Source organism: Chenopodium album, chromosome 5 (genome assembly GCF_948465745.1).
Source record: "Chenopodium album chromosome 5, dcCheAlbu1.1, whole genome shotgun sequence".
NCBI lineage: Eukaryota > Viridiplantae > Streptophyta > Magnoliopsida > Caryophyllales > Amaranthaceae > Chenopodium > Chenopodium album.
The window spans coordinates 16709221-16853399 of NC_137838.1; the positions used below are offsets into that span (position 1 = coordinate 16709221).

At 35.9% G+C, this 144179-nt stretch overlaps 3 protein-coding genes and 1 long non-coding RNA gene across 8 annotated transcripts; 3 read left to right on the forward strand and 1 right to left on the reverse strand.

The window, feature by feature from the left end:
- Positions 1 to 49362: 49362 nt before the first annotated feature.
- Positions 49363 to 55570, forward strand: LOC145631985 (putative disease resistance protein RGA3). Of its 5 annotated transcripts, none has more exons than XR_014112434.1 (6): positions 49363 to 49569; positions 50419 to 50661; positions 54137 to 54226; positions 54353 to 54486; positions 54789 to 54886; positions 54996 to 55570. XR_014112434.1 is itself a non-coding variant. In XM_081684231.1 (6 exons), the coding sequence occupies exon 2, from the start codon at positions 50605 to 50607 to the stop codon at positions 53656 to 53658; it is 3054 nt and encodes a 1017-aa protein (XP_081540357.1). In that variant the 5' UTR covers positions 49363 to 49569; positions 50398 to 50604; the 3' UTR covers positions 53659 to 53706; positions 54137 to 54226; positions 54353 to 54486; positions 54789 to 54886; positions 54996 to 55570. The 5 variants fall into 5 exon arrangements, 3 of the variants coding, with proteins under 3 accessions (XP_081540357.1, XP_081540356.1, XP_081540358.1); XM_081684231.1 differs by having other exon boundaries at positions 50398 to 53706; XM_081684230.1 differs by having other exon boundaries at positions 50419 to 53706.
- Positions 55571 to 70168: 14598 nt separating this feature from the next.
- On the forward strand, positions 70169 to 73113 carry LOC145632669 (putative disease resistance protein RGA1). Its single transcript, XM_081685017.1, has 2 exons — positions 70169 to 72892; positions 72994 to 73113. Exons 1-2 carry the CDS (start codon positions 70169 to 70171, stop codon positions 73111 to 73113), a joined length of 2844 nt encoding a protein of 947 aa, XP_081541143.1.
- A 2577-nt stretch (positions 73114 to 75690) lies between these two features.
- LOC145631989 (uncharacterized) lies at positions 75691 to 78052 on the forward strand. Its single transcript, XR_014112438.1, has 3 exons — positions 75691 to 76143; positions 76251 to 77110; positions 77862 to 78052. It is a non-coding gene; the product is annotated as an uncharacterized LOC145631989 (long non-coding RNA).
- A 10863-nt stretch (positions 78053 to 88915) lies between these two features.
- On the reverse strand, positions 88916 to 90639 carry LOC145632670 (uncharacterized). Its single transcript, XM_081685018.1, has 3 exons — positions 90183 to 90639; positions 89691 to 89890; positions 88916 to 89470 (listed from the first exon to the last, which is right to left on the reverse strand). The coding sequence occupies exons 1-3, from the start codon at positions 90637 to 90639 to the stop codon at positions 88916 to 88918; spliced, it is 1212 nt and encodes a 403-aa protein (XP_081541144.1).
- Between the last annotated feature and the right edge of the window lie 53540 nt (positions 90640 to 144179).

Below are 144179 nucleotides of genomic sequence, written 5' to 3' on the forward strand. Positions count from 1 at the left end.
CACTTCGGGAAAATTTGCCACTTGCTGAAATGAATGACAATCCACGTTGAGGAACTTTTGCTGATATTTATCATGAATAGAAACCTACGACAATCCTTTGGGAAATTTTGCCATAGGGAACTAGGTGTATGATAATCCAATGTCAGAAAACTTGCCAGCGATCTATGAATGTATGACAATCCGAACTTGGAAAAACTTGCCAAACAAAGAAAGAGCACGACAATCCACGCTTGGAAACTTTGCCAGAGATGACAATCCAATCTTGGAAAAATTGTCGTTGAGGAAGATGCACGACAATCCATTTTTGGAAATATTGTCAGTTGGGGATGACAATCCAATTTTTGGAAAACTTTGTCGTATAATAAGAATGTGCGACAATCCATATTTGGAAATATTTTCGTTTAAGTGCTTGCTTTTGAACCGATGCTTTGGTGTTTGTAATGAGCCAATACTTAGGCGCTTAAGCTAAGTGAGACGATCTTTCGTCAGGTCGATCACTTAGACTGTAATCAAATCGACTACTCAATCATGTCAAATTGCTTATAGGTGCTAACTGGCGTACCAAGGAACCCGAAATTGCTATATGAGGTCGAAATCACCTTTTTGAGAGGCTTCGAGCTCTGTCGCTGCTGAAATATCTCTGGCGCTAAGAATTGACTCTGTCGTCGAACGCTGTGATAGGGTCTTCCCTGTTGTGCTGCACCTGTATTTATTTTGACTATAGAACTTTGCCAATCTTTTTAATTATCTTAGGGTTGACCCAAGGCTTAATGTTGCTTGATTCATCGACTTGACACGACTCAAGGTAAAAACTTGATTCACTGTGATTGACTGACTCGAGGTTGACTCGACTCGAAGTGAAATGACATGATATGACATGACATGACTCAATTTGTACATGACTCATGTGTGCATTGTAATGTGATCGTGTGACTCGAAAATGCAAAAAACAAAAATTTTCCTTCATTTTTGTGGAGGGTACTGTAGGCGTCGCTCGAAGTGCGCCTACGTTAAAAGCATGTTGTGAATATGCTTGGCACTCATAGGAAGTGGGAATTGACATTACGATTAGGGACAAATAAAGTAGGGAGCCACCAACAAGTTTTTAAGGAACTTGTAAACCGTTCACGGATCATAAAAAGGCAACCACGATAAGGGGCAACGATAGGCAACAACGATTGACCCGTGAAGGTTACACCCCATTCATAATCCATGAGATTATTAACTCCATATGGTTCGGAACCACGAAAGGAGGATCGGGGATGATGGTACGAAGTGAGTCATGGAGTCACATTCGCCCGTATTGGCCTCTACTCGATTCTCATAGTGAAAAACATTCATGTGATCTCAAAGGCATACAAACAATAATTCAATTTGCTCCAAACTATCATTTAACTAAATTGGTTCAAAATTAATGCACACATAATTCTAAATATTTGTGATCACTTGATTAAACAACAAGATTAAAAGGAACCTAAACCGGTTGTCCAAATTATCTTATTAGTCGTGATTTTCAATTACATATTCCCATTAAACATGCAATATTGTGATCAATAAATATACTAAAATCAATATAAACATAAAAACCAATTTAATCATAATTTTAACAACAGAAAAATCGTTAGAAAAATAATAATGATAAAAAGAGCATAATCCTTACTTTGAATCTGTTTGTTTGCAACTACAAAATAATAAACGAGTTAGTAACTTCAAGGAAATAATAAAACAACAATTAAATTAAATTAAATAAAAACAAGGTTAATTTTGGGGCCAAACCCTCAAGCGATTCTACCTTTCACGCCTTGGTTTAAGGATAGAACCTCGAGTAAAATATGGACTCCTTTGAGTGCTTGAAGAAGGAATTTTGAAGTGAAAAGGGTAGGCTAGTGTTTAGGTTAAGAGCATAGAAGAGAGAAAATAAGAATAAAAAGAATTTTGGTTGCCCCGTTTATCAGAAATGAGGGGGTATTTATAGGGAAATGTGCTGAGGGAGCACACGGAACCCTAAAATGATAAAAACCCTAAAAAAGTATCCCGTGACACGGTCAGACTGTACCGTGACACGATTAGACTGTACCATCAGACGGTACAAGTTCCCGTGACACGGTCAGTTTTTGGAGTGTCGCGGGAAATTTTCAGAAAACGGAACAGAAAACGCGTTAAGGGTTTACGCGGAAAGGACACGGAACTCCCCGTGTCACGGCAGACCTCCCGTGTCACGGGAAGTCCCACCGTCAGACGGGAAGAGTTCCCGTGACACGGTCAATCTTGACCGTGACACTTGACCGTGACACGGTCAGTTCCAGTCCACTTTTCCGTCTAAATTCATTTTTAACCCTAATTTCTTTCGGCTTTTTAAGTGCCGATTGATAATTTCGGGCTTTTTTCTGACTTTTATTATTCGGGCTAAAATAAGAAAATAATAAAATAAAAATAAATAAAATATTTGGGCCAAAAATAATAATAAAATAATAAAATAAAAAGGTTTGGGCTTAAAATTAATGAACATTTTAAAACTATGCTTTTACCAAACACCAAGACTGATCCATAGACCTTTCGAAAATATGAATTTAATAAAATACGATTTTTTAAGCACTCTCGGGATTAAATACTAAACCCGACCAATGGCGGCGGTGAAAGGTTATTTATCATCGGGCTTGGTTTTGGGGAGACATTTTTAGGTGTCTACAGGTACCGACTTTCTCCCGAAAAAGAAGGACGCGAAAAAGAATCGAAATTTTGAAGATGCATGTTGAATGAGCTTAGTCAAATGTTGTTTGATACTATCTCTCAAGGTGAAAGGATTAATCCATCCTAGGCTATCTCAACTGTTGACTCAATGATGAAAGCATTTAGGTAACTTAGGCACGGAGGCTAAGCACTTCGTACTTTGTGATGCAATGATGATTATGATTGATGAGTGATGTTGATATGACAAAGCATGCTTCAACGTTGTGATTTCATGACAAAGGGTTCCTAGGGGAAGTATTTGGTCATGAATCTGTGCGGTGTGTGAAAGTGACACTAAAGTTAGGCCGCAAGAGCTAAGTGTGTGGAAAGATATTATTTGTTAAAAGAGTCAAATGGGGGTGACTCTTAGGCTAGGTAAGCTAATAATGTTGGGATCAAGCCCCCAAGTCTAGCTCTAAGTGAATAGGGATGAGCACAGGGGATCCCTTGATATGATCATGGTGCAAGTGTGTGAATGTGAATATGAATGCATGTTTATTACGGCCGCACCTCGATGTGAGGTTGCCTACGTATCCGTTAGGAATCAGGCCGAACGTAGCTCTAGCCGAACCTCGCACAAGTGTGTGTATACCTCAAAAAGGTCTTTTAAGGGTTGTAACGTGGTTAGGCTAAAGGTTATAGAAGAAGAAGGGGATAAAGGCTCAAGACCCTAGATAAGCCCCCAGGGTGTGCAACTTCGCTTTTGAATATTTGTATTTTCATGCTTGAGGTTTTCTACTCTTTTTTTAGCTATTTCATTTTTTTAAGTGTGAGCAATCTCGATCATGCGGTCTATCACTCACTTGGCATTCATGTTTCTCAGGCACGGTACCGAGCACTCGATAAGAGACGCAATCTGAGACGTGTTCTTATCGAAGACATTTTCATATCAAAGACATTGGAACACTTACCCTTTTGTACACTTGTTTTCATTTTTTATTTTTGCTTATTTTTTGCTATTGCTTTCTTTTGAATTTGCTCAAGCTTTCTTTAGAATTGCATAAGTTGCACACCATCCCATCCCAAGGTTAGATAGATGTAGGTTGAAAAAAAGAAGGGTCTATCGTAGACGAGGCTCAAAGTGGTTTATGAAGAAAGGATTGCATATTCGAAAGGTGAAAGGAGATATGATGTGGCTACAAGGGTTGCCTTAAATCATTGGTATACCTTGTGCTTAATTCGACATGGATTTTTTTTTTTTTTTTTTAATGCAATGCAATGTGATGATCATATGCAAGGAAATAAATGCTCATTTTTATTAAAAGAAAATAAATAAAGAATCTACAAAAATTAATCTAAGGGAAAAGAAAGGTGCCTATGCTAGACCTATTGGGGAAAGGAAAAAATGAAAAAGAAATAGAAAAAAAAAAAGAGGTCATGAAATTTTGTCGTTGTAGCTCGCCTCTTGTCTTGTGTCATTTGCTTCATCATCACCCAGTCTTCTCGCTATCTAGAGGCAATGGGACCTTGTTTTCTTCTATGAGATCTTGAATGAGACTTTGAAACCTGTAGCATTCATCAGTGGTATGACCGTTTCCTCGATGGTACTTGCAATAGGAATTTGGATTCCATCTCGAAGATCGATTTTCTGGTGTTGGATCCTCGGTAGGGCCAATAGGTTTGATTAATCCTCGATCATAGAGATGATCGAAAGCAGCATCGTAGGTCATTCCAATGGATGTGAACTCTCGCCTGGGTTTCCTTTTAGATCCTTGACTGTCCATGGCTAAGACATCATTATGGTCCAAGGTACTAACATTATTACTAGAGTGGGCGTTTTCGGAAGAAGAAGGATTGTCGCTCTTCTTTCCTTTCCAGCCACCGTGGTTGCTATTGTTAGTAGCTTTTTGCTTTGCGAGGTCATCTTCGATTTCAATTCCAATGTCATAAACGGCCTTGAAGGTATTCAAATTGTGTTGATATTTTATGTGCTTTGAATACTTCTCTTGAAGATTTTTGATAAACATCCTCACAGACTCCTTTTTGGTGGGGACCTCAATCATCTTAGCAGAAGTTTCCCTCCATTTATTAAAGAAAGAAGTAAAGCCTTCATTCTCTTTTTGTCTTAGCATCTCAAGTTGTCTATGGTCGGTTTCAGCTTGGACATTGTACTTGTACCTATCAATGAAAGCGTTTACTATCGATTCCCATGTAGAGGTTTTCTCCTTGTCAAGGGAGAAGTACCATTGTTGGCAAACGGTTTCAAGAGATAGTGAGAACAGAGAAGGAAAAACCTTCTTATCGATACCCTTAATGCTCATTATAGTTTCAAAAGCTCTTAGACAGAAGTAAGGGTTATCTGTTGCCTTGAATTTAGGGATGTCAGTGGCGTTGAACTTATGCGGAAGAAGTTCCTTGTCCAGCGAGACCCCTTGTGAACTCATGCCCTGAAATTTGTAGTCACTAGATAGCTTGCTTAGACTCTCTTGCATGAGGTTCATCTGTTGTTGCTTCACGGGGTCATCGACCCTAAGTGCGAGAAGTTTCAGTGTTTCAGTCACAGTAGCCAGTTGGTTCTTAAGATCATTGACTTCTTCTTGAGTTGCCATTATCTTCTTAGCCTTCCTCTTTTGACGAATTGGTTTATCAAAAAGCGAGACTTGAACAAAGGTGTTGTCCTTGATTAATCGCCCTTCTCTCCTCGACCAAGTACTGTGGAAAAGGAATTTGGGGATATTCATTGTTAATTATTTGACTCAAACTTTATTCAACATGCGATGGATGGAGGAAATAAAGAGAGATGGTATAGAATGTGAAGAAAAGTGATGTAGACGGAGGGATATGAAGGATTAGGAGTAGAATGTACCCCCCAACTCAAATGACGGAAAAGACCGACTCATGCATGAACCTAAGACATGGTCATGGTGATGTATACTCAAAGTGTGCGCTAAGACAAGTGAGTGTATGTGACATGTTAAGATTCGTGTCATGACCATGTGGCTAGACTATGTGACCAAGACTCGATTAATGACTTGACAAGGTATTATTGACAGCGAAAATTAACCGAATTAATTAGCAAACTGGTTAATTAGACCCTAGGTGATGACTCGACAAATAATCCGAACTGTCGGCCAAGCAACAGGACTGGCGTCACACTGTGGAGCCTGGCGCCAGACAACATAGCTGCCGTCAGGCGCTACACTCCATGGTGTGGCGCTACAGCTCATACCTTGGCGCCAATATTAGAGCTTCGGTCTGGGACTGTTTTCGGTGTTATTAGTCAACTGGGGTATGCCTAAAGTCGTACTAGGTCAATTCCGATTAAAAAAAATTAGACTTTAGACTCAAATTAATTAATTAATCAATTAATTAGGCAAAGTTCTTTAAGTCATTAATTTATTTAGTCTCAACACAAGTCAACAAACGGTTAGGAAAAACATGGAATATATGCACAACAAATAATGCACAATTAGTCAAGTAGGCACAATATGATGCAATGAGTTTGCAACCTAACCATGGCTCTAGTTCTCTAAAGTTCGGGATATGGTTTAGTCAAAGAGGGTCCATGGTTAATTGTCCGGATGCACCGCGCGGAAGCCTAACCGTGAAGGATTGGCGCGAGTGGATGGGACACCGCGAGTTTTAGAAAAAACTCGCTTCCATGGTTTGGTGAATTCAACATCTCGGATGTACCCTTTGTTGCACGGAGCGTTCAATCGGGTAGATGGAGCATGAATTCCCTGAGGGTTATGTCCATATGTAGAACACATATGGGTTTTAGAAAAGTGAGAAAAAATTCAATCAGGAAGTAGGATCGAGCAAACAATACGAAAAACCGGTCAAAATTAGAACGCATATTTCTGGCTCGGTATTGGGGGAAATTGGCGCCAGCAAACAGAGACTGGCGCCAGATTTTAACTATAGCGCCTGGCGCCAATACTGGCGTCTGGCGCTACAACTAAAACCCTGGCGCCAAGCTCTGGCCCCTGACGCTACTTCCCACATGCCTCAGCAACTTTTTGTGCTCGATAAAATCTTTCAGTTTCGCGCGGTGTTATTTCCGTCCCAGTTGTGAAAGACATTCCTCAAATTTCCTACGTGTAAAATCCTATGTTTTTGACTCATTACGGATGGTCTTTCCAATGAGATCCTTTTTATGCATATGACAATAATGTTAATCAAAATTACGCACATGAAATACTTAGAACTTTTCGAGTCTCATCCACTCATTCTATATCATTGCCGAAACAAATTCAGGAATTAAAATAGAAATCCTCCCTAGTGGAGTCGCCAAAAAACTGTAGGGAATAATTCAAGCCTTTAATCCCACTAGCTCGAACCCCACTGTGATCATACACTAAAGTACGGTGGCGTCCAAAAGGGAAGAAGATAGAGCAAAAGAATCGCCAACAAGTTTTTAAGGAACTTATAAACCGTTCATAGGATGAAGGTTACACCCCTTAACGATCCAAGAGATCGTCAACTCCATAAGGTCATGAACCAAATAAGGGTTCGGGGATGATGGTACAAATCCAACCTAAAAGAGATTGAACCTGCCCTAATAATAGGCCTCTACTTTATTCTGCTCGTATTAATGTGCGCTTTCGGACTAACATGCAATCAATAGAATTAACCCTAAACTTGTTTATTCTATGTTGGTTGAATATAATGCACAAATAAACTATTATTAGCGATCACTTGAAATTATAATCACAATTAACCCTAACAAGATTATTAATATCTTATTAAGCGTGATTACAAGTACAAATTCCCTTTAACATGCATAAAAGGTGATCAAACAATAAATAATAAGCATCAAGCAACATAATAAATAAAAAATATCATGAATAAAATAATCATCATCAAAATAATAAAAATATTCATAATCATCATAAATCATAACAATTATAATCACAATCATAATCATGTTAATATTAAAGCATAATAATAGCAAGATCCTAGGCATGATACTAATAAGATTAATAACAAACCCTAGCATGTCACTAAGCTATAAAAATTAAATCTTTAACCCTAACATGATACTAGCAATCATAAATATTAGGAAGAGCATAGGAAGCATCATAACAATCATATTTAATAATAAAATTACCCTAGACATGATACTAGGAATCATAATAACAATATAAACATGATTTCTACATCATAAATCAATAAATCAATTCAAGCACTTACTTTGATGCCTCGTACCTCTTTCTAATAACAAAATACACGCGTTAGTAACTTCAAGGAAAATAATAATCAAAACAATTATATTAAATAATTGAAATAAAGATTTGGGACCAAACCCTCAAAAATTAAAACCTTTCACGTCTAGGGCGAAGGCAACTTCGAATATGGCTAGGTGTTTCTAGATCTTGCGAATGCGGAATTTTGTATGTGAAAACAAAGTTTAGGAGAAGATGAATGAAAGAGATGAATGATTAAGAGAAAATTAAAGGAATGCTAATGAATGAAAACTGATTGAAGGTGAATAACTTGCGAATGAGGAGAATTGGTGAATGAAAACTGATCGTAGGTTAATGTAGATGTAGATGATGAATGAAAAAGGAGTTTAAATACGATATTTATAGAGAAAATCAGCCAAAAAAGATAAATTGACAAAACAGAGTCTGACGCTCAGGAAACAGAGCTGGCGCCAGGCACCAGCACTAGCGTCAGACGCCAATGGCTAGCGCCAGGTGCCAAGCCTGGTTCCAGGCGCCAAGGCCTGGGGTTGGACGCCAAGCTTGATTTTAACGCGTTTTTGAAAATCCGATAAGTTTACCGTACTGGAGGATAAAATAATATAATTTCTTCAAAAATGCTATTTGATTTTGATTAAAACTCTGAAAAGTCAACAAAGTCAATTTATCAATGCTAATTGAATTAGTAATGAAAAGAACCTTCTAGAAGAATCTTGAAGACTAAAACCATTCCTAATTGCATTAGGAATGATAAATCATATTAGGCCCTCCCCTAGATCATTGGGCCGCATATAAAGCTCAAACCGGGCCCAGTTTGGTAAATTGGCCATAACTTCCTCAATGTTCATCGGAATTGGGCTTATAATATATCGTTGGAAAGGTCTTTGCAAGCCCCATCCAACTACACCACTATTGGACCCATATAATGGACCAACCAAACTGGATTGGATGTTTTCTTAAAATAAAGTTTTCAAAAACAGAGAGAAGAGAAAAGAAATTAAAACTTTCCGCAACACTAGACCTTTCCACACTTTCGTTTCATTCGATTATGATTCGACGTGAAAGGTACTCATCACTGGGTTTGGTTTTGGGGAGACACAAATGGGTGTCTACAGTACCGACTTTCTTCCGAAAAAGAAAGACGCGAAAAAGAATCGAAAGTTTTGTTTTGAAGATGCATGTTGAATGAGCTTAGGTTGTGCAAGGATTAATTCATCCTAGGCTATCTCAACTGTTGACTCCATGATGAAAGTATTTGGGTAACTTAGGCACGGAGGCTAAGTACTTCATACTTTGTGATGCAATGACAATTATGATTGATGAATGATGAGCGATGTGACAAGGCATGCTTTATGTTAAGATTTCATGACAAAGGGTTCCTAAGGGAAGTATATTTGGTCATGTATCTGTGATGTGTGTGAAAGTGACACTAAAGTTAGGCCACAAGGGCTAAGTGTGTGGAAAGATATTATTTGAAAAAAGAGTCAAATGATAGTGACTCTTAGGCTAGGGTAAGCTAATAATGTAAGGATCAAGCCCCCAAGTCTAGCTCTAAGTGAAAAGGGATGAACATAGGAAATCCCTTGATATGATCATGGTGCAAGTGTGTGAATGTGAATATGAATGCATGTTTATTACGGTCGCACCTCAATGTGAGGTTGCCTACGTATCCGTTAGGAATCAGGCCGAACGTAGCTCTAGCCGAACCTCGCACAAGTGTGTATACCTCACTTGGCATTCATGTTTCTCAGGCACGGTACCGAGCACTCGATAAGAGACGCAATCTGAGACGTGTTCATATCGAAGACATTTTCATATCAAAGACAGTGGAACACTTGCCCTTTTGTACACTTTTATTATTTATTGCTTTTATTTTTTTACTATTTTAATCTTTTGAATTACTCAAGCTCTTTTTTATGATTGCATAAGTTGCACACTATCCCATCCCAAGGTTAGGTAGATGTAGGTTGAAAAAAGAAAGGTCTATCGTTAGACGATGCTCAAAGTGGTTTATGAAGAAAGGATTGTATATTTGAAAGGTGAAAGGAGATATGATGTGGCTACAAGGGGTGCCTCAAATCATTGGTATACCTTGTGCTTAATTCGACAAGAATTTTTTTTTTTTTTTAATGCAATGCAATGTGATGATCATATATAAGAAAATAAATGATCATTTTATTAAAAAAGGGAAAAGAATCTACAAAATTCATCTAAGGGAAAAGAAAAGGTGTCTATGCTAGACTTATTGGGGAAAGGGTAAATAAAAAAGAAATAGAAAAAAGAGGTCACGAAATCTTGTCGTTGAAGCTCGCCTCTTGTCTTGTGTTGTTTGCTTTATCATCACTCGTTTTACTTTGTAAACTGGAGGCATTGGAAGCTTGTTATTATCAATCAAATGTTGGATAGCTTCCTTTAGCTTCCAACAGCTCTTGGTAGCATGACCCCTACCTTGATGGTACCTATAGTGTTCGTCTGGATTCCAACTAAGCGATCTTTTCTCGAGTGGGGGATCTTGAATAGGTCCGATGGGAGTAATGAGTCCTTTGGCATGGAGTCGATCGAAAGCATTATCGTAGCTAATTCCAATAGGGGTGAAATCCTTTCTTAGTCGATTACCCATGGCTAGGATCTCACTAAGGTCGAAAGTACCAACACTATTACTAGAGTAGGTGTTTCCGGAAGAAGAAGGATAGTTGTTCTTCTTCCCTTTACAGCCACTGTTACTATTGTTACTAATCTTGACCTTCTTGTCGCGCGGAGGAACATGAAGAAGATTTGAATCAATGGAGTCTTGAACACGATCCTTAGGGGCGAGACACTTTTCAGTAGTGTGACCGCGACCTTTATGGTATCGACAATAGGAATTCGGATCCCAATTGGGAAAACATTTTTCAGGTGGAGGGTCTTAACCTTGATCGTGAAGACAGTCAAAAGCTTCATTGTAAGTCATTCCTATTGGTGTGTATTCTTCAATCGTCCGTTTTGCATGTGGCTTAGGAGCATTGAGTTCTTCATTAATCCCTTGGCGAGAATTTTGTTCGATGACCATTACCCGATTTGCTAGTCCTTCTACCACATTCAAGAGCATGGCAATGACATCTTGCAGTTTTCGAACGTCCTCTTTTAGACTTGACGAGTCTTCCTTGGTATTATCTAAGAAAAGACTTTCATCCTCCCCAATCATGGCCACTTCATCAAGAGAGGTTATATAAGATGTCTCAATCATGGGCTCTCCTACAGGTGTGATAAGAAGTGATGGATCGAAGGATGCTTGGTCATCTTCGATGGCTAGGATCTCGGAAGTTTCATTGTCATCGATCAGATCTTGAATAGCTTATTTGAGTTTCCAACACTCTTCAGTGTCGTGACCTTTTTCTTGATGATATTTGCAGTGCTTATTGGGGTCCCACTTAGGTGGCCTGGCTTCTAGAACTGGATCTTTGATGGGCCCTATGGGCATGACTATTTCTTTATGATGCAGCTTCTCGAAAGCCGTTTCATAACTCATACCAAGTGGAGTGAACACTCTTTTTTATCTTTGGATTCGTGGTTTAGAGGCGTTCGTGGCATGTACTTCATTAATGGGAGAGGAAGAAGAAGGATGGTCATTCTTCTTTCCTCTCGCACCATTATCTTTCAGAAGGTCATCTTCAATGTCAATGCCCATATTATACACAGCCTTGAAAGTATTCAAGTTGTGTTGGTATTTTAAGTGCTTTGAATACTTCCCTTGGAGATTCTTGATAAACATCCTCACAGATTCTTTTTCGGTAGGAGCCTTGACCATATTAGCAGAAGTTTCCCTCCATTTGTTGAAGAAAGAAGTGAACCCTTCGTTTTCTTTTTGTTTTAACATCACAAGTTGTCTGTGGTCTGTTTCGTCTTGGATGTTGCACTTATATCTATCTATGAAAGCGTTTGTTATCGACTCCCAAGAAGAGGTTTTTTCTTTCTCGAGAGAAAAGAACCATTGTTGACAAACGGTTTCAAGAGATAGTGGGAACAGAGAGGGGAAAACCTTCTTATCGATACCCTTAATGTTCATTATGGTTTCAAAAGCTCTTAGATGGAAATAAGGGTTATCTGTTGCCTTGAATTTAGGGATGTCAGTGGCGTTGAACTTATGAGGAAGAAGTTCCTTGTCCAGCGAGACCCCTTGTGAACTCATGCCCTGAAATTTATAGTCACTAGATAGCTTGCTCAAAGTTTCTTGCATGAGGTTCATTTGTTGTTGCTTCACGGGATCATCGATCTTGAGTGTGAGTAGCTTCAGTGTCTCAGTCACGGTAACCAATTGATTCCTAAGCTCATTGACTTCTTCTTGGCTTGCCATTATCTTTTTAGCCTTCCTCTTTTGACGAATCGGTTTATCAAAAAGCGAGACCTGAATAGAGAGGTTGTCCTTGATTAATCGCCCTTCTCTCCTCGACCAAGTACTGTGGAAAAGGAATTTGGGGATACTTATTGTTAATTATTTGACTCAAACTTTATTCAACATGCAATGGATGGAGGAAGTGAAGAAAGATTGGAATAGAATGTGAAGAAAATGATGTAGGTGGAGGGATATGAAGAATTAGGAATAGAATGTACCCTGCGACTCAAATGACGGAAAAAAGCGACTCATGCATGAACCTAAGACATGGTCATGGTGATGAACTCAAAGTGTGTGCTAAGACTATTACTAGTGAGTGTAGGTGATATGATAAGACTCGTGTGATGACCATATGGCTAGACTATGTGGCTAGACTCAATTAATGACTCGACAAGGTGTTATTGACGGCGAAAATTAACCGACTTAATTAGTAAACTGGTCAATTAGACACTGGGTGATGACTCGACCAATAATCCGAACTGTCGACAAAACGAAAGAACTAGTGTCGCACTGTGTAGCTTGGCGCCAAACGACAGAGCTGTCGCCAGGCGCCACACTCCACAGGGTGGCGCTACAGTCCAGATTTTGGCGCCAATACTGGAGCTTCAATCTGGAACTGTTTTCGGTGTTATTAATCAACTGGGGTATGCCTAAAGTCGTACTAGGTCGATTCTGATTAACATATCAGACTTTATTGACTCAAATTAATTAATTAGGCAAAGTTATTTAAGTCATTAATTTATTTAATCTCAACACAAGTCAAACAAATGGTTAAGAGAAACATAAAATATATACACAACAAATAATGCACAATTAGTCAAGTAGGCACAATATGATGCAATGAGTTTGCGACCTAACCATGGCTCTAGTTCTCTAAAGTTCGGGATATGGTTTAGTCAATAGAGGGTCCATGGTTAATTGTCCGGATGCACCGCACGGAAGCCTAACCGTGAAGGGTTGGCTCGAGTGGATGGGACACCGCGAGTTTTAGAAAAAAGAACTCGCTTCCATGGTTTGGTGAATTCAACATCTCGGATGTACCCTTTGATGCACGGAGCGTTCAATCGGGTAGATGGAGCATGAATTCCCAGAGGGTTATGTCCATATGTAGAACACATATGGGTTTTAGAAAAGTGAGAAAAAATTCGATCAGGAAGTAGGATCGAGCAAACAATACGAAAAACTGGTCGAAATTAGAACACATATTTCTAACTCGGTATTGGGGAAAATTGGCGCCAACAATCAGAGACTGACCCCAGCTTTTAACTGTAGCGCCTGGCGCCAATACTGGCGTCTGGCACTACGGCTAAAATGCTGGCGCCAAGCTCTGGCCTCTGGCGCTACTTCCCACATGCCTCAGCAGCTGTCTGTGCTCGATAAAATTTTCCGGTTTCACGCGATGTTATTTCGGTCCTAGTTGTGAAAGATATTTCTCAAATTTCCTACGTGTAAAATCCTATGTTTTTAACTCATTACGGATGGTCAGTCCAATGAGATCTTTTTTTATGCATATGACAATAATATTAATTAAAATTACGCACATTAAATAATTAGAACGTTTCGAGTCTCATCCACTCATTCTAAATCATTGCCGAAAAAATTCAGGAATTAAAATAGAAATCCTCCCCAGTGGAGTCGCCAAAAAACTGTAGGGAATAATTTCAAGCGTTAATCCCTAGCATGTCACTAAGAAATAAAAATCAAATCTTTAACCCTAACATGATACTAACAATCATAAATATTAGGAAGAACATAGAAAGCATCGCATGAATCATAATAAGCATATTTGTTATTATAACCTTTTCCCTAAACATGATACTAGGAATATCATAATAACAATATAAACATGATTTCTACATCATAATATCAATTAAAACCGTTAAATTACTTACTTTGATGCCTCGTACCTCTTTCTAATAAAAAAATACACACGTTAGTAACTTCAAGGAAAATAATAAACAAACAATTAAATTAAATAATAATTGAAAGAGAGATTTGGGACCAAACCCTCAGAAATTAAACCTTTCACGTCTAGGGCGAAGGCAACTTCGAATATGGCTAGGTGTTTCTAGATCTTGCGAATGCGGAATTTTGTATGTAAAAGCAAGGTTTAGAAAAGAGAAAGAGAAAGAGATGATGAATGATTAAAGAAGAGAATGAGAGAATTAATTCAATGAAAACTGATTGTAGGTGAATATTAATTAAAACTGATTGTTGATGAATGAAAACGGAGTTTTACGACGTAATTTATAGAGAAAATCAGCCAAAAAGATAAAATATACAAAACAGAGTATTGGCGCAACTGAAAAAGAGTTGGCGCCAATCTTGGCTAACTGGCGCCAAGCACCAGCACTAGCGCCAGACGCCAATGGCTGGCGCCAGGCCTAGCTCCAAGCGCCAATGCCTGGAGTCAGGCGCTAGGCATGTTTTTGACGTGCTTTCTCAAATCAGATAAGTTTTGTCGTACAGGAGGATAAAATCGTATATTTTCTTCAAAAATGTTATTTGATTTTAATTAAAACTCTGAAAAGTCAACAAAAGTCAATTTATCAATGCTAATTGAATTAGGAATGAAAAGAACCTTCTAGAAGAATCTAGAAGACTAAAACCATTCCTAATTGCATTAGGAATGATAAATCATATTAGGCCCTCCCCTAGATCATTGGGCCGCATATAAGGGTCAAACCGGGCCCAGTTTAGTAAATTGACCATAACTTCCTCAATATTCATTGGAATTGGGCTTATAATATATCGTTGGAAAGCTCTTGTCAAGCCCCATCCAACTACACCATTATTGGACCCATATAATGGACCAACCAAAATGGATTGACTGTTTTCTTAAAATAAGTTTTCAAAAACAGAGAGAAGAGAAAAGCAATTAAAACTATCCGCAACACTAGACTTTCCACAATTTCACCTCATTCGATTATGATTCGACGTGAAAGGTACTCATCACTGGGTTTGGTTTTGGGGAGACACAAATGGGTGTCTACACACCCCATTCATAATCCATGAGATTACTAATTCCATATGGTTCGGAACCACGAAAGGAGGATTGGGGATGATGGTACGAAGTGAGTCATGGAGTCACACTCGCCCGTATTGGCCTCTACACGATTATTATATTGAAAAGTGATTCCTGCGATCTCAAAGGCATGCAAATAAAGACTCAAATTACTACAAACTATTATTACTCTAAATTGGTTTAATATTAATGCAACACATAATTCTAAAATATTAGCGATCACTTGATTAAACAATAAGATTAAAAAGGATCCTAAACAGGTCGTCCAAATTATCTTATTATGCGTGATTTTCAATTACATATTCCCTTTAACATGCACTATGGTGATCATAACAATAATAGAATAAACATTATTATTATTGGAAGCAATTCAACAATAATATCATTAGTCAAATCAAATTTAAATAAACCTAATCATGATACTAGCAATAAGAATAAAAATAAGAGTAATTAAGTGATTAATTACTCACTTTCTGTGTTTCCTTGAATTGCTACATCATGAATAAACTGTTGGTAACTTCAATTAAATTATAAATTGTAAGGAGGGTGATCCCATCGTCAGGGGTACTCTCCTTAAATGCCCTAGGCCACTTAAAAGCCTAGGACTTTACACTTGTTAGGGTGTAGTAGGATTTGAATTCCTAACTGTTTGGGGACCTTGAATTAGAATTGATTCTATCATTACGCTTTTTTGTAAGAAACAAGTAGGAGTCGCCAATGAGTTTTAGGAAAAACTCATAAACCTCATTCATACCTTTCTTCCACGTGAAATTCATGGAATAATTAGCACAAATCATAAGTTTACCCATGCCCAAATTGGTCTATAAACCAAAAATGAGTTCAGGAGCGAGGGTACTAAAATAACGTTCCTTTTAGAGGGGAATCGTTATCCTTGCCCTAGTACGGTCTCTACTAGCTCTTCCTTTTTACAATTTCATCACCAAACAATATATGCAACGTGATACCTAAAACTGTTAGTTGATTTTATTTACAAGCATTAATTCACGTAGGAATTACATCGTAATAAAGTTGTTATTCTTATTTAATAATATTTGTGAAAGAACAATAAAATAATCAAGATTCGCCTTGGCTTAAGTGATCAACCAACAATTATTTAATTCAATTCTAATCTTTATTTAACGCAAGATACTATGTGGAATTGATTAATTAATTATTTTAAAGGTGATCAAGCAACACTAATTAATTAATTAAAGTCCTTTTAAACAAGAAAACAAAGGTGATTTAACTAAGTTCTCGAGAATTTACCACTTCTCTTTGCTAGATCTCTGTTTAGAACACTTTTGGCATGGATCGTCCCGTTCATGTTTCTCCTCTTTTTTCAATTTTTTAAATATTGGCTCACAAGTCATAGTCAATTTGTTGATAAATCGACTAATGTATTGTAGTTTGCCAAGGAATCCCCTAATTTCTTTTTCTGTTTGAGGGGGAGGCATGTCAACAATTGCCTTTATTTTAGAGGGATCGATCTCGATGCCACGTGTGCATACTACATATCTGAGTAACTTGCCAGAAGTTACTCCGAAGGTGCATTTTTGTGGATTCAATCGCATTTTGTATTCTTTTATGCGAGTGAAAAATTGGCATAAAGCTTTTATATGTCCCATTCTGTCTTTGGACTTTACGATCATATCATCCACATACACTTCTATTTCTTTATGCATCATATCATGCAAGAGAGTCGTAGCCGTTCTTCGTGAAAGGAATGGTGTCCTTCGAACAAGTGTATTATTCTGAAGGCGGATTCAGAATTATTAGAAAGCAAATATATTCAGTAAGGTCAAGTGATCGGAATGCCTGGGTGGAGGCCGCTTCCGATCAGTAATATTAATATAATTAATATTACAACTTAATCTTGACTGAACCCTTCGGGTCACACCCAAGCAAAATATACGAACCGACTCGACGAATTAATTCGGAAGAAATTAATTCGTCGCCCGAGTGTTAAATATTTAGACATCGGAAATTCGAGCTTCAAGCGTCGAAACCGAGCGTCGGAAGTCGAGTCAAAAATAATAAAAAGACGAGATGGCAAATTAGTAATAAATCAACAATGACCAAAATACCCCTAGCATCGGAATCCCGAGTGTTAGGGGATTAGCCGAGCTAGCAGCCCGCACCATGTGCGAGACATGCTAGCAAGACGTGGCTAGCAGCCCGCACCATGTGCGAGGCATTCTAGCACAGCACGGCCAGCAGCCCGCAAGCAGTGCGTGGCGTGCTGGCGTGCGATGCTGCTAGCAGCCCGCACATATGCGTGGCTAGCTAGCAGCGCCCTCGGCATCAGCAGCCCGCACTGATGTGCGTGGGCGTGCTGGCAGCAACTAGCAGCCCGCACGGTGCCAAGCTAGCTGGGCCGTGGGCCTAGGTCGGGTAGAAAGGGAAAGCTAGTAAGTATGCTTACTTTTTGGTGTGGACAAGTGTCACAAGGAGAGGAAGGAGAGGGGAGCAAGTATGGTCCCCTCCTCTCTAAGTGGTCCATACTCCTCTTTGCATATGACTAGGACACTTGTTGATTTATTACTTGCTTATATATTTAATTTAATTTAACTTTAAATTAATTTGTGGAATTTCATGAATCCCACATTGATGGGATAGAAATTCCCACTCATAGTTTCCTCTATAAATACCAACCTTGGGATTTGGAGTAAAGTTCTTGAGTAGGAGTTAGAAAGAGCATTCCATATTTTGGGAAAAACTCTTAAACTCCATTAACACTTGGGTTTTGGTCGGACCTTGCTAACTCCAAGGTAGCGGACCTAAAAAGTCGTGTTCGTCCTTTTTGGGTGGATACCGTTGGAGGCACGGCATTTGCGGTGCTCAAGGCTTTCAAGTAAGAGCCCGTTTTGAGAGGGCGAAGCTCGCTTTAAGGGTATGATTCGTTCTTCATTTTCTTGTGTTTATTTATTTATGTTTTATGGTTTTATTAATTACGAGTGGTTCCTTGGGTCGGGGTTGTTTCCGCGGTGAGTCGGAGTCACCAAACCCCAACAGCGGTATCGGAGCCCCGCTCGTTTATTTTTATAATCATGTTTTTTAAGGTTTATTTTGGCTTATTTTTCTGGTTTAAGTTGCTAATTAGATTAGTAGCTCGGTTTTATTTATTTTAATCCCGTTTTTAATGTTGAATTTGGCCCAGAACCCAGATTTTCGCCCAAAAATAGTGAATTTTGGGTGGAAAAGGTGTTATGGAAAGGTTTGTGATTTTAGCCAAATTCTAACCAGAAATGCCTTTTTCAAGGGATTTTTTTCGTTTTTGACGAAAAGTTTTAAGTCTTTTCTAACCTTGAAATTAATGGCATAACTTGTTGATTATGTGGTTGATTATTTGCATTATTTTCTGCATTTTTAAGTCCCCTTAAAGCGCACTTACTTGGTAGTATTTGATGCTTAAAGGTTGATTTATTTTCACATAATTGCAAACTAATTGCTTTTTAGTGTGAAAATTTTTGTTTTGAGGCTTCCTAAGTGTTAAAGATTCAATCTTTATTTGTGATAAGTGATTGAAACTTTAAAAACCACTAAATTCCATGTTATTTTGTGTTAAACTTTGTTGTTTTAATCATTTAGAGTTGATTGGAAACATAAAGTTTCAATTTTTGTGATAGAAATTTGGTTATCTTCATGTTGGAAGATATAATTTTCAAGGATTCACAAAATTTAGATGTTGGAATTTTCATTTGAACATTAAAGTTCATATTTTTCCAACTTCCCCTTACTTTGTAAAATTCTCAAGTTTAATTTAAATTGATTAAAATAAAAGTGAGAAATTGCCTCAACTTTGTTATTGCACCAAGCTAAATTAATTTAATTAAGAATGGTTCTTGGAATTATTTTGGTTATTTACACTTTGAAATTTTATTAAGTTAGACTTGTTTAAAATTTTTATTTTTTTCTCATTAAGTTAGTTCTAAAATTAATTTAGAATTAATTAATTATGTCTCGTGAAATGGGATCAAATCCTGAGGCCATGGCACGCAAAATGAGGCAAAGAACCACCCTTGGCTAGCCGGGCTGCATAGCAGCCCACATGTGGCTGCCCCGCCTTGCGTGCGGCCACACGCGGGACAGTAGCACACGGCCGCAGCAGCCACGCACTTGCAGCCATGGCTGTGCGTGCGCGTGCGTGCGGCAGTGGTAGCAGCCCATGGCTGCTTGCCGCGGGCCCTGTGTGCGGAGTTTTTTGTGTGTGCATATGCTTGGTGCGGTGAGGTGAATAGCCGTAGTATGCTTGGTTTGCATGAGCCGCGATTATTCGAGTTTCCTTGGCAAAACGCTTAAAGGGAAAGCCACTTGAAATGCGGTTGGCTTAATATTGCTTATTTTGCCGTTTTATTTATTTTAATTAATTTTGTTTATTTTATTTAAAATTTTGGGAGGCTAGGCCTCGGTTTTTGAGCGACATTAGCAAAATTTTATTTTGACAAGTTTGGGTGCTACCGACTTAATTAATTGGATTAATTAAGGGAAATGCGGAATTTAGTGGGAGCTTCAATTAGTTAATGACGTCAAATTACATAATCGGTTAAACAACTTTGACTAGTTTTAATTAGGCGTGTTAATCGGATTAACCACCTAGATTAGTTACTAGTGCGCGCGTTGTTTAAATGCATTTTACTTGTTTGATATTGTAAATTGCATGGGCCATTCACAAATAGTGAATGGATTAATGGAATATATATTCTCTCTCACAGGTTTTATGAAATGGCAACTAGTGGGACCCGATTAGGATAGAAAATACGGACTACGTGTCGTTATGTATTTTTGTAAATCTAAATACGGTCTACGCATCGTTAAGTATTTTTGTACCTTAATATTTAGATTATTCCTAGTCGTAGACACTAGTATTTGAAAGGAATGGTGTCCTTCGAACAAGTGTACTATTCCGTTAGTGGGTTCAGAATTATTAGAAAGCTAATATATTAAGTGAGGTCAAGTGATCGGAATGCCTGGGTGGAGGCCGCATTCGATCAGTAATATTAATGAATAATTAATATTACAGCTTAATCTTGACTGAACCCTTCGGGTCACACCCAAGCATTCAACAAACCGAAACGACAAATTAATTCGGAAGGAATTAATGAGTCGACCGAGTAATATTTATTTAGACGTCGGAAATTCGAGCTTAGAGCGTCGAAACCGAGCGTCGGAAGTCGAGTCAAAAAATAGTGAAAGACGAGACGAGAAATAGTAATAAATCAACAAAAGACCAAAATACCCCTAGCATCGGAATGCCCAAGCAAACCGAGTGCTAAGGGCGTATGGCCTAGCATGGTGGCTAGCATGCGCACCAAGCCGAGCCTAGGCTGGCTGGTGCGTGCTAGCGCACCCATGCTAGCATCGCAAGGCTAGGCGCTGCCTAGTGCGTGCTAGCATGCTAGGCACAGCCTTGTGCGCGCAATGGCTAGCAAGCCATGCCGCAACAAGCTGCAGCAGCTAGCACGCTAGGCGCGCCAGCTCGCCACATCTAGCAACAGCATGGCTAGGCCATTGCTTGCTGCCTAGCAGCGCTGGCCAAGGCACAAGGCCAGCAGCAGCCCGCACAAGCATGCTGGGCTTGCTGGCCAGCAGCGCCTGGCAGCCCGCATGCGAGTGCTGGGCCTGCTGGGCGTGGCTGCCACGGACAACAGCACATGGCAGCCCACCTTGGCTGCCTTGGTGCCCAAGGGTGGGTGCCATGTGGCTAGTGGTCCTTGAGTGTGTGTGGAGTGAGGTGGCCGGTTATGGGAGAGGGAGTGGGGAGCAAGTTTGGTCCCCCCCTTCTCCAAGTGGTCCTCACCTAACCACTCACATGAGCTTGCCACTTGTTGATTTATTACTAGCTTGATTATTAATTTTATTTTAGCTTTAAAATAAAATGGAAAAATCATACTATCCCACATTGATGGGAGAGTAAATGATACTCCCATCATTTCCTATAAATACCCAAGTATAGGCATTGAGAATGATGCTTGAGTAAGAGTTTGAAAAGGCATCACAATTAGTGAAAACCTTTGAACTCAATATAATTAATCGGGTTTTATTGGTCGGGTCTTGCTAACCCAAAGACATTGGACCTAGTCGATTTTGTTGGTGCGGGTGGACTTCGTTGGAGGTCTGCGTGTGAGCGAGACTTGAAGCTTTCAAGTAAGAGCTCATTTTGGAGCGAAGCACGCGTCAAAGGTAATTAGCTTATCTTAATCTTCTGATTAATTTAATTATGTTTATGGTTTTATTTATTGCGAGTGCGGTCTTGTTTTTGGGTTTGTTTCCGCGGTGAGTCGGACTCACCAAACCCCAACAGTAATTGCATAGTTTGGTTAACTCTTGAAGACGGCGTATCTTTAAAGACAAAGCCTTGAATTGCAAATGAAGACCTTTTGAAGATTTGAAGAATTCAAGGGATCATGCTAGTTGCCAATATGCATCTATAATTTCGCTTTATATTTTATGCTTATATATACATGTGAATTATTCGTTAGATGCATGTTTAGGTTTTCTTTATGTTGCGATGATTAGTTAAGTTCACTTAAATCAACCAACATAGAAATCCTAGGTCCCTAATAATATTGAGTCAAACTTGCCTTTCCAAAACAACACTTACCAGTCGAACGAGGGTGATGGTAGGCTACGCCAAAGCGAGGTGCCATCACTTCTCCAAGGCTCATAAGGCACATCGGGTGTGCACGTTGGTTTTGGTTTAACTCATCGGTATGAGTGAGGAGTCCTCACATACCGTGGTGTAGACACCCATTTGTGTCTCCACAAAACCAAACCCAATGATGAGTATCTTTCACGTCGAATCATAATCGAATGAAGCGAAAGTGTGGAAAGCCTAGTGTTGCGGATAGTTTTAATTTTTTTTTCTCTTCTCTCTGTTTTTGAAAACTTATTTTTAAGAAAACAGTCAATCCAGTTTGGTTGGTCCATGATATGGGTCCAATAGTAGTGTAGTTGGATGGGGCTTGCAAATAGCTTTCCAACGATAAATTATAAGCCCAATTCCGATGAATATTGAAGAAGTTATGGTCAATTTACTAAACTGGGCCCGGCTTGAGCTTTATATGCGGCCCAATGATCCAGGGGAGGGCCTAATATGATTTATCATTCCTAATGCAATTAGGAATGGTTTTAGTCTTCTAGAATCTTCTAGAAGGTTCTTTTCATTCCTAATTCAATTAGCATTGATAAATTGACTTTTGTTGACTTTTCAGAGTTTTAATCAAAATCAAATAGCATTTTCGAGGAAATTATATGATTTTATCCTCTAGTACGGTAAACTTATCTGATTTTCGAAAACGCGTTGGTATCAGGCTTGGCGCCTAACCCCAGGTCTTGGCGCCTGGAACCAGGCCTGGCGCCTGGCGCTTGCCATTGGCGCCTAGCGCTAGTGTTGGTGCCTGGCGCCAGCTAGCCAGGGTTGGCGCCAGCTCTGTTTTCTGAGCGTCAGACTTTGTTTTGTTTATTTTATCTTTTTGGCTAATTTTCTTTATAAATATCGTATTAAAAACTCCATTTTCATTCACCAATTCTCACCGATCATCATCTACATCTATCATTCACCAATTCTCCTCATTCACAAGTTTTAATTAGCATTCTTTAATTCATTCATCTCTTTCTTTCTTTTTTTTAAAAACTTTGCTTTTCATACAAAATTCCGCATTCACAAGATCTAGAAACACCTAGCCATATTCGAAGTTGCCTTCGCCCTAGACATGAAATGTTTAATTTCTGAGGGTTTGGTCCCAAATCCCTATTTCAATTATTTAATTTAATTGTTTTGTTTATTATTTTCCTTGAAGTTACTAACGTGTGTATTTTGTAATTAGAAAGAGGTACGAAGCATCAAAGTAAGTACTTTATTGATTTATTGATATTATGATATAGAAATCATGTTTACATTGTTATTATGATATTCCTAGTATCATTCCTAGGTTAATTTTAATATTAAATATGATTGTTATGATGCCTTTTATTCTCTTCCTAATATTTATGATTGTTAGTATCATGTTAGGGCTAAAGATTTGATTTTTACTGCTTAGTGACATGCTAGGGTTTGCTATTAATCTTGTTAGTATCATGCCTAGGATCTTGCTATTTTTATTATGCTTTAATATTAACATGAACATGATTATGATTGTTATAATTCATGATGGTTATTATTATTATTATTATTATTATTATTATTATTATTATTATTATTATTATTATTATTATTATTATTATTATTATTATTATTATTTTGATGATGATTATTTTATTTATGATAATTATTTCAATTATTATTAATATGATGATTATTTTATTTTATGATTATTATCATGATTATTTCAATTATAATTTATTTTTATGATGATGATATTTATTATTATAATTATTGTTATGATTTTATTTATTATGTTGCTTGATACATTATTTATTCTTTATTGCTTGATCACGCCTTTATTGCATGTTTAAAGGGAATTTGGTTCTTGTAATCACGCTTAATAAGATAATTAATAATCTTGTTAGGGTTAATATGATTATAATTTCAAGTGATCGCCAATAATAGTTTGTTTGTGCATTAAATTCAACCAACATAGATAAACAGGTTTAGGGTAATCCTATTGATTGCATGTTAATCAAAAAGCGCACATGAATACGATCAGAATAAAGTAGAGGCCTATTATTAGGGCAGGTTCAATCTCTTTTAGGTTGGATTTGTACCTTCATCCCCGAACCCTTATTTGGTTCTAGACCTTATGGAGTTGACGATCTCTTGGATCGTTAAGGGGTGTAACCTTCATCCTATGAACGGTTTACAAGTTCCTTAAAAAACTTGTTGGCGACTCTTTTGCTCTATTTTCTTCCCTTTTGGACGCCACCGTACTTTAGTGTATGATCACAGTGGGGTTCAAGCTAGTGGGATTAAGACTTGAATTTTTTCCCTACACGTGGAAAAAGAGATACATCGTCAAAGATGCATTAGATGCGACGATTGTCTAACCAAGAGTGGCTTAGAGCCATTAGCAAGGCAATGCTTACCCTAGAAGATTGAGTGTTAAGACAAGCCAAAGCATGCTTAACCACTCTTTGTTTCTTCGGATCTTGGAATCGCCTTATTTTCACAAAATAGGGACAATTTTACGTGTAAATAAGACGCTAAATAAGTATTGAAAATTTGCATGAATAAAATTCAATCTTATTTAAGTAATTTTGAATGGTTTTTTCATTAAAATTCTTTCAATTGTAGAATCATGTCTTCAACTAATGACAATGACCTTATGTACCCGGAATTTCTCGAAAAGTTATCATTTTTGCTCAATTTGGTGAACTTTAAGGAATGGGAAGATGAACTCCGAAAGACACTCAGAAATTGCTACCTAAAGCATATCTTGGACCCTCCGGTCCCCAGTTTCTACTCAAAAGGGATCATGAGTGATGAAGCTCATGAAGAATGGAGCATGGATTGCAAGAGAGTTTCGAAACTCATGGCAAACTCCATCTCGGTTCAATGGAAGGAGATTTTCTCCGGCTATTTTCCGGACATGATGCTCATAGCTCTTGAGGATGTAGTCAATTTGAGGGTCACCAAAAGTGCTAGGGGCAATTATGATGGTCACGTGGAGGATGTGACTAGGTCACTCTCCAAAATGAGGATCAAGCCACCGCAAGATGGTTGTCTCTCGAAAGAAAGACAAGAGGTGTGGGGAAAAGTCTACAATGCGAGACTTAGGCCCGGAATGCCACTTCAAGCTCATGTAATTAACATGAAAAGGCTATTCAACCATCTGGAGCTAATTGGCAAACCAGTGGAAGATGAGCAAGCGGCTCACATGCTTCTTAGCTCTCTTCACTCGGGATATGTGGGGCTTAAAATGCGTCTCACCGCCAATAGGGATACACTGTCCTTAAGGGAAGTCATCCAAGAGCTCCAAAAGACCTATTCTTGCAAGAAGCCTTACTTTGCCCTTAGACCAAGGAAGAAGGAGTTCAAAGACAAGAGGAAGATGCGCTGCTTCTATTGTGGTAACCTCGGACACTACAAAAGAGAATGCAGCAAGTATCTGGATGATGAGGCGAAAGGAAAAGTAACCTCAACCTCAGGTATCATCTTAAACACTTGAATATAAGCAATTTTAAAAGGTATTAGATACCGAAAAATTGACTCACAATACACTCCTTCTTCAGGAACCAAGTGAGCGGTGCTTTTTCATGTGGAAATGAGTACACAAGTAGGATAAAGGTGATCTATCCAAGAAAACTTGTAATCTCATGTTTTGTCTAAAGAAGTAGAACTTATTTAGTTTTATGCACAATACTTTTGATGTATTTCCGACGTTGGACGTCGTTTTCATCAACCAAGACTTTTGTTTTGATGTCTTGAATATATTTATGGAATGACACTTTCACGTGCTTTTAGACAAAATGTTTGATACCAATGCAAAGAAAGCTAATACTACACCGTCTAGTCAAACTTACTTGTGGCACTGTCGTCTTGGCCACATTAACATCAAACGCATCAAAAAGCTTCTTCAAGAAGGTATTCTTGACTCATTTGATTTAGAATCCTTTGAGAATTGCGAAGGATATTTATTAGGAAAGATGATAAAGCAACCATTCTCCAAGTTGGGATAAAGGGCCGGTGACTTGTTGAGACTAATACACACCGATGTATGTGGGCCAATGAGTACACCCGCAAGGAGTGGTTATCGGTATTTCATAACCTTCACGGACGACTATAGTAGATATGGTTATGTCTATCTAATGTCGCACAAATCTTAATCGTTTGATAAATTCAAGGAATTTCAGAACGAAGTTGAAAACCAACTCAGCAAGAAAATCAAAGCGCTTCGATCGGATCGAGGTGGCGAATATTTGAAAGGAGGAATCGAACCCTGTTAGACATGGTTCGATCGACTATGGGTCTTAGTGAACTTCCAATCTCTTTCTGGGGACATGCACTTTTAACTGCGGCACTTACACTGAATCGTACTCCGTCAAAGGTAGTGGAAAAGACTCCATATGAATTATGAACAAATAAACCTCCAAGGTTGTCTTTTCTCAAGATTTGGGGATGCGAAGCATATGTCAAGAAACTCATTTTCTGACAAAATTCATCCGAAATCTGACATGGTTTACTTTGTGGATTATCCAAAAGAAACCAAAGGGTATTACTTCTACAACAAATCCAAGAACAAAGTGTTTATTGCTCGTGATGGTGTCTTTTTGGAGAAGGAGCATCTCTCCAAAATAACAAGTGGGAGGAAAATCAAACTCGATGAAGTTCGAGAGGACGAGCAACAAGGACAAGTTGACAATCAAAGTGCTCACAAAGCATCTGTTGACATTGGTCAAAGTTAAAATATGCAAAGTCAAACCGACAGTGAAAATGCTCAGTCCATTATCCTACGTAGGTCAACTCGGCCAAGATCTCAACCTGACAGATATCTCGGTGTTGTATTAACCGAAGATCAAGACATCCTAGTAGTGGATGGAGATGAGCCAGCAACCTACAAGCAAGCTATGACGAGCCCCGACTCTGCAAAATGGCAAGAGGCCATGAAATCCGAAATGGACTCCATGTTTAAAAATCAAGTATGGGACTTGGTTGATTTACCCGTAGGTTACACACCTATTGGATGTAAATGGATTTTCAAGATGAAAACTGACAAAGATGGAAATGTATTCATTTTCAAAGCAAGGCTGGTAGCAAAAGGTTACAGGCGAATTCACGGCTTTGATTATGATGAAACCTTTTCTCCAGTAGCTATGCTTAAGTCCGTTCGAATTCTTCTAGCGATTGCTGCACATTACAATTATGAAATATGGCAGATGGACGTCAAAACCGCCTTCCTCAATGGAATTTTGGAAGAAAATGTGTACATGACACAGCCTGAAGGTTTTGTCGACCAGAACAATCCTAAGAAGGTATGCAAGCTTAAGAAGTCCATTTATGGATTAAAGCAAGCAAGCAGAAGTTGGAATCTGCGATTTGATGAAGCCATCAATAAGTTTGGTTTTATCAAGAATCCAGATGAGTCTTGTGTTTACAAGATGGTCAGTGGGAGTGACATCGCCTTCCTAGTCTTATATGTCGATGACATTTTGCTCATTGGAAATAGCATTCCGTTGTTAGAGTCTGTAAAGGCTTGGCTCGGGAAATGTTTTTCAATGAAAGACTTGGGAGAGGCTCAGTACATACTAGGCATCAAGATCTATAGGGATAGATCAAAGAGGATGATAGGAATGAGTCAAAGTACTTACATCGATAAGGTACTAGCTCGATTCCAAATGGAAGGAGCCAAGAGAGGGCACCTACCCATGTCACATGGCATAACCTTAAGAAAGAAGAAGTGGCCAAAGATACCTGATGAACGAGAAAGGATGAGTCATATTCCATATGCTTCGCTTATTGGATCGATCATGTATGCCATGATATGTACTAGGCCGGATGTATCGTATGCCTTGAGTGCTACGAGCCTATACCAATCAGACCCAGGAGAGGCGCATTGGACTGCGGCCAAGAATATTCTGAAGTACCTAAAAAGGAACAAGGATAAATTCCTGGTCTATGGCGGTAAAGATGAATTGGTTGTTGAGGGATATACCGACGCAAGCTTCCAGACAGACAGAGAAGACTTCAATCCGGATACATATTCTGTCTCAATGGAGGATCGTTTAGTTGGAAGAGTGCAAAGCAAAGCACAACCGCTGATTCTACAACTGAAGCCGAGTACTTGGCAGCGCCTGAGGCAGCCAAGGAGGCAGTTTGGATTTGCAAGTTCATTGATGAACTTGGTGTTGTACCCTCCATCAAGGGTCTAATAGACCTCCATTGTGACAACAATGGAGCTATTGCTCAGGCTAAAGAGCCACGAGGACATCAGAAGGTCAAACATGTCAAGAGGCGATTTCACATGATTCGAGAATGGAAGACAGAGGGTGAAATCAGAATTTGCAAAGTGGGAACAAATGACAATGTAGCCGATCCACTTACTAAACCCTTGTCTCAAGTGAAGCACAACAAACACATTGAGGCAATGGGAATCAAGCATGTCGCGAACTGGCTTTGATTTCCATATTATAGTGTTTTAATTAAATTTTGGACAATGTTAATGTAAAGCACTATGATGAACCATTCAGTTTTTGGAGTAATTAAAATTTTTCATGCAATTTAATTCACTCCGTTTCTATTTAATTGTGGTTTAGAATTAAATAATGAGTCCATTCGATTTTAATAAATATTCAAAATAGGGTATCAAGTCAATGGCTTGGATAAAGAAACACCTATTAAGTGAACATTGAATATTTTAATCGAAAATTATCCCTAATCAAGGTCATATTTTTTGTGGACGATTAATGACCATTAGAGATTAGTTTGTAGTATGATTTATAGCACCGTTTCCTGTGCTATGAGGATATAAATCATTTGCACAGGTATTGGTTTAGAACCATACTGGATCGACCTATGAGAATACTTTAAGAGATTTAAAATCGTCATAAGTATTTTTCTCATTATTACTATCGGAACTCTTTTCCTTGACCATGAGTAGTGGGAGGTCTCTTGTTTGAGTACTAGTCCGCTTTGGTATCCGCCAAACGTCTGCCGTAACTGGGGATTATAATGACAGATATCGGACGGCTAGGTCCTCTTAGTAAGAGAAGCTACATTACAAGACTGGAAATGTCCCCCTACTAACAATAGGGAACATGTCTTGTTGTTTACAAGGCATCTCGAAGAGCGAGACTGTGAAAATGCATGGTCGTGCTCAGATGGATTTTAGAAATCATCTGCTTATTGACAGTCAAACTCGGATTTCGAGAAACACTTCTGGACGTAACAGAGATGACGAGTAATCTTACTCTGCAGTTCATGAAGATACATGAAAAGATATAGGAAAGGGGCTATACACTAAATGCACACTTGTCCGGAAGGACAAGTGGGAGATTGAAAGGAATGGTGTCCTTCGAACAAGTGTATTATTCTGATGGCGGGTTTAGAATTATTAGAAAGCTAATATATTCAGTAAGGCCAAGTGATCGGAATGCCTGGATGGACGCCGCTTCCGATTAGTAATATTAATATAATTAATATTACAGCTTAATCTTGACTGAACCTTCGGGTCACACCCAAGCAAAATATACGAACCGACTCGACGAATTAATTCGGAAGAAATTGATTCGTCGCCCGAGTATTAAATATTTAGACGTCGGAAATTCGAGCTTAGAGCGTCGAAACCGAGTGTCGGAAGTCGAGTCAAAAATAATAAAAAGACGAGACGACAAATTAGTAATAAATCAACAATGACCAAAATACCCCTAGCATCGGAATCTCGAGTGCTAGGGGATTAGCCGAGCTAGCAGCCCGCACCATGTGCGAGACATGCTAGCAAGGCGTGGCTAGCAGCCCGCACCATGTGCGAGGCATGCTAGCACAGCACGGCCAGCAGCCCGCAAGCAGTGCGTGGCGTGCTGGCGTGCGCTACTGCTAGCAGCCCGCACATATGCGTGGCTAGCTAGCAGCGCCCTCGGCATCAGCAGCCCGCACTGATGTGCGTGGGCGTGCTGGGCCGAGCTGGCAGCAACTAGCAGCCCGCACGATGTGAGGCTAGCTGAGCCGTGGGCCTAGGTCGGGTAGAAAGGGGAAGCTAGTAAGTATGCTTGCTTTTTGGTGTGGACAAGTGTCACAAGGAGAGGAAGGAGTGGGGAGAAATTATGGTCCCCTCCTCTCCAAGTGGTCCATACTCCTCTTTACATATGACTAGGACACTTGTTGATTTATTACTTGCTTATATATTTAATTTAATTTTGCTTTAAATTAATTTGTGGAATTTCATGAATCCCACATTGATGGGATAGAAATTCCCACTCATACTTTCCTCTATAAATACCAACCTTGGGATTTGGAGTAAAGTGCTTGAGTGGGAGTTAGAAAGAGCATTCCATATTTTGGGAAAAACTCTTAAACTCCATTAACACTTGGGTTTTGGTCGGACCTTGCTAACTCCAAGGTAGCGGACCTAAAAAGTCGTGTTCGTCCTTTGTGGGTGGATACCGTTGGAGGCATGACATTTGCGGTGCTCAAGGCTTTCAAGTAAGAGCCCGTTTTGAGAGGGAGAAGCTCGCTTCAAGGGTATGATTCGTTCTTCCTTTTCTTGTGTTTATTTATTTATGCTTTATGGTTTTATTAATTACGAGTGGTTCCTTGGGTCGGGGTTGTTTCCGCGGTGAGTCGGACTCACCAAACCCCAACACTTTGGTACGTAGCTCCTGCATTTTTTAAACCGAATGGCATGACCGTGTAGCAATACGTACCCCAAGGGGTAATAAAGCATGTCTTTTCTTCATCTTCTTTTGCCATTAAAATTTGGTTGTAACCTGCGTATCCATCCATAAAGGATAACATCGCATGTTCAGCCGTGTTATCTACCAATATATCAATACGTGGTAGAGGAAAATCGTCTTTAGAGCTAGCTTTATTAAGATCCCTAAAGTGGACACACATGCAAGCCCGTCCATCCATTTTAGGGACTGGAACGATGTTCGCTACCCATTCTGGGTAATTACATACGCGAATAAAACTGACGACCAACTGTTTTTGTACTTCATCTTTTATTTTTAATGCGACATCAGGTTTCATTCATCGAAGTTTTTGTTTTACTGGTTTAGAAGTAGGGTTCAAGGGAATGGTATGTTCCGCGATTTCCCTATCTATTCCAGGCATGTCCTTGTATGACCAAGCAAACACTTCTTCGAATTCTTTGAGCGTCGATATGAGGGTTGATCGCTCTTACGGATTTAGATTTAAGCCAATTTTGACTTCTCTTTTATTTTCGTTAGTTCCTATGTTAACTATTTCAGTTTCTCCAACAATAGGGTTCTTTTGTTCTCATTCATTCATTAGTTCAACAAGTTTATTAATGTTATCATCTTCATTAGATTGATTATTATAGCATTCGAAAGATTTAAGAGAAGGCATATACTCAAAAATAGAGCTCAGATTATTAAAATCAAAAGAGAGTACATCAAGAGAAGAATCCTTTTTGGGATCTTAGTCCTTATAACTAGAAAATAAAGACTCAGTAATGGCCACATGGCCTAAATTTTCAGCTTCCCTAGAGTCTATGATGGATTCATCGTTCGATTCTTCAAACATCTTCCCTTCGCCTGTGACGATTTCCAGTTTATCTCCTTTGTGATTGGTCCACTTGAAAGATTTCCTCCATCCATGCTCAAAAGTTTCGTTTGAAGGGGTGATCAACAAGGTTGGGTCAAAAGCTTCATTTTGAATGGCGTTTTGATTGGTGATTATAACGACATGATTTTGCTCTAGTCCAAATAGCAAGTTAAATGCTTGCCCATCATAGCACCCTGGAATTGGGTGTTTTGATTTAACGATACTAAGATCGTCATCCAAGAAGTAGCAATCATGAAATATTTCAAATCTAGCCTTCTTGATTCCTTCCAAAACTAATGTTTTGGCAAGTCATAGCATGGGTAATCTTCTCCCTCCCTAATGAATTGTCTATTAAGGGTTTGTTGGTAGGATGGGAGCAAAGTGATTATCCCTTTCTTACTATTGTCTCTACGTGCTTTGTTTTTTACATCGTGAGACTCCAATTCTTCTTTGGTTGGTTTATATCCCAATCCAAAGGAGAAGCTTTTCTTTGGGATAGGAAGTAAGAGAGATTTCTTCATTCCTATTCCCAAAGGCATCCCAGGAAAGTAACTACTCTTGATTAAGATGTTGTTTACTATCCGAGTGGAATATGGATCAAGCTTGAATGGTTCTTCAAAGTCTTCTTCCATTTTAATTGTGAAGATTGGCTCCACGGAGAATCCCCACATGTCCTCTTCATCATTATCGTGGTTTATTTCTAAGAGTGATTGATCATTTATTGCTATTTTGAGTAAAGAAGCGTGTATAGTCATAGGAAGCCCTTGATAGTTCAACCTAATAATTTGATGAAGTGAGGATGGTATTGCACCAAGCTCATGTATCCAAGGACGTCCAAGTAAGAGGTTGAATGTAGGTTTTATGTCCATAACATAGAATTCAACCATCTTTTGTATTGGGCCTGTGGTAATTGGTAGCTTAACAGTTCCACACACCGATCTTCTCGAATTGTCATAGGCCCTAATGCTTTGTGTTGTTGATTGAAAGTCTTTTTCCGGATTTAGGCCTAAGCATTTTGGCGTTCGTAATGGGCATACGTTTACCGCCGACCTATTGTCTACCAAAGTAGAGGGATGTTGTATCCCTTGCATCCCACAGTTAAATATAATGCATTGTTGTGGGTCTTGTCTTTTGAAGGCAAATCATCATTAGTAAAAATGATTGATTTGTCGGATTTCTCGCTAGTAAGCAAGCTAACGAGATCCTGAAGGGTTGTGTCTGTGCTTACAGACAAAGCCGTTAGAGCGTTCATGAGAGAATTCCTATGTTCTTTAGAAGTACTTAGGAGTTCCCAAATGCTAACATTCTTCTTTAATTGGCAAAGTTGTTTAACCAATGGATCTTCCACCTCAAGTGGTATTAGATTTTGTACTTGACCCTGAGTTTGATTTTGTGTAGTCGAAGATCCATTTGATGGTGGTTCTTAGTAGACTCGCCCAGAACGAGTTAAATGATCTATCTCATTTGGGTTAGTTGTAGGACTCATAAACCAACTTTTTTCTAGAGGCTTTGCCTCCATTTTAAGATGTTCCATGAGTTGTTCTTGATGTCATTGTTCATCCAAGGAGAGATTCGATAAGTTTTGCGACTTACCCAAGAAATGATCCCAATCAAGCGCTCCATTTGTTTCATTTTGTAAATAAGATGGAGTTGGGACGGCGGCATACTTAGAGACATATAAGTCTTGAAAGTCATCGTCCCATAGTCCACATACTTCATTAGTTGCCCCTATGAGTATTGTGGATAGAGGTTCTCCTATAGGTGTGATATAGCTCAAAGGATTGAACGTATCACTTTCCATATGGTCCTCATTGATGTGAAACACCCCTAAGGGGGATGCATTATTGTTAGGTTTAGGCGTGGGAATTCTCCCATCGTCTACTAAATCTTGCATTTTGTGCTTTAAAGCATAACAACGTTCAGTATCATGTCCAACGCTTCTATGATAAGCACAATAAGCATTTCCATTCCATTGAGGAAATCTCCTTTCTGGTGGAGTGGGTGGTGTTGGCCTTGTTGGTGCAAGTAAGCCTTTTTCATTTAATTTTTCTAGCAATGCTTTATAGCTTACAAGAAATGGAGTAAATTTTCTTTCTTTTGTCCATCTTTTTCTAGGATCATCATATCGATTTGTGTTATTGTATTGCGTGGAAGTCGCAAATACGTCAATAAAGGATGATGCATTATCATTCCCCTTCTTGCAGTTATTCTTAGGTTGATAGATGATGATGATGAGGTTTGTTCGCTTTTTCTTTAGCAAGATCATCTTCAATCCTAGTAGCCATAGAATAGACCTTTTGAAAAGTGTCTAGACCAAGGAAACGTAGATGTTTGTTGTACTTTTCATGACAGCTGTCAATGAATTTTTGTACTAACTCAAGTTCAGGGGGCCTTTGGGCAAGGTGGGCTGCCTTTTCTCGCCATGTACCATAGAAAGCAAGGAAACCTTCATCGTCGCCTTGCTTAAGCATCTCAAGTTCACGTAAAGTTGATTTAAACTCTACGTTACTCTCATATTGGGTAATGAAAGCCGAAACTACATCTTTCCATGTTGCTTTGAATTTTGGATCTAGCCCATAGTACCACTCTCTCGCGGTTGGGTCTAGGGATAAAGGGAAAGTCAAAGCATAGAGCTTAGGATCAACTCCCTTTAGTGTCATAGTTCCAGTAAAACACATTAAATGATTTTGTGGATTATTGGTCACCTTAAATATTAGCAAGTCCGTAGCTACGAATTTTTCTCGTAAAGCAAGTCCTGGAGGAGGAGCAAACTTTTCTGCTTCAAAGTACTTGTTCCCCATTGTAGAACGAAGAACTAGCTTCTCCAACGACTTTTATTTGATGGATAATTGTTCCATCTTTTCTTGTAAGGCTAAAGTTTCAGCTTTTTTCTTTTCAACATTTTCTATTTTCTTAATTCTTCTCTCCTCGGCCTCTTGAGCCTTTTCCTCTCTCAAACGAAGAATCTCTGGTTGAAGTTCTTCTATGGTTGGCATTGTTATTGGACTAGGATTAGTTGACGAAGAAAAGTGGATTGAAAGGGGTTGATCTTTAGGTGAACGTAGAATGCGAGTGCCCGGGGGTCCTCTTTCCCAAGCTTGAAAATCGGCCCTAAAGGAGTACGAAAGGATAAGTAAATCGATACGCTTGTTTAAAAAGGGAAAAAAAAGACGCAAAATATATTCAAACGGATAACATCGCCCTTAACAATTCTTCAATGAAGATATTGTTCGGACGAATCAATTTGGTTTTTTAGAAATCAAAACTAACTCGTCCAGTGGGCGCGCGCAAGTGACTCAGTTGCACACGGCTATCGCGCGCAACGAAATCACTTGCGCTGGGAGGGGTCGCGCAACTCATTGAGTTGCGCGCGCCACCTGCTCGTAGGATTTTTTTAAAAAATTCGAGTGTTTTTTTTTTCTATCATCTTTTTTTATTCGATTTTTTTTTCGACTCTTTTTTTTATGCTATCCTTTAAATATGACGCTAAATCACGAAGAGACAACTTCGTAATTGGGAACCTAGACCAAACTAAAAAGATAAAAAAAGAATACTATCCTAACACGTTGCACATAGGCATATAATCACAAAAGCATGCCATAAGTCAAGATTCACGCAATGTCGTTCTAAGGTCAAAAAAGACTTGGGCGTCAAAAGGTACCATATCTTAAGAAACGACGCATAAATCAATCACTCAACGTGTTGACTCATGACATCGCCCTCCCAACATTTTGTTGGTGATAAGGGTGGGATGATTGTTATTAATTTAGGGATAGACGCCTAGCGTTGGCGACCCCTAGTCAATGAGCCAATCCCCAATGGTTTAAGTGTGCTATGCTTATGCATGATGCAATGTTGCTTGTTTGATTTTTACTCTTGTGCAAAAGGAAGATATTATGTGTTCAAGTGTCGCTCTCTAACTAGAGATTATCCAAGTTAATTCTCGTTACAACCCATATGCAACCTAGTGTTGGATACCTTTGAATATAACTACGAATTAATCATGTAATCTCTAAGTCCCCAGTGGAGTCGCCACTGTAAGGAGGGTGATCCCATTGTAAGGGGTACTCTCCTTAAATGCCCTTGGCCACTTAAAAGCCTAGGACTTTACACTTGTTAGTGTGTAGCAAGATTTGAATTCATGTCTGTTTGGGGGACCTTGAATTAGAATTTGATTTGCTAGAACTCCATTTAGAACACTTATAGACTCCTTGCTGTTGGGGAACCTCCACCGTAGTAGCAAAATATCAAAAAGGGTGATTGTTTAGGACAAGAAGGGCTAAGTTGCACAAGTTCATAAGTTATTTCGCCAGAGTTTTAGGTTAATTTCCGTCTGTTAAAGCCTCGGTTTAAGCTCGCATTTAAAGGGAATGATTAGGTTTAGGGTTTCGAGCATTCTTCCGCAACAGGTGTCACGTGCAAGATAATGAGTTGCGCTTGGCATCCCAGCGCAAGTGATTGAGTTGCGCTGCTATGGGCAGCGCACCTAATTGTCTTGCGCTCGGCTTTATGGAAAGATTCAACCTTATATTTTCCGTATAATTCTGAATCTTCCGCAGCGCAACTCTAGAGGTTGTGTTGGGTGTCGCGCGCAAGTGAATTACCGCGGCAGCCTAGCGCAACTCTTTGAAATGCGTGCGGCTTTTCCAGCGGCAACACTAAGATTTAACCTAGGCGCTCCTAAATCCGTCATTTTTAGGGTTTAAGCACGGGCTTAAGCCTAATTATGATCGGGTTTAGTTAATTGGACCTTTGTTTTGGTTTTTCCTTTAACTTGGGCTAGTCTTTTGTGTTTTGTGGCTTAACCACTTATCCATAAGTATTCTTCATCGATCCAACACGAAGATGGTTTTATTTATCGTCATTGCACTTCCTGTCTACATAAATCAAATTGAAATTAAATTAAATTAAATAAAAAGTAGAGATGATTTGGTCCAAACCCTCATTTAATTATACCTTTCACGCCCTGGTTTAAGTATAGAACCTCGGGTATTGTATGGACTCCTTGGAGTGCTTTGGGGAAGTATTTTGAGAGAATAGGGTGGCTAGTATTTAGGCTAAAGAGGGAGAAGAGAATGATTTTATGATCAAGATTGTTGATGATTGAAAAGGGGGAGATATGATCTCTATTTCTAAGGAAAAAGAAGGGTAGAAGAATTAAGAGAAGATAAGAATTCGAATTGGAATAATACTCTTGCGATAGTCAGCAGTTTTTGCAATTTGTGTTTTTATCATATCTTTTGATCAAGAAATCGGAATAAGATATATAATATGTCGTTGGAAAGCTGTTGAAGTCTACGTTATAACCCAATTAGATTCAGATTTAAACATTTTGTAGAATAAAATATATGGCCGAAATAGTGAGACAGTGTCAATTTTAGATAGAGTTTGGTATTTCATTCATATCTTTTCCGTTATAGCTTGGAATTGATATTATAATATATCATTGGAAAGATAATGTCAAGTGCTATCTAATCATATAAGATTTGGATAAAAACTATGAGGCACGAAAATAATATCTGATTATCTTTGATTGTCTTTCAATTCGAATAGAATTAGGACTTTCAAAAAAAGGAGTTTATTCAATTTCAAACTTTTTAATCTTATCTTTTCAAAAAGGATAATTAAGATATTTTAGAAACTTATAGAAGCTTCTAATTAATCCTAATTGGTTTAGGGATGTGACTAAAGCTTTTGGACCCTCCACATGATCATTGGGTTGTAGGTTAGGTGGGCTTAGGTTCTGTTTGGGCTCAGGTTAGTATTTTGGCCATAATTTATTCCTTATAACTCGGATTTGGGCTTATAATATATCATTGGAAATCTCTTTTAAAGCCTTATCCAACTATTCAATCATTGGATCTAGATTACGGACCAAAATAAACTGGTATAAACATTTTTATAAAATGACACGAAATGAATGATTTTAAAGGACACGAAATGAATTATTTTGGGTTTAAAGGCACGAAAAGAGAAAAATGAGTTATAGTCTAGGAATTGGGTTGGTTTATGAAATGGAAATATGGATTCAAGCACTCCAAGATTAAATGCTCAACCCGACCAATAATGGCGGTAAAAGGTTGTTCAACATTGAGTTTGGTTTTGGGGAGACATTTTTAGGTGTCTACACATTAGAAAGAGGGCCTATTTGAATATTGGGCTTCTTGCCCCCTGGAGGGACAGGAAGTTGATTACCATCAATCAGGTCTTGGATTGCATCCTTCAGCCTCCAACATTTCTTAGTAGTATGACCCTTTCCTTGATGAAACTTGTAATGAGCATTGGGGTCATAGCTAGCATTTCTGTTCTCTGGTCGAGGTTTTGGTAATGGTCCAATAGGCATGATCAATCCTTAACTATGCATACGATCAAAAGCAGTGTCATAGCTCATTCCCAAAGGCGTGTAAACCCTCTTTTGTCTTTGGAATCTCTTAGTAGGAGCACTAAGAGCCAACACATCATTGAGGTTAATGTTGTTAGTAGCATTGTTGGTCTTGGAAGACGAAGAAGAAGGACTGTCGTTCTTCTTGTTTTTCTAAGTGTTATTGTTGTTGTTATTGTTGCTACCAACAGTCTTCAACAACTCATCCTCAATATTGATCCTAATATCGTACACATCTTCTAAGGTGTTCAAAGGCAAAAACTTCAAATGTTGTTTGTACTTGTGAGTCAGATTTGAAATAAAGAGGCGAACCATCTCCTTCTCTTTGAGAGGATCCACCAAGAGTGCAGTTGTTTCTCTCCACCTGCTTAGATAGGTAGTGAAGCCTTCATTCTCCTTCTGTTTGAGAATGGAGAGTTCACGTTCAGAGGTCTTAGCCTGGATGTTACATTTGTAACGGCTCATGAAGCTTTCATTAACATCCTCCCAAGTTGCAACATGCTTGGATTCTAAAGAGTAGAACCACTGTTGGCAGGCATGCCCCAAGGAAAGAGGAAACAAAGTAGGGAAGAATGCTACATTTAATCCCTTGACAACCATGGTTGCAGAAAAGGCCTTCAATTAGAACATCGGGTCATCAGTAGGCTTAAACTTGGGAATGTCAGCAGTGGAAAACTTCTCAGGAAGCTTGTCCCTTATGGACAAAGAGGTGGCAGGTTGCTCCACATAGATGAATTCTTCAGAGATCTTACTCATTTGCTCTTTAATCTTGTCCATTGCAGCCGTAGTGACATTGTTTTGCTCTATCGTAGTGACTTTGGTAGTGAGCGCTTGCATCATGGTAGAGAGTGTCTCGATGGACTTGTTAATGTTCTCAATATCCTCCTTAGAAGTCATTGGTTGAAAGTAAACTGGAGATGGAATTTGTGGAGATGATTGTAGTGGTTTACTTGAACGCCTCTTAGAAACAAGAGGTTGTTGTGGTAATGACTCAAACAGTAACAATCTACCCCTACTTCTTGACCAAGGTTTGTGACATTGAAACAAACACACCTTTAATGACTAGACTTAACTTTCACCCATCCGAAAAGAAAAAGCAATTCGAAATTTTTTTTAGAAAAAAGTATGTATAAGAGGATACCATCCGACTTACTCCTAAAAAAAACGACACAAGACCATCCTAAAGTACGATAAAAAAGGTGCACGACTCAAGGGAAAGTGTGTGAACTCGACATGACTTTGTGAGTAATTAAGTGAGATTATGGACGCGTGTTATGATGGTACAGCTAGACATGACATCAAACCAAACATACGAACCACATAAGCACGCACAAAGACCAAAAGAAGACTTACCGGACCAGTTTCCTGGGCAACGAGTCACGGTGCTGACTGTCGTGACATGGTGCAGTGCACTGTCAGACGGTACAAAGCGCCGTGTCACGGCACTGCACACCATGGTGCGGTAGAGCTGCCGTGACACAGTGCACAGTTCTAAGTCTGGTTTTGTGAATTTTCTAGGTTTTATTCAATTTTTAAGTCCGTACTAATTACTATGTGGAAATAAAAACCCTCGGTCATAGGTTAGTCTAAAATGAATAAACACATGTGGGGTTAGCACCAAATAAATCACGTAGCACTTAGTCACGATGATACAAAAAAAAAAAGTTCGCAACCTAAGGTCATGATCTATGTTCAACTATGGTCAAGCTTTGGGTGTCAAAGGTAGCATGGTTAAGAGTTTGGACGCGTTAGCAAGGTAGCCTCCCTTGAGGGTGTGTGGCAACGGGCGGCTCCGCGAGTTCATGATGAAATCAAACTCAACTCCATGGTTTGGGTGGATTTAATAACTCGGATGAACCCTTATTGCCATGAGCGTTTTTGGGTTAAAAGAGCTTAAATCCCCCGAGGCTAAGACGTATGTAGAGCACACACGTTTTTTCAGAAAAACCAAAGGAAGCTAACTGTGAGAAGAGAAAATAAGCCACTGGAAAGATTTCAGGACTGCCGTGACACGACAGAATGTACCGTGTCACTATGCTGAACACCGCGTAACGGTGCATAGCGCCGTGACACGGATATATATGTCGTGGTGCAGCAGTCAGAAAAGCTTGCTAGTGCCTTTTTTTCCTTCGTTCGCAATCAGGTTATTCAATTTTTTGTACGAGATAGACCTGAATACGACGTTAAAACGTCTATGCATATGCAAAAAATGCAAAATTAATCACAGGAATACCTTTCAAGAATCTTTCAAGTCTCATCCACTTATCTTAATTAAATTTCGATCACTCAAATCGATAAATAACCAAAAATCCTCCCTAGTGGAGTCGCCAAATTGTAGGCGTCGTTTGACGTGTGCCTACGTAAAAGCATGTGTGAATATGCTTGGCACTCATAGGAAGTGGGAATTGACGTATACGATTAGAGACAAATAAAGTAGGGAGCCGCCAACAAGTTTTAAGGAACTTGTAAACCGTTCACGGATCATAAAAGGCAACAACAAATAAAGGGACAACGATAGGCAACAACGATTGACCCGTGAAGGTTAACCCCATTCATAATCTATGATATTACTAATTCCATATGGTTCGGAACCACGAAAGGAGGATCGGGGATGACGGTACGAAGTGAGTCATGGAGTCACATTCGCCCATATTGGCCTCTACTCGATTCTTATAATGAAAAGTGATTCCTGCGATTTCAAAGGTATGCAAACAAAGATTTAATTTGCACCAAAATATTATTATTCTAAATTGGTTAAATATTAATGCAGCACATAATTCTAAAATATCGTGATCACTTGATTAAACAACAAGATTAAAGAGGAACCTAAACCGGTCGTCCAAATTATCTTATTAGTCTTGATTTTCAATTACATATTCCTTTTAAACATGCAATATGGTGATCAATAAATGTAGTAAAATCAACATCAATATTGGAAGCACTTTAACAATAATCCAACATTATAAAATCGTTAGAAAAATAATATAAATAAAAGGAACATGATTTCTTACTTTGATTTTGCTTGCTTGCAACTATAAAACAATAAATGACTTAGTAACTCTAGCGAAATAAATAATACAATAATTAAATTAAATTAAATTAAATAGAGTTAATTCGGGGTCGAACCCTCAAACAATTCTACCTTTCACGCTTGGTTTAAGGACAGAACCTCTAATAAAGTACAGACTCCATGGAGTGCTTAAGGAAGGAATTTTGAAAGAATAAGGTAGGCTAGTGTTTAGGCTAGAGCATAGAAGAGAGAAGAGAGAATTAATTGATGCCCCGAACAACAGAAATGAGGGGGTATTTATAGGGAAAATGAACAGAGGGAACACACGGAACCCTAAAAAGATAAAAACCCTAAGAATTACTGTCGCGACACGGCAAAATATGCCATGACACGGAGCAAATTAGTGTGATCACACGGGACAACTTGGTGTGACGCAGGACAAAAAACAGGCTACAGAAGATAAAACGCTGTGGGGAATAATTTCAAGCGTGATACCCCTAGCTTGAACCCCACTATGATCATACACTTAAGTACGGTGGCGTCCAAAAGGGAAGAAGATAGAGCAAAAGAGTCGCCAACAAGTTTTAGGAACTTGTAAACCGTTCACGAGGTGAAGGTTACACCCCTTAACGATCCAAGAGATCGTCAACTCCATAAGGTCTTGAACCAAATAAGGGTTCGGGGATGAAGGTACAAATCCAACCTAAAAGAGATTGAACCTGCCCTAATAATAGGCCTCTACTTTATTCTGATCGTATTCATGTGCGCTTCTTGACTAACATGCAATCAATAGGATTAACCCTAAACCTGTTTATCTATGTTGGTTCAATATAATGCACACATAAACTATCATTGGCGATCACTTGAATTATAATCAAATTAACCCTAAACAAGATTATTAATTATCTTATTAAGCGTGATTACAAGTACCAAACCCTTTAAACATGCATAGAAGGTGTGATCAAGCAATAAAGAATAAATATCAAGCAACATGATAAATAATCAATATCATGAATAATAATTATAGTAATAATAATATCATCATAAATAAAATAATCATCATCAAAATAATAATAATAATATTCATAATCATCATTATATAATCATAATCATGTTCATGTTAATATTAAAGCATAATAATAATAGCAAGATCCTAGGCATGATACTAACAAGATTAATAATAAACCCTAGCATGTCACTAAGCAATAAAAATCAAATCTTTAACCCTAACATGATACTAACAATCATGAATATTAGGAAGAAAATAGGAAGCATCGCAGGAATCATAATAAGCATATTTGATATTATAACCTTTTCCCTAAACATGATACTAGGAATATCATAATAACAATATAAACATGATTTCTACATCATAACATCAATAAAAACCATTAAAGTACTTACTTTGATGCCTCGTACCTCTTTCTAATAACAAAATACACACGTTAGTAACTTTAAGGAAAATAATAATCAAAACAATTAAATTAAATAATTGAAAGAGAGATTTGGGACCAAACCCTCAGAAATTAAACATTTCACGTCTAGGGCGAAGGCAACTTCTAATAAGGCTAGGTGTTTCTAGATCTTGCGAATGCGGAATTTTGTATGTAAAAAAGCAATTTTAGAAAAGAGAGAGATAGGATGAATTGATTAAAGAAGAGAATGAGAGAATTAATTGAATGAAAAGTGATTGTAGGTGAATGTTAATTAAAACTGACTGTTGATGAGAACTGGTGAATGAAAACGAAGTTTTTAATACGTTATTTATAGAGAAAATCAGCCAAAAAGATAAAATAAACAAAACAGAGTCTGGCGCACGAAAAACAGAGCTGGCGCCAACCCTGGCTAAGTAGCGCCAGGCACCAACACTAGCGCGCAGGCGCCAATGGCTGGCGCTAGGCGCTAGGCCTGGTTCCAGGCGCCAATGCCTGGAGTCAGGCGCCAAGCCTATTTTTAACGCGTTTTCGAAAATCAGAAAGTTTGCCGTACTGGAGGATAAAATCATATATTTTCCTCGAAAATGCTATTTGATTTTAATTAAAACTCTGAAAAGTCAACAAGAGTCAATTTATCAATGCTAATTGAATTAGGAATGAGAAGAACCTTCTAGAAGAATCTAGAAGACTAAAACCATTCCTAATTGCATTAGGAATGATAAATCTATATTAGGCCCTCCCCTAGATCATTGGGCCGCATATAAGGTTCAAACCGGGCCCAGTTTAGTAAATTGGCCATAACTTCCTCGATATTCATCGGAATTAGGCTTATAATATATCACTGGAAAGCACTTGTCAAGCCCCGTCCAACTACACTACTATTGAACCCATATCATGGACTAACCAAAATGGATTGGCTGTTTTCTCAAAATAAGTTTTCAAAAACAGAGAAAAGAGAAAAGAAATTAAAACTATCCGCAACACTAAACTTTCCACACTTTCGCTTCATTCGATTGTGATTCGACGCGAAAGGTACTCATCACTGGGTTTGGTTTTGGGGAGACACAAATGGGTGTCTACAAACGCGTTTAGGGATTACGCGGAGAAAACACGCAGCAGTCCCGTGTCACGGTATATGCACCATTTCACAGGATAATATGCCGTGGCGCGACAATATTTCCCGTGACGCGGCACAGTTTGCCGTGACACGACAGATTCTGCTTCCATTTTTATGTCCAAATACATTTTAACCCAATTACGCTCAACATTTATTAGTGTCATTTCATAATTTCGAGCTATTTAGGTTTATTATTTATTAATTGGGCTAAAATAATAAATAATATGAAATGAATAAAAAGGTTTGGGCCAAAATAAAAATAAAAAAATAAAAAAATTGGACTATGTTTTGACTAAACATTAGGACTGATTTTATGACCTGAGTTTGATTGACTATGAATTTTAAGCACTCCCGGGATTAAATACTCAACCCGACCAATAATGGCGGTGAAAGATTGTTCATCATCATGTTTGGTTTCGGGGAGACATTTTTAGGTGTTTACACTAGTAAATTGGATTGTGAGGCCAGTGCTCCTAGGTTTTTTTTTAATTTGGGCTAGCAAAGTATTTTATTTTTATTTTAATATGAAAAAAAGTCATTAATAAAAGAAAAGAAATTTTTTGAACAGCTACCATTTAAATATCCATTTTTAGACCAACTACCTATTAATTTTATTTTTATTTTTTTTGAAAAAAATTACCACAACACACAAAAAGTTTAAGTAACACTACCACTTTTGGTTTTCCGACAAGAATTTCCAGTTGTTGAGGTTTACTTTGAATAAATTCAATCAATTTCGGTATATACAACAACATAATTAATTGCCTGAACACAATTATATGTAAAATATCTGTAATTACGCATTGTAAATGATTTAATTTCTAAACTAAATATTAAAATTAGGGATTATGTCAAATAATTAAATTTAGAGTTTTTCGGAATTGGGAGATTTGGTGCAATTGATTTGTATAACCAATTCTAAGGTTAATGTAGAGACAATTTAGTTGTTCATATGAGTTTATCTGCTCGCCGGCGATACGCACTACTCATAGCCATCGCCGGCGAGCTTAATTCCTTAATGGGAAATTCTGCATCATACCCCTGAGGTGTACCCCTCCCCTTGAAAAGTTCCACGCTGTAACCTCAAGGTCACAAAAGTGATTAAGTTGTACTCCTACCGTTATCCCTCCGTTACATGTTACCATTAGTGGGACCCACTGTACACCTATTTATTTATTTTTTCTTGATTTTTGTGCTAAAAAAATGTCCCATTGAAGGTTTTAGGGGTCATTTTAGTTTCTAAAGGGTCCAAATTGAGCTCAGAATTTGAAAAAAAAGTAACGTAAAAGCCCCGTTTTATGAATTCTAAATTTAAATATGAGAATTCAAATTCACAAAACGAGGCTTTTACGTTACTTTTTTCCAAAATGTCCTTTAAAACCTTTAATGAGACATTTTTTAGCACAAAAATCGAGAAAAGAAATAAATAAGTGTACAGTGGGCCCCACTAATGGCAACATGTAACGGAGGGATAAATGCAGGGGTACAATTTAATCACTTTTGGAACCTTGAGGTTACAGCGTGTGTAAGGAGGGTGATCCCATCGTAAGGGGTACTCTCCTTAAATGCCCATGGCCGCTTAAATGCCTAGGACTTTACACTTGTTAGGGTGTATTATGATTTGAATTCCTGACTGTTTGGGAGACCTTGAATTAGAAATGATACTCTCATCACGCTTTTTTGTAAGAAACAAGTAGGAGTCGCCAATGAGTTTTAGGAAAACTCATAAACCTCGTTCATGCCTTTCTTCCATGTGGAGTTCATGGAATAATTAGCACGAATCATAAGTTTATCCATGCCCAAATTGGTCTACATAAACCAGAAATGAGTTCGGGAGCGAGGGTACTAAAATAATGTTCCTTTTAGGGAGGAATCGCTATCCTAGCCCTAGTACGGCCTCTACTAGCTCTTCCTTTTTCACAATTTCATTACCAAAAAATATATGCAACGTGATACCTAAAACTATATTAGTTTATTTTATTTACAAGCATTAATCACATAGGAATTACATTTCAAAAGTCGTTATTCTTATTTAATAATATTCGTGAAAGAACAATAAATAAACAAGATTCGCCTTGCCTTAAGTGATAATACAACAATTAATTATTGAAATTCTAGTCTTGATTAACGAAAGAGTACTATGTGAATTAATTGATTAAAATTTTATTTAAAGTGATCAAACAACAACTAAAGTTATTTAAACACTAAAAGAAAAGTGATTTACCTAAGTGCTCAGGAAACTAACCATTCTCCTTTTATGTTAAATTTCCGTTTAATGTGTTTATGGACTTTTTTTCTTCTTTGTACCTTCAAGATCTTCAATGGATGGATTAGGGTTTGAAAGTATTTGGGAAGAGAGAAGAAAAAGTAGTATGATAGTAAGAGAAGTTGAGAGATTAGGGTTTTGAGAATACTAGGGTTTCAATTCTGAATTTTTCGGTCCCTGTAATGCTGAACGAAGACCCCTATTTATAGGCGTAGGGATCTAGGTTTAGGGTTTTAGAGCCACGCATTCAGGTGGCGTGCGCAACTCTCAGAGTCGCGCTGGGGTGTCGCGCACATCTCAATGAGTCGTGCGCGCAAGGCGCGCGCAACTGATTGAGTTGCGCTGGTTTGCGGTTTTCCTTATACGAAAATGCCTTTTTAAAACTTCCATAACTTTTGATTGAATAGTCGGATTAAGGAGTGTGAGATATCATTGGAAATCTCTGAATGTCTACTTTCCAATTCCGTTAAAATTAGGTTAAAATATGTTATGGATAAAAAGTTATGGCCGTTGGAGTGTAAGGGTATTGATTTTAGGGCCCAGTTTAGTGTTTTGATCATAACTTCTTCGTTTTAGCTCGGAATTGGGCTTATAATATACCGTTGGAAAGCTCTTTGAAAGGGCTATCCATCTATATAGGCCTTGGCGCCTTGAATGGGAATTTGATAGTTCGTTTAACTTTTTGGCTCGGTTTTTCAACAATGTAAGTTCCATTGGATCCAATCATTGCATTTGACGCATTTAGGTCCGTTATTAATCAAGTTAAAACATGTATGAACATGTTTTAGGCCTAATTAGTAATCAGACAAGGCTCTAAGATAACTTGGTCTTAAATATGGGTTTCAACTTACTACATAATTCTTTTCATAGTCCATAAACACTTCAACTTTGATCTAGCATGAAGAACGGATTTTTGTAACATCATCGCACTTCCTTTCGGGACAAGAGGCAAAAAGTAGGTGTCTACAGCGTGGAACTTTTAAAGGGAGGGGAACCACGTGGATTAGTCAATACCTCAGGGGTATTATGTAGAATTTCCCTTCCTTAATTTTTGTTAAGTTTTTTTCCCTTTTAGGGTGGCCTTTTGGTGAAGAAAATAGGGGATTTTGCTGAGCCGGTTGTTCTTCATCCTCTTCGGTGGTTAATCAATTTTGGAGTAACTTCAAGTGTTACTCAGTGAAACAAGGACCAGAGGCTATCCTTAACGCCGCCGTCGAAAGGAACTTCGTTTATCCCGACGGTAAAGCTGAAGTTAAGGCTAGGGTTTCCTTACTTCTCTAAGTTTTGGTTCAGTGAGGTGGTTCTTGTGTTGGTCGTGATGTTTTTCCTTAGTATAAGGTCATTCCTTTCCAGTGAGGTGTTTTGGTTTGCTTTGCTTTTACCCGTTGATCCACGAATTTCTTTATGTTCGTGTGTTTGTTTTCTTGCCTTGGTTAGTAGTGGTTATTTTGTTGTTATTGGTTTGCTTTTTTAGTTTAGTTATGTTGTCCTTGTGTAATTTGTTTTTTTGGTTGTTGTTTGTTAATAATTCTCTTTCTCTGCTTGTTCATGAGATAAAGTTGCATAGAGTAGTTCTAGTTATGGAGGGTTATGAAGTGTTGTCGTTGTTCTTGGAGCCTTGTTGGTTGGTTTTAGGGGTTGTAAGGTTAATCAATCCCTTGCTAGTTTGGTTGGTGGCCCTTTTAGTTGCTTGTTCGAGGTGGGATCGTGTTATGGGGGGTTGTCATGCTGCATGTGTGGCTTCCCTCTTTGATAGTTTGGGCGTTGTCTTCTGTGTTTGTACTCTTTTCCAGAGGCTAGCAGTATTTATGGAAGCAAAAAGTATCCCCTGCATTTGGAGTTTGCAGGGAGAAGGTAAGTTTGAGGGGACAGGTTTGTTCGCTTGTCTTGTTGCTTCTTGGTTGTTGGATGATTTGGGTCTTCATTCATTGACTATCATCCAAATGTCGGTGTTGGTGATGAAAAAGATAGTCATCATTAAAAATTACAATATTGAAGGAGGTTCCCCATCTTTAATGTCTGGGGTTAGCAAAGTCCTCCATTTTCTTGCATTCTATATAGGTAGAATTGTAGGAAAGAAACCTACATTTTGGTGTAAGGTTTTACTTGGCAGAATCGTGGAAAAATTCAACTCTCGTGGTTTGGCTCCCGGACTCTTAGGAGGTGGCTATGCTTTTCAATCCCTAGGAGTGGAGTCGTGTGATGGGTCTTTTTTTCGGCAGCATGGTGTTTTCGACTTTCGACTGTATGGTCACTACACTACTTCCACCGGGATTTTGCATAGGTTTTATGACAAATTTCGGTTTCCTTCTTTAGTGTTCGCTTGCACTATCAGTCCTTCTCCAAGGTTTTGGTTCGTTTGGCAACTTTTGGTCCAAGAAAAAGGTTTGGTCAAAACCTTTTGGTTATCCGAGCTCCGAGGTATTTGATATGATGCACAAGTGTGTAATCATTCACTTCATTTTTCCTCTACTGGTTTAGCTAAATGGATTTTGTTGTTTTTAGTTTCTTATTTTAGATCTCTTGGGTTGTAATTAAAAACATAATATTAAAACAGACACCACAAAAAACATGTGTCATTTTCTGGTGCTGTATTTTCCCTCCAAAATGTTTTTTCTTTTTATTTTTTTTTTAATTTTTTGTCAAATCTTCTTAAACAATATTCTATTATACCAACGAAGATATTTTTTCAATATTTAGTTAACATATATATTCCTTATTTTTAATTTCATAAGGTAATTCATTATTATTGCTCAAACCATGCGCAATCAAAATTTGTCAACTAATTATATTGGTAAAAGGGGGGGGGGGAGCGTGTATCAGTAACCTAGATTTCTTTGTTCTAAGGTATAACTTTGGTAAAAAAAAAAACCATGTTATTTTATGCGTATTATAAATATTATGATTCTCTCTAATTTATTGAAAAGCTAACTAAAATGTGTAATTAAGAGAGTATTGCATGATACCAACCTTGGTGTCTTTATTAAATTAAGAACTGGTATAAAACTTAGTAATTTTTGTTAATATTAAAAGAAACTATAACTCTCTCTTTTGTGTAAATTATTATACTACCTCCGTTAACATTTACTTGTAATTTTGGGTGTTATTTGAAAGACATAAAATATTCCAAAGTTGTAAGTAAATATTAACGGAGGTAGTATAACTTTTCAAAGGTTGTAATAATTCATAATAATTTTGTTAAACCGTGCATTGCACAAGATCTAGGCCCTGTTTGGTAGTAAGCTTATTGGGGGTATATTAGCTTATTTGACTAACTTTAGCTGATTGACTAGTCAAACAAGCTAATACAAGTGTTTGGTAGTAAGCTTATTGAAAGAGCTTATTCCACTAAATAAGCTCTTTTTGAAAAAGCTCACTTTAGGAGCTTTTTCAATTAGCTTATTCATTAATTATTGTGAAATGACATTTATAACCTCATTTAATTTAAAATCCTATCTAAACTATCTACCCCACAATTAGCTTATTGGTCATTTCACATACTCAATCACCTTTAAACTATCAGCTATTTACCAAACACTTTTATATAATCAGTTAATACAATAAGTTAGTCAAATCAGTTAATAAAATCAGCTAGTCAAAATCAGCTAACTCAATCAGCTTCAGCTTTCGGCTTTCAGCTTTCTCCCAAACAGGGCCCTAATCCAGTTTGCCATTTATCATGAAGTTATCACTATATTAAAAAAAAAAATAATAATAAAATACAGTAATAAAAATAATAATAAATGAGCGCTGCACAACCCAAAAAATTAATTCGGGTGGTGAGGCCAAGTGTATTTGTGCTAATTAATTTCTTATCTATAATCGGCTTCTCATCTTTTGCAAGGTCTATGAATCAAATTTCGCTTCATCTAAACACATGCAAGTGATGCAAGTACTGGAATCTCGAGCTTAATTACATTCAAATGCCAAAGTATGTTTTTTTTTTTTTTTTTTATTTTTTTTATTTTTTAATTTGATCTCTTATAGTTTCATTGTTTTTTTGAATAGTTTCATTTAATTTGTACTCCTAATTATTCATTGTTTTGCTTCACTTATTTGTAAATTTATGGGTTTTTTTTTCAAATACTGTACTTTGCAGTATAACTAATTGATTGTTTATTTAATTACTTTGCGTTTACTAATTGATTGTTTTCAATGACTTTGCATTGATTAATATTTCTATTCTGGATCTTGTTGAATACATACATGAATTGTGCAGTGATATTATTTACTGTGATTTAAAAAATTTACCTTAAAATATGGATCTTGTTGAGTAGTGTATGAAAGAAATTTACTGTGATATATTTGAATATTTTCCATAGTTAGAGATACAAGTGTGAATACTTGCTTTGAACATGGAGAATTGATTCATTCTATGTGGGCTTGAATTCATTTTTCAAGCAACTAGTGTATACACGACTAAATTAGTGGCCACTTACGCCATTTTTAGAATGCGACAAACTTAATAGGACATTAAAATAAGAACAAAGGACAACTCTAATTAAGTAGATTATTTGTTAAGCTGATATGAGTACTATTTTAAGAAATTTTTAATTCAACTGCATGTGAATGTAGCGCAGAATATTGTATGGAGTTGGTCAGCATCCTGTGAACTGATGTAGTTATTTAAAGACGATCACAAAGCTTGCATTTATCACTATCCAAAAAGAACACCATACTTATCACAACTTCATCCTTTTACTGCTTATTCTGTCTTATCTTCCAAATGGACATTGCTACTGCACTCACTGTTGCTCAGACGCTGTTTGTGACATTACAGTGTGCAGAAGTGCGAAAGCTATGCTCCGTCTTTAATTATGAATCTGAGCTTCAGAAGTTGCTCGACACTGTCAAAACCATCAAGACTTTCCTCCTGGATGCCGATTCCAAGTGCCTAGAGCTCACTAATGAAGGGCAAAACTGGGTTGAGAACCTCAAGGATGCTGTCTACGATGCTGATGATTTGATGGATGAGTTTAACACAATCGCTAACATGCCTGGCGCAAATAAAATCTCTAAGAAGGTACGCCGTTTCTTCTCCCCTAAGAACCCAATGATATTTGCTTTTAATACGTCTTCAGAGGTTAAGAAACTTAGGGAGAAGTTGGATAGCTTAGCCAAAAACCATAGTAATTTTGGGTTTAGTGACCTGTATAAGCCTGATGTGAAGGTTAAAAAGGAAACCTGTTCTTATGTGTATGAACAGAGTATTATTGGGAGAGATGTTGACAAGAAGGTCATTGTGGATTTGTTGTTGAAAGATGACTTGGAGACAAATATTTCTTTTGTGACTATTGTGGGAATTGGAGGGTTGGGGAAAACCGCTCTTGCTCAACTTGTGTTTAGTGATCTTAGGATAAAAGAAGCATTTGAAGAAAATATGTACTGGGTTTGTGTGTCTGTAAACTTTGACCCAAAAGATATCCTAGGTAAGATACTTAAGGAGAATAATGGGTTAGGCTTTGAAGACATGCACAAAAACTTTCGAGAACGGATAGAAGGGAAAAGGTACTTGCTTGTTTTGGATGATGTTTGGTCTGAGAACAGTGAAATATGGGTTAAGTTGAAAGATTTCTTGATATTAGGTGGGACAGGAAGTAGGATTTTGGTGACTAGCCGCTCCAAAAAGGTGGCAAGAGCTATTGGAAACTATCCAATACATGAGTTAGAAGGTCTATCTGAAGAGGATTCTTGGGAATTGTTTAAGAAAATATCTCTTGCAGATAGGGAAGATGAAGTCGTAACTGGCCTAGCTGAAATCGGCAAAGATATTGTGATAAAATGTGCAAATGTGCCTCTTTGCATAAGGGTGGTAGCTAGTTTGTTGCGTGATCAAGATTTAACTGCTTGGCAGTCATATAGAAGAATGGATTTGGCTAATATGCGTGGCGACGATGATGTCTTGATGCAAACCTTGATGTTTAGTTACTATCATCTTGATCCCGCGGTAAGATGTTGTTTCAGCTTTTGCTCAGTCTTCCCTCAGGATTATAGAATACATAAAGAGAAGTTGATTAGTCTATGGTCAGCACACGGCTATCTTGTTCCAAGTGGTACAGAAGATAGCATTGAAGATGTAGGTGAAAGATATTTTTCAATTTTATTGCATCGATGTTTTTTCCAAGATTTGTGTTATGAATGTAGGGGAGTTACAACATTCAAAATGCATGATCTCATACATGACCTTGCTCAAAAGATAGCTGGGAAGGAGTCCTTGACATTGACTGCTTCTAATACACATGAAGTTGAAGGAAAAGTTCGTCATCTGTATATTGATGATAGAAAAGAATATCTAGATAACTTGTTAAGTTCAAGTAATAGTCCAAGTAAAACACTGCGTAGCTGTTTGATAAATTATGATATTCTTATAGATGTGAATGCAGTTATTTCAAAGTGTAGCCAGTTAAGGGTGTTGGATTTGCAGTATCAGTTGACTAGCATCACTTTATTACCTGATACACTAGGTAGCTTATTACATTTGAGGTACCTTGATCTGTCTTTTAATAATGATTTGGTGATGCTTCCTAAATCGATCACCAAGCTTTACAATTTGCAAACATTAATTTTGTTTAGTTGTGAGAATCTGAAGGAGTTGCCTAAGGACACAAGCAAACTGGTAAATCTTAGGGTGTTGGATATAAAGTTTTGTGACAAGTTGACTCATATGCCAGCAGGGATGGATACATTAACATGTCTTCAGACTCTGACAAACTTTCTAGTTTTTAGGGATGATGAAGTCAAGCAAGATAAAAAGGGCAAGCTCGTAGACTTGAAAGCTCTTATTAGTAAACTCAGAGGTGAGCTTCATGTTAAACATATTGCTAACTATAACGATGTGCCATACCACAAACAAGTGAGGGTCCAGCTTCAAACTTTTAAATTATTTTGTGAACTTGAGTCTTATCATGAAGAAGGTCAAGAGACACTGCTGGAGGCCCTGTTCTTTAAGCACCAATTGCCAACTTGGGCGTCAGGGCTTGTACGTATCTACATGTCAAATTGTCATGAGTTGCAATATCTGCCATCATCACTGAGTCAACTTTGCCATCTTAGAAAACTTTTCATTTATAACTTAGACAATGTGGAATACATAGAGAGCGATGCACCATCTCCATCAGCAAAATTCTTCCCGTCTCTTGAGGTATTAACTCTAAGTGGAATGCCAAAGTTAATGGGATGGTGGAGTGATATAAGATGGACGGACAAGGAAGCTGTTTTCATTCCATCATTTCCTCATCTCCGTAAATTGACTATTCAAGAGTGCAAGAGACTGGCGTACTTTCCTCCATGTCAACATGAAGCACTGAAATTATGTATGAATGGAGGTGGAGTTCAAAGCAAACCGATTTATTTAAAGCGCTTGACTATAGATGATGCATTCATTTTCAATTTCTTAAGTATGGAGTATGTGGGAATAGCTCGTTATATTGAATTAGTTAAAATAGAAAATTTGGGACAAATTAGGGAGGTATTACAAAGCTGTGCCTCTTCTCTTCAAGACCTCAAAATTAGTTATTGCAGGGGAATACAGAACCTGGGATTAGAGCATCTCACCAACCTAAAATCCCTCAAGTTGGGAGGCAATTTAGATGGGATTCCATGGGAATCTCTTCACTCTCTTCCTTCATTGAAAATAGAATATTTCGAAGCCGGAATGCTGCCCAAGGGGATTCAATACTTAACCTCCCTTCAATCCCTCTATCTTTGCAGTTGTAAAAACTTGGAGGAACTTGGCGAATGCATCGCCTCCCTTACATCTCTGCAATTTCTTCAAATTCAGTTCTGCCGCAAACTGAAATCATTGCCTGAAGAAATGTGTTACCTCACCTCCCTCACTACACTTGAACTAAAATATTGCCGTGAACTGAAATCACTGCCAAAAGCAATAAAACACCTCACCAACCTCACTAAACTTGAAATCCTAGAGCCTAACCCTGAGCTCACGTATAGATGCCGGAAATCAAACGGGGAATACTGGCCCAATATATGCCACATCCCAAAACTACGTATTCGAGATTAAGAGATTCAACCAAGATAAGCATAGTACTCAAGGAGTCAAGCTGTAAAGGTATGAAAATTGTAATCTTTAAAATGACTATCACTATTCAATTTAATTGGCTGATTTTTCATTTGTTTTTTTGTAGGTCAAACTTGATTTTAGATTTTTTGATAAAATTCAGCTTTATTATTCGAAAATTAATTATTTTAATTTTACATTTTTAATTTTGATAATTAATTTATTAAATTTAGTTTTTTTTATGATTATCGAAATGAAAGATTATATTCAGGAAGTTAAATTTAAAATTAACCGAGAAGATTACATGGGCCATTCCATTTGGTATCTGATGCATCTATCAAACTGAATTATTTTTTTTCTGCATTAAAATTTGAAGTCTAGTGATAATCTTGCTAGGAAACCCTTGCTTTCTCACATAAAGCTGCTTTATCAAATTTGTGACTTCAGCTGAAGATAATATTGTGTGCATGTCCTTTTCTAGTTTTGTTGCAGCTCCCAAAATGGTTAGATGGAGATGTGCTTAGGTGATCACAGATTTTATAGCTCGAAGAAAAACCTTGGGATCATGTCGGTGTGTAATCCTTTTTACCCTTAAGAAAAAGGAGAAAAAGAAAATACATAAATTGAGGATATTGACTTGAAAAATACGGTCTTCTTTATTGTATAAATGGATAACTCCTTTCTTGCGATGTTTCAGAGAGATTCCTTGGCTAGTTAATGTTGAGTGTTGCTCAATCAGACAGGTGAGTGGTCTGTAGACTTGACTGATTGTCTGGTTTGGCATTGGTTGAAGTATACATTGGAATAGCGAGAAGATGGGCCAGTCTAAAGGTATTCCCGTTAAAAAATTTATCAACAATCAATAGCTTTATATTTTAACCCTGAAACAATTTCCAACCTTACTAAAAAACACATACACACATAATCAAATGACTTTGAATATATTGTTCAATCATTGAATATGATGAGGGAACCATGCAAATCATATGCACCATAATAAGTTCCTACGTATCTATTTGTTCTCTCTGTGTAAGAGAGTATTTAGTGATTTTTATTATTGTGAGCCTTTGCAAAAACATTGTGTTGTAGTACTTTCACTTGAATTTGGTTTTCATGTATTTACATTGACTCAGATTTTGTGGCCACTTCTGCTACATTCATCTCAACATTACGGGGTGTAACTCTTCCCATACTGGATGAGTAGAAATTTAACATTAACGAAAACATGCAGGTTAAGAAGCTCTCAATGTTTGTTCTTTCTCTGTCATTTACACAACAGTTTTAACTTGTATTAATGTGAATTATGGCTAATTATATACATGCATTTGAACAATGGACAGTCCAGCTGCATGCACACAGAAATCCATGACGGTTCAGCTGACGGATAACAATTTCTCTGTCCTTGACAATTTACAATGGAATGAAATTGCTGGTTACTGCCCTGTGAATGACCTAGGAGATCATGTTGCAAACTTGAGGCCATAGTGCTGACAATTTTAGACTCAGCAACTGTGGTTCTAGCAGCATGTATCTGACATTGAATGCTAATATTATTGGCCGGCTTGCTCGTGTTGATGGACATGGTAACCTGTTGCTACATGATGTAATGGTACCTGATGAAGAGATAATTCACTGATACATTATGATACCTGTTTTCATTTCAAGTGGATCATGGTTGAGTCGTTGCTGCACTGTGCTACCATATCAGTCCCTATCAGATGATGCAGAGTTACCTTAGCTTAACTTTCTGTAATTTCTTTGCAAATTTAAGTGCTTGTATTCTGTTGTACGCTCTCACCTAAGCACATGATGTGGGGGCAGTTGACAACCCTTCCTAGAAGGTGGGTTTTCTGCCCTACTGATACTTTTTACATGTGAGAAAAAAAATTAATATATCATTGTTGGTTTTGTGCAATTTCTGACATTGAATTTTTAGTGGGAAATGGTGTAGATATGTCACATTTTCAGATTGAACCAAGAGACTCAGGATTGCTTTTTATGATCTATGACTGTCCAAAATTCCCCTTTATTCTTAATATGTGCTTCGCAACATTACTCTGTGATGGATTTAGAATTTTAGTCTCTAATTGATATTCTATCGTGTTTCTAAGATAAATCAATCAATCAATCAATCAATCAATCAAAGCCTTAATCCCAAAAGTGGGGTCGGCTAACATGAACCAAATTTGATTATTCCGTGTAGTCATCAACATAAATCTTTCTCCTCCATCCCTTACGATCCAAAACTTCATCCTCACGTAAATCCATGCACTTCATATCCTTCCTCACTCCTTCCAACCAAGTCATCTTTGGTCTCCCTCTTCCTCGTTTAATCCCTCCATGGTCCCACTCTTCCACTCTTCGCACCGGTGCACCCTCGGGTCTCCGTCTTACATGTCCAAACCAACGCAGACGATTTTCCCTTAATTTATCTACAATGCCCGCCACACCTACTTTCTTGCGAATAACCTCATTTCTGATTCTATCTCTTAAAGTGTTTCCACACATCCACCTTAACATGCGCATTTCCGTAACCTCCATCTTTTTAATATGCTCTTTCTTAGAAGCCCAACATTCTGTACCATAGAGCAACACTGGTCTTATGGCAGTCCTGTAGAATCTAAGATAAATCAATCAAGTTGTATATACCTTTACTCTTACTATTTATTTGACTGCGGGTTCCTATGTCAAAATCAACGAAGCCCTATGGATATCATAATATGGTAGTTTGTCATACTACAAATTTGGTGAACTTTTCTACGTAATATGTAGAATGTGGGTGAAATATCATAATGTCGTTGAATGTTCTATTCTTTTTTGTGTGAGCTAGATGCCTAGCTGGATACCTTACTGATTGGCTAGTGATGTCGGTTACAATTCAATAATTCATGTTTGAAAAGAGAATAATTTCTGAATGTTGATTGAGATGGAGGTATTTTATACACATTGTTCATTATCAACCAATTTTGAAGTGAGTTTAAGACTTGTGTTACCTTGGTATAAAACCAAGGGAACTGACTGGCCATATTTATCTGCATATATAATATTGTTATAATGATTCTGTAGAAATGGTATGCAATGGTTACGAGATATTGAGATCGAAGCAGCATTGTGAAGTCACAGAAACTAACTTATGAGAATACTCACTAGTGACTACGGTTCTACAGTTCTACGTACTATCGCCATACCGCGGGAAATTACTCTTAAGTCCTGGGCTGCCCGTGGTATTTATAGGATTAACAAATAATTTAGGGAAACAAATAGGGACATAAAGAACACATTTTTGCATTGAAATTATCATACTGTATGAAGTTTATTTATAGGATCAACCATTGTATTTTTACTTATAATTAGATGTAGACATATAGTCGTGACTCGTTGCTGTATCTTACATTGAAATAGAGTCGTGAAAGAGACGTTGTTAAATAATGCTCCCTCTAATCCTCTATATGTAGGGGTGTCCATTATTCAAACTCCAATCCGAAATCCAATCCAATCCAGTTCAAATAAGCTATTCGGATTGGACTTTTTTTAAAATTTGGATTGAATTTGGACTCAAAAATTTTGAAATTCGGATTTTTGGATTGGATTTGGACTCAAATTTTTTAAGTCCAAAAAGTCCAATCCAGTCCGAATTTTACAAATAAATAAATAAATATATATATTAATATATAAAAGAAATAATAATAATAATAATAATAATAATAATAATAATAATAATAATAATACCTATTTTTGGGTTGGGTCAGACGATGAACGCAAAGACATACCAATGTGTGCTGTGTTACCGGCTGGGTATTCCACTGTTCTCTGTCTCGGCGTCATGCTCTGCTTGCTCTCGGGTTTTTACTGGGGATATTTTCGGCGACCACGCGATGTCGTGTGCTGGTATTGTAGGTATTAAACATCGGCATAATGTTGTTCAAGATACACTTGTTGATATTTGCTACAGAACTGGGATTTCAGCGAGAAAGGAGGTTGACATAGGGTTGTGTGGAGGGAATGACGGGGCCCTCAGACCTGACGATGTGTTACTTTATTCATGGGATCGTGGTCGTGATGTATGTATCGACTTCACTGGGTCTTCTCCTTTGACACAGACAGGGCTATCTGACTTTTTTTTCTGGACGGGTTGTGGCTGATGCGGCTCATCGGAAGCGGGTTAAGTATGAAGCTCGTTGTCGGGCGATTGGCTACGGATTCATTCCCTTCTCCTTTTCTTCGCTTGGGGAATTAGATAATGAAGTTGTTGCGTTGTTGAATCGGATTCAGAGGTTCTCGACGATGCAAGACATTGGGGCTCGTGCTGCAGCTCATATCTTCACTAGGGTAGGCTTTGCTATAGCTAGAAGAGTGGGGGCCTAGATTGTATCTCGGCTTCTCACTAATTTATTGTAGGTTGTATGACTTTTTTGTTTTTGACATATAATAATAATAATAATAATAATAATAATAATAATAATAATAATAATAATAATTAATAATAATAATAATAATAATAATGATGTTGAAATCTGATGTGCTCGGCTCTGCTCTGCACGGCTCTGCTATCCTGAAATCTGCTATGCTCTGCTCTGATTAAATTTAATCTGCTCTGCACTGCTTTGCTCTACCCAGAAGATCAAAAGAACAGGGTCTTAAACCCGTTTGTACGTAAATTAACGTACAACTGTCTTTTTGGAGAATTTCTAAAAACCCAAATATTTAACACTAATAAGACCATGTCTAATGGTGAGACTCAATTTTGAGTATTGAAGTACAAAATTAATTTCTCAATGGTGAGACTTTCTAAAGTATACTAATGTCACTTTCAATTATGGCCCATCAAATCATATTTTAAATTTTATTTAGAAAAAAAATAAAATTAAAACTTAAATAAATTACAAAACATATTAGAGCAACTCCAACAGTGTAAAATTAGGACTAGCTTGCAATTTATGAAACTAATAAATAATTAGTTTAACCATTGGAATTGCATTACCAAATTAGCTGGGCAAAGCTATTTGCTTAGCTAAGCTAATTAGCTTAGCAAATTGTGGGAATTAAAAAAAATTAAATAAATAAAAAAAACTATTGAAAATTAGCTTAACCATTGTGGGATTAGTTAGCTACAAGGTAGATTAGCTTTGCAATCCTAGGTGGCATGGCAAGCTAATTTCACAATTAGCTTACCATTGGAGTTGCTCTTATAATATTGACAAGAGGCCACACTTATTGTCAAATGAGACTCAAAGTTGAGAATCTAAACTTAGCAACTTTCTTTTGAATTTGCTAAGTTTAGATACCAACTAATTGGTATCCTTTATAAAAAATACTCTCTCTCTCTTAAAAATACTTACTCAAGTCTCACTATTGGAGAAGGTTGCCTAGGCTGGGATTGTTGAGAGTGAGATTCTTATCCTCCACTTGTTTTTTCAACCAAAAAAAAAAAAAAAAAAAAAAAACGTCATTTGCATACGTTTTCGAACTTCCGTATCCACGTGCATCTTCCATCATCCATGCTGAAAATTCTAAGACTCAATTTTCACACTTTCAATTATACAAGGCCCACACTAGGAAAGACCATAGTTCATAGAATGATAAGATAAGAGTCTTCCATTAATCATTTATACATGGAATCCATGCTGAAAATTCTAAGACTTAATTTTCACACTTTCAATTATGCAAGACCCACACTAGGAAAGACCATAGTTCATAGAATGATAGGATAAGAGCCTTCCATTAATCATTTATACATGGAATCCAGGCCCGACTTTAAGAAGGTTTTTCCTCACACACGTAACAGGGCCCCCAAAAATCAGGGGCCCACAATTTAAAAAAAAAAAATCATTGACTTAAAAAAAAAAAGGAAAATTTGTCAGGAACTGCACGCTTAATAGGGGTATTTGGAAACAACTACCCACTAAAAAATTTTATCAAAAAAACTACCCCTAATTTAAAAAATCAGAGTAGCACTACCCATTTGCATTTTCCGGTGAGAATGTCCGGCACATGGGCCCACTTTTTAAAATTTTTCTCTGAAAAGACACGATGCAATGACAAATTGACTTTAATTCGTTACCCTAAGATAACCAATTTGAATTAAATGCAACAAATTCAACCAATTTCAAACTATCTCCAATTTCTAAGAACCCTAATTTTTCTAATTGTTACACCCTAAACATCAAAATTCATAATTAATGGATTAAAAGAGAAGAATTACCTATGAATTGTATACTCTGCTTGTTTTCACTTCTTCAATTAGGAATTTTCAGAAGAAAAATTGAAAAAGTGGGCCCCACACGCCGGACTTTCTCGCCGGAAAATGCAAATGGGTAGTGCTACTCTAATTTTTTAAATTTGTGGGGTAGTTTTTTTGATAAAATATTTTAGTGGGTAGTTGTTTCCAAATACCCCTATTAAGCATGTAGTTCCTAACAATTTTTCCAAAAAAGAATCTACTTTACCTATTCATCTTCTTCCTTATAAAAACCTCCATTTTGAAACCAAAACCCAAAAAATCTTCCTATCCAAAATTCAATCTCTTTTGTCTTTTGATTTCCAAAACAAAATTAAATTCACTCAATAATTATCACTCATAAACGCCTATTTTGCCTAATTATCTCCAATTCACTTAATTTTTTCTCTTTTTTTTTTGGCAAAATTGAAGAACAATCTATACTCTTATCAAAATCAATGACGATTCAATAGATATTATCGGTCTAAATTTTATTAATTTATACTAATTTCTAGATCAAGCAATACACACAAAATATACTAATTTCTAGATCAAGCAATACACACAATTCAGTTTTCTTTCAATTTTAACTCAATTCAAAAGGTGGAAAAAATGTTAATGGAAGCACTCAATATTCTAGCGAACTGTTCTTGTTCGGTGAATCTGGAATGAGCAGAGGTTGATTACTTGATCAAAGAGCAGGTTGTATCTATCTATATATATTTGTTATCTTAATTTATGCATAATTTTTTATTTCTGAAATATAAATTGTTGTTTTTTTTTTTTTTTTAATTATGGCTCCTAAAATTAGGAAATATGATTTGGTTGTGAAAAACGTCAAAAAAAAATATTGAAGAATTGACTCAATCAAGAAATATGATTCTTGTTGTGAAAAACAAAAAAAAAAAACATTTTATAATAATAATATTTTAAACCATTTATAAATAGTCCTTTAAAAATTGGTTTATAATTAGAACAGGGCTGCCAAATTGTCAGAGACGGCCCTGATGGAATCCATGCTGAAAATTCTAAGACACAATTTTCACACTTTCAATTATGCAAGACCCACACTAGGAAAGACTATAGTTCATAGAATGATAGGATAACAGTCTTCCACTAATCATTTATACATGGAATCCATGCTGAAAATTCTAAGACTCAATTTTCACACTTTCAATTATGCAAGACCCACACTAGGAAAGACCATAGTTCATAGAATGATAGGATAAGACTCTTCCATTAATCATGTATACATGGACCCTCCAATCCCAAAGAGATCATATTTACCAAACTTTATCCACTCGTACCTCATTGTTACTTCACGTAAAACCTATCTTTGCACCTTTCTCTTCCCAGAAAATAAATACTCCCTCTGTTACATATTACTTGCAACAATTGTATTATTTGTGAGACATAAAATATTCCTTTGTTGCGAGTAATATGTAACGGTGGGAGTATGTCAAAGAGAAGAAGATAAGCTGATAAGGTGTGAATGGATAAAATAAAACCAAAGGTATAAAAAACAAATATTATATATTTTATATGAAAAATTGAAAAAAAATAATCCCAACTTTGCCTCATTTGTCTAAAATAATTTCAACTTTCGATTATTTTTAAAAAATCCGAACTTTAATATCAATTTGCTTTCAATGGTCTTGAGTAACCTGTAACGTGTTAAATCGATAATTTTTTTTTAAAAAAAAAGTTTATGTAATGTACATGTGTCGCTACATGATTGGTCAAAATAAGTTTAAATTTTATTTAATTACTAATTAATCTTAACTCATACTTTTAACTACACATTTTTTTTTTAAAAAGAAAAAAAAAAACTAATTTAAAAAGAAGCAACACTAGAAGTGCCATCCAACTCCCCGACCCCCTCCACCACCCAGCCTTCATCCACCGCCCAGTCCTCACCCACCGTCCAGCCTAGGCGACCCGTCACCCCCACAGCGCCAGGCCCACTCCCCTGCGCCACTCATGCCGTCGCCCATCCCCCTAAACCACCGTAGTCCCACCATGAAACACCCTCCTTTTACCCAAAAATCCTGTAAAAAAACCCTTTCCCACCGCTTAAACCGTCGTCGGCCCTCCCCCAACCCTCAAAACCCCATTTTGCTAATGTTCCGAGGGTGGGCAAGGTGGAATTTGGGGAATTTCACTGGTGGAGGAGGGTTTTTAGGGATTTTGGGGGGATGCGGGGTTTTGGGGTTTTGGACGACGACAGGTGTCAGGTGGTAGGGGAATGGCGTCGCCGTTTCAGGTACGGTGGAGGGGGCCGGAGATTCGCTGGAGCGTGGTGCCGGAGAGTGGTCGGAGCCGTCGGGGAGTGGTGGTGCGTTTTAGATGATTAATTGGATTTTTTAGTTTAATTTTTAATTATTTTTTTTAAAATTATTTTGAACCAATCTCGTCTTGACACGTGTAAGATTACTTGATATAACAAGTGGAATGACCGGTTAGGACCATTGAAAGAAAATTGATAATAAAGTTCGGGTTATTAAAAAATAATTGAAAGCCGAGGTTATTTTGGGCAAATGAGGCAAAGTTGACATTATTCTTGTCAATTTTTCCTATTTTATATTGTAGGATTATTGATTATATATATATATATATATATATATATATATATATATATATATATATATATATATATATATATATATATATATATATATATATATATATATACTTCCTCCGTTACGTATTATGTGCAACATTTGCTATTTTGGGATGCTATAAGTTATGTGCAACAAAAAAAAGTTTCCTTATATAGTAAATTTTTTTGAGTAAATTTACTAAAAGACCCTTACTTCAATCCAATTAACACATTAACTACATGTCATTAACTTATTAACCTAACTTAATTAACCCTTAATAATAACACCAACACTCCTCTCTCCTCCCTCACAACCACATCCACCACCCACACCACCATTTTTTCTATCTCTTCTCTCTCAAGCCACCCTCACCTCCACTCTCTTTTCTCTAACAACCACCATTCCACCACCACCCTATTTTCTCTCTCCTCTCTTTCAAGCCACCCTTACCACTAACTTCTCTCTTCTTTCATAACCACCACACCACCACCACCACCTTTAGATCGGGTTGCCGCCACTTCCTCCATTAAAGTCGTTGCCGCTACTTCCTCTTCCATTAAAGCTTAAAGTCGAGGTTTTTATGGTCTAATATAACCATGAAAACTCTAGATCTAGAGTTTTCATGGTTAAATTTGACCAAATAAAACCCAAATTAGCAATGAGGAGGTAATATTTTCAAAATTTAAGTTTTTTTTCTGCACATTTTAGGGTGGTTGGTGGTGATTTTGGGGAGGGGGAAGGTGAGTGGGTGGTTGTGGACTTGTGGGTTTCGGTGAGTGGGAAGACGGTGGGTGGTTGGTGGTTGACTGGGTGGGAGAGGGGAGGGCCGAGGTTACGAGGTTGCGGGTTTGGTGGTAGCGCCTGGTCGGTTTTTCTGTGGTTGTAGGGCTGGTCGGATTTGGGTGGTTGTGGGTCTCGGTGGTTTTGGGTGGTTGTGGGTCTAGTAGGTTTTTGGTCTGGGCAGTTGTGGGTCTGGGTGGTTGTGGTTGTGGGTCTAGGTGGTTGTGGGTCTGGTCGGTTTTGGGTGGTTGTGGGTCTAGATGGTTGCAGGTCTGGTGGTTGCTGCGTTTGGTGGTTTATGGTGGCAGCAAGGTGGGTTTGGTGGTTTCTGGTGGTGGTGTTGGTGTTCTTTTATGAATTTAATTATTTGCTCTTTCCTTAATTAATCTCTCTTAAAAGTTTCTTCTTGGGAAAAGTGCAACTCATTTTGTTGCACATAATGCGTAACGGAGGAAGTATATATTTTCCTCGTGTTTTTAGTTGATACGAAGTACGTTTTTTAGTTGTGTTTGTCAATGCACAAATACAACTAATAAGCAAAAATTAAAAAAAATTAACAATTTTGAAATACATATCTAATCTATCCTATTAACTAATTCTAAAACAAAACATGCTTATATACATTGTATAGTTATTTTTGGGGAAACATGCAACATCATATCATATAACTAATATATAAAGTTAAAGTTTTTGTTAGGTCACGAAATTGCGACACTTGGTCTTTCAAATATTCGCCAAGTGTCGCGCCACCTTAGATATATATATATATGAATAGACTTTATAAAATAAAAATCGTCAAGTGTCGTGCCACCTTTGATAGATTTAGATAGACTTTATAAGATAAAAAAATTAGTTAAAAATTTCATTTTCAATCAAATTAGGATAGAACTTTAGAATAAGTTGGTTAGTTTAGAATTTTATTTTCGATAAAATACCAAATAATAAATTTAATTAGTCCACAAGACAAGATCATAAAGCGTTTTAACTCTTCGTCAAGTGTCGCACCATATTGGATAAATATAGATAGACTTTGTAGCAAAAAGAGTTAATTTAGAATTCTATTCTTAATCGAATTGAATTATAATATAATTTTATCTTAAAAGTTCATAAACAACCCGGGCATCGCACGAGGCACAAAACTAGTAACTAATATATAAAGCTAAATTTTTAGCCATGCCACAAGACAGCGACACTTGGCATTCCAACTTTTCGCCAAGTGTCGCGCCACGTTGGATATACTTAGATAGACTTCATAAGATAAATTAATTAGTTTAGATTTCTATTTTCAATCAAATTTGGATAGAATTTTAGAATAAAATTATTAGTTGAGAGTTATATTTTCGATAAAATACCAGTATTTCATAGGTATAAATTGAATTATAATTTATTCACAAAAATATAAAATTATAAAACAATTTCATATGTATAAATTGAATTATAATTTTATTCAAAAAAATATTAGATTATAACTCAAAAAAAAAATACCAATATTATTATTAATCATTTACATGCCTACTACATATATAGTTTAAATTGTTACAAAAGCACTGCGCATCAATTCCTAACTAATTTTGTATTAGAGATATATATTGAAATTTGAATATAGATTTAAAATTTAACTCCAAATTTAATAAACAACCCGTAGTCTAGATTTCTATTTTCAATCAAATTTGGATAGAATTTTAGAATAAAATTGTTAGTTGAGTGTTTTATTTTTGATAAAATACCAATATTTCATAGGTATAAATAGAATTATAATTTTATTCAAAAAAATATTAGATTATAACTCTAAAAAAAATATCAATATTATTATTAATCATTTACATGTCTGCTACATATATAGTTTAAATTGTTACAAAAGCTCATCAATTCCTAACTAATTTTGTATTAGAGATATATTTTGAAATTTGAATATAGATTTAAAATTTAATAAACAATCCGGGCATCGCACGAGGCACAAAACTAGTTAATATAATATAATGTCGTATACTACTTTTAAATATTTTCAACACTACTAATCAACAAGAATTTTTTTCTCAATTTAATTTTAATAATTTTGACCTTATTATTTCATTTTTCTTATACACATTGCATTTGTATATTTCATATGAACTGCCTCATTTTTATATTATATAACAAACTAATTATGAAAAAAAAAAATGTTACTACTGTGCGATGTACGGGCAAGCACTAATCTAGTCAAGACTAATATAACAAGATCTCACATTACTACATTTTTCATTACGTAAATTCCCACATTATTTTAAAATGGTACACTTATATTTGCGGAGACAAACTTTGACCTCAAGATCTTTAATTACATATTATTAAAAATTAATAAATAAAATAAATAAATAAAACATTGTGACTATGTGATTACATTTTTTAATATGTTCATTACAATTGTCCATGCATGTACTTTAATTGTAATTGTAATATACTTTTATTGCTAGAAATAATGTTTATTGCTTATTATGAAATGTTTTTTAAATTTTATTTATTGATCATGATGAGTGTATATAAATAATGTAACTAATTATGAAAAAAAAAAACTATTACTACCGTGCGATGTACGAGCACTAATCTAGTCAAGACTAATATAACAACATCTTACATTACTACATTTTTCATTACGTAAATTCCCATATTTTTTTTAAATGGTACACTTATATTTGTCGAGACAAACTTTGACCTCAACATCTTTAATTACATATTATTAAAAATTAATTAAAAAAAAATAAAAACAAACATTGTGACTATGTGATTACTTTTTTTCATATGTTCATTACAATTGTCCATGCATGTACTTTATTGTAATTGTAATATACTTTTATTGTTAGAAATAATGTTTATAGCTTATTATGAAATGTTTTTTTTTTAAATTTGTCTATTGATCATGATGGGTGTTAATGACGGATCCAAGAGCGGGCCTACCCAGGCCACGGCCCGCCCTATGCTGGATAAATTCAGTGTATATTAATAATTCTTGTTAGTTATTACATTGAATATACTTGGCTTAGTTGGTTTTCTAGTCTTATAGTGTCTATGATGGTATTGTAGGTGTTGGGTTCATACTTTAACGGTCCGCCCTATGTATACATCCTAGATCCGTCCTTAGGTGTGAATAATGTCCATTATATCATATTATCATATTCTTTTTGATATTACCATTTACCAATGCTCTTTAGATCTGATATTCAATCATGGTCCCAAAATAATGTCGTCATCAACTTAACAATCCTTAATTTTTTTTAAGAACAAAAACATATATATATATATATATATATATATATATATATATATATATATATATATATATATATATATATATATATATATATATATATATATATATATATATACAAACTTGTAGGCATGTCACGAGACAGCTAACGACACTTGGCGTTCTAACTTTTCGCCAAGTGTTGCGTCACGTTGGATAGTTTTAAATAAACTTTATAAGATAAAATTGTTAGGGCCTGTTCATCTTTACTTATTTTCAGTTCAGTTCATTTCAGCTCAGCTCTAATCAGTTTAGTTCAGCTCAGTTGTTAATTTTTTTGTTTTAGATGTTTTAGCATATTACAACAACGACAATAATAATAATAATAATAATAATAATAGTAATAATAATAATAATAATAATAATAATAATAATAATAATAATAATAATAATAATAATAATAATACTAATAATAATAATAATAATAATAATAATAATAATAATAATAATAATAATAATAATAATAATAATAATAATAATAATAATAATAATAATACCAATAATAATAATAATAAGGGCCTGTTCATATTTACTAATTGGAGCTGAACTGAACTGAACTGAACTGATTGGAGCTGAACTGAACTGAACTGAACTGAAAAATTAAAATGCATAAAAATATATGAAAATGTTTATGAAAATTAATGATAATATATATAGTGGATTGTGAAAAATATAAAAGTGTTTTAAAAATAACTCTATATTTTAAATTATTATATTTTTGTGTATTATATTTTAAATATATATATAAAAATAAAAAGTATTCTTCAATATTTTACTGTAGTCAATCGTTGCTTGTTGTACTTTACACAATTTTGTTCGTTTACATGAACTAGGGATTCCATTCATGCACCAAGTGCTTGTTGTACTTTACACAATTTTGTTCGTTTATATGAAATAGGGATTCCATTCACGCACCAAGTTGATGTCATGGGACGAACAGAAGATCATACTATATACGATGATAACAGAAAAGCAGTTATGGATATTGTACGAAACCAAATAACGGATCAGATATGGGAGTCAATTCAGAGGAATGCCGAGGTAATGAAGCAACTTAATGAAGAAAAAGAAGACGAAGAACTAACCGATTATGAAAGCTAGTAACTGTTGTGTAGTACTCTCATTTTGTCAATGAGTTCACCTATAAAAAAAATGTGACCATTTTGAACGACGAATATAATTTAAAATAAGAATAGTAATTATTATTATTATTATTATTATTATTATTATTATTATTATTATTATTATTATTATTATTATTATTATTATTATTATTATTATTATTATTATTATTATTATTATTATTATTATTATTATTATTATTTTAGGGTCTGTTCATATTTACTTATTTTCAGTTCAGTTCAGTTCATGTTAGCTCCAATTAGTTCAGTTCAGTTCAGCTCTAATCAGTTTAGTCCAGTTTAGTAGTTAATTTTTTTGTTTTAGATGTTTTAGCATATTACAACAACGACAATAATAATAATAATAATAATAATAATAATAATAATAATAATAATAATAATAATAATAACAACAACAACAATACTAATAATAATAATAATAATAATAATAATAATAATAATAATAATAATAATAATTATTATTATTATTATTATTATTTTAAATTATATTCATCGTTCAAAATGGTCACATGTTTTTTTATAGTTGAACTCATTGACAAAATGAGAGTACTACACAACAGTTACTAGCTTTCATAATCGGTTAGTTCTTCGTCTTCTTCTTTTTCATTAAGTTGCTCCATTACCCCAGCATTCCTCTGAATTGACTCCCATATCTGATCAGTTATTTGGTTTAGTACAATATCCATAGCTGCTTTTCTGTAATCATCGTACATAGTATGATCTTCTGTTGGTCCCATGACTTCAACTTGGTGCGTGAATGGAATCCCTAGTTCATATAAACGAACAAAATTGTGTAGAGTACAACAAGCAACGATTGACTACAGTAAAATATTGAAGAATACTTTTTATTTATATATATATATATATATATATATATTTAAAATATAATACACAAAAAATTAATAATTTAAAATATAATAATTTAAAATACTAAGTTATTTTTAAAACACTTTTATATTTTTCATAATCCACTATATATATTATCATTAATTTTCATAAACATTTTCATATATTTTTATGCATTTTAATTTTTCAGTTTAGTTCAGTTCAGCTCCAATCAGTTCAATTCAGCTCCAATTAGTTCAGTTCAGTTCAGTTCAACTCAGTTTAGTTCAGTTCAACTCAGTTCAGTTCAGTAAATATGAACAGACCCTAAATCAAACATTTTCACCAACATTATTGTTATTAGTTATTATATGCCTGCTAGATAGCAAATTATGACAAAAAAAAAATCAATTCCTGTAATTTTGTGTCAATCATATATGTTATCTTAAAATCTAAACAATCCAGACATCGCACGGGGCACAAAACTAGAATATACTACCTCCGTTTCAGGTTAGTTGCAACTTTGAGCTTGACACGGATTCTAAGACAAAATTTCATAATGGTTGATTAATGAATTAAATCAAGGGTAGGAGAGAGAAAATGAAGGTAATTAAGTAAATTGACCAACACCACCAACAATAGCCACCCAACAACCATTGCCAACACCAGCCACCCAGAAACCACCCACCTCACAACCTGAACCACCTGAAAACCACCCAAACGCACCCGAACAACCCTAAAACCACCACCACTCAGCTCGAAACCACCCCCTTCTCAAGCCGACCACCCAAGAACCACCCACATGCACCACCGAACAACCCTAAAATCACCCTCTTTCAAACCAAATGATACCGAAACCACCCCATGTCAACTCGATTTAAAAAAAAAAAAAATCAGATCTAAGCGACCTCGAGCACCACTGAAATCAGATCTTGAGTAGAGACCTCGAGCATCGAAACGACCTTGAGCACCGAAAGATCTCAAGCAGCGACGACCTCGAGCACTGAAATCTTGCAGCGACGACATTGACGATGGTGGTTAGATGCGGCAGCGACGTTGAGAGAGAGAGAGATCGAGAGAAAAGAACACCGACGGAAGAAGCGGCGACTTTGAAGGTGGTGATGAGCAGCAGCGGCGTTGGAGGTGGTGGTTTGAGGTAGCGACGACAACGCTAAAGTGGTGGTCTGATAAGTTTGTGGGAGATGATGATGGATGTGAATGATTTTTTGAATTGATTATTGATTTAATTGGGTGACTTTATTATGTTAATTAAGTCAGATTATAAATTAAATGAGACCTGATTTAGGTAACTAATTGTGTTATGAAATATTTAGTAAGGGTATTTTTGTAATTTCATTTAAAAAAACTTACTAAAAAATGAGAAAAAAATGAAAGTTGCAACTAATGTGTAGCATCCCTTTATGGCAAAAGTTGCAACTAATATGTAACGGAGGTAGTATATATTTTTAGAAAAAAAAAAGCGTTTGTAGTGGAAAATGGACTGAAGTCATGCCACGCGCTAATTAAGAGGACCACTTCTTCTATTTAAAGAGGGAAGTAGAGCTAATAGTTACAACACTACTCCAACGTCTCCAACCAGAATAACAAAAAACTTGTTAGCCTTCATACTTTTCTTTGCTCTCTAAACTTACTTTCAGCAATCAGCATGGACGCTGCAACGGCACTGAGTGCTGTTCAGACAGTACTTGCAGCGCTGGATTGTCAGGACTTACGTAAGTTATGCTCCATGTTGAAGTACAAATCCGAGCTTAAGGATCTGATTGAGACTGTCGGTACCATCAAGAAGCTCCTCCTACAGGCCGACACTGAAAGCCTGGAGCTCAACCATGTCGGCCAAGACTGGGTCAACAAGCTCAAGGATGCTGTCTACGACACTGAAGATTTGTTTGATGAATACAAAACCGTTGCCGAGCAGCATAAATATAAGAAGCCGGGTCGTATTATCTCTAAGAAGGTACGCCTTTTCTTTTCCTCTAAGAAGTTAGCATTTAACATGTCTAGAGAAATAAAGAAGGTTAGAGAACAGTTGGACAAAATAGCTAAAGATCATAAGGATTTTGGGTTTAGTACGCTGTATAAGCCTGCGAGAATCAAAGAGGAAACATGTTCTTATGTGTATGAACAGAATATTATTGGGAGAGATGCCGACAAGAAAAAGATTGTCGATTTATTGTTGAAAGATGACTTGGAGAATAATATTTCTTTTGTGACTATTGTGGGAATTGGAGGGTTGGGGAAAACCGCTCTTGCCAAACTTGTGTTTAGTGATCATAGGATCAGAGAGGCATTTGAAGAAAATATGATGTATTGGGTTTGTGTGTCTGAAAATTTTGGCATGAAAGATATCCTAGGTAAGATGATTGGTAACAAGAATCTTGAATTTGAGGATCTATATAAAAAAGTTCGAAATGAGATTGAAAGGAAAAGGTATTTTCTTGTTTTAGATGATGTGTGGTGTGAGGAAGGTATAAAATGGGATGATTTGAGAGACTTCTTGAAATTAGGTGGAAAGGGAAGTAGAATCTTGGTGACCAGCCGCAGTGAAGCCGTGGCAACAGCTATCGGAAACTATCCAATGCACAAGTTACAAGGTCTTTCTGAAAAGGATTCGTGGGAATTGTTTAGGAAAATATCACTTGGAGATAATAAGGAAGACGAAGCCATTGCTGGTTTTGTTGAAATAGGCAGAGATATTTTGAAAAAATGTGCCAGTGTTCCTCTCTCCATAAGGGTGGTCGCTAGTTTGTTGCGTGGTCAAGATATAAATGCTTGGCAATCGTACAGAAGAATTGATTTGGCTAAAATGCGTGACGATGAGAATGACTACTTGATGCCAACTTTGATGTTTAGCTATTACCATCTTGATCCCGCACTTAAAAGTTGTTTTAGCTTTTGCTCAATCTTCCCTCAGGATCATAGAATATATAAAGAGGAGTTGATTAGTCTATGGTCAGCACACGGCTATCTTGGTACAGATAATAGCATGGAAGATGTAGGTGAAAGATATTTTTCAATTTTATTGCATAGGTGTTTTTTCCAAGATTTAAAACAGCAGCATGATTATTATGTTGGTTGGAAATTTAAACCAGTCGAATCAGTCAAAATGCATGATCTGATGCATGTCCTTGCTCGAAAGGTTGCTGGAAAGGAGTCCTTGTCACATGAAGTTGGGAAAGTTCGTCATCTGTTTGTTGATATTGAAGAATGTGTGGCTAAGTTGTCAAGTTCAAGTAATTATACCTGTAAAACATTGCGTACTTTATTCATGATGGCCAAAGGGTACAGTGATGAGGGGGAATTTCGCTCAATTATATCAAAATTTATTCGCATAAGGGCATTGTCTATAAATTCTTATTTTAGAGCTTTGCCAGATACACTAGGTAGATTGTTACACTTGAGGTACCTAGATCTGTCACATAATTATAATTTGGAGATGCTCCCTAAATCGATCACCAAGCTTCACAATCTGCAAACATTAAAGTTGGCTAATTGCGGGAAACTTATAGAGTTGCCTGAGGACACAAGCAAACTAGTAAATCTTAGGGTGTTAAATATCGAGGGATGTGACAGCTTGACTCATATGCCAGCAGGGATGGGTAAATTAACAAGTCTTCACACACTGCCAAAATTTGTAGTGTGTGAGGATGATGATCACAAGCAAGATAAAAAAGGGAAACTCATAGACATGAAAGCTGTTATCAATAACCTCAGAGGTGATCTCGATATTACGAATATGAACTCAATCATTGGGTATTTTGGTAAATATATGAAAGTAGAACTCGATTCTTTGAAAATAAAATATGATCATAATTGTTATCAGGAAGGTCAGAAGAAATTGCTGGAGATCCTGTTCTTTAACAGCAAATCTCGGGAGTTAAGGATAACGTGGTATAATGGTACCAAATTGCCGACAAGTTGGGCTTCAGGGCTTGTGAGTATCGATTTGTCACATTGTGATGAGTTCAAATATCTTTCCCTCTGGTTTATGAAGAATATGGAGTACATAGAGTGCAATGCACCATCTCCATCTGCGAAATTCTTCCCGTGTCTTGAGAAGTTAGAGTTCGTTGCCATGCCAAAATTAGAGGGGTGGTGGAGAGATGTAACTTGGATGGAGAAGGAAACTGTTTTCATTCCATCATTTCCTCAGCTCTGTGAGTTGTGTATTAGTTCGTGCGAGAGATTGGCATACATTCCTCAATGTCCACATTTAAAAAAACTGAATCTTAACAAAGTCAATGAAGCACTGACATTTTATAAGAAAGAAGGCGGTGTTGAAAGCAATCCAATCTATTTGAACAAGTTGACAATAGATTATTCATGCGTTTTCAATCCCCTAATTGGGGAGTATATGGGTAGCGCTGATTCAGTTTGTATCAGATTGAGTGATATAGAAAATATGGGTACAATTAGGGAGGGCTTTCAAAGCTGCGCCTCTTCTATTCATGAACTCTATCTTAAAAATTGCAGGGGAATGGAGAATCTGGGAATAGAGCATCTCACCAACCTGAATTCCCTCACATTAGTAAACAATATAGAAGGGATACCATGGAATTCTCTTCACTCTCTTTCTTCCCTCTGTCTTCATAGCTGCGACGACTTGGAGAAGCTAGGGGAATGTGTCACCTCCCTTAAATCTCTGCAACTTCTTTCTTTGTTTGGCTGCAAAGAACTGAAATCATTGCCGAAAGTAATACGCCACCTCACATCTCTCACTACACTTGATATAACAGTTTGCCCACAACTGAAATCACTGCCAGAAGCAATAAAACACCTCACCTCCCTCGCTACAATTAAAATATTGGATTGTCCAGAACTGAAATCACTGCCAGAAGCAATAAAACACCTCACCTCCCTCGCTACAATTAAAATATTGGATTGTCCAGAACTGAAATCACTGCCAGAAGCAATAAAACACCTCACCTCCCTCGCTACAATTAAAATATTGGATTGTCCAGAACTGAAATCACTGCCAGAAGCAATAAAATACCTTACCTCCCTCGCTACACTTGAAATAGAAGATTGCCCAGAACTGAAATCACTGCCAGAAGCAATAAAACATCTTACCTCCCTCAATACACTTACACTAATAAATCCCAGCAGTGAACTCGAGGATAGATGCCACGAAAACGGGGAAGACTGGCTCAAAATATGCCATATTTCATATTATAACGATTATTAAGGTAACATTACCATTTTATGTTTGTAATTTATTTATTTTATTCAACAATGTCTTTATTTAGGTAGTAAGTGTTTTCTATTCAATAACATTTAGATTAAAAACTGATGCTCATTATTGACAGGGAGCATATTTCTACTCCGAGTCTAAAATGGAGCTTCTATGTATATATGGATGTCTTAACTGTGTTCATTGCAACACCAACCTCTCCTCTGTATAAGCTTCAACAAGGCAGTTCTTACTTTTACAGTTTTGTGGGCAGGGCTAGTAACACCCGAGACATGAGGTAAGGCCAATCACTCAACAGTCATATAGTGAACATTCTGTATATTGTAGTTCGATCTATGTAAATATAAATTAAATCTTGTTGTGCTGCCTGATTAATGTACTTATATACACTAGCATACTTACTAATTCAATTGTGGAGCCCACAATAATGAAAAAGTTGTTGATTTATTCACAAAAATGCCGTTATGAGAAACAAATTTGTTTCTCACCATGAGCAACAAGGAATTTCCCCTTACTAAATATGTTGGCTTGTTAGCTTAACTTGTGTTTGTCAGATAAGTTTATTGATGGTTAATATTGCTATATTCTTCGTTTTGTTGTTAGCATACTTAGGTGAAGGGTGCATTTCATACCTGACTGACTGGCTGGTGCTATTGATCACAATTCATGCTTAAAAAGATAAGCTCTTCTGACAATTAGAGGTATTTAAATATAATTCATCATCAATCAAAATTGACTGAATATAAGATTAAAGGGAACTGAGAAGATTACACGTCATATGTTTTTGCATCAGTATAACATCTCTAAATGCTTTCAGATGATGCATCAGATAACCTATTGTTTTACAGTATGAATCTGCAGAAACAACCTCTGTTGGCAGTTGGATATTTCGCAGTAAAGAGATAGTACAAAAGTAAGAAACTCTTGCTTTTTCGCCATAGGCTGCTTTATAAAATTTCTGTACTGCAACTGAGATTATACTGTATGCATGTCCTTTTCTTGCAGCTAGCACTTTAAAAAAGAGGTGTGCTTAAATGATCACAAATTTAAATAGTTGAAGCAAAAACCATGGAGATATGCTGGTATGCAATCCTTGTAACCCTCAAGAAAGGGGAAAAAAAAATACATAAATGAATAAATAGATATCTCCTTTCTTGTAATATTTCAGAGAGACTCCCAAGCTATTCGGTGTTGAATGTCACTCAATTCTGAATCATACAAGGGACAGTTTATACACTTGTTGACTGGGTGATGGACATTTCCACTCGAGTCTAAACAGAGCTTCTTTACGGATGTCATACATAGCCCCCATTAAGACTTAAGTCTGCTCTGTATAGTCTTACACAAGGCAATCGACGCCTTAAGCAGATAAAGTTTTGGGATTAGGATTAGTAGCTGCGGACATGGGGTAATTCAGCCTTTCAGTTCTAATATAATGAATACTGTTATGAAATATCTTGTTGTGGTGCCTAATTAACATACACTGTTGCTATATTCTTCTTTTTTTGCATCAGTTAGGCAAGGGCGGTCTTCATACTTGACTTGTTGGCTGGTGGTATTGGTTGCAGAAATCTTGAAGTTGCAGAAATCTTGAGCAGCAAAGAGAGATTTTTTTTTTAGTGATAAGCTTGGTATGAAACTCTTTCTATCTCACTTAAAGCTGATTTATCAAATTTGTCACAACTTAAGATTATACTGTATGCATGTCCTTTTCTTGTAGCTCCCTGACAGCCAAGTGACAGGAGATGTGCTTAGGTGATCGCAGATTTTGTGACTCGAAGAAAAACGTTGGGGTTTATGTTGGTAAGTAATCCTTTTAACCCTCAACAAAGAGGAGAAAAACAGGGGGGAAGAAAAAAAAAGGGGGATATTGGCTTGAAAATATCTGTCTTTGCGATATTTAAGAGAGATTCCGTAGCTAGTTGGTGTCGAATATTGCTCAAGTTTGAATCAGACAGGTGGTGGTTTGTAGACTTGACTGATTGTCTGGTTTGGCATTGCTTGAAGTATATATTGGAATTACGAGAAGATGGACCAGTCTGAAGGTATTCTCGTTACAAAATTTATCAACAATCAATAACCTTATATTTAAGCCTGAAAGGATTTCTAACCTTACTGAAAAACACAAACACGCACAATTAAATGACTTTTAAAATATTGTTCAATCATTGATGGATGAAACTTGCAAATCATATGCACCATAATAAGCTCCTATTATCTGTTTAATTGTTCTCTATTGTGTAAGTGACTATTTAATACTAACTTTTATTTTTGTGAGCTTTATGTTGCAGTGGTTTCTTAATGCAATGGTATTCCATTTGTAATAGGAAATGAAGCCTTGAAACTGGAGGATAAATGACACTTATTTGCTGCAGGCAGCTCTTATGATTATAATTATTCCAAAGAGAATGAGTTGGAGATGCGCGATGCTGGTAAACAAAGGCTCTCTTCTTACATGTAGGCATCTATTATTTAAAAATTTGATTGCTGCAACTGAAAAATATATACTTCAAACTAAATAGAATTTTAATTTTTGCAGTGCCTCGAGAGATGCTATAAATTTTATCAGAACCTTTTAGCTTATGTAAGGAGTTATATACAATTGAGAGTACTAATGTTTGGGGAAAGTTGCAAGGAAAGTAATCAAGTTTCAAATGTTGCAGATAAAGTACTAATCTCAAAATTTACCTTCTAAAACCGGTTAACCCAAGAAAACAAAAAAAGGGAAATTTAATTTCTGACTAAAAGTCAGAGGGTACTAGTGTTTGCAATTGTTCAAGAATTATAGCAGTTAAAATATAGTACCCGTTACAACTCCAAAAAAATGACTTCCATATATATGCATTTCCATAGCCAAATTTTCCATCTTGCATCTGCTGCAAAAAATAAATAAATAAAATAAAATAAAATAAAAAAATAAAAAAAATTACAAAATATACAGGAAATTCAGTTTGTATTTGTATCTCTTGCAGCTACTTATTGTTGTTTCACTAGTAGAAAAATACAATAAGGCACCCCCATAAAGGCACCGGTTCAAGCCAAACCGGTGCCCTAAACCGGCCCAAAATTGGGCGCAATTTTACACAAATAGAAAAGGCACCGGTTCAGCCTAAACCGGTGCCAAAAATTAAAAGGACACCGGTTTGAACCGGTGCCAAATCGAACCGGTTCCTTTAAATATTAAAAAAAAACCGCCCTTATAACTCCCCCAACCCTAAGTATTTTCGCCCGTGTTCTCTCTCCTCCTCCTCCTCCTCTTTCTCTCTCCTCTCCTCCTCTTTCGCGTCGCCGTTTTCCTTCAATCCTTCATTTATCTTTCTAGATCTCCTCCTCCTTGCTATTATCACTCGAAAACTACCAACAAATTCGAAGACAACAACATGCAACACGGATTTTGAGGTTTTTCAATCGATTTTGAGGTTTTTCATTCGAATTTAATAGTTTTTTTTTTCGATTTTGATTTTTTTAATTTCAAACTCTTCTTTCAATTGATTTTGATTTTTTTTTTTCAGCGATTTCTCGGTTATTTTTTTACGATTTTAATTTTTTTTCTGGGTTTTTGATTTTTTTCGATTTCGATTGTTATTTTTTCGATTTCGATTTTAATTTTTTTTTCTGGGTTTTTGATTTTTTTCGATTTCGATTGTTATTTTTTCTGGCTTTCCTTTTTATTTTTTTCGATTTCGATTGTTATTGTTTCGATTTTGATTTTGTTTTTCGATTTCTGGGTTAATTTTCGGTTACAATAATCGATTTTAGGTTAATGCATGCGTTTTTGGGTTTGTTCTGGGTTTGTTGATTTTTTTTTTCTTGATTTAGATCCGTTAAAGATGCAAGATTTGTTCTGGGTTTGTTGTTCTGGGTTTGTTTTGGGATTTTCTTTTTTATTTTTCGATTTAAATTCGAAATTTTTTTATTTTCTGAGTTTTTTTTTTCCAGATTTTCGATTTTGGTTTTTAATTTCTGGGTTCAATTTTGGTTTTTAAATGATGTTCTGGGTTTTTTTTTCTTATCAACTGATTTTATTTTTTATTTTTCGATTTTTTTTATTTTATTCGATTTAAATTCGAAATTCTTTAATTTTTTCTAGGTTTAATTTTTTTGGAAGCTTAATTATATTAATCGTTTTTTTTTGCTTTAATTGGTGCAGGTATCTTGAGTTAGATCTTAAAGGGAAGAATCAAGAATTCAAGATGCAAGAATATTGAGTTTATATTTTTTATTTATATTGTAATTTTTTTTATATGTTGTAATTGAACTACGACTGTATTGATGTATATTGTAAAATTGTTTTGATTATATATTGTAAATTTTTTATTATGTTGATTGAAATTCGATCTATATTTTGATGTTCTAAATAATTTGATTCGATTTTTAATTGTTTGATGTTCTAAAATAAAAAAAAAAATTATAATATTTGGCACTTTTGGCACCGGTTAACCGGTGCCAAAAACAATTCCACATTTTTTTAAACCCATTTTTGGCACCGGTTAACCGGTGCCAATTTCAAGTTTTGGCACCGGTTTGAACCGGTGCCTTTTTAAACCCCTTTTTGGCACCCCTCACATTGGCACCGGTGCCTTAGGCCGGGTTTGAACCGGTGCCAAATTCATTTTTTCACGTAGTGTTTCTCTTCTTCTTTGTTAAATCCTCTAAAATAAATATTGCAATTAGTGTATGAATGTAAGTGAAAATTATGGATTCAATATAAGAAATTAATTTGGTTATTTACCTGCAATGCTTGACTTGAAATGATGTTGCTGTTTTGGCTTTGTTGCTGGCTTGACATAGGGTAGTGATCTTGAGAGAAGGAGTACACAGTTTGCTCCCCTTCTATGTCTGTATAAAATGCCCTGTGTGATTGCTGTTGATTAGGTCTGGGGTTGGGCGAAACCTACAAATTGAAAAAAAAAAAAAAAAAAAAAAACCAAGTTAGCTATTAGTAATTTTAACAGAATTAATGAAATGATAGAGTTACAGTATCATACTGATGCAACTTTCTGATAGCCACTTGGATATGTGTACACTCCATAGCCCCTCATGTGCATTGGGCATAGAACTGGTAGGTGCATTTGCATCAGATTCAGGCTCTTCTGTTGTGGGTGTGTGATGGGGTGCTTCTCTTTCTTTTGGAACATTCTTACATCCCCTTTTGTTATGTCCCTGTAGTCCACACAAACTGCAAGTTTGAGGGTTCCCTGTCTTCCTCAACTTCCCACTGTTGTCTCTTCTGCCTGGTATCTTCTCTTTGTTTTAGGTCTACCCTGAATCTTTTTCAATTTTGGGGGGATGACAGAGGTATCAGACTGTGGCCATTCTTGGGGACGACCATTCAAAGGCTCTAGCAGGAAAGCATATGCTTTCATGTACTTGTCTTTGGTGAAGAACTCATTCACATAGTCCTCAGGTTAGTCTGATTTGTTCCAAATAGCAACAACAACATGCTTGCAGGGAATCCCACTCAGCTGCCAAGCATTGCAACTGCAAGTTCTGTTCTGCAAGTCTACCACAAATTTGTCATGTGTTGCACCCCTCCTAACCCCATAACAGAATCCCCCATCCCAAAAAGCATTCCATCCCCTTGCCCAAATCTTCACTTTCTCCATTCTCTGTTGTATTCTAGGGCATATAAGTAAATTTTTCCTACCAATTTCATCTCTTTTTTTGTGGAGTCTTTCCATCAACCCCTCCCTAATATCTTCAAGCATTGTAATAATGGGCTTATGCCTTGAACTTAGGAGTATGCATTGAACACCTCACTCATGTTGTTATCTACACTATCACAACATGACATTGGAGTGTAGAAAGCCCTACACCACTTCTTGTAGTTCCTTTTCATCAAATCTTCAGCTGCATCATCTGCAATGACCCTCATGATTTCAATGTTACTAAGGAACTCATTTTCAGTGTTACTTTTAGCAATTGTCCAAAATTGCTTCCTAAATTCAAGTCCTCCACCAAAAACCCCTCTGAAATTGCAATACACATGTCTTGCACAAACCCTTGTCTCAGCCTTTGGGAAGACACCTGAAACTGCTGCTAACAATCCCTTTTGTTGATCAGACATGAATGTGTACCCAGCTCATGTTACTGTCTCTAAATCATCAACAAGGAGAGACAGGAACCGTGTCCAACTGTCAGTGCTTTCAACTTCAACAACAACCCAGGCCAAAGGAAACATTTGGTTGTTTCCATCTCTTCCAACTGCAACAAGCAATTGGCCCCCAAAAGGTCCTTTAAGGAAGCAACCATCAAGGGAGATAAAGGGTCTACAACCAGCTTTGAACCCTTTTTTTAGTGCTTCAAAGCACAAATACATTCTCTAAAAAACAATAGCAGTCATTTGCAACTTCACAGTGTTCCCCCTGTTACTCCTTAAAATCTCTGCAGCATACCTAGGAAGCAAAGAGTATTGTTCTGCATACTCCCCTACAATCAAAGATTGACCCTTTTTTCTAGCTCTGTATGCCTTGAACCTGCTTACCCTTATTCCCTTTTCTAGCCAAATAGTTTCCCTAATGTCTTGCAACTTCATGTAAGGGTTAACTCTAAACCAATTTGCATAATTCTTAGCAATCCAAGTGGAGGTCATCAATGTCACTTTTGCTTGCCTACCACAACTATGCTCTCCAATGTGGGATTTCACAACAAAATTTCTTTTCCCCTTCTCCCAAGAAGCCCATATTTTCCAAGGGCAACCCTTATCTTCCTGCCTACACTTTGCTCCCACTCTATTAGGGTCATTCCTGTAGAACTTAATGTTCCTGCCACTCCCTACACAATAGTCAGTCAAAGCTTTCCTAAACATGACTGCATTATCAAAGTGTTGGCCCAAACCCTAGAAATTTTCCATTTTAGACAAGGTATTTTCCATTTTAAAACCTACTCTGTTTCACTACGCCCAAACCCTAGAAATTCTAAAGCAATTCTACCTAAATCCAACACAATTTTTCTAATTTGCCACAACAACAGAATTATACAACCATAAAACAAGATCATCACAACAAAAACAAGAAAATTCACTCAAAAAAAATTTCAAACGAAAAAACAAACATCTATCAACTCAGTACAAAGAAGAACATTAATGGCGAAATTATGAAGATGAAGACAAAAAAAGGGAATATACCTTCAGTAGATTGCAGCTCTGCTAACTTCGCTTTCTTGCTTGATGATTCACAGTCACACTCCCACATTAATGGCGAAATTCTTCAAGAGGAAGTACGATTTTATTTTATTTTATTTTTTTGAAAGGAAAATTCTCTGTTTTTTTTCTGAAAAAAGAAAGTGATGAGAGCATCCAATAGGTTGAGAGGCCGGGTACTTATAAAGGCATACACCTTTTCATTTATCGCGCCAACAACACTGTAATGATGACTTTAGCTTCCCAAAGTACAGCTGAATAGACAAATTAGTTTTTTCTTTTTTTTTTTAATTCGAAATAGAGTTAAACCGGTTATAGGGAATTGCCACTGGTATTTTGACCTCCTATTGTGGGTTCAGTACCCTTTTCGCACAAATTGAAACTTGAGTACTCTCTTTGCAACTTTCCCCAAACATTAGTACTCTCAATTGTATATAACTCCTTATGTAAGTCCAAAGAACATATACGTTTCACTTGAATTGATTTTCATCTGTTTACGTTGATAGATTTACTGATTTTCTGGTCACTCATGCAACATTCATCTCCGCGTAACTGGGCATAACTCTTAAAAGTACTGTTATGTGGACGTCTCTACCATAGTTATATTGGAAGCCCTGAAGCATTGGATTCCTATTGGTTTTGCTTATGCTCTTGCCGCATGATAACTGGACGAGTTGAAAGTTAACATCAATGAAAATATGTAGGTTAAGAAGATCTTGATATTTGTTTTTCCTCTGTCAAATATTTACTTAACAGTTTTAATTTTTAAAATGTGAAATATGGTTAACTATTTACATGCGCTTGTACAATGGACAGTCCAGCTGCATCCACACATAAATCCCTGACAACTCAACTGATGGATAGCAATTTCCCTGCCCTTGACAGTTTATAGTGTAATGGAAATGTTGTTACTGCTCTGAATGACTTAGGAGATCATGTTGCAAACTTGGGACCATAATGCTAACAATTTTAGACTCAGCAAGTCAGCAACTGTGGTTCTAGCAGCGCATTTCTAACATTGAATGCTCATGTTATTGGTCGGCTTGCTCGTGTTGATAGACATGGTGACCTGTTACTACATGATGCAATTGTACCTGATGAAGAGATGGTTCACTGATGCACGATTACCTGTGTTTCATTTGAAGTGGATCATGATTGAGCTGTTGCTGCGTGATGCTACCATATCAGTCCCTATCAGATGATGCAGATCTACCTTAGCTTAAATTTATGTAACATTTTTGCAAATTTAAGTGCTTATATTCTACTTGTACGCTCTCACCTAAGCACATGATGTGGTGGCAGTTGACAACCCTTCCTAGAAGGTGGGTTTTCTGTCTCTCTGATGCTTTGTACAGGTGAGAAAATCAATACAACAATGTTGTTGTATGTAATGCCTGATGTTGAATTTGTAGTGTCTAATGGTTTAGTCATGTCTCGAACTTGTAGGTTTACATTCGGGCTATGTTTCTATGCGTAACCTATCATGATTCACAAGCATCAGATTGAAAAGAGAGACCCACAATTGCATTCTATCTATGAGTATCCAAGGTTTTCCTATTTTTTTCCATGTGCTTCCTAAAATTACTCCATCGGAAGGATTCATAACTGATGGATTTAGCATTCTAGTCTAATTGGTTTTCTTTTGTATTTCTATTAAAAATCATCAACCAAGCCCTATGGTAGTACTTACATACATTACTCGTACTACTTATTTTACCTCGGCCCTGTTTGGGAGAAAGCTGAAAGCTGAAAGCTGAAGCTGATTGAGTTAGCTGATTTTGACTAGCTGATTTTATTAACTGATTTGACTAACTTATTGTATTAACTGATTATATAAAAGTGTTTGGTAAATAGCTGATAGCTTAAAGGTGAATGAGTATGTAAAATGACCAATAAGCTAATTGTTGGGTAGGTAGTTTAGATAGGATTTTAAATTAAATGAGGTTATAAGTGTAATTTCACAATAATTAATGAATAAGCTAATTGAAAAAGCTCCTAAAATGAGCTTTTTCAAAAAGAGCTTATTTAGTGGAATAATCTCTTTCAATAAGCTTAGTACCAAACACTTGTATTAGCTTGTTTGACTAGTCAATCAGCTAAAGTTAGTCAAATAAGCTAATATACCCCCAATAAGCTAACTACCAAACAGGGCCCTTATGTTCCCATGTCCTATCCCCAAAAATGCAAGATAAAAAATAATTTTTAATTTTAAGAAAAGTGTACTTGGAATCTTGGATGTTGTTCTAAGTGAGCTAGAGTATATCATGATTCAGAAAATTGAAAATGTCTAAAATTAGCCACTCCATGATCAATTGATCATACGTGGAGGACAATATACTCTCTCTAATTATAAAAATGTTTCAATATTCCATTTAATGTTTTTTTATCAACCAAGGCCTTATTTATATCACCCTTATTCTTATCATTTCTTAGCCATTTCACACAAGTAGTGTCATTCTTATCATTTCTTGTTTGAATTTTACAAGCAACATTAGAAAGATAACCATTTCAACTGAGCAAAATCAATTTTTAGGGAAAGGTAATAACAACCAAATAAAAGATGTCATAAACAATACTAGTACCTCATAAACTAAAAGTAAGCAGAACATATACTCAGTATACATGTAGAGAGTGGGATTTAGGGAAACAAATGCAATATTTCTATGTTTCAAATTAATTGACACATTTTATCACATGAAGTTTGTCCAGAAGAATTTTTTTTATTTTATTTTTGGGATTGTCAGGCAGAGTATGGCCTGTATGTGGATAAATTAACAGTATGTTTGGATAGAAGGAAATGGAGGGAAAGGAAGGAAAGAGAAATGGAGAGATGGAGTATCTATCATTTAGATAGCAAATAAGGAAGGAAAGAATTGGAGGGGAGAGAAATGGAATGACTAAATTGTAGGAAATTGATCCCTCTAACAATTGAGAGATTTTGAAGGAAAACTCACCATTCTTCCCTCCCCTCCCTTTCCTTCCCCTCCTCTTCTCCTCCCTCCCCTTTTTTTCCTTCCCCTTTCTTTATCCTAACAAACTATAAAAGTCAAAATATATAGGCCCTGTTTGGGAGAAAGCTGAAAGCTGAAACTGATTGAATTAGCTGATTTTGACTAGCTGATTTTATTAACTGATTTGACTAACTTATTGTATTAACTGATTATATAAAAGTGTTTGGTAAATAGATGATAGCTTAAAGGTGAATGAGTATGTAAAATGACCAATAAGCTAATTGTTGGGTAGGTAGTTTAGATAGGATTTTAAATTAAATGAGGTTATAAGTGTAATTTCACAATAATTAATGAATAAGCTAATTGAAAAAGCTCCTAAAATGAGCTTTTTCAAAAAGAGCTTATTTAGTGGAATAAGCTCTTTCAATAAGCTTAGTACCAAACACTTGTATTAGCTTGTTTGACTAGTCAATCAGCTAAAGTTAGTCAAATAAGCTAATATACCCCCAATAAGCTAACTACCAAACAGGGCCATAGTAATTTTAAACGGGAGAAGTACTACCTTTATCGTTTTGAAAAGAACCAGCTGTAAGCCAATGATTCCCTGAATGATAAAATGATAAAACATAAAGTTTTGTTACCCTGTATTTTGGAATATGTGGATCAAAAGGCCTGGCTGTACATTGATAATTTCTGATTAAGTTCAGTCAAATATGTGGTGTGGATCAAAAGGTGTGGACAGTAACAAGGAAATAAACTTTCATTTATTTATCGGCATTAAATTGATATTAACAATCCATAATAACATAATGAAATTTTAAATAGTATTTTATCCTTTCAGTTCTACATAATGACATTCATACAGAAAATGCAATTCAGATGGAAGGCTGCCCTCTGCTAGTTTCAATTAGATGCTTGGTGCTCTACATCCAAATTCCATCGAAATGGCATATCAGCTAATTAGTAGCACGAAAGGATTATATCAACTATGTATCAGTACACAGCCACAGGCCGAAGCCATCTAGAAACGAGCCATCAGCGATGATCTCCAGTGGCTGTTAAATTAGTGTAGGAAATATTTCAAGCATAACCCAAAACTTGAACCCCACTGTGATCATACACTTAAGCATAGTGGTGTCCAAAGGGAAAGAAGTTAGAGTAAAAGAGTCGCCAACAAGTTTTAGGAACTTGTAAACCGTTCACAAGGTGAAGGTTACACCCCTTAACGATCTAGGAAATCATCAACTCCAATAGGTCTGGAACCAAGACTGGAAGTTCGGGGATGAAGGTACAAATCCAATCTAAAAGAGAAAGAACCTGTCATAATAATAGGCTTCTACTTTATTCTTCTCATATTCATGTGCGCTTTCTGACTAACATGCAATCAATAGGTTTACCATAAACCTGTTTAATCTATGTTGGTTGAATTTAATACACAAACAAAACTATTATTGGCGATCACTTGAATTATAATCATATTAACCCTAAATAAGATCATTAATTATCTTATTTAGCGCAATTACAAGTACAAATTTCCTTTAAAAATGCAATAAAAGGTGTGATCAAGCAATAACAATAAATATAAATATCAAGCAACATAATAATCATAATCATAATAATAATTATAACAATAATAATAATCATGATAATCATGTTAATGCATAATAATAATAGTAAGATCCTAGGCATAATACTAACAAGATTAATAATAAACCCTAGCATGTCACTAAGCATTAAAAATCAAATATATAGCCCTAACATGAATATTAGGAAAGAGAATAGGAAGAATTCTTTTAATCATACTTGATATTAGGAATTTTTAGTTGTTACCCTAAACATGATACAAAGAAAAACATCCTAACAAGATATTAGGAATCAAAATAATAACCTAAACATGATTTCTATATCATAATATTAATTAAACAATTAAAGCACTTACTTGGATGCCTCGTACCTCTTTCTAATAACAAAATACACACATTAGTAAGTTCAAGGAAAATATTAAAACAAACAATTAAATTAAATAATTAAAAGAAAGAATCTAAAGAAAGTTTAAACTAGATTTGGGACCAAATTCTCAGAATTATCAAACATTTCACGTCTAGGGTAAAAGCAACTTCGAACTATGCTAGGTGTGCTAGATCTTGTGAATGCGGAATTTTGTTTGAAAAGTTGGTTTAGAAAAAGAGATAGAGTGTATCAAGATTTACTTGATGAGAGTTGATTATTTGAAAACGGAGGTCTAAGGACCCTATTTATAATAAAATAGTCCGGAATCGATAGAAAACAATCAGAGTTTGAAAAGGAATCAAACACACCTCTGTCGCCAACAACATGACCTGTCGTCCTGCGCTGCAAGACAATTTTTGCGGATTTTGTTTTTATCATATTTTTTGATCCAGAAGTCTAAATAAGGCATATAATATGTCATTGGAAAGCTCTTGAAGTCTAATTTCCAACCCAATTATAATCAGATTAAAATATTTTGTAGATAAAAAGATATGGCCGAAATAGTGGAAGGGTGTCAGTTTTGGATAGAGTTTCATATCTCATTCATATTTTTTTCGTTATAACTCGGATTTAATATTATAATATATCATTGGAAAGATAATTTTAAGATCTATCCAACCATATAAAACTTGGATAAATATTATGAGGCATGAAAATAAAATCTGAATATGTTCCACTTCGTACAAAATAAGGATTCTCAAAATGAGTAGTTTTATTCAATTTCAAACTCTTTGAAACATAATTATCAATCCTAACTCCATTAGGATTTAAAAGAACCTTCTAGAATATTCTAAAAAACTATAATCAATCCTAATAGCTTTAGGAATGATAATTAATAATAGGCCCTCCTCTAGGTCATTGCGCCGTATGTAAGAACCAAACCGGACCCAGTTTAGTATTTTGGCCATAACTTCCTCATTATTCATCAGAATTGGACTTATAATATATCGTTGGAAAGGTTTTTTCAAGCCCCATCCAAATACACTGTTATTGGACCCTTATCATGGATCAAACTAAACTGGAATGCACGTTTTTTCATAAATAGGGTAAGAAAAGAAATATTTTCAAAAACAGAAAGAAAAAAGATATTTTAATAAAAACATCCTCATCATTAGACTTTTCACACTTTCGCTTTATTCGATAATTAAATGACATGAAAGGTATTCATCACTGGGTTTGGTTTTGGGGAGACACATTTGGGTGTCTACAATTTGATAAAGCCCTGCAAGAACCACACATCATCAATTTATTTATATCAAAATTATACGGTACTATGCATGAAAGCGAGATGCTGATGAAGCCTAAAGTCAGTAGAATGTTACTTGGGCTACATCATGCTAGACACGGGAATGTGTCTAGCTATCTTAAGAAATGAAGAGTCCGAGTACCAAAGGACACAAGTCTTGTAATATTAGTCCAACTAATGTGGGAATTATTGTGTAACATATCAGCCATCCATATCCAAGTAAAACATAAAACACACAGAGAGAGGCAAATATGAAGTGAGATGTAAGGGTTATTATCAACTTTTTTTTGAAGAAAATAGCGGTTAGTGCATTAATTCAAAAGAAGAGTGTCCATAAGTACATACGGGGATATCTCGTTAGGGACGAGATTATCCCCAGTTTGTTCACTACCCATAGGCACTAACCTAGCTAAATGGTGGGCAACAAAATTCCCATTCCGTTTAACATGAGACCAAAAAATAGAAGAAAAACAAGAGCTAACCAAAACTATATCCTCGAGGATACAATCTGCAGCAGAGATAGAGAATGAACTTTTCTTAAGCTTCGAAATCAAAGTCAGCGAGTCTGATTCAAGGATAATGTCTGTAAGACCAAATGCTCTAGCCTTCTTGATACCAAACAAAGCAGCCTTAGTTTCAGCCACTAACGGGTCCCATCTGGCTCTCACTCTTTGGACAGCAGCTATGATAACTTGCCCCTTCCAATCACGAGCAACCATGCCCAATCCAACCCAACCATCATCGGCTAACGATGCATCAACATTGATATTCACAGCAGCTTGAGGAGGAGGAGTCCAAATGTTGTTCCCAGCTATAATCGGAGAAGGAGTAATACCCCCGTAAATTTTCTCTGTATATTCTCCAAAATCAACCACCAACCTACTATGTCTTCTCAGAATAATGTCATCAAGCTCCCACGAGTTCTAAAAAATCCATTTATTGCGACGGAACCAGATAAACCAAGCCAAAAAAATACTCCGTTGGTAAATCTCCTTGGGGAGATTCTTCGCCCAGCCAAGCAGAATATCACCAAACGAGGTAACATTCCCTACATTTACCGCCTCCCCACAACCACTCTTTATCCACAGCAGGGCAGCACAAGGGCAAGTAACAATGGCATGGATGATAGTCTCACCCTCGGACATACAGCAGGGGCACTGAGCATCATCAATCAGGTGCCTATACTCAAGGACACTTCGAGTAGGCAAAGAATTGGAGCAACATCTCCAAAGGAAATGTCGGACTTTCGGGGTAGCTTTAGCCTTCCATATTTCCACCCAATATTGCTCAAAGATTTCGAGAATACAAGACTTACCAATGAGGTACGCTGATTTTACTTTATAGCAACCATCTCTTGACCATGCCCAAGTAAGTGAGTCACTCGGATGACGTTCACTTATTGGTATGGCTAGGATAGCTTTCTGGTCTCGCTCATTAAAAATCCTCTCCACCTTCTCAATATCCCAACAGCTCCCACCCTCATCAAGCAGTTCATTCACGGTGCTGCTGCATTCTTCCCCATTTCTCTCGGTGGTAACAAACCGGCCTTTCTCGTCAATTACCCAGGGGTCCTTCCATATGCTAATACTTCGACCGTCCCCAACTCGCCAGAGCATACCCTCTTTAATAAGAGCTTTAGAACTCCACAAGCTTTTCCAAGAGTAGCTAGAGACCGGACCAAGGGCAACCTCTAAAATAGATGAATGAGGATAGTACTTTGCCTTGAAAACCCGACTGACCAAAAGATGCTCATTCGCTGCCAATCGCCATAGTTGTTTACCAAGTAAGGCATCATTAAAAACGCCCAAGTCTCGGAATCCCATTCCCCCTAAGAACTTAGGTTGACAAAGACTCTCCTAACTTCTCCGGTGAATTTTTCTCCCTCTTTCATTCGACCCCCACCAAAAACGAGCCATTAATCCGTGAATTTCTTGAATCAACCCAACCGGAAACTTATACACACCCATCAAGTACGTTGGGATAGATTGAATAACGGATTTAAGTAACACTTCTTTCCCGGCCCTTGATACAAGCTTCTCTTTCCACCCTTGCACTTTCTTCCAAATTCGTTCTTTAATGCACGCAAAAACCGCTTTCTTCGATCTCCCAATTACAGTCGGCAAACCAAGATATTTCACATGATCTTCCACCATTTCCATACCAAGAACGGAGCTAAAAGTGACCCTTGATGATAAAGGAACCCCTTTACTAAAAGACACCTCCGACTTCTCCAAATTAATTTTTTGCCCGGATGTTGCTTCATATTTGTTGAGAATATCAACAATGATCGAACATTCCTGTCGATTAGCTCTAGTAAATAAAAGACTATCATCTGCAAAAAACAAATGAGTAATCTCCGGGCCGCTCCTACTAGCCCGAGCTCCATGGATCAATTTTTTCTCCGATGCCATCTGTAACATTCTAGAGAGAACATCAGCAACCAAAATGAACAAATAAGGGGATATGGGATCCCCCTACCGAAGCCCTCTAGACGGAGTCAGGGGATCCGAGGGGACCCCATTAATGATGAAAGAATAAGTAACAGTGGAGACAAATGTCATGATGGTATCAACCCAAGCACCTACAAACCCCATCTTTGTCAGAAGTCTTCTAAAAAAAAACCCACTCTACCCGATCATAAGCTTTACTCATGTCAAGCTTCATAGCAATGGTACCCCTATGACCCTTTGACCTCTTCTTCATAGTATGGAAAAGCTCGAGAGCAATAAGTGCATTGTGGGTAATTAAACGCTTAGGAACAAAGGCACTCTGATTTTCTGTCACCGTATCTTGAAGAAGCGGTTTCAACCTATTAGCCACCACTTTTGAAGCTAGCTTATAAAGAACATTGCATAGTGAAATAGGACGGAACTGTGAAATACAAGTCGGTCCTTGACTTTCGGAATAAGAGCAACATTCGTACGGTTTACATCACTCAAGCAATTCTACCAGAAATAATATTGTTAACAAAAATAGTCACATCATCTCCAACAATATGCCAATATTTCTAATAAAAAATAGCGTGTAAACCATCGGGCCCCGGGGCTTTACAGGGGCTCATTTGAGAGAGGACAACAAAGATTTCGGCTTTAGGGTAAGGACGACAAAGAGAAATATTCATACCTTCACTCACCATGGACGGCACACAAGAGAGCACCTCATTCATCAAGTTCACATCGATCTCACCTCTCGTGAACAGCGAACCATAGAAATTGAGAATAATTTTCTCAATCTCCTGTTTTCCAGTATGCCAATCACCATTAGAGTCATGGAGACCTCTAATATAATTTTTGCTCTTCCGTTGCGCCGCTTTATGATGGAAATACTTCGTATTGCGGTCCCCATCCTTGATTTCTGACACTCTCGACCGAAGGAACCAATAGGTTTCATTTTTTTCATGTGAGTCATCCAATATTGCCTCCAATCTGTTGCATTCATCAAAATTCGGCTGGGTATTTGAAGCTTGCTGCACGACCTTGAGGGCTTCCTCTGTCTCGACAATTTTGTCACCCAAGTTCTCAAATGAGTCTTTACTCCACTTTGTTAATTCATTAGATACTGTCAACAATTTTTCAGCCATGCTAAGGTGTCTAGCTTCACACCAGGAGTTGCGAACCACTTCTTCAATACCTTTAGCGAGCAGCCAGCAGGTTTCGAAGTGAAACCTCTTCTTTTGCTTTTTTTTTTCTTTATTTGCGCCTTTGCTTCAGTGTCAAGGAGGATTGCAGTGTGGTCAGATTTAAATTTTGTCAGGTGAGATATGTGAGCTTTATCAAACCACGAGCACCATCTTACACACCCCACGAAACTATCTAACCTTTCACGAACAACTTCCCCCGGAGGAGTACCTCGTTCCCAAGTAACCCACGAACCATCATAGCTAAGATCACGCAAACTACAAGCAATCATCAAGCACCTCGCTGAAAGCATCCATGGATCGCTGATCACGAAGGGCACCTCCTGATTTTTCATGATGGCCAAGGATCTCATTAAAATCACCCCCGAACACTGTAGGATATGGAGAATTCGAGTAGAGGTCACGAATAAGCTCCCAAGTGTTACTCTTTAACGCCTTATCTGCCCATCCATAAACCCCGATAAACCTCCAAACACGACCCCCAATTTCTTTGATATCCCCACAAATATGGTGATCCGAGAAGGAAATCAAAGTAAAATCCACTCCCTTCCTCCAATAGATACATAGTCCACCTGACTTCCCCCTGCTATCAACACCTATCAACATAGGGAAATTAAATTTAATTTTAAGTTTTCTGAATTATGCTTGCTAATCATCGTCTCTGCTAAAAATATGACATCCGGGCAAACACTACGACTCCAATAACGGAGAGCACGAATTACACGGGAGTTGCCCGCTCCCCTGCATTTCCAGCACAAGAGTTTCATTACTTTTCTGGGGGTTGGTTCATTCCAACACCCCTTACTTGATTTACCCCGTCTCCGGCAAGCATATTTTCAGTTTTTTGTTTTTTGTTATTTTGAGACTCCACTAGACATAAGTCAGAAGGCATAATCTCTTCCAGTCCTCTCTTTTGCACACTCCCCGCATCATCCTCCTTAGCATCATGTCTACTCCCCCCAACAGTACTACTAGGAGCTCTCCTCTTAAATTTCCTTTTACCTCCCTTACTGTCTATCATGGCTTCATCCAGATCGTGCTCCATGTCCGAGACCTCATCACCTGGAAACTCAGTATCTCTGCCAGCATTCTTGTCTTCAACTATTATGGCCTGACCTCCACAATTCTTTTCAGGTGCATTATTAATCCCATCAACCTCTACTAAACTCTTCAATCTCAGAATTGTCTTTGAGGTTTTATGATCAACAACCGTAGTTAGAGTGGCTTCTCTTAGACGAGGGGGAGGGAATTGCAACCTCGTGGCCACCCCTGGCGGCCCTAGCTTCACAGCATCAGCATCATGGTAAGTTGGGGTTCGAACTTTCCTAACAGAATTCAATTTCTCCTTAAGTAGCCTCTCCTTCTCAATCTCAGCATCATATCGACAATTAGCCTTTCTAGGGGAAGCGCGAAGCCATGGGCCATATTGGTAAACAATTTCAGCATTGTTTTCTTGAGCTTCATCCTTATAAGAGCAGCCAGTTTCCGTATGATCCAATCTCCCACAGAAGAAGCAAAGGTCAACAACACGTTCATATTTTAGAGCCACCCACTTTGAGTTAGAGGAGCCTACTACCAAGAACACGCCTCTTCTCAAAGGCTTTTCAACATCAATCATAACCTTCATTCGCATGAACTCACTCCAACCCAAGGGATCAGATTCATCAAGTTCCAGAAAAGTCCCTAGAAAATCCCCAACTTCAATCAAGGATTTTTTATTACGTTTGCTGAACGGAACATCCAGTAACCTAACCCACATAGGGGCATCTCCATTGATCTCCTTGAGAACCAGGAGTTTGCCATCAAAGAACCATGGGCAACCATCAAGAACTAACTCCTTATCCACCTCACTAAAGAATTGAAATACAAACAGGTTCGTTTCCACCATTTTAATCGAGACATTATCATGCAGTTTCCATACCGAAACCAGGGTTCGTTTCATAGCATCAAAATTAAAAGGTTTAGAAGTCAAAAGCTTCCCTACTAACGATAAAGCAATTTGGTTTTTCGTACCTTCATCATCACATTCAGCATCATGCGCACCAATAACCTTCGATTCATCTTCAGTTAATTTGATTTTTTTCAAATTCGTCTAGCAGATCATCAACCATGGTTTGGAGAACACTCGAAAAGGGGATTTTGGAAATTTTTGGCAAGGAATTTGGGAGTTTCGATAAAGATTTTCAAGAGAAACGTACAAACCCTAGAAATAAAATTTAAATTGTGTTACCGTCTTACCGATATTATCAACTTTGCTCATCTAGGGACAACCAGATCTTAAATGCAGTATTTACCACAAACATAGAAATAAAAATCTGTAGAAAAGTGTCACTGATAAGCCCTTATCATCATTTAAGTGAACAAATGATAACGTAACATCTTGAAAATGTAAGGACATGTGAACATCAGATAACTTTGATATTAATCAAACTAATTAAATTGGTTATATTGAATGAATAAATATATTTGTGTACAACCCAATCTATCAGCTTTGTTCACCTAGGATGACTAGGACAAACTCTGATCTTAAGTTAATCCTATTAGAACTAGTCTAACTAAACACGACTTGAAGCCTAAGTCCAAGGATTTGTTTTATTTAGTTGTTCAATCCTAACTTAAGTCAAACTAGGATTATTTTCTTATAACACATCCTTAACTTATATAATACGGAGTAGTAGCTTAGGAAAAATTGATTAATCCTATCAGAACACAAAACGCCTAACTAGCTAAATGCGTTTAATTAACCGACTAAAATAAACTTCTACTCCGTAACTTTAAAGAAAACGAGTTAAATTAATACTAATTGCAAAAAAACTTAAAAAAGGCTAAAAGGTCCTAATGCGTATATCAAGAAAATTTATTTCAAGTAATAAGTATTTGCAAGCAAAATATAAGTAAAGCAATTAAAAGTTTAAAACTAAGGTGAATCAAATAAAAATAAGGTAGATAAGACCAGATCAGATCAACAAAATAAGATGAACCAAAACAAGGCCTAAATAGAATGATGTTCCATGCCATGAGTTTGAACCTAACATAGTTCAATTGCTTGAACCTTTGAAGAAACGCCAACTTATACCTTCTAATAAATAAATATCCAATCTTAGATTCTCTCGAAATTCTAATGAATATCCATAAGTATTAATTTACCACTTTTATAAGTTCTTATAACTCCAAAACTCGTACACTTCGAAGTGCATTATTATTACTCCATAATTATCGACTTTTAAAATTCAAATTGCCAAAACCTAATACTCTCTCCGTCTCTAAAACTTCAACCGGGTTGATTTCATGGTTATTAAAAAACTTACATAAAAAAAATAAAAACATATTTGAAAGATAAATTACATGAGGTTTGTAAAAAAAGTAGAGAGATAAAATATTAAAAATACATGAAAAAATTAAATTTTATATGGAAAATCTAATTTTACACAAATATTATTGTAAATTAGTGGGTATTTTAATACAAATAGATTGATTATATTAGGACTAAAATAAGGTTGAAGTTTTATGGACAGATGAAGTACTAAATGTCTTCTTAAGAGTGCGTGAAAGTCAATTTTGATTCTCATCATCCACTTGCTTTTTAAAGCAACAAAAAAAACGTCATCTACATACGTTTTCCGTCTTCCGTCATCCACGTGCATCTTCCATCATCCATGCTGAAAATTCTAAGACTCAAGGTTTCAGTACTTTTAATTTTACAAGACCCACACTAGGAATTAGGAAAGACCAGAAATCCAGAATCTTACATGGACCCTCTAATCCAAAGAGATCAGTACTTACCAAACTTCATCCACTCGTACCTTATCGTTACTTTACCTAAAACCTATCGTCTTTGTACCTTTCTCTTCCCAGAAAATAAACTAGTCAAAGAGATGAAGATAAGATGATAAGGTATGAATGGTAGCACTGTCAAAACCGTTTGACAGTTCGGTTTCGGTTCGGTTTGAAATCGGTTCGGTAGTTAATCGGGTCGGTTTGGAATCGGTTTAATTGTCTCGCGGGTCGGTTTTGGTTCGTTTAAATAGCTATCGGTTCGATTCGGTTTCGGTTTATTCTAAAGCGGTTTTAATTCGGTTCGGGTTGTAAACAGTCCGGGTAGTAAACGGTTCGATGCAGGCGGCTTGCAGTTTGTTAACGGTGCGGTGTAAACGGTTTTTATCCCGGCTCAAACAGTTTCGGGTTGGAAACGGTTTCGGGTTAGAAACAGTTCGGTTCTTTTTTGGTTCAGTTTATAACTAGTTCGGATCTTTTTCGGTTCAGTTTTTAACTGGTTCGGTTCTTTTTCGGTTCAGTTTATAACTGGTTTGGTTCTTCGATGGTTTAACCACTTTAACGTTATTCATATCGGTTCCATTTCAAGTTTACTAAATTACGGTTCGGGTCGATTTTCGGTTTCAAAAAATAAATTGTTTATCGAGTTGTTTGGATTCGGGCAGTTAAATGGCTTTGGTTTGAAATTTGATAGTACTTGCTAACCTTTTGCGTTCACAAGTTTTATATAAAGTCGGCAAGTCGCGAATCATTTCATATTTAGGCATCATATTATAAACAAATTCTCATTGATTTTATAAATACATATTATGTTCAGTTTCAAGTTTAGTCATACTGATTTTACTAGTTTATTACGAAGTAGATTATAAGAGTTAGTGTATTAATGTATTATTGTTATACAATTAGGTTATTATATGCTTCTTATTTAATCATTTATATACTACGCATACTATCATAATCATGATTTGATGAGTTCTTGACTTCTTGTGAAATGGAAATTTGCAATTTGGTAATTCGATACTTGATTAGTCAACAAGACTGATAATTATGACTCGTTTATCATTATATATTTTCATGAAATTATGAAGATATTACAAAGTGATTTGATTTGTATAATGAAAGAAAACACTAATGACTAATTAACAAGGTAATATTGATTAGTTCAATCGATCATATATACACATTATTAACACATGGCATCTAACCATCTCATAGATAAATATTCGTATCATCGTTATTCGTATGTATTAGTACAAAGTTATAGACTCATTAGTGATCTTTTTAAATTTATCTATTTATACATTTTATTGATATAACGTTTTTATAATTTTTACGTGTATGAAAATAAAGATATACTAGTAGATGTTTTAATACATGTCTTGGGCACTGATCCCGATCAAATGGGGCAAAAAAATACTAAAGAATTGAGGGAATAATATTTTTGTAGATGAATGTACAACACACAAACACACACGGATCACCACTCTCAACCATAGATTAAAAAATCAATGGTTAGATTCTTTCTCCCACAACACACACTGATCACCATTCTCAACCATAGATTAAAAAAATCAGTGGTTAGATTCTTTCTCCCACAACACACACGGATCACCAATCTGAACCATAGATTAAAAAATCAATGGTTAGATTTACATGAAACCACTCTCACCCTTTTGAAACCCTTTCACTCTCACTCTCACTTTACCACTCATTCTCACGGCTCCTCTCCTTCTCACGGCTAAGCGCCTCTCCGTCTCATCGCCTCTCCGTCTCACGGCGCCTCTCATTCTCACATACATTCATTCACGGTGTTTGCTATCCTGATTCTGAAGCTGTCCTGATTCTGCCTCTCTCTCATTGAGTCATTGGTGTTTGCTGCCCTAAATGCTCCAAATTCAGGTAACCACTCTCTCTTTCTAGATTTTAATTGATATGTTTTGTTGGTATCATGGTATGAATTGGTTTTTTTTTTTTTTATTTATATTTTGTATATGTATTTCTTGTAATGCATGGCAATTGAAAATGTAAATTTGGGGATGAATGGATGAATTGACTGAAAGAGTTGGAAGAATGGGGTTTTGTTTATAAGGAATTAAGGATATATTGGTTTTGTTTACTAATTCTGCAGTAATGTAATTGTAAATTCATCTAGTCTCTTTTAAAGCTTAATACCTAATGAAAGAAGGAAATATTATATTTAGAGGAAAATTAGAAGCTTCATGGGTAAATCCATTTTCATCAACTTTTTGTTAATATTTTGGCTTCTTTGTTTCCACTGCTCGAGCAATATCGATTTGTCTACTGGAGAGCAAAATGTATTCCTTGCATGGATAAGAGGGTAGCCAAAGATAGCTTCTATATATATGTATTTTATGTTAATAATAAAACGAAAATTGAATTTGGAAAATGAAATCATGAAAGAATGATTTTCTGAATCTGATTGAGGCAATGCCTGTACCATTATGCTTTTAATTTTGCTGTCAATAACTTATGAGCTTGATCATGTGAAACTGGCATAATCTTGGATGATTATTACCTATCTGATTTTGTTACATTTCTTGATTCTAACTCCCAATTACAGAATTGGACTAGTATATACTATATAGTCTTATTTTGCTGTTTCAAGGACAATTTGTATTCTCTGATTTTGTTACATTTCTTGATTTTTGAAAGTGTTGAATATGTGGCATAGTATTGATTTTGTTTCAAATATGGTTTGCTCAACTACATCCACTTATGATGAAATTTGTTGTTTTATATCTATTTTTTTAGTAATGGAGCATGGGTTTGGAAATTATGATGAGCACACTATAGATTCTCAAGACACTGTTCAGAATCAAGATTCTTCTCAACAACAAGTCACTAACACTAGTGGTAGTAAGCGTCAACGAACATAAGATGTGTAGAGGCATGAATTGCTAAAGCCTTATTATGCCAACTCTATCTTATTTTGGTACGAAGTATGCTAACAGTTTGAGACACTTGAATTTGTCCTGTCCAAGTTCCAAAATTTCCATCTTTGACTGTTCTTGAGAAACCGGTAGTCTGCAGGTTTAATGATAAGTTTGGAATATTGTGTGTGGCTCTTTAGAAAAATTGATAAGTTTGGAATATATGCTAAATATATTCTAAGATTTCTAATATTTAATCCATTTAATTATATAAAAAAGTTTGTACTATTCAAAATAAAAAAAAATAAAACGGTTTGTAAACGGTTCGATTTAGAAGCGGTTTGGTTCATAAACGGTTCGGTTTATAGCCAGTTCGGTTTACAATCAGTTTGGTTTTTAAATGGTTCGGTGCAAACGGGTAGTAGTTTGCTAACGGTTCGGTGTAAGCGGTTTTTTTGCCAGTTTAAACGGTTTCGGGTTGGATCCGGTTTCGGGTTAGATACGGTTCGGTTCTTTTTCGGTTTGGTTTTCTTTTAGTTCGGTTTATATTCGGTTCGGTTTGTTAACGGATTTGGTTCTTAAACAGTTTACCATTACTCGGGTCGATTCGGTTTCGGGTTTACTAAAATACGGTTCGGGTCGGTTTTCGGTTACCAAAAAATCGGTTTTTAATCGGTTCGGTTCTCATTTGGGTCGGTCGGTTTCGGGCAGTTAAACGGTTTCGGTTTGAAATTTGACAGCACTAATGAATGGATAAAGTAAAACCAAATATACTAAAAACAATTAAACAAATATATTTTAAAAAACAAATATCTATACTTTATTTTTTTTATGAAAAAAATATATATTATCTATTAACTATTATATTATCTATTAACTATTACTAAAACAAAACATTAATGATGTCATCAATTTTTTTAAAGTGCTTACGTGTCAAACTCTCATAAAAAATTTCCCCTCCAAATTTTACCCATGATGTCATCATTTTTTTATTATTTTTTTTGTGCCTTTTTTAGCTACTCAATTTGAAATTTGAATTTGACATCAATATTGTTGTATATACTCCACACTACTTTTGGATATTCATAATATACTCCCTTCGTTTTTAAATACTTGCTCCACTTTCCTTTTCTGGCCGTTTTTAAATACTTAATCCATTTCTTTTTTCGGAAAGTTTTTACAATATTTAATTCATTTCTCACACTTAGTGGACCCAACATAATACTCTCTCTCCTCCTATTCTTCCACTATTTTTGCTTTTTACAATTTTTTATTTTCTCAATTACCTCAATATCTTCATATTTTATTACTTTCTTCAATTTCTCCTAAAACTCCGCGCATGGAGAAATGGAGCAAGTATTTAAAAACGGAGGGAGTATTAACTAATAATAAAACAGAACATGCTTACATCATTTTTGACACATGTCAAACTATCAATAAAAAATTTACCGCCAAAACAATATATGATGTTATCGTTAATTTTTTTGTTGTTATTTTACTTAGCGTATTTTTTAAAAGTACATTGTATAGTTATTTTTGAGTAAAGTCTAAATACGGTCCCTAAATTATCGTATTTGTGCCGTTTTAGTGCCTCTAAACTATTTTGTGCCATTTTAGTTCCTTTAACCACCTTCTTTGGTGTTTGTCAGCCAAAAGTTTAGGGACCTAACCTAGTCAGCAAAAGTTGAGGGACCATGACTCATTTTTTTTTTATTTTTTTTTTCTTCAGAAGTTATTAAAAAATAAATGTTTTAATTATTTGTTTAAAAATTAATAATAAAAAACCAGCCACCCTTAAAAAAGCCCAGCCACCCTCCCCTACTCCTGCCGGAAGCCGGCGCCGATGACCACACCTACTCCTTTCCCCCACCTACTAGCCACACCCACCACACGCACCGCCAGCACCATAAAAATTCAACAAACTCCACTAATCAATCGATCATACAAATCAAAACCCCTGATTTATCACAAAATCATGAATTTAACCCAAACTATTCAACAAATTAGGCAAAATCATACCATTTTTTCGCTAATTCTGCAAGCCACCACAAATCATAATTAAAAAATTATTTTTCGTCAAAATCATACCACCAGCAACACTACCCAAATAATTAAAAAAAATCCCCACCCTTACCCTAAACACGCATAAGCCTACACTCTACAGCCAGCACAAACCCAGCCTAAGCCACGCACCACCACCAGCACCACACGCACCAGCACCATCACACACGCACAGCCACACCCACCACTAGCACCATCGCTACCCAAAATTTTTTTTAAAAAAATTTTCAACGTATATGTACCTTATGAAATCTTCAACGTTTGGTTTATATGGTTAAATTCGACCATGAAAACCCCAGATCTAGAGTTTTCATGGTCGAATTCGACCTAAAAACCATTAATTGATAGTGGTTGAATCCGATCAAAAGTCCTGGGGGTGGGTGGCACTGGACTTCAAAAACCAAGGAGAGAGAATGAGAAGGAAGGAGGGAGGCGGAGATGAGAGAGAAAGAGGGAGGATGGAGGAGGGAGGCGGAGATGAGAGAGACTGAAGGGAGGAGGGAGGCGGAGATCAGATAGAAAGAAACTGAGGAGATGGAGAGGAGAGAGAATGAGAAGAGGAGGTTGGGTTTAAAAAAAATAATTAAAATATTCATTTTTTAAATTCTTAAGAAAAAAAAAATGAGTCATGGTCCCTAAACTCTTGCTTAGTCATCAAAGTCCCTCAACTTTTGGCTGAGAAACACCAAAGAAGGTGGTTGAGGGATTAAAAGGGCCCAAAATAGTTTAGAGGGACTAAAACGGCACAAATACGATAGTTTAGGGACCGTATTTAGTCTTTACTCAATTATTTTTGGAAAAAACATGCACCATTAATGCAATATAATGTATACTACTTTTAAATAATTTCAACACAACTAATCAACTATAATTTTTTTCTCAATTTAATAATAATTTGGCCTTATTATTTCAGTTTTTTTTATACACAATGCATTTGCATATTTCATATAAATTACCTCATTTTTTTTATATTATATCACAAATTAATTATAGAAAAAAATTGTTACTACCGTGCGATGCACGGGCACTAATCTAGTTTTATCTATACTTCTATATTAAAAAGCGTTCATGTGTCACCTTTTTCAAGTCTTAAACTCAAAACCAACAAGTCTAAAGTTAAGAGTCTTACCGTCTTAGTCATTTATTAATAGTGTTTTTTATCCAACAAAATTATAATTAATTTAGATAAGTTAATTTGTGTCTTATTATACTATTTGTTTCCATTATGTAATGATTGAGTTCGACAACTTGAAAATGTTTATAGCAAGACTTAAACTCATATGAAAGGTTAGAGTGAGGGATAGCTCAAGTGATTAGAGTTTCCCTCCGGATTCTAGGAGATCATAGGATCGATTCTCACCCCCGTCCTTGTGGCTCTCTAAACACCAAAAAAAAAAAAAAAAAAAGACTAAAACTCAAAACCAACAAGTCTTACTATCTAAACAGTCAAATTCATTAGCAAATTAAACAAGTACAAACTAGCAAGCCGGGGCATCGCCCGAGCCACACACTAGTTATTATTATTAGGCAAAATTGGCCTCAACACTCTGAACTTTAGCTTGGGTGCACTCAGCACCCTGAACTGAGAAAAATAGTCAAAACACCCTGAAGTATTAGCATGGGTGCACTTAGCACCATACAAGAAATTTTCCGGCCAAAAGTGGCTGGATTCCGGCGACTTTTTTTTTTTAATAAAAAAATGTTTTTTTTAATATTTTTTTTATTTTCTTCTTCTTCTTCTTCTTCTTCTTCTTCTTCTTCTTCTTCTTATTATTATTATTATTATTATTATTATTATTATTATTATTATTATTATTATTATTATTATTATTATTATTATTATTATTATTATTATTATTATTATTATTATTATTATTATTATTATTATTATTATTATTATTATTATTATTATTATTATTATTATTATTATTATTATTATTATTATTATTATTATTATTATTATTATTATTATTATTATTATTATTATTATTATTATTATTATTATTATTATTATTATTATTATTATTATTATTATTATTATTATTATTATTATTATTATTATTATTATTATTATTATTATTATTATTATTATTATTATTACGAAAATACCTCGATTTGCGTGTTGTTATTTTTTTAACGAAAATTGTTCAGGTAAAACATTAAAACAATCCAATAAGAAATCATCATGCAATACCAAAAATCAATAATAGTCAATCATCAATGCATCAATTAACCAGATTGTAAAGGGCTCTCGCTACTTATTACAATCACACAATTAATCTATCGGTATTAAATCTCATCTCTCGAATCTTGACTTAACCATTTATAAATTAACTTGCCTATTGAAACTAGACCTAAACATTAATTCTTATATCTCGATTCTTGAATCAATATTGTCAAACTCATGCATAAAAGATAGGCCTAATCTAGTCACAGAGCATTAAATCAATCAATAGGAAATTAATCTAGCATTGATAATCAACAACAATAATTTACCCCTTCATATTATTTATTAGATCCCCATAAACCCTAGAAATTGAACTACTCACACATATTTAAAACTAAACTAATCAAAATAATAAAATAAATCATGATGAAAGAAATAAAATAAATAACTAAGATTAAGGGAAGAGAAATCGTTACCAAAATAAATCTGGAATTAATGAAAGAATTCAGAACAAAAGTTTAGAGAGAGATTAAGAGAGAGAAAACTAAGTAGAGAGAGAAAGTCTAAGAGAAAGGATTAAGAGAAGAAGAAGAAATCCTAACTTTGTATTACGGAGGAGGAGTATTTATACTCCGTACAAAAATCCTAAACTAAAACAAATTAAAACGACGTTAATCGTCTCCTAAATATACACGCGCCCGATCGGGCGCGCCTTTTTGACTCTAACACTAATCTCGCGCCCGGCCGGGCGCGTCACCGGGCGCTTCTCCCGCCCGGCCGGGCGCACCTCCGGGCGCCAGCCTTTTTGGCCGGGCGGATCATTTGGGCCACTATTTGGACTTCGATTGGGCTCCAATTCTTCGGGCCAATCTGGGTTTCCTCTTTGGGTCTTGAATACTCGGTCTAAATGCCCCGGTATCACCTATACCGAGCCCTTAATCACCGGTTCGATGGCTCCAACCGGCCCTGGGCTATAAAATCTGGCCGTGCTTCTCCAATGCTCGTGATTGCTCCAAAATATCTCGGGAAAATACTCCAAAAGCTTAAATCCCTGAAAAAGTCAACCAAATCTACGAAAACACTGGAAAACACCAATTAGTAATAAAAGTGACTCTAAAGAGCCAAAAACACTACTAATTACGACCAAGGGACGGGGGTAAAATACTGTATAAAACGGACACATCAAACTCCCCCAAGCCAAACCTTTGCTTGTCCCTAAGCAAAGATCTCATCAATGAATCAATAAATATGCTTCACCCCAATAAGTAAAAATCAAGCACAAACGATCCAGGGTAAATCAAATAAACACGCTTCAGAGTCAACCAATCAAATCCATCCAATTACCTTTCTTCCCTAACAATTGTCAAACAGAACAAACCACAAGAGCATATAGAATTCAAGACTAGTGCTCACACACTCAACTCTCATTTATGTGGCGAGTAGAAGATGTACTCGATCGCTCTCCAACCACCCCTTTAATGTGAACAATGCCCTCCCAACTCACACTCTCGTGTGTATAGAAACAATGAACGCTCAATCCTACTAGTCGACTCGAAATATGCCAAATCATAACTTGCATTGATAAGTAACACTTTCACATTCATACAATTCTATGCACAAAGGTCAGAAGGTCTTTAAAGCTTGTAATGTAAGGCTAGGGTAAAGGGTAGGATAAATTTGGGAATAAGTGAGAGAAAAGCTATGCTTAAAGGAGCCATATCCTAATAAACCCATGATAAAAAATAACTAATGATCAACATCTCCTACATAACCAACTCTAACATCAACCAAATATACTCCAATCATAATAAATAATCCCAACACTTACATATCACTCATAAAGATATAATAATGAAGAAGTGGAGTGAATAATCAACTTTATTTTTTCAAACTTGAATTTTTTCCACTGAGACTCAATTTTTTTCTTTTGATCCACCTCCATCTAGAACATTTGAACATTTTTTTTCACATTGAAGTTCACTTATTTTTTTTCACACATTTTTTTCCTTTGAACTTCTCTCTTTTTTTTTCTTCATAATATCATGCTTTATTTTTTCAAGAAAATATAACTCTCAAACTCATCAAAAATAAACATGAATAATCAACAAAACAACTTCTCAAAATCCCACCCAAATTGTGCAAATAGTAAGCACACTACAAACTCCCTCACCTCACTCACTAATAGCTCCCCCAAGCCAAGCTTGGGACTAGTAACCAATGGGGCAAAATAGGCTTGTAATGTGGCTAATAAACAACAAAAAGTCAAGGCAACAACATGGGTAGCAAGAAGGGAACAAATGTATCTACAATGTCTGGAGGCTACCGAAAAGAACAAATGCCTTCGTCCTCCACAATGTGCATAATAATGAATCATATAAACATTACTAGTAGTTGCAAACCAATACTTAAATTCATTGACATACCAGGAACTATGGAACTATCACACATTTCCTAACCAAATCAACTAGTCAAGCACTATATTCACAAGTAGTTGGACAAAATTGATGCATGTAAAGGTTTCAAGGCAATCAAACATCATATCATGATCAACTAATCCACAATGCCTATCATCAAATACCAAGGATCAAAACAAATTTCTAAAGTAAGGGGCACAGGGAAGCATAATTTATAATTCATTGGAACGTATTTTTGGATTTTTTTATTTTTCAATTTTTTTTGTATTTTTATATATAAAGAAAGCAATAAAACTAACCTAGAGAGCGAAAAATCTAACCTAAGAAAACACACCAAAAATAAAAGAAAAGAGAAAAAGAAAAATACCAAACCAAAATCTCCCCCAAGCCAGAATCAGACAATGTCCTCATTGGCTCGGAAACTAGCCCAGCATAGCTAGTCCTCATCATCCTCGTCCATCGAGCCGAAGCCCGCACCTCCACTGCCACCTGCACCACCTGCACCAGAAGAGCTACCACCAAAATAGTCAGCGTGAAAACTCCCCCCCCGCCGGTCCCCCAAAAGGAATGTCCTGCCCGTACCCGAAAAAGGAAGAATAGTCAGTGTAAATGCCACGGGTAGTGGGATCCCTATCGTATCCCTGGGGTGGAGGCTGAAACCAGTCAGGGTGGATAGCGTCGTCGGGAATTTTGCCCCGACGAGCATAATCATCGTACATAAGGTAGAGAGCTCTACCCTGGTTCCTCTCTAGGTACCCTAACCTGTGGTCAATAGAGCCTACCATCCTCCTAAGGTCAGTTTGTGAATGCTCAATACGTCCTAGGGCCTGACCTATACTCTGAAAATCCCAAACTGGGTCAGAGTCAACATGAGGGACGGAATGAGACATACGAGGTGGAGAGAAAGCCACCTCGGGCTGGGCCTGGGGTGGTGGAACTGGTGGTGGTGGTGCCTGTCCCCTAGCGTTGGCAACCAAAGCATCATAGGTGTAAGAAAGTTGCCCTGGGGGAAAGGCGGTCAAGTCTAGACTGGGAAGGGGAAAAATAGGCAAAGGTTGCTCGTTCCCAGTCCGAATACACCAAAAGGGTGTCTGCTCGCTATCCGGCCTAACCCACCCCACATCCTTAAAATACCTAGCAGTCATGTAGGTATCTGGTCCACAGTTAGTCAGCTGGTGGGGTCCGTCTACTACAAAACCGACCTTTTTCACCGCTAATCGAGTGATAAGGCCACCTAAACGGATAGGGGACTTGAAAGTGGTGCTGGCTGTGGCATGCCGACTCAGGTGGTGAACTATAAACCTGCCTATGTTCAACTTCCCGAACCCGTATACATAGTGCCCTATTATAGCCAGTTCATTGGTTTGAGCGTTATGAGGCTCGACCCTACCCAAAAAACACAATCCCACAAATCTTTGCCAGATTTTCGGGACAGGGTTGTGAATGGGTTTGGTACTAGAATGTTGGGGGTCGGGGGCAGGTAAACCAGTCAAAGAAAAATATAAAATCACCCATTTTATAATCTTCATGCCATTGTGATGTGAATTATTGATCCGAAAATCAACAAAACACAAGGGATATGTTTAAGTCTAATTCTATACAGGAAATCCACCAAAAATTAAACAAAAACTAAGATTAATCAATTAAGAATCCACCTAATTAATCAATCCAAAAGAATGTTTTAACTAAAACAAGCAAAACAACAATTGATCACAATCAACAAAAAACTCAAGTATGCAACTTAAGAAATAAATCTGAATATTAATCTCTATATGTTTATTCGTGTGTTTTACAGCCCTATTTATAAGACTTAGTTTACCTAGGAAGATTAGGACAAGTTCCTAATTCAATCCTAATTAAATTAGAATTCTAACTTGCTTGAAGAGCAAGCACCTTGGCGCACAAGCATACACCAAACTTCCTTGGAGAGCAAGCACACGCCTAAATAACCTGATTTATTTTGCTAACTAACTGATTTTGAAAGCAACTAAATAAATAAATAAATAAAGATTAAAGAACTAATTAAAGATTAAAGATCCTAATGCTTGAACCAAGAAAAACCCTTTCAAGTGAAAGGTAAAAACTTGTAAGCAAAATCTAAGTAAAGAAAATTCAAGAAAGTTCAAGAAAGTGAACTAGACTCCAAGAAAAGCCACTAAGCAAACCGTGGCTTTGCTTTGATATCCAAGAAAGTGTCCATGCAATGCTTGGCTTGAATCAATGTTTAGGGACAAGCTATCTTGATGCATGATAAGCAAATCTTCGAAGTTCTCCATACTTAGACTTGCATCATCCTCCTCTTCTTCGAAAGAATTTGTCCTCAAATCTCGAAGTTCTTCATCAGGAATATACTTAGCCAAATCGCCAACATTGAATGTAGCACTAATTCCATATTCTCCCGGAAGTTCTAACTTATAAGCATTGTCATTGATCTTCTCAATAATCTTGAAAGGACCTTCACTTCTAGGCATCAACTTATTCTTGCGTTTTCCTGGAAATCTTTCCTTTCTCAAATGTAACCATACCAAGTCTCCAACATTGTAACCTTGTTGCTTTCTATGCTTGTTTGCTCTAGCTTTGTACATGTCATTTACTTTCTCTATTCTTGTTCGAACTTGAGCATGTAATTTCACACATATTTAAAACTAAACTAATCTTTATTTAAAACTAAACTAATCAAAATAATAAAATAAACTAAACTAATCAAATTAATAAAATAAAATAATTATGATTGATATTATTATAAGTATTTATTTTGCTATGCTTTAAATAAAGATTAGTTTAGTTAAACCGAGGGATTAAGAGGATCTTGCTATGCTTTAACATGATTATGATTATTATGATTATGATTGATATTATTATTATTAATGATGTTGATTATTTATTATGTTGCTTGATATGTATTATATTTTATATTGTTATTGCTTGATCACACCTTTTATTGCATGTTAAAGGGAATTTGTACTTGTAACCACGCTTAATAAGATAATTAATAATCTTGTTAGGGTTAATTATGATTATAAATTCAAGTGATCTCCAATAATAGATTTATTTGTGCATTAAATTCAACCAACATAGATTAAACAGGTTTAGGGTTAATCCTATTGATTGCATGTTAATCAGAAAGCGCACGTGAATACGAGCAGAACAAAGTAGAGGCCTATTATTAGGGCAGGTTCAATCTCTTTTAGGTTGGATTTGTACCATCATCCCCGAACCCTTATTTGGTTCATGACCTTATGGAGTTGACGATCTCTTGGATCGTTAAGGGGTGTAACCTTCACCTCGTGAACGGTTTACAAGTTCCTTAAAAACTTGTTGGCGACTCTTTTGCTCTATCTTCTTCCCTTTTGGACGCCACCGTACTTTAGTGTATGATCACAGTGGGGTTCAAGCTAGTGGGATTTTAAAGGCTTGAAACTATTCCCTACAGTTTTTGGCGACTCCACTGGGGAGGATTTCTATTTTAATTCCTGAATTTGTTTCGGCAATGATTTAGAATGAGTGGATGAGACTCGAAAAGTTCTGAGTATTTCATGTGCGTAATTTTGATTAACATTATTGTCATATGCATAAAAAGGTTCTCATTGGAAAGACCATCCGTAATGAGTCAAAAACAAAAGGATTTTACACGTAGGAAATTTGAGAAATGTCTTTCACAACTAGGACTGAAATAACACCGTGCGAAACTGGATGATTTTATTGAGCACAGAAAGCTGCTGAGGCATGTGGGAAGTAGCGTCAGGGGCCAGAGCTTGGCGCCATACTTTTAGTCGTAGCGCCAGACGCCAGTAATGGCGCCAGGCGCTACAGTTAAAAGTTGGCGCCAGTCTCTGTTTGCTGGCGCCAATTTCCCTCAATACCGAGCCAGAAATATGCGTTCTAATTTCGACCGGTTTTTCGTATTGTTTGCTTGATCCTGCTTCCTGATTGAATTTTTTCTCACTTTTTTGAAACCCATATGTGTTCTACATATGGACATAACCCTCTGGGAATTCATGCTCTATCTACCCGATTGAACGCTCCTGGCAACAAAGGGTACATCTGAGAGGTTGAATTCACCAAACCATGGAAGTGAGTTTTTTTCTAAAAACTCGCGGTGTCCTATCCACACGCGCTAACCCTTCACGGTTAGGCTTCTGCGCGGTGCATTTGGACAATTAACCATGGACCCTATTTGACTAAACCATATCCCGAACTTTAGAGAACTAGAGCCATGGTTAGGTTGCGAACTCATTGCATCATATTGTGCCTACTTGACTAATTGTGCATTATTTGTTGCGCATATATATTCTATGTTTCTCTTAACCGTTTGTTGATCTGTGTTGTGATTAAAATTAATGACTTAAAGAACTTTGCCTAATTAATTAATTAATTAATTAATTAATTTGAGTCAACAAAGTCTATTTTTTTTAATCGGAATTGACCTAGTACGACTTTAGGCATACCCCTGTTGACTAATAATACCGAAAACAGTCCTAGACCGAAGCTCCAATATTGGCGCCAAAGTTTGAGCTGTAGCGCCATATTACAGTGTATAGCGCCAGACATTAACCAAATGATCTGGCGCCAACCACCATAGTGTGACGCCAGTCCTGTCGCTTGACCGACAGTTTGGATTATTTGTCGAGTCATCACCTAGGGTCTAATTAACTAGTTTGCTAATTAATTTGGTTAATTTTCGCCGTCAATAACACCTTGTCAAGTCATTAATCGAGCCTTGGTCACATAGTCTAGCCGCATTGTCATGACACGAGTCTTAACATGTCACCTACACTCCCTAGTCTTAGCACACACTTTGAGTATACATCACCATGGCCATGTCTTAGGTTCATGCATGAGTCGGTCTTTTCCGTCATTTGAGTTAGGAGGTACATTCTATTCCTAGTTCTTCATATCCCTCCATCTAAACCTTTCTTCACATTCTTCCATCTTTCTTCACTTCTTCCATCCATGTATGTTGAATAAAGTTTGAGTCAAATAATTAACAATAAGTATCCCCAAATTCCTTTCCCACAGTACTTGGTCGAGGAGAGAAGGGCGATTAATCAAGGACAACCTCTTTATTTAAGTCTCGCTTTTTGATAAACCGATTCGTCAAAAGAGGAAAGATAATGGCAACTCAAGAAGAAGTCAATAATCTTAAGAAGCAACTGGCTAATATGACCGAGACACTGAAGCTACTCGCACTCAAAATCGATGATCCCGTGAAGCAACAGCGGATGGACCTCATGCAAGAAAGCTTGAGCAAGCTATCTAGTGACTACAAATTTCAGGGCATGAGTTCGCAAGGGGTCTCGCTGGACAAAGAACTTCTTCCGCATAAGTTCAACGCCACTGACATCCCTAAATTCAAGGCAACAGATAACCCTCACTTCCACTTAAGAGCTTTTGAAACTATAATGAGCAATAAGGGTATCGATAAGAAGATTTTCCCCTCTCTGTTCCCACTATCTCTCGAAACCGTTTGTCAACAATGGTTCTTTTCTCTCGATAAAGAAAAAACCTCTTCTTGGGAGTCGATAACAAACGCTTTCATAGATAGATATAAGTGCAACATCTAAGACGAGACAGACCACAGACAACTTGAGATGTTAAAACAAAAGGAAAACGAAGGGTTCACGTCTTTCTTTAACAAATGGATGGAAAATTCTGCTAATATGGTCAAGGCCCCTACCGAAAAAGAATCTGTAAGGATGTTTATCAAGAATCTCCAAGAGAAGTATTCAAAGCACTTAAAGTACCAACACAACTTGAATTCTTTCAAAGCTGTCTATAATATAGGCATTGACATTGAAGATGACCTTCTGAAAGATAATAGTGCGAGAGGAAAGAAAAGCGACCATCCTTCTTCTTCCTCTATTGAGGTACATGCTACAAACACATCTAAACCACAAATCCAAGGATCAAAAAGGGTGTTCACTCCACTTGGTATAAGTTATGAAACGGCTTTCGAGAAGCTACATCACAAAGGACTAGTCATGCCCATAGGGCCCATCAAAGATCCGGTTCCAGAAGCTAGGCCACCTAAGTGGGACCCTAATAAGCACTGCAAATATCATCAAGGAAAGGGTCACGACACTGAAGAGTGTTGGAAACTCAAAGAAGCCATTCAAGATCTGATCGATGACAATGAAACTTCCGAGATTCTAGCCATCGAAGATGACCAAGCATCCTTTGACCCATCACTTCTTATCACACCTGTGGGAGAGCCTATGATCGAGACAGCTTATATGACCTCTCTCAATGAAGTGGCCATAATCGAGGAGGATGAAAGTCTTTTCTTAGATAATACCAAGGAAGACTCGTCAAGTCTAAAAGAGGACATTTGAAAACTACAAGATGTCATTGCCATGCTCTTGAATGTGGTAGAAGGATTAGCAAATCGGGTGATGGCCATTGAACAAAATTCTCGCCAAGGGTTTAATGAAGAACTCAATGCTCTTAAGCCACAGCAAAAAAGGACCATTGTAGAATACACACCAATAGGAATGACTCACAATGAAGCTTTTGACTGTCTTCACGATCAAGGTCTCATTCACTCCATCGGTCCCAGTCAAGACCCTCCATCTGAAAAACGTTCTCCTAATTGGGATCCAAATTCCTATTGTCAATATCATAAAGGTCGCGGTCACACTACTGAAAAGTGTCTCGCCCTCAAGGATCGTGTTCAAGACTTCATTGATTCAAATTTCCTTCATGCTCCCCCGCGCGACAAGAAGGCTAAGATTAGTAACAATGGTAACAGTGGCTGTAAAGGGAAGAAGAACAACTATCCTTCTTCTTCCGAAAACACCTACTCTAGTAATAGTGTTGGTACTTTTGACCTTAGTGAGATCCTAGCCATGGGTAGTCGAAAGCAACCAAAAAGGGAATTTACCCCTATTGGAACTAGCTACGATGATGCTTTCAATCGACTCCATGCCAAGGGAATCATTACTCCCATTGGACCTACTAAAGATCCCCCACTTAAGAAAAGATCGCCTAGTTGGAATCCAGACGAACACTGTAAGTACCACCAAGGTAGGGGTCATACTACTGAGATCTGTTTGAAGCTAAAGGAGGCCATCCAGTATTTGATTGATAACAACATGCTTCCCATACCTCCAGTTAACAAGAAGAGTGAGTAATGATAAGGGAAGCAACACAAGACAAGAGGCGAGCTTCAATGACAAGATTTCATGACCTCTTTTGTCTATTTCATTTTCATTTTTTTTTTCTTTCCCCAATAAGTCTAGCATAGGCACCTTTTCTTTTCCTTTAGATTATTTTTGTAGTTTTTCTTTTCTTTTCCCTTTTTAATAAAACGAGCATTTATTTCTTTATATATGATCATTTCATTATATTGCATTAAAAAAAAAAAAAAAAAACCCATGTCGAATTAAGCACAAGGTATACTAATGATTTGAGGCTCCCCTTGTAGCCACGTCATATCTCCTTTCACCTTTCAAATTTACAAATCCTTTCTTCATAAACCACTTTGAGCCTCGTCTAACGATAGACCCTTATTTTTTCAACCTACATCTATCTAACCTTGGGATGGGATGGCGTGCAACTTATGCAATTCTAAAGAACGCTTGAGCAAATTCAAAAGAAAGCAATTGCAAAAAATAAGCAATAATAAAAAACGAAAACAAGTGTACAAAAGGGTAAGTGTTCCTATGTCTTTGATATGAAAGTATCTTCGATAAGAACATGTCTCATATTGCGTCTCTTATCGAGTGCTCGGTACCGTGCCTGAGAAACATGAATGCCAAGTGAGTGATAGACCGCATGATCGGGATTGCCCACACTTATAAAAATAAAATAAATGCTAAAGCAAAAAGAGCTAAAAAAAAAAAGAGTAGGAAACCTCAAGCATAAAAATACAAATATTCAAAATCAAGGTTGCACACCTTGGGGGCTTATCTAGGGTCTTGAGCCTTTATCCCCTTATTCTTTAAACCTTTAGCCTAACCACGTTACAGCCCTTAAAAAGACCTTTTTGAGGTATACACACTTGTGCGAGGTTTTGCTAGAGCTACGTTCGGCCTGATTCCTAACGGATACGTAGGCAACCTCACATCGAGGTGCGGCCGTAATAAAAATGCATTCATATTCACATTCACACACTTACATCATGATCATATCAAGGGTTCCCCTGTGCTCATCCCTATTCATTTAGAGCTAGACTTGGGGGCTTGATCCTTATATCATTAGCTTACCTATCCTAAGAGTCACCACCATTTGACTCTTTTCAATATATTTTCCCATACACTTAGCTCTTGCGGCCTAGCTTTAGTGTCACTTTCACATACCGTACAGATACATGACCAAATACTTCCCCTAGGAACCCTTTGTCATGAAATCTTAACGCTGAAGCATGCTTCGTCAAAATCACTCATAATTGTCATTGCATCACGAAGTATGAAGTGCTTAGCCTCCATACCTAAGTTACCCAAATACTTTCATCATTGAGTCAACAGTTGAGATAGCCTAGGATGGATTAATCCTTGCACCTTGAGAGATAGTATCAAACAACATTTGACTAAGCTTATTCAACATGCATCTTCAAACTTTTGATTTTCTTTTTCACGTCTTTCTTTTCTGGGAAAAAGTCGGTACCCTCCACAAAATTGACGGAAAATTTTTGCTTTTGCATTTTTCGAGTCGCACGATCACATTACAATGCACACACAAGTCATGTCGTGTCATATCACTTTGATTTGAGTCTAATACATGTGTCAAACGCTTTGATTCAAGTCAACCTTGAGTCAATCACAGCGAGTTAAGTTTATGCCTTGAGTCGTGTCAAGTCGATAAGTCAAGCAATGTTAAACCTTAGGTCAACCCTAAGATAATTTTAAGCCTTAGGTCAACCCTAAGATAATTAAAGAAATTGGCAAAGTTCTATAGTAAAAAATAAATACAGGTGCAGCAGAACAGGGAAGACCCTACTCCAGCGCCTGGCGCCAGAAATATTTCAGCAACGACAGAGCTCGAAACCTCTCAGAAAGGTGATTTCGACTTCATACAGCAATTTCGGGTTCCTTGGTACGCCAGTTAGCCCCTATAAGCAATTTGACATGATTAAGTAGTCAGTTTGATTACAATTGCAATAAGTGATCGACCTGATGAAAGATCGTCTCACTTAGCTTAAAGCGCCTAATCACGGAGACACCGACATACTGGTTTTAGCGAAATAAAGTTCAGGCGAGCTTTAGAGATTGACAAACGTTGGTCTTCGGAAATTTTTTCTTCAGGACATTAATTCAAGCACCGAAGCTCTATTTTTCAGAGACACGTGAACATTTCCATCAAGCTCTTTTGCTCAGAGACGCGTGGGCATCCTATTATCAAGCTCTTTGTTCAGAGACGCGTGAACATATCAAAAAGAAGCTCTTTGTTTAGAGACAAGAAGACATCGAAACAACAAGGTGGCGTTCCCTAGATTATGGAGAGTTGTCACAAACAACTGAGGATTGTTTCAAGAGAAGCAATCTTCGATAGTATTCCCTTGGACTTGGAATGTTATCAATGCAGATGAGGATTGTTTCAAGAGAAATAATCTTCGATGATGTTCCCTAGGATGTGGAATATTATCATTACGGAGAGGATCGTTTCAAGCGAAGCAATCTTCTAATTTGGAAGCATTTACAGGCGTAGCAGTTTTCAAGCGGGATGGCATTCTCTACCTTGCACGAGGTCATCAAAACAACAGTAAAGTGGTAGCAAATCGGTTACTTTCAGAGACGTGTGCTCGACGGTGCAAGATACATGTTTCTTAACTCTTTTATCTGTTTAGATAATGCTAGTTTTGCAGGTATCGGCATTATAAGATTGATTTAGGATAGCAGAACGTTCTGAGTCATTCTCCGTCCCTATCGTTACTTTGACTTTCGTTTTCGAAACTTGCGTTTCTCCAAACTCAGTCAAAGTGGGGGCTTCTGTAGACACCCATTTGTGTCTCCCCAAAACCAAACCTGGTGATGAGTGCCTTTCACGTCGAATCATAATCGAATGAAACGAAAGTGTGGAAAGGTTTAGTGTTGCGGAAAGTTTTATTTCTTTTCTCTTCTCCCTGTTTTTGAAAACTTTATTTTAAGAAAACAACCAATCCAGTTTGGTTGGTCCATGATATGGGTCCAATAGTGGTGTAGTTGGATGGGGCCTGCAAAGACCTTTCCAACGATATATTATAAGCCCAATTCTGATGATTATTGAGGAAGTTATGGCCAATTTACTAAACTGGGTCCGGTTTGAGCTTTAAGTACGGCCTAATGATCTAGGGGAGGGCCTAATATAATTTATCATTCCTAATGCAATTAGGAATGGTTTTAGTCTTCTAGAACATTCTATAAGGTCCTTATCATTCCTAATTCAATTAGGACTCTTCAGAGTTTTAATCAAGATCAAATAGCATTTTCGATGGAAATTATATTATTTTATCTTCCAGTACGGGAAATTTATCAGATTTTCAAAAACGCGTTGAAAACCGCTTTGGCGTCCAACCCCAGGCCTTGGCGTCTGGAACCAGGATTGGCGTCAGGCGCTAGCCATTGGCGCCTGGCGCTAGCCACTGGTGCCTGGCGCCAAGTAGCCAGGGCTAGCGCCAATGTGTTTTTGCGATCTTCAGACTCTGTTTTGTTAAATTATCTTTTTTGGATGATTTTCTCTACAAATATCGTATCAAAAACTCCGTTTTCATGCACCAATTATTATCAAATATTCATCAACTCTCTTCATTCACGAGTTTCCATTCATCTAATAGTTTTCATTCGCAATTCATTCATCATCTACATCTCTCGTTCATCAATTCTCGAACATTAATTCTTTAGAATTCTTTTCTTGCTTTTTAATACAAAATTCCGCATTCACAAGATCTAGATACACCTAGCCATATTCGAAGTTGCCTTCGCCCTAGACGTGAAAGGTTTTAATTTCTGAGGGTTTGGTCCAAAATCTCTCTTTCAATTATTTAATTTAATTGCTTTGATTGTTATTTTTCCTTGAAGTTACTAACGTGTGTATTTTGTTATTAGAAAGAGATACGAGGCATCCAAGTAAGTACTTTAATTGATTAATTGATATTATGATGTAGAAATCATGTTTACATTGTTATTATGATATTCCTAGTATCATGTCTAGGTTATTTTTAATATTAAATATGATTGCTATGATGCCTTTTATTCTCTTTCTAATATTTATTCATGTTAGTATCATGTTAGGGCTAAAGATTTGATTTTTATTGCTTAGTGTCATGCTAGGGTTTGTTATTAATCTTGTTAGTATCATGCCTAGGATCTTGCTATGCTTTAACATGATTATGATTACTATGATTATGATTGATATTATTATTATTAATGATGTTGATTATTTATTATGTTGCTTGATATGTATTATATTTTATATTTTTATTGCTTGATCACACCTTTTATTGCATGTTAAAGGGATTTTTGTACTTGTAACCACGCTTAATAAGATAATTAATAATCTTGTTAGAGTTAATTATGATTATAAATTCAAGTGATCGCCAATAATAGATTTATTTGTGCATTAAATTCAACCAACATAGATTAAACAGGTTTAGGGTTAATCCTATTGATTGCATGTTAATCAGAAAGCGCACGTGAATACGAGCAGAACAAAGTAGAGGCCTATTATTAGGGCAGGTTCAATCTCTTTTAGGTTGGATTTGTACCATCATCCCCGAACCCTTATTTGGTTCATGACCTTATGGAGTTGACGATCTCTTGGATCGTTAAGGGGTGTAACCTTCACCTCGTGAACGGTTTACAAGTTCCTTAAAAACTTGTTGGCGACTCTTTTGCTCTATCTTCTTCCCTTTTGGACGCCACCATACTTTAGTGTATGATCACAGTGAGGTTCAAGCTAGTGGGATTTTAAAGGCTTGAAACTATTCCCTACAGTTTTTAGCGACTCCACTGGGGAGGATTTCTATTTTAATTCCTGAATTTGTTTCGGCAATGATTTAGAATGAGTGGATGAGACTCGAAAAATTCTGAGTATTTCATGTGCGTAATTTTGATTAACATTATTGTCATATGCATAAAAAGGTTCTCATTGGAAAGACCATCCGTAATGAGTCAAAAACATAAGGATTTTACACGTAGGAAATTTGAGAAATGTCTTTCACAACTAGGACTGAAATAACACCGTGCGAAACTGGATGATTTTATTGAGCACAGAAAGCTGCTGAGGCATGTGGAAAGTAGCGTCAGGGGCCAGAGCATGGCGCCATACTTTTAGCCGTAGCGCCAGACGCCAGTAATGGCGCCAGGCGCTACAGTTAAAAGTTGGCGCCAGTCTCTGTTTGCTGGTGCCAATTTCCCCCAATACCGAGCCAAAAATAAGCGTTCTAATTTCGACCGGTTTTTCGTATTGTTTGCTCGATCCTGCTTCCTGATTGAATTTTTTCTCACTTTTCTGAAACCCATATGTGTTCTACATATGGACATAACCCTCTGGGAATTCATGCTCTATCTACCCGATTGAACGCTCCTGGCAACAAAGGGTACATCTGAGAGGTTGAATTCACCAAACCATGGAAGTGAGTTTTTTTCTAAAAACTTGCGGTGTCCTATCCACACGCGCTAACCCTTCACGGTTAGGCTTCTGCGCGGTGCATCTGGATAATTAACCATAGACCCTATTTGACTAAACCATATCCCGAACTTTAGAGAACTAGAGCCATGGTTAGGTTGCGAACTCATTGCATCATATTGTGCCTACTTGACTAATTGTGCATTATTTGTTGCACATATATATTCTATGTTTCTCTTAACCGTTTGTTGATCTGTGTTCTGATTAAAATTAATGACTTAAAGAACTTTGCCTAATTAATTAATTAATTAATTAATTTGAGTCAACAAAGTCTATTTTTTTTAATCGGAATTGACCTAGTACGACTTTAGGCATACCCCTGTTGACTAATAATACCGAAAACAGTCCCAGACCGAAGCTCCAATATTGGCGCCAAAGTTTGAGCTGTAGCGCCATATTACAGTGTATAGCGCCAGATATTAACCAAATGATCTGGCGCCAACCACCATAGTGTGACGCCAGTTCTGTCGCTTGGCCGACAGTTCGGATTATTTGTCGAGTCATCACCTAGGGTCTAATTAACCAGTTTGCTAATTAATTCGGTTAATTTTCGCCGTCAATAACACCTTGTCAAGTCATTAATCGAGCCTTGGTCACATAGTCTAGCCGCATGGTCATGACACGAGTCTTATTATGTCACCTATACTCCCTAGTCTTAGCACACACTTTGAGTATACATCACCATGGCCATGTCTTAGGTTCATGCATGAGTCGGTCTTTTCCGTCATTTGAGTTAGGAGGTACATTCTATTTCTAGTTCTTCATATCCCTCCATCTAAACCTTTCTTCACATTCTTCCATCTTTCTTCACTTCTTCCATCCATGTATGTTGAATAAAGTTTGAGTCAAATAATTAACAATAAGTATCCCCAAATTCCTTTCCCACAGTACTTGGTCGAGGAGAGAAGGGCGATTAATCAAGGACAACCTCTTTATTTAAGTCTCGCTTTATGATAAACTTATTCGTCAAAAGAGGAAAGATAATGGCAACTCAAGAAGAAGTCAATAATCTTAAGAATCAACTGGCTACTATGCCTAGGATCTTGCTATGCTTTAATATGATTATGATTATTATGATTATGATTGATATTATTATTATTAATGATGTTGATTATTTATTATGTTGCTTGGTATGTATTATATTTTATATTGTTATTGCTTGATCACACCTTTTATTGCATGTTAAAGGGAATTTGTACTTGTAACCACGCTTAATAAGATAATTAATAATCTTGTTAGGGTTAATTATGATTATAAATTCAAGTGATCGCCAATAATAGATTTATTTGTGCATTAAATTTAACCAACATAGATTAAACAGGTTTAGGGTTAATCCTATTGATTGCATGTTAATCAGAAAGCGCACATGAATACGAGCAGAATAAAGTAGAGGCCTATTATTAGGGCAGGTTCAATCTCTTTTAGGTTGGATTTGTACCATCATCCCCAAACCCTTATTTGGTTCATGACCTTATGGAGTTGGCGATCTCTTGGATCGTTAAGGGGTGTAACCTTCACCTCGTGAACGGTTTACAAGTTCCTTAAAAACTTGTTGGCGACTCTTTTGCTCTATTTTCTTCCCTTTTGGACGCCACCGTACTTTAGTGTATGATCACAGTGGGGTTCAAGCTAGTGGGATTTTAAAGGATTGAAACTATTCCCTACACACCTTGTGAAGCAGCCTGGAGAATTTTTGGGTTTGATTTATTTGAGATGTATCCACCGGTCTTGCCTCTTTCTGTTCATATTCCAGACATGAACACAGTTTGTGTACGCCCCTTTGAACGTTTAGATGTTGGCATTGCAAGTGGTGCGTATGCTAAGTCTCCTTTAACAGAGTTCTTTCGTATGAATGCAGCTACTGAGAATGGGTTAGGATACTTATACGGGGAATTTCCAGAGCACTACAAGTGGGATGCCTCTAAAAAAGCATGGTATAAGCGTCAGTCTAAAAAACCAATGATTGGCCGATTAGCTTTTGTGGCCCCTTCTGAAGGTGAGCGCTTTTATCTTCGATTGCTCCTGTTACATGTGAACAGTCCAAAGTCTTTTACAGATCTTCGTACAGTTAAAGGTTATGTGTATGGAAGTTTCAAAGAAGCTTGTTTTGCAGCGGGTATTCTGGAAGAAGATGATGCTGCAAGTATTTGTTTAGCTGAAGCTACTGAAATTCAGCTACCGATGGCCGTGCGTCGTTTATTTGCAAATGTTCTCATATTCTGTCAACCGAGCAATGCTGAACAATTATGGTACAAGTACTATTCTGCATTGTCAAAAGATTTTGCAAGAAAGTATTCTGGTGCTGAAAGCAAAATTAAGAAACTAACAATCAGGTCAGTGGAGCAACATCTTGAGGCCATGGGGAAATCGTTAGGTGAGTGTGGTCTAACTGTTTTAATAAACAACAACGATACAGAAATAGATAGAACAAAAGATATTCAGGACGCATTGGATGCTCCAATTCCTCAGGCATGCATAGACTGCTGCAGCTTATTAAATTCAGCACAAAGGGAAATATTTACTTCTATAATGCAGCATATTGTCGAAGGAAAACTACGGGCTTTCTTTGTAGATGGTTCTGGTGGAACGGGTAAAACATTCCTATATAATGCGTTGTATGCTGAGATCCGTCTTATGAATAAAATTGTTTTGCCAACAGCTACATCTGGAATAGCGGCTGCAAATATTCCATCTGGTAGAACAGCACATTCGAGATTTAAAATTCCGGTAGATAGTGATGATTCATTGGCATGTAGTGTTTCTAAGCAAAGTAGCCTGGCTGCATTGATACAAGAAACAACTCTTATAATATGGGACGAAGCATCAATGGCTAACAAACATAATATAGAGTCGCTAGACCTTCTCTTACGGGATATATGTGATAATGATGTTTTGTTTGGTGGGAAAGTAATTGTTTTTGGTGGAGACTTCTGACAAGTGTTGCCCGTTGTTCCTAATAAGACTCAGGAATAAAGAAGCAGTTGAAGCAAGCATTGTCAGTTCTTATATATGGCACCACTTGAGAAGATTCAGGTTAACAGAAAACTTAAGAGCTAGAGAAGATCCTTCATTTTCTCAGTTTTTACTTGCATTAGGAAATGGTGAACTGCAATGTAAAGAAAGTGACTTTGTTGAGTTACCAGCGCAGATAGTGTATACTTTTGAGCCTAATGATAATCCAATGCTTCTGGTGCTTGAGCATTCTTTTCCAGAGCTTGATTCAAGTGCTTTAGATCATCAAATCTTTTCTAGAAGGGCTGTTTTGACACCGATAAATGAAGATGTTGATAACATCAATTCTTTCATGATTGAAAGATTCCCGGGACAAGCTGTAACTTATACAAGCTATGACAGTATTTTGGATGATACTGGCAGTGTATGTCCTACAGAATTTCTAAATAAATTGTGCCTAGGAGGACTCAGTCCTCACAACCTTGTGCTAAAAGAAAACTGCCCAGTAATATTGCTCAGAAACCTTTTGCCTTCTTCTGGTCTATGCAATGGAACACGCCTTATATGCAAGCGTTTTTTTCCTAATTTAATTGAGTGTGTCATTTCCATTGGCCAACATCAAGGAGAGCATGTTTTTATACCAAGAATTAAACTCAGGCCATCAAGTTCCCAGAAGTATCCTTTTCAGTTTCAAAGAAGCCAATTTCCAATCAAACTAAGCTTTGCAATGACCATTAATAAGTCACAAGGGCAGACCTTAGATCAAGTGTTAATTTATCTCCCTCGATCATGTTCCTCACATGGTCTATTGTATGTTGCTCTATCACGAGCACGGTCAGCCAACAAAGTGAAAGTTATATCAGTTGCTCCTACTGGCAAATGTCCAAAGAACTATGTCTAAAACATTGTCTCCTATACCGTGCTAAACTTGGCAGGAGTAATTTAGATTACTACGGAGTAGCTAGAATAAGTAAGTTCAGGTCTTATTATATATCATTTTTCATTACATTACTTATTCGTAGTCAGTTGATAATTTAATTAGTAGTTTATCGTTTTTATGATGCAGAAAACAACTTTTGGAGATGAAGTTACATTTCTGCCTTATTAGGAAGCCACCTATAAAAAGCACATACTAAGACATGACTTTATTAAGGTAAATTACATATCTTATATGCACTAAGTAGAATTTCAAATTGTGTTTATGCTGACAATTCATTTCATTAATATTTCAGGCAGCATTTAATGAAGACAAAAACATGTATTTTGCAAATAGTAGATGTGGCCAAAGCAACAAATTGTTTAGGTTTAAGTTAAAAAAAAAAAAAAAAAAAAAAAAAAAAAAAAAAAAAAAAAAAACCAGTATGCTTTTTCAAATTTTTGTAAGTTATATGTATATACTTAAAAATCAGAATATTAAAATGACCTGTATGACTTTTTTTCTTTTTAAAAATAAAAAAGATAAGAAATTGTTAAAACCTATGCAATATCTGTAATTCGATTTTAGCTTTTGCTAATGTATAAAATCCAATTCCTTAAAAATAGCAATAATGTTCCCCGTTCTTTTGCCTAATTGTGGCTGTGATAAATTCATATGTATTGCATAAAAAAAAAAATCTACCATTACTCTATTATTTAAATGAAAAATTACTTTCTACAAGGTTTTAAAAATTATTTCAGGTACATAAAGTACCTTACAGGTATGGGTTGCACTTCTTTTTCACAGGTATGGATTGCACAGTGTAAACAGTAAAGTTGAAAAAAAAAAGCTTTTCCTTAGTCTGCTTATTATTTGCATCACAGTTTTGCATTTTTTATTCTTATATTTTGTCCTAAGTAATGTCAAACTAAATGCAATCCTAACATTCATTTTTTTTTTCACTCAAAAGATCAAACTTACAGCAAGCACATTAGCCGTGGAAGGTATAGTTCTTTTTGTCAAATTGTTGTCTGCTTTATATTTTTATTAGCTTGTTGCCTTTTTTTCTAACTGAAATTCTTTGAAATATGATTTCCTATTTAGACTAGCTATTGTTTGTTCTAAAATTATACACTTACATTATCTGTTAGTTCTAAACAAATTTCTCTAGAAACATTTATTTCAACAGAACACAAATACAAAGCAGTCAGACAAAAGCCAGAATATGTGTACTTGAATCAATTAAATGCAGCAAGCAAAGCTTATATAGTAAGAGTAGTTGTTGCTGAGAAGGGAAGGGACATACTATCTTCCAAAAAAACAGTTAGATTCCAAACTTTACTTCTTAAAGATGAAAAGGTATATATTTATTGCTTTAGATATCATTGCATCCTAGATCTGCAATTTTCACATTGAAATTGAAAGAATATACTGTAAAAAAGATTCATATTGTTACATTATTTATATTTTAAAGCATGACTAGCTGTAATCTAACCTATATCAAACAAAATTATGAACTGTGTAGTAAATTACTTAGAAATACTATAAAGCAACTTAATTCTGTTTAAGTCATTTAAATAGTTGAAATATTATAATTAAAACAAAAGTACATCTGCATGCATAATTAGAATTTTACAGCCCATAATATATTTCATACTATATTTAAAACATTTTCAAGCAAGAATTTTTTAAATAGAAAATAAATAGGTATTGATGACACAAGAAAAAAAAAACAGAAATTAATTTTAAGCATCTTGTCAAAGACTTCTTCTTACAATGATGATATATATGACTTAATAGTGTTAGAATCTTTACAAACAATCTTTTTATCACTTTATTGTTCACAAGTACAGACATTGCCTCACAAAATTAACACTACCTTAGACGGAAAAAATAACAGATTTTATTCTCCTTACTTAAAATTAGGGTATATATACTTACCACCTTCGACCTACCACTGTATTATCATAAATGTGCACATTGAAATTGTTTAATGTTATGCATATTGTAGGGTAATAGGATGCGTGGTACTTTATTTGGTGATCAAATTGAAGCTTTTGAAGATGCATTACAATATCTAGGAGAATACGACATTTCTGCTGCACCACTTAAGTTCATAGATAAAAATGTAGAACTGAGATTGATCAGTTTCCTTACCAAATGACTTTTGGTAGTAGAACTGTTATTTAGCCTATTCATCCAGAACTTGAACCAGTTCTACCTGACTATAAGCCACTAGCAAGTATACCTCGTGCAGTAGATCCTGATGAAAAATACGGTATAATATTCTAAATTAACAATGTGATTTTAGAAATAAAAAATAGAACCACTAATAGAATTTTTTGTAAATTGAAGATGTAGTGGGTGTCGTATTATTTGTAGAAGAAGAACCAAGAAAAATTGAACCCAGGGAAGGAAAGCGAGAGAGCTTGATCCGCGAAATAGTAATCACTGATGAATGGTTCATTCTCATTAAACTAATTGTTCAGGTGTAAACACCATATACATTTCTTTATAAAAGCTGTATATTAGAGTCCTTATCAAATACATGTTTTTGTAACAGCTGTGATCAACCACTTACCATCTCAATGTGGAATGACCTTACAGCTCCAAAATATTTTGATAAGCTATCAAATTGGGCAGAAACATTTAAGGTTATTGGTTTCAGGGCTCTGAAGCCAAATACTCGCCGTGGTAAGACAGTAATTATTATAGTTTAGCTACGTAAATGATTCATTGCTATCAATAATTAACTACTATATGCTGCAAATAGGCTTTTCAATGAATTCTGGTATGTCCACTCGAATAGTATATGAACCCAAGGGAAATCGAGCAACTGTTCTGTCTGACTGGTAATTTCTTAAACTAAACCTATTAAAAAACTGCTCTATACATAAATAATCTTCTTTACTACTACTATTTTACCAAGCCTAATCTTTTCTTCTTTGCTACTACTATTTTGTAAGGGTTAACCTTTTCTATCAAAGGGTAGTGGATAGACAAGCAAGGGTATTAGAAATCAGATATCCAAGTGAAAACAAGAAAATACTATCCATTGCTGAACTCAGGCAGAAAAAGGTAAAAAGTCATGCACTATAATCTATTTCAATAACTTCACAGTTAATCTAATATTGTGACACTACCAAAACCATCATCAATTATATTGTAAATGTAGCCTAGCAACACCTTACAAGAAGAAGTCCTCTGGATCGAAGTAACCATTGAAAACGCAGAACTAGAAAAGGTGAATGCTTATACTGGATGTTCAACAGCTGGAAACGCACCAACCTTCCTTTGCAGAAACGCTATTCTTGTGCTGCATGTTCAAATAAGGAATGCATCAGTACTGAGAGGTATAATATCAGCAAACATTTACATCGAGCTTCATTTCTAGCTGCTACTACTAACAGATATTATTTAAAATTATTTCAGGATAACTTTCAAATTTGAAGCTAGAGATGACACAGGAACAATGGCCTTCACAACATTCAATGATGACACAAAAAGATTGTTCAGAAAAACAGCAGCTACAATCTACGCCATAAAAGAAGAGGTGAGTTGAATCTTTTAGTCAAACTTACACATGCACTATAACTTACAACTACTGCACCAAAACATAAGATTCACACTAATTATAATTCAAAATAAACATGTTCTTAAACCAATTAAACCATACATTAATAGATTATAATGATTTTGATACAAAACAAATTTGTGCATCAAAACTTTATAGATGAACTAGAATAAAAAGGGGAAAAAAACAAGAACAGAAAATAGAAAGAAGAAAAAGAATACTATTTTGAGTACATTCTGTTACTAACCATTCTAAAATATCAATACAGGATGATAAAGACGCTTTCAGGGCTATTACTCTGTTCTATATTAAAGTAGGCCCTACTCGACACTTAGGTCAAAATAATGTGCTAGAGTGGACTCTTAAAACAATTGAGCTCAAAGAAAGTCTTGACACAGAACAGAACATTCAAGATACTGTAACCAATACTGATCAAGGAAAAGATTCAATGGAGAAGCATTTAGAAAATACCGTTGTATCTGGACCATCTGAGCCATTTATTCCAACTCCAAAAATGAAGAAATCTACAGAGGAACAAACTAAGGGAAGCATTTACACTGAAATAGCTACATCACCTCGGGAAAGTGTTGAAACTCTTAAGCGCAAAAAATCATTAGGGAAAAGCCCTATGGAATCCGAAGATTAGGAAACCGATTTGGAACTGCAGACATCACAAACCGGTGCCAAGAAAAAACTTTTCTTTGGGGGAATGACCCAGAAAAAGCACACCAGAGGTCAAAACCCTGGAATTTTTCTAGGAAGAGAGGGTGTCGATGATGTACCTCAGATTCCGCAGCCTCAACAAAAGCTAGACACACCTGTGATAGTGAAGACAGAGAAGGTGAAGAAAACACCATCAGACACTTCAACCAAGGAGACTTAGTAGTTCAAAGACTAAGGAAATATGTAGTAATTACTGAAGCACTAAACATCATCTACCTAAGGTGCACTATCTGCACCTCTTTTGAATATTAAACCTTTTGCTAGGCTATAAGTATATGGGCAGCTATTAACATTTTGCTTCTGCTGAGACTGCGTATAAAAATATTTATCAGTACATCACATAGTTGCCCAAATATCTTATGTAGAACTCCAGCATCACATAAAATTAAATCTCTGCTTTATGTCTAGAATCTCATGTATATAGGAATTAGATGCTGCAGACAAATATATTTTGAGGGGTTTCCTAGGAACACTAACAATAGTAAGTGTTCCAGGAAAACACCCAACTTAAATTATGTTATTATGTACTGTTGTGCTAACATGTACATACATATATATATATATATATATATATATATATATATATATATATATATATATATATGTATATATATATATATATACATATATATATATATATATATATATACATATATATATATATATATATAATAAGTCAAAACAATGGATACAAGGCAAGAGTTAAAAGCACACATAAACAGAAGCCATTAACATTAGAAAATTATTAAATATTTTACATCCTAAATAAACATATTAAACCTAAATGCCTAAACTTATATATGGTCCAAGCATCAACTCAAACAAAATAGGGTTCCCATGTCGATAAACAATTATGGGCCCAACTCCATCAACAATAACCTGATCTTTATAGAACCAATTTACACCGTTCTTCAATAAACTATAAGTAATCAAATTGTTCTCCTTCATTAAATGAAGCTCAACATGCCACTATTTCTTTCTATAGCATAATAAAGCCATAATATATGAATCCATATCATGAAAATGAACCCTAGAAAAAGGCACAGGAACAAGCTGCACAAATAAATAAGACAATGTCAGAATTTTTAAGCACAAAATACTCACAACAAACATAAAATTCAACACAGTACTTACAATTATGCCTTGCTGAATAGATTGACGATCAAATACATACTTAAACAACGGTTCAGGACATTCTGCCTGCATTTGAGTTAAATGTGCATCCATTTGCCCAATACTAAGGGGAAGCCTTCTTCGAATAGGAATAGTAACAGCAGTAGGGATGTTTACATGAGTCTTCTCCACTCCATCACAAGAATAAATTTTAGAGTGAAAAACAAAATCACTCATAAAATAGATTACCAAAATATATATCTCCTACTACGATATCATTATCTGACATAAATTCCTTCCACCCTGCATCAAATCATCAATATACAAACCAGTAATCTGATTGTCAATGCAGGTTTTATAAAAAACCATGTTCCATGAGACTCCATTATTGCCCCGATAAATTCGAAAGCCTCCACACCGATGTGCTAAAATATGATAAAACAAAGACAGAATCTCCTATACAAAAACAAACAATCAGCAGCTGTAAACAAGTCTAAGAAATAAATATTCTTCTATCATTCATCTCTTAAAAAGTAGAATTATACCACAACTTCTTAATGTTCTTCTTCCACTTTTAAAACCCACTCCATTAAGGGATAATTGCAGTCCTAAAACCAAAAATAAATTCCAATTAAATACAACAAACAGAAATAAATATAAACCTAATTTAGAAGATATAGAAACCTTTAGATCCAATACCATTATTCCTAGCTCGGGAATTCTACGACAACAACTAAGCTAAAACTTCCAAGCATATTACACCTCTATATATAATAAATAAATAACTAAACATAACCATCTTATAAGCAAAACAAAAATAAAAGTAAAAACCAGTGATTACTTATAGAATCCAACTTTGTACCTTGAGTACTATACATATAACATATAAAAGAATACAATAAAAAAGTAACATTTTAATTACATTCAACTAATAAATAAGATGTCATTAGCTATTTTATAAAGCTATATAAAAAAGTCCACTTCTTCTACCTTTACTAATTAGCAACTACTGTAATTGAATCAGATTTGCTTACATTGATTGATTTTTAAAGTGAAAACTTACGACACGGTTCAATTACACAAATTACCAATTCTGCCAAATTCAGTATGTCATTAAAGTGTCAACATCTTATAAACCTGTAGCCATGTGAAATTGTTAAAATAAAAATAAAAAATAAGAGCTGATATGCTGTAAAAGTTTCAATGGCATGATAAAAGCTGAAACAACAAACATAATGCAATAAGAGGACAAATCTGTTTAACAATAGTATAAATTATTATTCACTAATCTTCAACAAATGTAGAACATAAATAATGATATTTAAATAAAACTAATTTCACAGATTAAGTTAATTAGGGAGCTCAAAATAACCCTCTGCATAGTTTATTATCATAAAAAACATTACATTGTAGAAGATCTCAAATCTTCATTTATTATTACAGCTCCATTTCTCAAGCGTTACAATAACCTATCACTAAATCAACATCTAAAAAAACACAATCTCAAGCACAATCGGATCATTTCTCTACAAAAATACAATTCCGATTTTCCCATATTCTAACTGATCATCTGCAATCACTTGCGAAATTCCACTCATTATCCTACTATGAATGTTTCCATTCAATCGGGAACAAATTTCGACAACAGAATCCCATCTTCTATCTCCAAATCGCATTTGAATTTCAGTCCGCATATTGACATGATCAAACACCTGATTACCAAAGGCTACTGGAATTTCCTGCACATGTAACACATAAAATGCATTCTGTACAATAAGATCACTTATTTTAAAATTTTATATTCAGAACTTAAATAAATAGAAAAAGATACTAACCAAAGTATCTTCTTCATAGCATGTTGGTGTAATCACCCAAGGGAACCATGGCTGATTTCCAATTCCTAGGTCAGCAAGAAAATCAACATTAGAAGAACCAATTCCACCACTTGACATAGACCTATGTAAAGGTTCCAGAGAACCAAACCTTTCCACCATCGACGATGAAAATATTCTTACATAAAATCTCCTATTCCCACCATAATATACGATAAGGATTTCACCTTCACAAATTTGATTATCATTGACGAACCCTTCCCAACCAAAGTCTAATAGCATAAATTCCTTACTATGCTCTGTCACTTTCAGCAACTAAACAGTCCATACACGACTATTGCTGCCACGAATGACTTCCACTGGACTAGATACACCAGTTAACATAGATGTCCAACTCTCCGGTAACTCCTACAAAATAATTTTTAAAAATTCTATTGAAATCTAAATCCAAGAAATAAAAACACCTAGGAAAAACAAAATTATCGTTGATAAATATCCAAGAACAGGAAACAAAAACATCTTAAACAATTCGTTTTTTTCATACCAACTCTTTACGATATTCATCTTTGAAAAACAGCAAATGAGAAGGTAAATTTGTGTATAGACTCATAATTCCTGTAATCAAAAGAATTAATTCATAATTAGAATGCAAGCATATATATCAAATAGAATGAAGGTTATTTAACATTTACAGAAACAAACTCTAAGAAATTTCAGCCAATTTCAATCTTAATGAATTATTTTGTAAAAATTTGCATAAAAAAACATAGTAAAATACAAAAAATATAAAATAATCAAGCTTTTGAAACACCTTATCACAAAACTTTCCTTCAATTACTTGCACATTACAATAGAAACTGCATAAAAAAAAAACTAATACAAAACTAAATAATCCTGAACATATATAGTACATTAGTTAGTAAATTGTGTATGAAAAACATCTCATTGACAGTAATTCCAATTAAAGATAATATTGATAAATATTGACCACATTTATAACAACTTATTAACTATATATTAAACACATGTATAACTACATCAAGAATAAGACTTTCATATTGACTATAAATTGAATGCATTGAAAATAGATAATAGAAAACTTGACTATTCATGTAACATATATGAAAATTGCTCAGTCAATTTCAAACTTTCAAACCTATATACTTATTAATCAAAACACAAATACAATAACTCCTTTGGAATTTGTCAAAGTACAAACTGAAAAATAAATACAAGATAAATGCTCAAATTAAAACATTGATGTTACTTAACCAATTTTACTATAACATAGATCTCACCACTATATATAAAGCCAAGCGATATAAATTCAGCCACTACAAAAGTAGCTGACATATCAAAGCAGCATCATCAGCAATATATAAAGCATTCTAGCATATGAATAAAGCAAGCAAATTCAGCAGTAACTGTAAATAAATTCATCAGTAGCCTATCAAGCTACTAACCTACTATAGATTATAAGGTGAATTTAGTGCTACAGGTTAGTGCTACATCATCTAATTATCATCTATTGTAGCACTAATTATCATCTATTGTAACACTAATTAGTTTTCATATGCTGGACATCCTACTTAGGTGAATGATTGCAATGAACATCATCTAATCTGATTATGAATGTCCTGCTACAATAGAGAATGAATTATTATTGTTAGTTTGTTGATAAGGCTCAGCTTTACAGAATCTTGTCAACAAAGCTACAGCAAAGATTCCATTTCATTGCTTTTAACACATACTGCAGCGCAAGAAAGAAGCATGCATGACACTTATTCAGAGAAGACAAGCATTGCAATTTATCTTCCACCATACATTTAAAGTTGTTGCCATGTGCACCTTAAACAGAAAAAATCAAAGCAACAATACCAAGCATTTGATTTCACACAACCAATACCTTTTAATAGTTGGAGTAACAAGTGCCATTACTAATTTAGTAACAAGCGCCATCACTAATTTAGATAACAAGTGCCATTACTGCCATATTACTAATTTTTTGCACCTTAATTTACCAAGTAAAACAATAATAAGACATTATTTTAACATAATATACACTTAATCATTAGCGAGCTTAAATCTAACTAATCCTAATAACACATATATGTCTCATGGAACTTTAAGTTGAATACGGACAATATTTAGTCTAAAAAATATTAATTATTCTTAACAAATAGTTTTATTTATTTTTCCTTCTAAATCATAAAAAGGTTACAATATTTAGTTTAAAAAATCAACAAGTAATAAAGGAAGTTCTAATTTAAATTCTAATTAAACTAATATAGCTTATATTAAAATAATAATTAGAATAAAAAGTCTTCTTTAATTCATATCAAAATCAAATAGACAAAACTACTTAACCACCATAAATACAATCTAATAAAGAGCATTTGAAAAAGCACAAATAAAAGCACTACAAAACAAAATTCTCATCACAAAATTTATTTTTATTTTTTTTAAAATAAGCATTCTCTTACTATAAATAGGACTCAACATGTGAATGAACAAATGCAAAATACTTCATTCCAACACATTGCAAAACAAATAGAAACCAAAACTTCTCTACAAAAAGAAAAACACAAATTCCTTATCATCCTAACTTACAAAATGCCTCAAACAATAATTACCAAAAAATTATCAACTTCACCTTCCTATTGTAAACCAAAAAACAATTTCAGCATTCATAAAAATACCATTCCATCTATACATAAAAACACAATTAGCAGCAAAGTTCGTGGTAAAATAGGGAATCAGCACCAAAGTTGGTGGTAATGTATTCCCTTAAAATGCACTTTAATATAATTATGTTACCGGTGGTTAAATTCACTGCAGAAGTAACATATTAATATTAAAGTGTATAAATAAATCCCAAGTTATGCATTGAAGCAAATGGAGTGGGTGTTTATATAAAAGAAATGGAATTAATCTTACATAAGTTTAAGAAAAATATGTTTTAAGGGTTAATAATGAGTACCAGAGTTTAATTTACAACTAAAATAAGGTTTAGTTAGTATAACAAAATACAAATAAGTTCATATAAGGATAAAATAAATCCAGACAAAATTTAATAAATAAAAATGAGGTTAGATAAATGAAAATTAGATGAATAGAACGCATTCTAAGAAAGAGATTGCATACATAGATGAATCCAACTCCAACAAATAAACTTGGGAGAAGTGTGCGAATATGAGAAAATCTATAATTTCAGAGATTTTCCATAATACGTGCACACATATATATTTATTTAGGTGGGTTGTCAGTAAATAAAATCACTTAAAAATTGACAACTAAACACCTAAATAAAAACCAAATTGGTCGGTAAAGCCAATGGTGTTGGTGTCTACATCAAAGAAATGGAATAATATTCCATAAAAGTAGATCATCTCCTACCGACCAACTTAATTTTGGAGGATTTTGCACGTTGGATGGCTAATAGCAAAAAAAGTTTTACATATCATTAGAAGAAATTGTAGTTTAAGATTAAATAGTGTAAAGTTACAATATTACCTTGTAATTCTTTTTACAAAGACAATTCTTTACATTCGATTATCGTATTGTGCAAGTTACCGAACTTAAATTGATTCTAATGCTAGGATCATACAAAGACTCCAATTGATTCTTTAAATGATATACAATATGCACAAATATGTTGGTTATGATGGTTGCTAGATTAAGAATACGGCTTAAGAGTAATGTTGTCTATTTTATCACTAGATAGTACTATAGTAAAGTTGAAGGGATCTTCTCAGCAGCAGCCGAATCATAATCAAGTAAATCTACCTTAAAAAGCTTCAACTTCTCTGATGCTTTGTCCAGCTGTTTCAAATGCTCATATTTCGGATCACCTGCACAACAATAATCAACAAATAATAGCCAATAAATATATATTCCTAGGCTTTTTTTAATTTGGTATCTTAATCAATGATCATCTAAACACACTTGTAGACAATTCTTAATTCTTATTGTTGTACAAAAACAACCTACTTAGTATTTAGTAGTGGAAATTTTATACAAATAATTTAGTACTAACACAACTAACTCCATCCACTTGCACATAAATTTATTCTTAAGCCGTATTGTTGTATGCTTTTAATTTAGTTTTATGTTATCAGTTTCCATTTAAGTAATACTATAAATTATGATATTGAATTCCCATGCAATCAAACTATGTGTTGCAATTTAGTTTCTAAGTCCAAGTCTAATAGTTTAGGCCTAATATATTGGCCTTATCACAAAAGATCAAATATTAGTCATACCATAAAAATTCAACTCCTACAATAAAAAATTATATTAAACATCAAGATATTTTAATGATTACTTTCCAATTTACATTAGTATACAAAAAACTAAAGTCATCTCATATAGCGTAATCAAATTTAAATAATCAATCAAAACATATCACAATAACCAATCAAAATATAGCAAATTACATTAGAGGATAAATGACACTTATAACAAATTAACAACACTAAACTACGGGAGTTTTTATTATACCGAATTAATCTACTATAGAAGACGTTCGTATTAAGCAACAGAAATATTTATAGACATTGACAAAATATTACTAACTCCTAGCCTTTTAAAATTTAACATATACCTAACCTATCAATTAATAAAATTAAACTACATTAACACAAAAACTACTACTAATTACACACTAATCACGACGGCAAAATAGCGTTGGGGGACCGCGCGCGTAGTGTGCGAGCCAACAACTAGTTAATATAAAAGCAATAAATTAATTGTTTGAATAGTAATCTAATCTTTGGAGCTCAAACACTAGTAGAATAAACTAAATGGGAAGCCCCAAATGGCAAGCGATTTTTGAATTCCACTTCCAAAAACACCTAAAAACCTTAAACAAGCAAATGGCAAGCGGTTTTGGGTGAACCGCTTGCAAAATTGTAAATGACAAGCGGTTTGAACATTGAACCGCTTGCCATTTGCTAAAAAAACCCTAAATATTTATAACCCATAGCTATATATTTCATTCTCACGCTCTCTCTACTCCCTCCGTTCTCTCTCCTCTCTCCCATTTCCCCTCATTTCTCACGCTCTCTCTCCTCTCTCTCATAGTTTCACGCTTCATTTCTCTCTCCTCTCTCCCCTCCATTCTCACACCCTCGATCTCCCTTCTCCATCTCCTTGTGTTTCTTCTCTCATCTCCTTATTTACTCTCTCCTCTTATCACCGACCACAACAACCACTGACGAGCCGTACAATGATCAATCCACCGAGCAAGACCGAGCAGCCCACAACAATCAACCCACCGAGCACCACTGAGCAACAACACAGCACAAACAACATCGACGAGGCAACACCCACTGCACCAAGCACCACATTCATTTTTCAGATCTAATTTTAATTTAGGTAAGAATTTAGATCTAGTTTTTTTTTTTTTTTTTCAAATTTCATCTTTTTAAATTGTTAGGTTATGTTTTATTGCTTTGAATTGGTTAGATTTATGGTTTATTCATTTTTTGAGTTAAAATTTGGTTAGGGTTTGTGGACTCCAATTGAAGGCTGCGATTTTGTAGGCTGTTAGGTGCAGTGGAGGTGCTAAAGCCAGCGACTGGAGGTGATTGCAGTGGGGAGCAGGGGATTGCCTAAATCGGTGGGCAGAGATGGTGGTTAAGGTGGTGCGCTACGAGCTCCGTTAATTGCGGCTGGGCAGTGATGAGTTGGGCAGAGTTGGTGTTGGTGTTGGTGTTGGGATGAGGTGATTATTGCGGTGGTGGTTTGCTTTGGTGTGGTGGAGGTTAATAAAGTGGGGTGATTTTATTATTATTTTTTGTAATAATTTTTTTTTTATGAAATTGTAATATTACAACGATTAAGTAATGAAAATATTAATGTTTTTACTTATATTTTGTTTTTCTATCAATTTAAGTTAAAAAAACCAATTTTTTTTTTTTTTATTTTTTATAGCCATAATGGCCAGCGATATTGGCACCAAACCGCTGCCCTTTCTCTACAAATGGCAAGCGGTTCTTAACCGCTTGCCATTTAAAAGGATATTAGAAAGCCCCCCAAGCACATGCGGTTCAAAATCTCTTGCCATTAGGGGGTTTGAACCGCTTGTCATTTAGTTTTATTCTACTAGTGAAACTAGCTAAAAAGATCATTAGCTTAAAAGCTTATGTTGTCAGAAAATAAGTTAATTTGACAATTAGCTTGTAAATAAATTTTGTTAAAATTTAAAAAAGTTCCCTCTAGAGCACGTCTCTTGGGAGGGTTTCCTAGGGCTTCTACGTCTTCCTTCATTTGAAGAAGATTTATTGTTTTCCCGTGGAGAATTCATCTAAAGAAATCGTATCGGTAATCAATAAAGGTCTAAAATAATTAGAGTCAGACGATAGCAATCTTATTACAGAAAGCAATCTAATCACAAAAAGTGTTGCAGAGAAGAATGAAAATAATGACAAGCAAGCGGACGAGGATGCATGTAGTGGAATGGGGTGTAGAAGAAGAGGAAGATGAGGATTCTAGGGTTGAATTGAGCCTTATTGGTAAGATCCGGACTTATCATTTTGTTAATGTTAATGCCTTTATTAGTGTTAATTCGGATGATATACTACAAGAGGGGGGATGAATTGTAGTATGTTCCTAGTGCCTACTTTTCGCGAAATATAAAACTGATTGCTGTTAGGAACTTAGACAATGCAAAGCGGATTTTACGAGGAAACCATCCAGGGCCCAAATGGAAGTAAAACCTCGACCCTACCTTAGGGATTTCAAACACACTTCACTATAATAGGGCAAACACCAAGTTACAATCTATTAGACACGGACCTTTATTTCACAAGTTCCTCACTGGACTTGCTACTTGATAGGACCTTATCCTACCCAATCTAAGTACCACACTTAGATTCACTCATACCACCAAAGTACTACACGTACTGCCAAAGTACAAACTACTTGTACCACCTAAGTACAAAACTACTCGTACTACCAAAGTACTACCCACTCGGCCTCACACTAGAAGCTCAATCGGCCTCACCTAGAAGCTCATACATTGCACTCTTACAAAATAATTATAACGAGAATCCTCACGAACTCTCACACCCAAATACATAAAACACTCAAAACCCTTTTTCCCAATTACAAGCTCTCAAAGAATAACTCTAAATACATATATACCAATGAATAAAGAGATAAAACTAATATGCTGGACACTCGAGATCTATCTGGAACTTACTGGACGAACTGTAACTGGAACCTGACTGGAACTTCGACCTGGAGGTTTGACTTAGCTTCGTGGTGAAGGATGAAACCATTAAGCTTCTTCAGCCTCAACTTTGAATGAATACATATGAGCATATTTATAGTACACCCAAATTATTCTTTTCATTAAAGATAAGTTTTATTAAAAGATAGAAATAAAAGATATTTTCCAAAAATAAGTTTTCCAAAAATATATCTTTTGTTAAGAATATATTCTATCAATAATAATGAGATATATTTACCATAAAATCAGATTTTATCTAAATCTTATGTTTTTCAAATATACTAATATATCTTTTAATAAAAGATATACTTACCATATCTTTTTAACAAAAGATATACTTGCCATATAATTAGATTTTATTTAAAACTTATTTTATTGAAAATATTTTCCAAAAATAACTTATCTTTTTCCAAAAGGGATTTATTAGAAAATAAATATTTTTATTCTGTAAAACCAAATCCCTAAAAGATATGCACGTATTAGGTAAATATTTATATCATTAAATTCGACCTGCGACCTTTAACGACGTGCAGACCTGAGTTCCGATTAGGTTTCGGAACTCTGACAGTCTTTGAGTTCCTGACAAGTCAGTAACTCTAATTTCATTGACTATCATGAGTTCACCTTGGTTCTTTAGACTTGTTCCAGACTGAATTTTATGTCCAACATACTTACATGAATCCTAGAGCGATATACTTTGATTTCTCCGTCTTCATGTTGTTTCTTTGAAACTCTTGTTCTGGAATCTTGTAGTATTAATGTATTCTAGATCTCGGGGCAAGTTCCTGTTAGGGAACTTAGATAATTCTTGTTAGAGAACTAAGTTCCTGTTAGGGAACTCTTCATGTACCTGTTAGGGAACATGGAACTCTTCATGTACCTGTTAGGGAACATGTTCCGGCTTTCGTGGGAAAGCCTGCCGAAAGTTCCTTCTGGATCTTGTTAGAGAATACCTTCAGGTTCCTTCGTGGTTTGGTTCTCATGGGAGAACCTGCTTTAGGTTCATTCATTCTCTCTTGTTCCTCTTGAAGTCTTCTATGTTCCAACCCATTGACTTCACCTAAGTCAGTTCCTGTCTTCACATAAACACTTAAGAGAAACATTAGATTGAAGTTTGTTTGTCATAAACAAACTTCAAGTGAGAGAACTAATTAAACTTAAAGCTTATGTAAATACTCCTACACATATACAACTCATGTATGCATAGTGTACTTACCTTATGAAGCTAACATATGCAAACACCTATTTACATAGTTACCTTCATGGTTCTTTAGCCATCATCATGTTTATCAACCAGAACACTCATCATTGTTCTTGTTTCTCTATTGCTTATCATATATTGCTCAGGTTCCTTACATATATATATATATATATATATATATATATATATATATATATATATATATATATATATATATATATATGTGTGTGTGTGTGTGTGTGTGTGTGTGTGTGTGACTGCTCAGGTTCCTTGTATCCTGTTCCAAGTATAACTTGTTCTTTCTATGCACAACTTAACAAACACATTAGATAGATAATCATCATTAGTTTACAATCATCAAAACCTACTTACTCAACAATTTCTCCCTTTTTGATGATGACAAACTAATGATGCTTTTCACACATTAAAGGATAAATCGTTGTACATTTATTCCCCCTTAGTTCTTCAAGGAAATAACATTCAGAACAAGTTAGGAACATACACAGGAACTTCACATAGTTAGAAACTTAGCAATACACATCCTTATCAATATATATATACTTTCAAAGATCATGTTGTAAGAACTTTAGACTTAACTACTACATACCATAAGCATCATACATATTCTTCCCCCTTTTGTATTTATCAAAAAGGGTATTGTTCCACAAGTTTGTTTTCCGTAAATTACACACACATAAAGTCATATGTCACACCTACCACCATATAATAAGTAAATATATAATGGTTAAACACTTGTTGTTCCTGAAAGCCTCAAGGTACTCACTTTTCAAACTGGATACTATTTCCACACTAATTTCCAACTCACAATCCAAAGGCCCAACTTCAAAACCCTTAATTGAACTTGACAAATAAGAAGTTAAAAATCAAGTAAAGATCAAAGCTAAAAAGTTAGAAATGGATTGTATGAATAGGCAAATGAAAGCGCAAGCTCAAAGGATATATAAAGAAGCATATGGAACAAAATAAGTAGAGGGAACATGAAGTGGAATTTGTGCTCTTCGTTTAGACCCTTTGAGATGATAAGGTTCACCACATTTGTTCTTCATTTCATACTCTTGAACCTCCTACTAAACACAACACATATTCATCTTGCTAATTGATAACCAAGTTCCCTTAATTCAACTACCAACTTCTTTGAGAAACATTCTGCTTACTGGAACTTAAACAGATTTCAGCTTCATAGTCAAGTTCCTTCAACGTTTAATGTTGCTCCTTCACTAGCTAGCTTACCAAGTATACGAGTACACGACATCAACATAGTCAATATTCTTCATATTTAGATATCTAGGAAATTAAATATTGGATCACCCTTATTTTTTATTTATTTATTTATTTTTAACATAGGGTGTCATTACAAAGATTTCGCATGCTTTCCTAGAATAACAAATTTTAAATCAATGAAGAAAATACTTACTCATACACTTGATTTCCACAACCAAATATGAACCAATTTGATTTCTTGGTTCCTACCTTATTCCCCCTGAGTTCCTTACCATTCTTCTTCCTTTTCAAGTGCTTACTTCTTTTCTTTTTCTTCAACTTCCCCCTCAACATGTAATCACTTTCTTCACGTTTCATTGAACCATAAAAAGATGATAAACAAACTTAGAGCACATGGGAATTAAGAATAAGAAGTATTATGGTTATATGAAAAGATAAGGAAATAGGGTCAATAGAATTCCGAATATATGAAAATATGAAATAAGTATAGCGCAACACGGACACACAATTAAAAGTTGTTGAATAATGTTGCATTCGAAGAAATATGGTGTGGATGCTTGAAAGTTGGCTAATAGATAGGTTAGTTCCCTCTGAAATTTAAACGGGTGAGATACAAACGGTTTGGGAACTTACCTGTCTTGTTCCATCAAAGTTTCTTCCATTGTTCCTTTGGCAACTTAGGAACTTCGTGTTTGACAGCACCCATAATTATATTATGAGACCTCTAATACTCTTAGGCAAGTGAGTATGTCTTTTACAACACAAGAACTAAGTGTGACACATAAACAATAAGCGTACATTTCTTGCTTCAAGTTTAACATGCATAAGAACCCCAACTTGACATAACTTAAGGGAAAAATACTTTATACTCATGTTATGTTTCATCAAGTCTTGTTCCATTAAGCAATATACAAGAATATGACAAGTTAAGACAGAACCATAAGTTAATCAATTCATAAATTCACATATTGCATTCATACCAAAAATATATCAATTCAATTCATCTAATGTCGTCATGTGAACAGGAACTTATATCTTATGTAGTCTTAAACCAGTAAAAATATAACTTTTAAAACTATTGGTTGATATGATGGCTTACCTTGGAGTTCTTTAAGTGGTTGTTTTGTTCCTTGATGATCTCAAATCTAATATGAACTTCCACTTCTAACTCAAGTTCCATTGTCAATGGTTAATGCTTACAAATATATTTTCTCATCATAGAATCATCAAAAACCAATGCACAATGACTCGTTAGTTGTACTAAAAATATAATCAACGTAAATAAGTACAACTAGTACCTTAGTCCATCTTGAAAACAAAAATTGACAATTTTAAAGCTCAATTTTCAAGAAGGAACTTGGATAACAATCTATCCTAGAGTATGTTCCACATAGACATCTATAACAGAAAGTTATACAAAAGACATCCATGACATCCATGTGGTACAACTCTAATCCCATATAAACAACAAGATAAAATAATATTCAATTACCTTCAAGTCTAGCTATACGAGCAACAAGTTCCTGAAAAACAATACATACCTTTGTATTGGTTGTTTCCTATAAGAACCAACATGGCTTGTTCCAATCACGTGCCTTACTCAACAAGCTTTTTCCATAACACCCTTTTTAATCTCCGACCCTTTTTAGGTGTTCTAGAATAGGTTCAGGATGTAACAAACACCTTCTTCCTTTTAAGCTCATTGAGTTCTTGTTACACATCTAACCTTCAAGCTCCATCCTCAAATGCTTCAATATCTTGAGGCTCGGTCTTAGTTACATATGCATATAAGACACTGTAGCTCCATAGTTTGTTGAGATTTTGCTGGTCGGAACAAATATTATCTCAGTTCTGGAACTTCGTCGGAACTTGCTTTCTTGTATTGAGTTCATTGAACTTTGCTGCATGAGTTGGAACTTAACATCTAAAAGTTCCTCAACATGTGTAGCTAGCCATTGCTGTTATCCTTAGTGACATATTTCTTTATTAGGAACTCAGTTAGTTCTACAAGAATTTGTGAGTTCATCTTTTATAACCTGCCTAGGCGTTTATGGGTAATCGCCTTGGCATCAAACATCCCTAAGTGGAACATAGGGTGTCTTGTTAATCAAAGATCTATTGCTTCAGTGTTGATGATGTAGTAAGAGACATTGAAAACTATTCCAAAGAACCTGCAAAGACCATTAGCATATAACTTTGTTCTCTTCTTGTCTTTCATGATTCAAAGTTGGAAACTTGTTGTCAATCTTGTGTTCCTACTACAAACATCAAACATGACTGGAACTAGGTTCCATTGTTAGATCCATAACTTCATAAATAATGAACATTTAGCAACAAACCCTGTGATAGAAAAGCCTTTCAACCAACAGTTCATCATCTCTTCTATTAAGAAAAGTAACCAAGTGTCCATTTGCGCTCATTACTTATAAACAAGACATATCTTTCAATTAGTCTCTTAATATCACATGATAAACAAATCCATATCACTGAGATCCAACGGATTAGTGTTGCTTACCATCTACCCGAGGTTGAAAGAGAATATAACATGTTTTAATCCTCATGCTTCTCAGTTTTTACCTGTTTGGAACTTACGTATACATATACCTATTATCAAGTTCTTACTAGGTTTATCAAGCATAAAAATATTAACATGTTTACAGTTTGAAGCATAGAATTATTTTGTAAAACATCTAGAGTTCCAAGCATTTAAAACACCAAAATGTGCATCAAAAACTCGACAAGAAAAATGTTCACAATGGTATAGGAACTTGACTTACTAACCACCTGTTATGCAACAATTTTACCTTATGTGTTAGTCTTATAAGTCAAAGTTATTCCATTGTAGGTTTATAGAAGAAAATATCTTGATTTAACAATCATCATCCCTTTGGAACCTCGCTGTCGAGATACTACGAGTTCCTTCCTACTATGCACCTTCAACTGTTCATGTTCCTATTGATATCAGGTTGGAACATGCCCTTCTAGTCCTTTTGACCATTGTATCTTGGGTAGAGGAACGTGTTGGTTTAATCTCAAATTCTTCAACACCTTGTCAAAGTTCATCAAATATTCATTCTGAAGATATAACCTGAAAAATCAAAACCCAAGAGAATTCTTTTGTGCTTTCAAAAGGATATTAGGTTAGTCAAGAGAGATAGATAAAATCTAAAGCATAAAAGTATTGAAACATAAAGTTCCAGTAAGAATACTCCCTTTTGGATGTCGTTCCATAAACGTAATTATGGATCTCCAACACGTAGTCAAAGATAGTCATCTTAACTCATCATCCTTCATAAGAGTCTGCTACAGGAATTTATGCTTGGTTCCAAAGAACTTTGAACAATAGGAACTTGACTGGAACTTGCATAAGAAGCTGAACAGGAACTTGTACACTAACTCTTATAGCACCTTGATATAGAAGCTTTGTTATTCCTGTATCCTAAATCTATTTTATCAATTCAAGTTCATCAAGTTCCAACTAGTTAAGCACCAAGTTCCTAACGAAATAAACTTTTATGCACCGATTTATCTCAATGGACAAACCTACAAAACAATCATTAACAACCAACACCAAACTAGAAGAGAAGTTAGTTTGTCATGATATATGCTATAAGCTTTAAAACAACTTATCTTTTACATCCATTCACAAATATATACCACCTTGGAAATATGTAATTGAATTTCAACAGGAATCTGTGAAGGATTATGATATATACCAAAAGAAAATGACCAATATTTACATAGAGAAGTATAGGCGACTTACACACTTTTCCATATTGTCGCTTCACCTACAAACCTCTTATAAAGGCTCTCTAGTGAGAGGAACTTGCACATAATTCCTTATATAAACAACCAAAGTATCATCATTATTAATAGGTTGTCTCCACTCACATAGCCTACAAAATCATTCACCTTTTGGCTTTGGTTACCCAATATATATTGGGTACCTTCTTGTTAGTAATAGTCGTCAATAATCCATAATTAAAACAACTACGATTAAGCCAACTATCTTTACTAACAATTAACATCATGTGTCTACATAATAAATATTCAGAATAATAAAAACACATGATTAGGTCATTCTTTTGCAAATATTCAAAATATTCGTTTATTACCTTGTCTAAAGAATTAAGTTTCCATTCAAGGGTATTCCAGGTTCCAAAAGACCAAATATGCATAATTCTAAACAATAAGTTCCTTAAACTATTTCCAGTAAACAGATTCTTTATTAATAAATCAATTTATAAATCTGAAAAAAAAATGATTTTTAAATACACTCAAATCAGATTTGAGGTTACACAAAATTGATTTAAAAACATTAATAATAAAATCAACAATTTAACTAAAAATACCGCAAGGAACTCGCACACATAATAACATGCATATAACAAAGAATTCAAAGACGAAACACTTACCTCAAAGATGTTAATCTTTGAATTACTTCTGCTTTACAAGAAGATTTTGGTCTTAATGTGGAGTTGGGAACATTCTCGGGCTGAGTTCCAATTGCTGCATTTCTCGTAGATATACATCCTAGCCAGGAACTTGCTCCTCGGGGTTACCCGGTTTTATCTAGAGCATTGGCTCTGTTACCAATTGTTAATTCGGATGATATACTACAAGAGGGGGGGTGAATTGTAGTATGTTCCTAGTGCCTACTTTTCGCGGAATATAAAACTGATTGTTCTTAGGAACTTAGACAATGCAAAGCGGATTTTACGAGGAAACCATCCAGGGCCCAACTGGAAGTAAAACCTCGACCCTACCTTAGGGATTTCAAACACACTTCACTATAATAGGGCAAACACCAAGTTACAACCTATTAGACACGGACCTTTATTTCACAAGTTCCTCACTGGACTTGCTACTTGATAGGACCTTATCCTACCCAATCTAAGTACCACACTTAGATTCACTCGTACCACCAAAGTACTACACGTACTGCCAAAGTACAAACTACTTGTACCACCTAAGTACAAAACTACTCGTACTACCAAAGTACTACCCACTCGGCCTCACACTAGAAGCTCAATCGGCCTCACCTAGAAGCTCATACATTGCACTCTTACAAAATAATTATAACGAGAATCCTCATGAACTCTCACACCCCAATACATAAAACACTCAAAACCCTTTTTCCCAATTACAAGCTCTCAAAGAATAACTCTAAATACATATATAACAATGAATAAAGAGATAAAACTAATATGCTGGACACTCGAGATCTGTCTGGAACTTACTGGACGAACTGTAACTGGAACCTGACTGGAACTTCGACCTGGAGGTTTGACTTAGCTTCGTGGTGAAGGATGAAACCATTAAGCACGACCACTAAGCTTCATCAGCCTCAACTTTGAATGAATACATATGAGCATATTTATAGTACACCCAAATTATTCTTTTCATAAAAGATAAGTTTTATTAAAAGATAGAAATAAAAGATATTTTCCAAAAATAAGTTTTCCAAAAATATATCTTTTGTTAAGAATATATTCTATCAATAATAATGAGATATATTTACCATAAAATCAGATTTTATCTAAATCTTATATTTTATAAATATACTAATATATCTTTTAACAAAAGATATACTTACCATATCTTTTTAACAAAAGATATACTTGCCATATAATTAGATTTTATTTAAAACTTATTTTACTGAAAATATTTTCCAAAAATAACTTATCTTTTTCCAAAAGGGATTTATTAGAAAATAAATATTTTTATTCTGTAAAACCAAATCCCTAAAAGATATGCACGTATTAGGTAAATATTTATATCATTAAATTCGACCTGCGACCTTTAACGACGTGCAGACCTAAGTTCCGATTAGGTTTCGGAACTCTGACAGTCTTTGAGTTCCTGACAAGTCAGTAACTCTAATTTCATTGACTATCATGAGTTCACCTTGGTTCTTTAGACTTGTTCCAGACTGACTTTTATGTCCAACATACTTACATGAATCATAGAGCGATATACTTCGATTTTTCCGTCTTCATGTTGTTTCTTTGAAACTCTTGTCCTGGAATCTTGTAGTATTGATGTATTCTAGATCTCGGGGCAAGTTCCTGTTAGGGAACTTAGATAATTATTGTTAGAGAACTAAGTTCCTGTTAGGGAACTCTTCATGTACCTGTTAGGGAACATGGAACTCTTCATGTACCTGTTAGGGAACATGCTCCGGCTTTCGTGGGAAAGCCTGCCGAAAGTTCCTTCTGGATCTTGTTAGAGAATACCTTCAGGTTCCTTCGTGGTTTGGTTCTCATGGGAGAACCTGCTTTAGGTTCATTCATTCTCTCTTGTTCCTCTTGAAGTCTTCTATGTTCCAACCCATTGACTTCACCTAAGTCAGTTTCTGTCTTCACATAAACACTTAAGAGAAACATTAGATTGAAGTTTGTTTGTCATAAACAAACTTCAAGTGAGAGAACTAATTAAACTTAAAGCTTATGTAAATACTCCTACACATATACAACTCATGTATGCATAGTGTACTTACCTTATGAAGCTAACATATGCAAACACCTATTTACATAGTTACCTTCATGGTTCTTTAGCCATCATCATGTTTATCAACCAGAACACTCATCATTGTTCTTGTTTCTCTATTGCTTATCATATATTGCTCAGGTTCCTTACATATATATATATATATATATGTGTGTGTGTGTGTGTGTGTGTGTGTGTGTGTGTGTGTGTGTGACTGCTCAGGTTCCTTGTATCCTGTTCCAAGTATAACTTGTTCTTTCTATGCACAACTTAACAAACACATTAGATAGATAATCA

Coding starts and splice junctions, on each gene's coding strand:
- LOC145632669 (XM_081685017.1), top strand. CDS start 70,169: ATGGACGCTGCAACGGCACTGAGTGCTGTTCAGACAGTACTTGCAGCG. Junction 72,893..72,993: donor ATATGGGTAGCGCTGATTCA/GTTTGTATCAGA, acceptor TAAAAATTGCAG/GGGAATGGAGAATCTGGGAA.
- LOC145631985 (XM_081684231.1), top strand. CDS start 50,605: ATGGATGAGTTTAACACAATCGCTAACATGCCTGGCGCAAATAAAATC.
- LOC145632670 (XM_081685018.1), bottom strand. CDS start 90,639: ATGGCTGAAAAATTGTTGACAGTATCTAATGAATTAACAAAGTGGAGT. Junction 89,891..90,182: donor GCCGTCCATGGTGAGTGAAG/GTATGAATATTT, acceptor TTTATAAGCTAG/CTTCAAAAGTGGTGGCTAAT. Junction 89,471..89,690: donor TGAGTAAAGCTTATGATCGG/GTAGAGTGGGTT, acceptor AGAATGTTACAG/ATGGCATCGGAGAAAAAATT.